This window comes from Peromyscus californicus, unplaced genomic scaffold, assembly GCF_007827085.1.
Source record: "Peromyscus californicus insignis strain IS unplaced genomic scaffold, ASM782708v3 Scaffold_14__1_contigs__length_90479793_seg_2, whole genome shotgun sequence".
In the NCBI taxonomy this organism is placed as follows: domain Eukaryota; kingdom Metazoa; phylum Chordata; class Mammalia; order Rodentia; family Cricetidae; genus Peromyscus; species Peromyscus californicus.
The window spans coordinates 49,484,452-49,628,630 of NW_026294436.1; the positions used below are offsets into that span (position 1 = coordinate 49,484,452).

Genomic DNA, 144,179 nt, shown 5'->3' on the forward strand with positions numbered 1-144,179 from the left:
GAGGCATACCACCTATGGACCATCCCTCCATCTCCCCACTTCCCTTCTCCTTATCCCTACATCCTCTCTATATGGAGTTTAGAGAGTCAGTTGGGCACATCTGATCTCCTACAGGAGATGTAGGGGAGAGACTCATCATGCTCTTGCTTCTCTCACATCAAGTACAGTGAGAGAAAGTGTCAGGGATATGTATGTGCTTTCCTGATAGCTCCTTATTTAGCAGACATCTGCCTTATTTCCAGTCACTCTCTCACCATTATTATTTTACTTATATTGATTCATTTAGTTTATTTCAAATTTCATTATTCATTTGTATATGTATAAATCCATAATTCATTTTTTAAAGTATGCATTATGTGGAAATTTAAATATACAGCATGATGTAATGGGATACATACAGGTAGCCAAATGGCTGCCATTGCTCATTTTTAATTTTGTTTTTGTGGAAAGAATAGCTAAAGTCTCATTTAACAGGAATTTACAGGTAATATATTTTTTATGACCTATAGTGGTCATGTTGCACATTAGGTTTCTAGACATGTCACCCAATAAATATGCTACTTTAATGAGTAGAGTAAATGGCAAAAATATTGTTTTTCAGATCTTCCTGATGATCTGTAACATTTTTTACTCAGACACAGTCTCTAGTATATCATATTGTATTATATGTACTAGATTATGATTATCACTTATTTACTATTTAACACATTTCCACGTGTTGAGGAGGACTGAGAGGAGCCATGGGTATGTTAATAGGCACCACAGTTAGCGAGTTATTTCAGTTGCCATGGTTTCTTTAGGACCTGACAACCTGCACGCTCCTGTCTGCTCAGTATTCGTGGCGGGGGGGGGGGGGGGGGGGGGGGGGGGGGGGGGGGGGGGGGGGCTCATGTTCTAGAGTGAGGCCAGAAATGGAGATGCTGATTTGGGGACCTTTACAAATAGAGGACCATAAGGTCAAGCAAATGAAGAAGAAAATAGAACCATGGAAGCACGGAGGCAGGAATGCACCAAGGACAGGGAGTTGAGAGAGATTCGAAGGAACACTCGGAAAGATTGCTCAAGTCATTTGAGAAACATCACATTAAGCAAAATGAATTGGTCTACAGCAAATGCTGGTGCACAGAGTTCAAGTAAGATAGAGGTGAAAAGCTGTCATTCAGTTGGGTGATTTGCAAGTTCATGATAAAGTTCAAAAGAGCAGTTTGATAAGAAGGTGGAAGCTGTAGGCTGGAAAACAAAGAAGAGGCAGCAGGGGAGTTATGAACTTCTAGCTAGAGAGGATGTTGAGAAAGCCAACAGGATCCGGACAAGGCAGACAAAAGTCAAGAAGGGACGCCACCTCTGCTTCTGAACTGCTGCACTGTGGTCCCCTCTCTGTGGCCATGGGACTCCTGCATGCTGGTACGTCTTCCTACAAATGGGAGGCCAAGGGACAAAGGCTCTCACACTTTCTCTCTGCTCCCTCCTTTACTCTGCAGTCACTCTTAAGTAGCATTGCCAACAACCAGGGTGCTTACACAAGGTTTGTGCAGCATCACAGGATGTTATTGTAATGACCCAGTCAGTCTCAGACTCTTTTCCAGCCACTTCCAGTTTGTAGCAGGTTGCCAGACAGCATTAACGATTAGCAGAGCACATGGCTGCTTCTCCTAGAGAGACATTTCCTCTTGTTACAACACTTCTTGATTGGTCAGATATACGGGGCCCTTAACTCTTCAGCATCCCAGATCTGATACTATCCGTAAAGCTGTGCTGTAGAACAGGAGCAGGTATAAAAGGCTGACACCACCCAAAGGACGTTCCAGAGGAAAATTATTACTAAGTAAAACTTTCAAATACTCCCACCTTTCATACCCACACATACAGTCCTGTCAACCATCATTAAGTCAACCGGCAACCTTACTGTTGACACAGGGGTTTGATTTGGGGGTCCATTAAGTATGGTCAGAATGAGGAGATCCACCTGAGCGTGGTGGCTCACTCTTAGCGCATGGGAGATGGAGGCAGGAGGCTGAGGAACTGGCTACACAGCAAATTTAAAGTTAGCCTAGACTACATAAGAATTACCACAGAGGAATTAATGGATCCATGAGCCTTTGAGAAGGAGTCTAATCACTGCAAATAAACATTTTCTTCCCCACTGTTTCCAAAGTTCATGAGCCTCATGAGACTAAGAATTGATATGTTGACATGATGTGCATTTAGCTAGCCTACTTGGAAAGATCACTTCAACTCACTGATGGGTAGTGGTGATCACCCATGAGTAGGCCAGAACACCTACTGTGTAATGCCAGGGAAATACTGAATTGATGTGGCAGGAATCCTAGCATCTCCTATGGAACTGAAATAGCCCAGGAAGATGAGTCTTGGTATTTAATAATTTTGAAGAACAGATGTATCATGATGGAGCAGGGTGCCCAGAGATTCGTGTTCTCCTTTTTTTGGATGTCATTTCTCTCTCTGTGTCTCTCTCTCTCACACACACACAAACACAAATACAAACTCATGCATACATGCACATTTACACACACACACACACACACACACACACACACACACACACACACACACACACACAACTAGTGCAACAGAGAATCGGTTGGGGGAAAGTTTAGTTTAAACAAAATCTTGCTTAAAAGTTTATACAAATAAACAGAGAACTCAGAATGGGGAGTCCCTCTATTGGGGGTGGTATTTAAACAAAAGCTTGTTTAAAAGTTTAAAGAAGTTAATACAGAAAACAATGAGTAGATTTGGGAATGATGATTTAAAAAGAAAAGTAGGAGCCCCATCCACTTACTCTTCTCATACACTCCTTTAGGCAGACCCCAGGGATCCAAAATGCCTAGGAACACCATTAGTGGGAAAAGTCACAAGGCCGTGGGTAGAATGGCAATGGATTTGAAACTGTCACATTCTTCAGGGTGGAACCCAACCTAGGGTCAAAGCCAATCCTGGGTGCCAGCATGGGGCTACATCGCTGAGCTCATCAGTAACAGCTTTTCTCTCATGTCTCCAAAACTTTGGAAAACAGTGTAACCTCCTCTCCCTCTAAAATGGTAGCTTAAAGATTTTCTTCATAAATTTTGAAATTAAGATTAGATTTCCAGAATATTTAAAACATAGCTCTTTAAAAAGTTGTATTCTGTCTTAAAGTTAGACAAAGGTAATGAAATGCTAGAGTGAGCTGGTAATACAAACCATACAAAACAATAATAAGAACGTTTATAGTATTCACTGTCTCTCCTTGAATACTGACCCCCACTCTACTTCTTCTACAGACTCTTAACCTCATGTATTTTTAAACACAAGATCTTGCTTATTTATAAAGATAAAAATTTAAAAGATCTTTAATTTTCTGGAACCGTAAATCTCTGCAAGTTAATTTTTTTAAATGTCACCAGCATGACATTTATTTTTAGTACGCAATTAAGATGTGACAAATACACTCTAAATTTTGGGTTGGAGAGGTGACTATGCAGAAGTCAGCTGACTAGTGTGCTAGCTTATGGGGACATTCTCCCTATTTATAAAAGCCAGAATTCAGAAACTCCAGGGTAAGGTAGAAAGTTCCAAGCTGACAAGGACAGGTGCCACTGACTAGAAGACTTGCTTTGATTTGAGTTGTGCACATCTTGGTGTCTGGTCAGCCCGTGGTCAGCAGTGCATCTGCATCTTCAGACATATGCCATCCACCCTGTAGCCTGCATCATCTGTTACTGCGGTACAGTCTGAGGCAATTCAGATTCTCTACACAGTAATGGCTCTAGGAAGCCATTTCTCTGAAGAAGTAGAAAGACAACATTTAAACACAAAGGCATTGTTTTCACACTGGCCATAAATGTTTGAGCAGCCTTGGAGGGATATTGTACCCCTCTCAGCTTGGTCATGTCTCACACTCCACATCCTCAAAGGTGATGCAGTGTGAATTTGAAATCTTAGGGGTTTATGAAGGTAGAAATGACAAGTAGACAGCTTCTTTGTCAAAGTCTGCAGGTATCATCAGTAAGATGTCATTTAGATGCTACAAGTTCGTATGGCTGTGTGTAGTAAGAACTTGGACAAAATGAGCATTTCTAGAACTTATCTGTCTAAAATCATCTTTTAAAGGCCAATGGATCTGGTACAACCTTCATAGCCTCATTAGGGTAGGTCAAAAGAGTGATGAGAAAGCGGAAGGAAGCGGAAGGTTTGCAACACCCTCCTGCTGAAAATAAGAATTAACCCCATGATTATCAACTGAATTTCTACAGTTTCATTGGTTGGTTGTAGATACTAAGAGGAAGTTTTCTGTTTTGATTCAGGCCGGCTGCCTAAAAGCTTCCTGGAAGCCAAGACTCTGGAGTGTGGTCCTGGGAGGTGCTCAGCTCATCTGGTCCATTGCTCTGCTCTCTGGTAAACCCTTCACCTAACCTTGAGTACTTAGGAGAGATCCCAGAGCCACTTGGGAATAGTTTGGGATGGTAGCCTGCTGGGCGACATGGGAAACTGCTCACACCTAGAGACCTGAGAGAAAGACGCAGCTGATAGTATCACACTGATCTACAAGGCTTCAGAAACAATAAGCTGCTACATGCAGGGTCAACGTCATCATTAGACGAGGCAGACAGAGCACACGATATTCTCGGTGACTCACAAAAATATGTGAGCTTCTTTAAACATAATTTGGGGGACTGGAAAGATGACTCAACAGTTAAGGGCACTTGCTCTTTTTCCAGAGAACCCAGGTTTCATTTCCAGCACCTATATCAAGCGGCTTACAACCTCCTGTAACTCCACTTCCTGGGGACTGACATCCTCCTGACCCAGCCAATGCCTCTACGCAAGTGGTGCACATGAACTCACACAAGCACACACACATACAAAAATAAATCTTTTTAAAAATAAAAATGAATGTCTTCAAAGTCAGAGTAAACAGTTTGATATACAATATTAATACATTCATCGCTGCCTTTTAGTTGATGGAAACAATGGTGCAATCCTGGCTATGTCCAAATAAATCTTGTCTCTTACTATGCAGACCAGGCTGGCCTCACCCTTCTGATCCTCCTGCCTCAGCCTCCCAAGGGTTGAGGTTACCGGTGTGCACCACCATGCCTGCCTGCCTCCAGAGTAAAGCCTAGAGGCAAAAACACCACTGCAGAGGTGCTAGTGAGGGGCGGTGAAATATGGCAGATCCCCATGGGTCAAATAGAAACAGAATTTTATAAACAGGAAGAGAGTCGTTTCCAGGCCTGATTGCTGGCATTGTCTACCTCTTCTGGGGAACTGGCCTCTTCTGCCCCATGAGTTCCCACAGGCTCCAATAACAACCTCTGTATCCAAGGGGTCATACTTGATTTATTTCATTTTTATATCACAAGCACTTACAAGGAAGGGTCCATTTTAGTGCATGAATAAGTAGATGTGAAAGCGATAACTTATCAAGAGAAACAGCTAAGAGAAGTGAAGTGTGTGGCTGTAAGCAGGGAGATGTTTCTAACCCTAGCTTTGTTGAGGCCCTACAGTATTTCACTCATGCGGCAGGCATCGACTGAACAAGTATTATGGGCTAAACATTGTGATTCATGATGAGAATCCAGAGCTAAGAAAAGACCCACAATCAGCCAGACTCATAGTGATGGGTATGGGCCACATCATAGGAACAGGTATTGCAATATGGGGCAGTAAGAGATGCGGGAGCCTGAAGGGAGAAAGATGAAGTTTACCTGAAGCCATCGAGGGGAACAGAAGAGAGGACACTCTCCAGGGATGAAGGGGGGGTAGTCAACACAGTACGACAACCACAAAGGAAGGCAAAGACGTGGCCAGGCATGGCGGTGCCTGCTTCCGACCCCAGCACTTGGGAGACTGAGGCAGAGGTCCAGGCCAGCCTGGGCTATGCCGTAAGATCCTGACTCAGTGAAACAAAATAAATGAAGTAGGTGTTCTATAAGGAAGAAAGTAAACTTGGTAGGTACCGAGACCGAGCTAGCAGGAGGTTCCAGATCACAAGGCATCTCATTTCCATCACACATTCACGTGCTCCCTCATTTATGAAACAAGAGTAGACCAGGTGACCTCTCTGGTATCTTGAGATCACGAATATTTTAACATAGAATCTTTTAGAAGATGGCGCTTTCCTTTCTGACTTTGTATGCGCTTTTAAGTGGAAAATAGAAAATACTCCCTTTTTCCTAAAATAACATCAAGCAGGAAATAGCCTTGTTCTTGGCATCCATCTCCTGGTGAGCCATTCATCTTAAGTGCAGAAGTAAGCTTTGAATCAGGCTCCATCCAGTGAGTGATACTAACCCAGGTTTATCTCCCCCCCACCCCCCAGAGTTTGTACATCAGAAGGAAGTGGCAGCGTGGACCTATAACTACAGCACACGGGCATACACGTGGAATTTCTCACGGGCATTCTGCCAGAAGTACTTCACAGACTTAGTGGCCATCCAGAATAAGAATGAAATCGCTCACCTCAATGACGTCATCCCATACTTCAGCTCTTACTACTGGATTGGAATCCGAAAGATCAATAATAAGTGGACCTGGGTGGGGACCAATAAGACTCTCACAGAGGAGGCCGAGAACTGGGCGGAGAATGAACCCAACAACAAGAGGAACAACCAGGACTGCGTGGAGATCTACATCAAGAGTAACTCGGCCCCTGGCAAGTGGAATGATGAGCCCTGCTCCAAACGCAAGCGGGCCCTGTGCTACACAGGTGAGGCCTCCTTGGAACTCACGCCACCGTCTCTTAAAAATATGTCTTTCCTGGTTGAGGAATGTAACCAGTTGAGTCAGTCACACGGGGTCACAAAGTTGGGCACAAGAAAATGTAGAATTACAAAGCATTACTGAGCACCTTGGACAATGTAAGATCAAGATTAGAGAAAAGCATCTATTTGAAACCAAAAGGGACTTTAGCACTGCCCTTATTACCGAAGACACGATGCTCAGGAAATGTTACTTTCTTAAGGCTGTGAGGTTTTCAAAACAAATTTACAAGATTGAAAAGGCATTGAAAATTACTGACATAGTGGAGCTATTTCCCTAACAACCCAATATTCTAGACATACTGACGTCTACTGACGTTTTGCACTGTAAGATGTAATGAGGCTTCCTGTGAGAGAGAGACAACACGTAGATAGGAATATTGCAATGAGACATTAAGTTTGGTTGCTGAGATAATTATCTGCAGGATTTGTCAGGTCTCAGCACACGTTATCATGAAAAGATTTATTCTCTGAGTCTCTGTTAATCTCCTTCCTGGAGACCCATATCTGTTTCCTAACCACCTTGGAGTAAAAGTAGGCATTAGGGAAGAGATACTTTCTATTAGAAAACCCATTTTGCAACCCATTTTGCTTGACTCAGAGTTCCTCTGTCCACACATCTATTTGTGACTGTGCTTGTCGCTCTGTGTCTACACATAGCTGTGCCCTCATTTGGAAATACTAAATGCGTCATCCAACAGGAGCTTTCTAATACTCCTATGGTGACGTCAGGACTGGAAACCCCATCATCTAGAACTTTTCTGCGCCACCATGCATTAGCGTAAGAAGGTACAGATTGAGAGGAAGTTTGTCACTGTCCCTAAGAGACACCACTGAAATGAATACCCACTAGTACTGAATGGCAATTGCACTGAGCGTCACTCTATGGAGTTCTGTTTATGTCATTTGTTTATTTAGTATTCGTCGCACTTAGTCCTCATGACACTTCATCAGCCAGGCCCTTCTATTGTTCTTATTGTAGTAATGTCTTCCACGGGGCCGAGGGCAGTCCTCTACATGGCTCACGAGAGGGTGGAGCCTGTGCCTTCTGTGATTCTGACCTCTCTTATATCTGTGCAGCTTCCTGCCAGGACATGTCCTGCAACAAGCAAGGGGAGTGCATTGAGACCATCGGGAACTACACCTGCTCCTGCTACCCCGGGTTCTATGGGCCAGAGTGTGAATACGGTGAGGCTGGCACTTGGGTGGTGTTGCTTTGGCGGTTGAGCTTACATGAGAGATAATGCCAGAAAGTGAAATACAATGGAGCCTCTCTAGCAAGCAAAGGCGAGTGGGAGATCCTGCTATCTGCCTGCTCCACACAAGTATCTCAAGACACCCAGGATAAAAATCACTTTATTTTGGGAGAGAACATTCACTCATAATATTTCAAGGAATAAAAGAGAAATACAAACACAGGAAGACAAAAATGAAAGCCTTAAAGTTTAATTTTACCAATTTGAAATAAAAAATGGTGAATGAATTGAGCTGTCCAAAAAAGTGATTATTTTCTAAGCTGCTGGCAATACAGAGGATCCGGGTTAAGACAGAGGGCTCGGGTTAGGAGCCTAAGGAGGGAGAGCAAAGAGAGTTGTAATTTGCTGTAGATGCAGCAGAGATTTTAAGTCTACAATGAGAAAAATCATTATTTTTGTTCCCCACAGTCAAAGAGTGTGAAAAGTTTGACCTTCCTCCACACGTGCTCATGAACTGCAGCCACCCTCTAGGGGTCTTCTCTTTCAGCTCACACTGTACTTTCCACTGTGTGGAAGGGTATGAATTGAGTGGACCCAGCAAGTTGGAGTGTTTGGCTTCTGGAATCTGGACAAATAAACCCCCACAGTGTAAAGGTATGCAGACCTTATTTTTTCCATCCTTACTAAATAATTAGAATTTGGGAGACTATATATGGGGCAGTGAGTTTTCCATTAAAAAAGCTTGTGAAATAGAGGCTGAAAAGAAAGTTCAGTGGTCAAGAGCACTAGATGCTCTTCCAGAGTATCCAGGTTCAGTTCCCACTGTACTCATGGTGGTTCACAGCCATCTATAACTCCAGTTACAAGAGATCCATTGCCCTCTTTTGGCCTCTGCAGGCACCAGGCAAACATATAGTATTCTGACATACATGCAGGCAGAACACCCATACACATCAAATCTTTTAAAGTAAATTAAAAAATAAAAACTTAAGAAAAGAATAAGAATCTGCATTAGCTGGAGATTCTAGTTACCACAACTATTAGTCAATCAGGTTAACCCTGATTTCCATTTTCATGGTACATCTCCTACCTATGTAGAGGTGGTAGTTTAATTTTTTTATTCCTAGGCAAATTCCTTTTGTTACTTGAAAAGTGAACTGTGAACAATAGTGGGAACTTAGGATTGACCTTATATCATTGCTTCTTAACCAGAAAACCATGGCTATTTGAAACCCTGACCAGCCATTGAGTTCTACTTAACCAACTAAGAATGACCTTTGGTCAAGTATAGATGGCACAGAATTATCAAATTTCCAAAGTACTGGATGAAACTTGTTCCAGAATGAATATCATGGCTCTGTGCTTATTCTTGGCCTCCCAGTGCTCAGCCATGAACAGTCCTGAAGGAGGAAGGTTGGCCGGCATCTGGCCTACAGGAACATTCCAGCATTAGTGAAGCTGTAGATTCATTGTGAAGAGGGACTCACTTCAATTGGCCCCAGATGGAACAATGGAGTCCCTCGGGGTGGGAATAGCTCCAGCCTCTGAGTGTTAAAGCAAATGTCAGGACATTGAGATGTATAATATCCACTCCACCCTGTCTTAGCTGGAGCACAGATGAAAACTGGTCATCTCACAGAGAAGCTGTTCTGAATTGTCAATTTTGAATTTACCCTCCTTCAGCTACTGAGCTAGATTGCTTCACTCTGGGGTGGGAAAACAGTATCAGTCTGTGGAAAAACAAAGGGCTGATTTTGCTATGCTCAAAATAGAAAACTCTACTCTTTCCCCAACTCATATACCACAAACAGTTTCAGAATGGTATTATTCGTGTATTTCATATAAGAGGGCAGATACATCAACACACAGACCTTCAGGGACAGACTTACAATACACAAAGCATAAAGAATGTTAAGGACAGAGCTTGGAGGGCTCTGTGTTAAGATGTTCAGGTCACTCTGAGGATTGATACTCCATGTCAAAATGGCTAGAGCTTCCTGATTGCTACATCTTCCCAGCTCCATCTGTGTTTCCACAGGCAGACCCACACTGTTCTTTGTGGGTGTGGCTTCCCTCTATGCTGGGTATTCTCCCCTTTCTTTAGCATTGGTTTTTCTGTTTAGCTGTGCAGTGCCAGAGCCTGGAGGCCCCTATCCATGGAACCATGGACTGTATGCACCCAATCGCTGCCTTTGCCTATGGCTCCCGCTGTAAGTTTGAGTGCCATCCTGGATATCAAGTGAGGGGCTCAGACATACTCCATTGCACTGATGCTGGCCAGTGGACTGGACCATTGCCAACCTGTGAAGGTAAGATTAGTTTTATCAGTACTCAATATAACCTAGAAGGAGCCGTGCCATGTTAGAATGACCAAAGGCTCTTAAGGACAAGACAGCCCCCTCTAGGATCATATTTGTTCAACCTCTGGGAGATTTCTCATCTGTGAAATGAGGCTAAGAATTGCCAGGCGCATTGTGAGAGTTAGACATATGAAATGCACACAATGAAATAGAAGTATAAGCAGGATGTGGTGTCCCATGTATGTAATCTCAGCACTCGAGAGCCCAAGACAGTAGGGTTTCTGCAAATTAAATGTCAACCTGGACTGCACAGTGAGCTGGAGGCCAGCTTGGACTGCATGACACCCTGTCTAAAACGCACATTAAAATAAAGAAAAGCCTAAGGAAAGAAGAAACAGCAGGTATAAAATCCAGAGGCTAGACGTGGGCACTTGCTTACTTTAGGGTCTGCCTATTTCAACCACATCCCCTTCCTGTCCCCTGGCATATGCACGCTGCAGGGCAACATCTCATACTCAAGAAGAAGTTATAGCAGTAGCTATGGGAATCACGAGACATCTGGGCTCAAAAAGCTTTGGAGGTAGACTCTGCAAAGGAATAAAGGAGTCTGCATTAAAGAATAGCTGTGGTGCAGACCTGGGTGATTATGTAATATATGAAGACTGAATTGTGTGTAGCTGCTTCATCCCTTTATCTTATAGGGCAGAGATGGGGGAGAGAAAGTGGGAGGTTGAAGGTTGGATGAGTAAACTCCCAGACCTGGATGACAAGCCCAGCTCAAATCCTGTTAGCTGTGAGGCTTCTGGGGGGCGGGGCTAAGGCAAGGGCTCAGTGGGTAAAGTACTTGCTCTTCAAGCCTGAATACCTGAATTTGGGTTCTGAGAATCAGCATAAAAGCCAGGTGTGGTGGCATGTGCCTGGAACCTCAGCATTAGACCTGGGGAACTACAGGCTAGAAGATCCCTTGAGTTCTCTGGCCAGCCGGTCTAGCTGCAGCAGCGAACCCCAGGCTCAATAAGAGACTCTGTCTCAGAAATAAGGTGGAGAGTGATAGAGACAGAAAACTGACATCAACCTGTGGCCTTTACACCAGCACACCCGGACAGTTGCATGCACATGCAAGCGTGCATGAGCATGCTCACGTGTGCATGCGCATGCATGCACATGCACATGCGCGCGCACACACACACACACACACATACAACTCAACACATAGACTTTAGGGAGATTGCATGGCATTTCTGATTCCCATTTTTTTTTCTTGAGTATAAAATAAAAGAGGAGCTCCGGGAGGTGGTGGCGCACGCCTTTAATCCCAGCACTCGGGTGGCAGAGCCAGGCGGATCTCTGTGAGTTCGAGGCCAGTCTGGGCTACCAAGTGAGTTCCAGGAAAGGCGCAAAGCTACACAGAGAAACCCTGTCTCGAAAAACCAAAAAAAATAAATAAATAAATAAATAAAAATAAAAAAAATAAAAAATAAAATAAAAGAGGAGCACTAGAGGACATCTGGCCCTTACATGCTCTGATTCTGTAAAAACTAGAGGTGAGAGTGAAAGGGTGGTCTCTGTGCTCTGCAAATTCACAGGAGTATCTAGAAGTATAGAACTATCCACAGAGGGTTTGAGGAAACTGGTCTTTATGAGAACTGGGGTCATTCAGAGCATAGCTGTGTGCAGGGACCCACTTTGGGCTGCACTCATTTGGCGAACAATGTCTGATTAGGATGACATCCAGTGTTCTAAGACACAGCCCACTTGGAATCATCATATAGCACTAGATCAGAGCATCTACAGTAAGGGATACTATTCCATCTGCTTCCTCATAAGCCCACTTTTTCTGTATCTGTTCTTTTATAATCCGATAAACTTTTAATGAGCACCCAGAATTTATCAAGCAGAGTGTAGGGCTCCAGAATACAGTTCTGAATGACTACCCCAGCATCAAGGAGACTGAGCTGTAAGAGGGAAGAACTGCAACCATGCATAACTAGCACAGTGCAGGGTCTGAGGAACCCACACAAGGAGTCCCTACCCCTCAGTTTGGGTGGAAAAGAAGCCTTCGGAAGGAAAACAGTGTCAAAACTGAGATCTGAAGAGTGAGCCAGCCAAAGAGGAACATGGGAAGGGTAGTTTTCCTTTTGGACAAAGAAAGTCTTGAGGTTTTGAATATGTAGGCAACGTGGGCAGAAAAGCAGCAGCCTCTCCCAAGAGACTCTACAGAGAAAGACCTAGTATCTGAAAATTTCCCTTCAGCCATTGCGTGTGACCCTCTGGAGAGCCCCGTCCACGGAAGCATGGATTGCTCCCCATCGGCAGGAGCGTTTGAGTACAACAGCAGCTGTACATTCAGTTGCGCAGAGGGCTTCATGCTGAAGGGGAACGATGCCATTCGGTGTGCCGACTCAGGACAGTGGACAGCCCCAGCTCCAGTCTGTGAAGGTACCGTAACACCAAATCATTCCTCTGGGCCTCTCGGGTACAGTGGGCACTCAACACTATCATTCGCTTATCTGTTGGACATTCACAGAGAGCCTGAGACGTGCTGGACTCTTTGTATCTGATGTCAGGGATCAAAGAGTGGGCAAAGCAAGTTTTCAGCACAGTGTTCCCAACAGCATTGTCAAGGTGAGAGTTGCTTTGGTCCACATGTTCGGAGAGAGCCGAGGAGATCAGCGCTGAGGGAAAGAATAATGTATGAGGAACGTCACGAGATGGTAGAAGAGGAATGGACAAGGCAGTTTGTCTAGCTCTATCATTTTTTGTCAGCAGGCTTTGGAGTTTTCTGAGTTCTGTGACTTCTGGTAAAACAGGGCACAAATAACCAGCTTTTCCTGCTTGTGTCACCAACAGTTGTGGGTCAGTGTATTCTAAAGCCACTAACACCGCTGTCAACTTCATAAACACAGAGAAATCCATAACGAAACAGTTACTTTGTAAATCCCAAGTTTGTGTCTTATCTGAAAAAATTGACTCTCCTTAGTATTTCATGTTCTCGGTGTCTTGCTTTAAAATAAAGACTAAGTCACAAGGAGGTCACTGGGACTGCCTCATTTTACAAAGGGTATCTGTACAAAACCAAGATCCAGAAGTATGTGGGAGCATCTTATGCCTTCATTTACTGGTACTCTTCAACAATCTGTGTGAATCCCGGACCTGTGTATACCCTGATTTTGAGATGAGCTATTGGTTCTCCAGTGATTTGCAAGTGGGACTTGAAGGGATATGTGTATATTCAGGTTCAGAGCGGCTCTATTCAAACAGTAAACTGTGGAAGCAAGTGAGCATCAGTGGGTGGAAGGGATAAACAAAATCTGGTATTCATATATATTAAAATACTATTCAGCTTTAGAACGGGAATTCCAACACATGCTCCAATATGGATAGATCTTAAAGACAATGATAAGGAAAATGAGTCATCCTCCAAAAACCAAGTAACATATGAGCTTATCTGTGTATATTGATGAAAGCAATATAACCAGAGACAGAAAGTAGAATGATAAGGGAGAGGGAAAGGGATTGCTGTTAGTGAGCATGGAACTCAGCCTGAGATCTTGAAAAGAGTCCTGGGGGTGAGTGGTGACGAATGCTATCTGACAATACAAATGCAAATGGACACAGAACTAGACACTTCAATTAGCCAAGTGGCAAATGGTAGATTGTATACTTCACGTGCTTAGCATGATGAAAACAGTGAAAAGAAAACCAGTTAGTGGAGGAATAAAAGTGCATGCCTTATGGTGGTAAAACAGTGAGGATGATTGAATGTGCTGCTGTGTATTGTCTAGGAGACGGAGACATGCTAAGCCCTGTGACTTCCTTTCAAAGGATCACAAGGGATTGCTCAAGCCACTCTGTATCCAGGCGAGTAAATGTCAACTGATCCGGAACAGATGGTTGGATATTTTCTTCAGCATCTGGAATTGAAGCCTCAATAACTCCTTTTATTGTCCTCACTGGTGTCTCTTCAGCAATAGTCAAGGTCTACAGCTGCTGTGCAGCCTTGAGGCTAGCTCTGGTGTCTGCTAGTGCCTCTGCGGCTGCTACTGAGGCTAGGAGCCAGGGTTTATCGAGCATTCCCTGTGATCACAGATAGTCTAATGCCAAGAGGTAGTGAAAGCTATTATTCATATTTCAGAGGTGAAAAATGTGAAATAAGTGTGTTCTCTCCATACAGGACTATCTTACATATTTACAGATAATAGTGTAGTGATAGACAGTGAGAAGGAGCAGATAGGGCAATGGGGATGAAATGAGAAAGGTACAATTATATATGGGGGTACATGTGTGTGTGTGTATTTATATATAAAATGTCATAATGAAACCCATCATTTTGTATGCTAACCAAAATTGTTTTACAAAAGACCACACTTTGATCATGATCATAATTTTATTCTGCTTTTCCATTTAACATTATACATAGATATACCTCCAAAATCTTTTGCAAGTAAAACACATGAAATTTAAGAACTATGAATATTCCTTTCATGAATTCATAATTTACTTGGTGAGCCCCCAGATTTATGCCTCATTGATGCTTGTTTTATTCTTACAAACAATGCCTTGACAAAAACCCCTGAGTTGATTTTGGTATAAATCTCAGGAATCTCTATACTTTTCAGAGATTCTTGAGTCCAAAGATATGATAGCTTAAGACTGATTGATTGATTAGTGCATATTACCAAACTTTTCTACACTGGCTATACTAATACTGATGTAGCCAACACTGGTTCAAACTTTTGCCCTTGTAAAATCCATCAACTATCATTGACATTAATGACAACTTTTTTTTTTAACTCTTCTTAGTCAAACAAACCCAACTCATGAGTCCTTATTCTTTCACTGAAGGGGCTAATGGATTAAAGTCAATAACACTTGTGTCTGTCTCCTCACTCCCTGCCTTCTTCCCTCCTTAGCATTGCAGTGTCGGGATTTTCCAGTGCCGAGAAAAGCTCAGATGACCTGCTCAGACCCCTTTGGTGCCCTGAAGTACCAGTCAGTCTGCAGCTTTTCCTGTGATGAAGGCTCACTCTTGGTGGGAGCAAGTGCCATAAGATGCTTGGCTACCGGAGACTGGAGTGGGGCTCCTCCGGAATGCCAAGGTAAGAATGCATTCTTCCCATTTTCATTGGAAGTAAATTGGAAGCAGTATTCTTAAAGGCTATGTCTGGGGTGGTAACTGTGTAGGGTCTACCCTGAAACTAGCTGGAAAAGAGATGGGTACTGTCACTAACTCCTTCATCCTGTACCCCAAGAACTCTGAATACAAATGTAATCAGAGGCTAAGCAGATACTGCGAGTGTCAGGATATTTGGCAATGATGCTAGCAATGCAGTGACCTTTGCACTGTCCTTATCAGAATCTACATCAGGACTAACAGGCTCCTATCATGAATGTTACTCATCTATTAAACACAGCACCTAAAAAGAAGATGGAAAAGAAAACTTAGCTCTGAGTGTTTGTTCCAAGGCTGGTCCAGCACTTTCTTCTTCTTAGGGACAATGGTATGTCCTAGTGCCTCTGCGGCTGCTACTGAGGCTAGGAGCCAGGGTTTATCGAGCATTCCCTGTGATCACAGATAGTCTAATGCCAAGAGGTAGTTGGAATGAGAAAGGTAGAATTACAGAACCACGTTGCAAGCATTCTCCGAGATCTGTATAATAGTGGAGAAGCATGCTTAGGATAGAGTGGGGAGGACCAGGGAAGGGAAGATACACACCATGAACTAGAGATTAGAGCATCTTCAGAAAAAAAGCAGTGTGCAGATTCATTAAGACCATTTATATCTGTGTTAGACTTGATGGCAGAAAGTCACCGTGCTCTGTGAGCACCACATCATTCTGTGTGAAGTGGAGCTGGTCTAATCACCTGACTTGACAGCTTGAAGGACAGATGCGTGATTTTCAAATTTTCCCATTCCTTTTCCTTTCAGTGTATCCAATGCCTTAGCCAGATTTATAACAAACACTTTTAACAAAACAAGATTCTCATTTATAAAGTCTACAAATAGTAATACAATAAGAAAACAGAAAAATAAAAAAATATCCTCTTAAATACGAACTCCCAAAAATAAATATTGCTAACATTCTAGCACAAAGTGCTTCCTATATTTTCTCATCTAATTTTTCCTTTGTAATAGTTATTTTTACTGTGTATATTCAATTTTAATAATACTCTTAATATGTGCAATATGAAATATTTCTGTGTTATTTGTCATGCCTTTAACTTTGTATAGGCCTTCAATATCTAAGTAAAAGCAAGCAGGTCATGTTTTTCATGAGGAGGAAACCACTTGCTGTTCAGGTCACAGAAGTGTACACACATACACACACACACACACACACACACACACACACACACACACACACACACCATTGTAAATCCAATAATGCCTGTATGAATAACTAAAAGAATTAATTAACAGCATAATAGGGTTTCCTTCATGCCAGGCATGAGAACCTATGGTGAGCAGGAGTTGGGGTTGGGAATGAGGAGTTGGGTCTGAAGAGAGCAGAGTGAGGCTGTGAACTTGCTCCTTCAGCTCTCATCCTCACCACCCTGAAGTCGGTACAACTTTAAAGAAGAGCTCAGAATTCCTGAGCAGGGTTATCAGAATGATCAGGCCCTTCCGGGAAAGCCAAACCACGAATTGCCCCACAGTCCTGCCTATGGGTGTTCACAGCCAGGAGGTTGCTACTCAGCCCAGCTTCCTGTGACCTCCCAGTTCCCTTCTGCTTCTAGCCCTTTGTTTACTCTGGGGGAACTTTCTCCTCTTCTTGCTGGGTGCACATCAAGTGAAATACTCACTTGTGGTTGAGGCAGGAAGGTACCATGAGGCCTGAAATCCACAAGCTATTGTGACACTTCCGAGGGAGAGCGTGTTATCAGATCATTTCCCTGTCACTGTCCTCACAGCCCTCCGCACTCAACCTTGCAAAGTCATGGGAGAGCTGGAAATGACTCCACTAAACCAAGGACCCACACCCCTTTCCCCTTGGCATCTCCAGCTTACAGTCCTCCCATCCCTGACCCCCCCCCACATACACACACACACTGAACACAGGAAGACTTTGCACGTGGCAGACGGTACCTCAGGCTCTGTAGAAATAGATTAGATTGAGAGGAGCAATGCTCGAGAGAGGAAGAAACCAAGGTGCCGCCAACACCTCAAAACGTCATGCTGCTGAGCAAGCTGACCAATAGGCAGCTGACCTGGGACAGCTGTACCACGTCCTCTGCTTGAAAGCCGTACACTGAGCAACCAAGCCAGGCAGCAAAGAAGTCCCTGAGCCCATGTTTACCATCAGTCTTCTCTTCTGAGTGTCAGCATGATTCCCTTGGGCTTCATCGCTCTGTGAGTTAGGAGGGGACCATCTTGACAGCTGCTGACATTGGTGCTGAGAACGTATTCACTCTTGGTCTGACTATGTCATTTTAAGATATTGAGATTCAGAGAGGTTAAGCGACTTGCCCAAAGTCACGCAGTATGATCACCAGCCCAAGCCAGTCTCCCAACACCTCCTACTTGTGTTTATAGATGGTGTCAAAGAACTGTGAGACCTGACTTAACTTTTACTGGAAAATGAACTGGGATGGGGGTGGGGGGCATTTATGCCTGGTCCTGCAGGTTGAGATGACTTCTGGGAAGAGGTGGAAGTTGGCACTTGTAGACAACTGATGAAATGCGTGCCTACTTTATTCCCTTTCATAGTTCATCTGTGAGTGTGACTCAAGTGACTCACTATATACCTAAGGGTAGCTTTAAGGCAAGAGTTACAGCTTTTCATATACTGAAAATGAGGCAACTGAGGTTGAAAAACTTGGGTCTCCATGCACAGCACAAGCTAGGATACCGGCCCAGATTCTCTCTACCACCTGCTGGGGATGGGAGAAAGAAATTCACCCCATTTTCCATCTCTGAGTTCTTGCCATTGTTTGCTGGAAGCATCATTAGGTTTGTTTCCCGAGAAGACATCAGGGGAGCAACTTTCCCTGAATTCTGGGGGCATCCAAAGTGAACGCCATGGCTATCTCTCCAGCGGGCCCTGAGGCCCTTTTAGAATCGCCTCAGAAACTCTGTGTGGGTAAGATCTCAGAATGACCGTCAACTGTAAGAAGCTGTGGCTGTCACCAGCTCCACGGCCTCTTACAGAGAAAGAGCCAGAAATGCAAACAAAAAAAAATTGCTGAACTAGCAAGCAGAGATAGACAGCACACACACACACACACACACACACACACACACACACACACACGCGCGGCTGGCAGGGGAGGGAGAGAGAGAAAAAGAGAGAAGATGGATTTCAGAACCCTGAGTTCTCACATGATCTCCCCCACCCCACCTTGTCTTTTCCACTCAGCTGTCACATGCACACCTTTGCTCGGCCCTCAGAATGGAACCATGACCTGTATCCAGCCTCTTGGAGGTTCCACTTACAAATCCACATGCCAGTTCACCTGTGATGAAGGATTTTATCTATCTGGACCAGAAAGATTGGATTGTTCTCCATCTGGACACTGGACAGGCACACCACCCACGTGTGAAGGTAGGCATGGGAGTCTGCCCTACCCTGTGACTTCTCAGATATCATCATAGAAGGAAGAATCATTAGCTCTTTGGGTGAAGGTGTTTCCAAGCTAAACACTAGGCATGAGAATCTGGATAAAAAAAATTTTTCTCCATGAATAACAAATTGAGTAAAACATTTCAGTCTTAACAATGTTTTCACATCATCATAGCTCATGACATCACCATTCTAGAATAATAAGGGAAGTCAATATCATCTCCATGCTACAGATGAGAAAAAAGCAAGCTCAGAGGTGAGATAATCCAAGGCCATTGACATTAACAAATGGTGCTACTCAGCTATGCACTAAAGCATTTATTTTCTTATAAAAACCCTTTCTCTTTTTCTACCATGCTCTCCAGCCGTTTATTCCTACCTCCACCTTCACCAACCCCGCTAAGTTTCAGACTAGTAACTTATTTGGGGATGGGTGTCGTTTAACCTAGCCTGGCTTTCATTTTTCCTCCTACTTCTTTATGGACTTTAAACTCACTGAGGCAGAAGCTGTGCTTCTTCCATTGTGTGTGTGTGTGTGTGTGTATGTGTGTGTGCACACATGCATACACGTATGTGTGTATAATATATGGGCATGCTTCTGTTGTATGTGTGTGTACAGGGGTAGTACACATGTGTATACAAAATCATTGATGTTGGGAGTCTTCCATTATTGCTTTTGACCTTATCTTTTAGACACATGGTCTCTCACAGAACCCAACACTCACCAATTGGCTATTCCAACTAGCAAGCAAGCTCCAGGGATTTATCTGTCTAAACATCCTCAGTGCTGGGATTACAGATGTGTGCAACCATGCCATGCCTTTACACAGAGCCCAGAGATCTGACCTAGGACCTAAGGTTTGCCTGGCAGATACTTTGCCCCCTGGGCCATCTCCTCAGCCCCTCCTTAACCTTCATATCACCTACAACAGTAGATGGAATCAAATGAGTGTGTAACAAGCATCTGTTGAACAGAAGCTTATCAGTTCCTGGTCACACTCACTCAAGCACAGCCCTGCTGACAGTGTCAACTGGTGGAACTCTCGAAAACAGGGTGGATCACACCTATCTTTGACTTCCTGGAAGCACCCAGCGGGCACAATGTATCGCATATAACTGCAGGCATATAGTACGTTCTAAAAGAGAAGTGCACCGTGTGAGTTAACGTATAGTTCCTCTTTGGTTTCGGAAGGGTTGTTGTTCCAATTTATTGTCCAGCATAGTCAGGGTTAGTAATAATGAGACCCACACTTCAGACATTTTCTTATTCAGTCTACACAAACCACCTCTAAAGAAGTTATATTCATTGCCCTCTTAAAGATGAAGAAAACGGGGCATCAAGAGAATGCATAGCTGTCAATAGGCACATTGAGAGAAGGGCAGAAAGACAGGCCGTGGGATGTTTTTACCACTATACCACATTGCCACCTAGTGGCAGGGCTTCTGAACCCCGGGTCTGGGCACTGGCCGCAGGTGTAACTTCGGAAGCAAGCCTTAGAAATGGTGGTGACTGGTGAGCAGCTGAGAGACTATGCCTTTAAAAATCTGTTAGCGTTGTGCAAAACAGCTAAAACATTGTTCATTCATCCCTACACTGATATCTCAAGATCTTACTGCTGTACTAAAGGGTATAAATGCCAACATTTGCTGTCCAAAAGATACACTAACCTCAAGGAGCCCAGGCCACGTGAGGAGGGAGAGTTTATGCCTTGTATATATTACTCATTCCTTTATTTCTCGCTGTTTCTGTCACTTACCCTACTAACATGTTCGGAAGCTACATTTCTCAGATTGTATTTTAAGGGCAAAGAACCAAATTCCAATTATAAATCCCATTAAGCTTTTAAATGATTGATGCAGCCAGTTGAGTTGCTAAACCTGTGATCTCCCACACCACTTCCCTCTACCCTGCCCCAGTCCTCTCTTCTGTTCAGGAAGAAGCATGTGCCTCCTGTCTGTGAGCCCAGGCTCCACCCAGGGACAGCACCTCTAAGAAGATGTGGTCCTCAGTATTGTCCATCTTCTTAACCCTACTTTTAAGATATTTTTATGTCTGTTCTTGCTTTATTAGCCACATTTACATTGTATATTTAGTTAAGGGAGTGATCCCTTTTCATTTTCCCACCAATCTTTGGAATTTTAACCCTTAATTCTGCCTAGGAACCCTGGTTCTCATGCACTATTTTTTTTCAGAACCCAAAAGGGACCACAGGACCTTGGGATCATCAGGAGGTGGGGCCCCCCACCTTCTCTCTCACTGTGCACTGAGGTTTCCAATTAAGGGGGGGGGGACTCACAAGTATTTCCATTTGGTGAGAACACTGATTCCCTGGGCCTGTTGGAACTTGGGATCTGCCTTCATTTCCCTGTCTCCACCTGCCCTTCCCCCTCAGGAAATCTTCTCCATGAGCACAGCAATGACTGAGGCACATCTCATTTCCATGATGCCATCTATGAGAGGGGTTGCTTAAGTCCAGTGGCTGTGTCCCTTCAGTCCCCACCTGTAGGCCACCTTCCCGACACAGACTATTGCTCTCCTCATCACTAACATGGTTCCTCACTCACTGTTCCTCGGGAGACATTGTTGGCCACTGAATTCAGCACCTGATACCTTGCTTAATCTTCTTAGGAAATGGAAACTTGGTCTTCCATCCACCTCCAGCTCCATCATTCCGTTTTTTTGGCTTACCCAAGTTCAGGTTCTGAAATACAGGGAACATATGCCCTCTGAACCCTGGGACAGTTTACTTCTCTATTTTTCTTCAGTTCTTGGGCTGTTTTAATGGACTGATGGAAGGCTCCACAAAACACCCACAAACAGCCTGTTACTACAAACACCTGTGCCAGTATGCCAACATACTTTTTCATGAGGTAGCACATAAAACTTAGAGAATCTTAGGAATCAAAATGGCTAAGCAAAATGAACCTGACATTACCTTCAGAATAACAGTGGATTCAAAGAAACAGCGGCCACTGTTGTCAATAGCTATTGGTAAATCATTCATGTGTCAGGTAATTGAATGACGAAAAGGATTGTGGTGAGAAAATTAGAAATGCATTTGCTCTGCCCTTTGACCTGTACTTGTTGACTGCCACTCCCACCCCCTGAGATACCAACAGTGGGAATCATGTTAGATAAAGTGAATGGTTGGGGTTTTAGAAGCTTTACATACAGTAGGTAAAGGAGCTGCAGTGTGTAACGTGACATTGTATGAGTTCCAACAATAAGTCTATGAGTTCAGGGAAAGGTCTGAAAATTGGTTTAGGGAGACTGAGTACTTGACTTCTTGACCTTTCCCTGTACATCTTTCTGCATGCCTACCTGCTCCTCCTTCCTGAAGTAAACATGTTTTATACATTGCAGCATGCCTGCTACTCAGCAAAATGCCTGAGAGACAGTAGGTAGTCAATAACTATTCATCAACTATTGAGAGGATAAACTATGTGAAACACAGAAGGTCTTAATAAGCACGATATTGGGACTTTCCCATTTGATATTCCAGCCATCAAGTGCCCAAGGATCTTTGCCCCAGATCAAGGCAGCCTGGATTGTTCTCAGGATCAGGAAGAATTCAGTGTTGGCTCCACATGTCGCTTCTCCTGCAACAAGGAATTTGAGCTAGTCGGATCCAAAACTGTGGAATGCATGGCTTCTGGAAGATGGTCAGCACCTCCACCAACCTGCAAAGGTAATGACGTGCTCACCGAGGAAGTTTTACTTAGGGTTATCTTTCCACACAGTTAACATGTAGCTAACTTATGTGGCAAGTGCACATTATACACTGTCAGTGAAGTGTAGTCAACACAGGTGTAGGTTTTTAAACTTTCTAAGAAGTGACAGGATTTTTCTGCTCTCAACTAAAAGATAAATGACTCTTATGAAGAAAATTTTGTTCACATCTTTAGGCCTATTTATCTCCAAGATCTTTATTGGGGAAAGGGAGCGGTACATTGTACTTGCTGAGAATGCCAGGTAGCAGTTATGGGCCAGGTGCTTGGAACAAGGAATCCAGATGCAGAGAGATCAAGTATCTTCATTCCATCACATGGCAAGTGTATGACCAGGCCAGTGACACAGTTTCCATTTCATCTTCGTGTTGACCTTGGGCCAGAGAATGGTCTGTCTGCCAACAACCCAGGGAGCACAGGCAGTTACTTGCATTTAATGTGGCCTTCTATTGAGATGCTGGATCTCTGTAGCAGCTCTCCAGCTGCCTCCGTTTTAAAAGTACTAGTAATATCAACTCTGCTTCTTCTTATGGCCAGGACAACGGCTTTTCATGGGCACTTTTAAAATATTGTCTCTTCTAAATTATTTATTTACTTGCATGTGGTGTGTGCACGCACATATGTGCAGGTATGAGAGCCCATGTGCATGCATGCAGAAGCTTGGAGAGGGCAGCAACTGTCTTCCTCTGTTAGTTACTGCCCACCTTATTTTCTAAGTCAAGGTCTCTCATTGAACCTGAACCTCGCCTTTTTGCCTAGGCTGAATGGCTATCAAGTTCCTAGGATCTGCTTGTCTCTGCCTGCCAACACTGGCTTTTATGCGGATGCTGTGGATTGAACTGGGGTCCTCTTGCTTTCAAAACGAGTACTCTCACCCACCAAGTCATCTCTCCAGCCCTTAAATAATTTTCCCCATATCTGAGATTAATAGATCTTCATATGTTCCATCTATAAATTGCTAGAGATCCCTTGCCTCGGGAAAAGTTGAAGACAGCTATTCCATGACAGTCTTCGTTCAGATATGATCCCTTAACCCGTGAACATACTGAATACGTTCAAATGAAATGTTTTTCTCATGACAGGGGTAACATCACTTCCTAAGGCAGAGGTGCGCTGTCCCGCTCTCACTACTCCTGGGCAGGGGACAATGTTCTGCAGACACCACCTGGGAAGCTTTGGTCCAAACACCACTTGTCACTTTGGGTGCAAAACTGGGTTTACACTCAGAGGCACCAATTCGCTCAGATGCAGGACTTCAGGACAATGGACAGCAGTGACTCCAGCGTGCAGAGGTAACTAACCAGGCAGGAGCAGGGAATTCTGAAGCTGTCTTCCTGTCCATGCTTGAGTTAGTCATTGCATGTCTCTGCCTGCTTAAGTTCCGCCCAGCCCTAACAACCGCTGCAAGCCCCCGCTCCTCCACGAACTCCACAGCACTCCCAAACAGAAGGAATGTGCAGCAGTCCCTTCAGCTTTGCCCTCCCCCAAACCACTTTCTATACAGAGGACACAGGCATAAAGGCGCATATGTCTACATACGTCAGCGCTAAAAGCTCGCAAATGGAAAGCCAGCTCAAAGAATTGTGAAGTATAAATTGCAACGTTATTAAGTAGGTGACAGTATCAACCTACAGTATTTTCATAATGACTGGAACTAAGATGTTAGCCCCGAGTGACATTTCTTAAGGAGCTACCACACCATTCCCAAAGCATGGAGTCCCCAGTCTCCTTCATCTTGATATCTTCCACAGCACAGCACTGAGATCTAGAAATGTCAGGACTGCTCTATCACACTTATTTGAATTAAATCTGATTTCCTGGGGTTTGTTTCCTCTCCACAACTTACAGAAAATAATCTGAAGTTACTTAACAAATAGTTTAAAGAGGATTGTGGTCTCCTCTTCCAAACTTCCAATGTCCACCTGTGAGGGACATGAAATAAGTATTTTAATAATCATAATGCTGACATGGCCGATTAACCACAGTGTATCAATAATAACACACAGATACAAATTCAGTGGTGTTTTTGAGGGGCAAATTTAATAAGGAGACTTTTTGGAGATTAGATCAGTGAATTAGCAATTTATTGCATGCTCTATGGGTCATCCTTGTTCTCTGGCTAGTATTATTTCATGGATACTTCAATGAGACGTTATTTGAAGAGCTGCTGTGGTTCTTGGGTGTGGATGACTTCCTTTCTGACCTTTCACATTAACTCCATCTATTGTCAATTCCAGTCAAGTTAAAAAAGCAAACCACAACCCTATCTGCCTTCCTTCTGTATATCTGTTTCTCATTCACTTTTTTTTCCCTGCAGCCATAAAATGCTCAGAACTGCACATGGACACACCAGGATCAATGAACTGTTCCAATCCCTGGGGAAACTTTAGCTATGGATCAGCCTGCACCTTCCACTGTCCAGAGGGACAGTTACTGAATGGCTCTGCAAGGGCAACATGCCAGGAGAATGGCCGCTGGTCGGCTACCTTGCCAACATGCCAAGGTACATTTTTCATATGGTTTAGAACATGACCTTGACATGAAAGACAATCCCTGGTTCTTTGCTGCATATCTCTCACGGTGGCTTTTCTTCCCTTCACTGCCCCCCTCCATTGCTTGATGAGTGTTTCACAATGAGCCACAAAGGCTCCCCTTGCTTTATACGGAGCCCTAGGGATGAGGCTGGTGACCACGTGGATCCCTGCCATTCTTTTTCATTGTTTAGTTGTGTGAAATTAATTTCCCCACTTCTTATAGCTTCTGCTTAACACACCTTGACACTTCAAATACGTTAGCCAAGGGTTTTCACACAGAGTTCTACTTTGTTGTGTCAGAAGACTTTTGTTTACCATCTACCTCTAAAAATACCTCAAGTCCTTTAATTATGCCCCATCTGTTTGCAAGCTTTCAGGCCCCTATTCCTCCCTTACTTTCCCTTAGCAGTTATGACTTATTGTGTTACATATCCAAACCATTGATTGATAAAGAGAAATTACCCCATCATTCATTTCATTTACCCAAATAACCATGCACATGTGCTGATGAATTTGTATCTACTAATGAGTTCCTTTCAGGGGATCTCTTCATCTTGTCCACTTTAGAAATCATGATTTTTTTAATCAAAATTAATCAAATATTTAAGCCTTGGGATGCAGTCAGGTCCTGCTTCCTGTTCCATTGCAGTGGATTTCTGATTTCCAGATCTTTCCTGCCAGGTTATTGGCCTGGGCAGGACCTTTGAAGTTCTTGCTTATGGCCCTGTCTTTGTTCTTGGGATGCCTCGGGGAGGATGAATGGTCTGTGCACACTACACTCACACCTTGCATGTGTGTTTATTTTAGCAGGACCACTGACCATCCAGGAAGCGCTGACTTACTTGGGTGGGGCAGTGGCGTCTACAACAGGTCTGGCAGTGGGTGGGACACTCCTGGCTCTGCTCAGAAAGCGTCTCAGAAAGAAAGGTAAATACGAAGGAGCCTTCCTCTTTTCTGTTCTCTATTTTGGAGTAAAGTGTTAAAGTCAGTAGTTTCCGTTTAAAAACAGTTTGTTAAAGAAAATCAGGCTAATATTTGTGACCTTGAGCCCTGACTGCCTGTCAGAATCACCTGTAGGAATTTGTGAAAATACAGAAATTCTGAATTTATCTTTGTGTGTGTGTGTGTGTGTGTGTGTGTGTGTGTGTGTGTGTGTGTAGTGTGTGTGTGTGTGTGTGTGTGTGTGTGTGTGCACATGTGCATGCCTTCTGCATACTAAACCAGTGCTCTACCATTGAGCTGTGACACCAGCCATTATATTAATTTTTCCAAAGCCTTCCCTTAAAATTCTGATGACGCCTCTGAGGGCCTCTGGAACCACCAAAATTAATTATAAACATGTCATGCCTCTTTCCCTCACACACCCCATGTAATAGGCATTTGTAAATCAGCTTTTCCAGGCAGTGGGGCCAATAGTGACAGTGCCTCAGGTTGAGGAAGATATAGTCCTTTAAGAGGGACAGATAAACAGTATGCATACTGACTGTGGTATGTCTGGAAGAACAAAATATAGTGTAAATGTTACCCGAACATAGAACGATGGTTCTTGGATCAGAACAGTACATTGAATAGGCTTTCTCAACCTTAGCTTGAGTTAAGGGATAGGGCCAAGATGGGAAGGTGAACTAGAGTTCTAGCAAAGAAAACTGCACATGAAAACCACGAGCACATTAGATCACTGGGAGAAGTGGTGTGTTTAGCAGCCGAGAGCGTCTGAACCCACTGGACTCCCAGACCAGTGGGGAGAAGCTGGAGGTTAAGAAACTACTGCTTCAGTAGTGTCCTGAAAACACATACTCAAACATTCTCTCAGGCAAATTTGTGGGTTTTGAGAAGATTTAAGCAGGAAAGTGACCAAATGATGAAGACTCTATCAGGGACACCTCACCAGCCTGTTGTCAGAAAGGGAACTTAGACCCAGAGACAAAAGAAACGTCCAGTTCTTAGACTTGCAAACATCTTTTATCCATCTGCTGCGACTTGTAGCCTGCCCAAGTGTTTATTGGCTTCACAAATACTTCTCTATAAACTAAGGAGGCTCTCACTGTCCTTCCTCATAGCAAGCATGAGGCACAGAGGACTGACTGGTACTCAAATCCAGACAACTGGAAGGAGCTGGGTTAAACTATTCCAGACTTTGCATTCCATTGAGAAGTTCCAATAACCAATCTTAATTGCTCTTGGGACAGAATGTCCTGTGCCCTTCTTTTACGATTCCCCACTCAAAGCCACCATTGAATTGTAGATGTTTCTTCAACACTCCTGCACACAATCTCCTGGGAGGGTAAGACTGATGGTAGCAAAGGTAGTTTCTTGCTGGTGGGAGAAATGTGCCAATAGTTATGAAGGATTCCTTCATGAAAGTGTGTGTTTATTTAACCAAATCAAGAAGGTAGAAGGAAGAACTCTTAAGACCCACCTTTAATCTCCATAATCACGTCAGATTTGCATAATTTTCTCCTGCCCCACCCCTGGTCAGCTGACCCTACAAACTATGACCAAATTGTTTCTTCAGTTTTCAGATAAATTCAGGGTTAGAAAAATGCCAGTAGCCTCTCATTTTTCTAAATCTCTAACAATAAATAAATTTATGAGTTGAAGGAGGATGGCTCATCCTGGGCTCATTCCAATTTGGTGTTCAATGTCAAAATAGTCTATTGTCAAGTAACAGACAGTGCTGTGGCCATGTCTCAAGACTTAACCATCAGTCTGCTGTTTAGAGTAAGACAAGAGGCTCCTTATCACATACATTCCTAGGAGGGAAAATGAAAGCATCCACTAGTGTCGTTGTGGGTTGATTTATAAGGTTACCACACTAGCTGAGGACCAAGGGATTAAAAACCTGGATACAGCAATAGGGAGCCCTCAATACCAGGACTGGAAACCCCAGAGACATGAGGACAGGGTAGCTGGGGTTTTTTCCCTACAAAGTTAAAAAGAAAAAAATGTAAGAGGACCTTGGAATAAAATATTATAAAAATGCTCAGTTTAGCCTAAAACAAGTACTGCCTACCTTTTAGGCCAGATGGTTCCTAATATTCTGCATATAACAAACTTATCTGAAAATCAGTCTCCTAATTTTCTTCAATAATTTCTAGCACCAGTAACTCTTCTCACCTCATTGTTTTCTTTTATTCTTGTTTTCTCACTTATTTCAGATGATGGGAAATGCCCCCTGAACCCTCACAGGTAAGATGGAAATGTTCTGTGCAAGAACAAATTTTATTAGTTTGTCTTTCTAATATGCTGTGTCAGGGGAACATGAACAATGCTCCTTCCTCCCTGTAATATATCTTCTGCCATGTCTTTCCTGTCTTGAGAAAAAGCATTCAGGTAATATATGTCAGCTAACCATAGTGTCTTAAGTCTCAATACTTAGGGAGTTTCAGGCTCTTGAGTCCCCCTTCTGAGTTGTAGAGTCTTTATTTCTGAGGACTTTCTGTGCGTGGACATTTCTTTACATCACATTTCTTTACCTCACTGATTAAAAACAATAGATAGCCTCATTGTAGTATAAAAAAGGAAGTAAAGTGGGAAGTGATTTATCATAGAAACCAAATGCTAAAGCTCGGGTGCTACACTAGTGAATGCTTGGAGGCCACTGAAAGTTTGTTAATTTCAGTAGACTCTCCATGAGCAATGGCTCAGGAAGAGACAGTGGCCTGTCCCCTGAGAAAATACTGTATTAGTTCAATTCACAGGACAATGACTTTCATCTTAAAAGATGAAAAACACACTTAGTATTTTCATATGAGACAATTAAGTTCCAGACAATATTTAATCCTGAACAATGCTATTCCAAAGCCATATAGGATCTAAGATCTACAATTTTTTTGTATCTTGGCTTTTTGGACATGTAGCATCCCTGACCTCTGCCCACAATGCCTGTCCGTCCTCTTCATCACCATGAAAATCCAAAAACCATCCCTAGGGGGCAGTACTAACATTCTGTGGAAACCCTTGCTCAAGTATCAGTTATCCAGATTGAGAACTTTGTAACTATTTTTTATCAAGAAGAGGCTGCAACCCCTTATAGGGTAAGTCAAGTTTCCTGCACAGAAACCAATAGCAGCAATAGTGTAGGTAGGTCTGGGGATGCGGCTTGGTGGTAGAGCACTTGTTTAGCCTGCATGAGGCCTTGGGTTCCATTCCCAAGTACCATGAAAAAGTGTGAGTGGAAAGTGCCAGTCAAATTACCCAGACCTCTGAGTGGGACCTTGAAAGTTGCTTTTTCCATTTACTTTTCTTATTAAAATAGAATTCCAGGGCAGGTGGCAATCTGTTGTTTCTAGAGATAGTGTAAGCTGGCTGTTTGGAGGAGTAATGTCATGGTAGATCATCCTTGTGTTTCTCTTCTTCAGCCACCTAGGAACATATGGAGTCTTCACTAATGCTGCGTTTGACCCAACCCCTTGAGGTGAGTTCCCTATGAAGATATTTTTGAAGAAAATAAGACAGTAAGGGAAAGAGAAATGATGTAAAGCTTTAATTTTCTTTATATCATCATGTACTAACTGTTAAGCATGTGTTAAAATATCAAGCCATGACAGAAACCATATTGGCAACAAGTGTATGTGAGAGTGGACGGCCAATAGAGTTTACCCAAGGATTTCCATTCCTTCCGAGATGAAAGGTTGTAGCAGCATATAACTTTTTCCAGGATGTGTGAGATCCCATTATTGGCAGTCAAGTGGTATCAACAGTGTGGGCTTGCCTCAAAATCCCTTGTGCTACCTAATGGGAAAACTGAAATTGTCTGAAACCATTTTTTTCAAATACTGCAATGAAAAGTCCCCTTTCCTAAGAAAAGCAACGTGCTGGTAGACAGGGTAGAACCTAGAAAGAGACAACTGTCTTGAACATCAGGGGATAGACATGATGAAAGACTACTTTCTCCTTTAAGCATAGTTTAATTTGTTTTCTTTCATTTTCAGAGATCTGGTCTCCTGTCTCCTCCTTGAGTCTCTCAGGATTCTGCGTGCAGATGTCAAGTTTCCAGACTTTAGCTCCATTTCATTTGCTGTGGTTTTCTTTAAATAATTGGACAGGAATGGAGCAAAAGGACTGTGTACATTCCCACCTCTTCACCCACCCCTTCCTGCTCTGCCTCTCACCTTCCTCTAGCACAGCCACAGAAATAGGAGCAAATGTTTCTGCTGTGGTCTGTGGCTTTGACCTTACTTTTACTGAAAACGGGAAGTTAGTCCAAAGCATTGGGGCATCTGACTCACCAGGAGACCAGACTCTGAAGAGCTGAAAATCTACTTTCTCTTCGATTTGAAGAGTGGCACTCCAAGATGCTGGAGGACAGGAAAACCTCCAGCTTAAGGGAGAGCCTGCCGTAAAGATCTCCTGGGCCTTCAGTGTTTCCTATCTATGAGGTTGTTTATACCTCTGCTGCTGACACTTTTGCAGAAACTTCCAGATGGTACCAGAGGTCATGGAAGACCAAGAACAGAGCCAGGATTCCACATCCTATTGCAGACCTTCCCTCTGCCGAAGCACCCAAAGGACATTGTTTGAATATGTAATTGGACTCCCCAAATGCTATGCTCTTCATGTTTTGTTCAGTAAGGTCTATGTATCTCATATTGTCTGCCAACAATGTGGTCACAGTTACAGTCATCCAAATGACAGCTAGACCTTCCAATGAGCCAGCAAATATATGTCCTATGTCCCCTGTCCACAGAGAAAAAGCCAGAGGAACAGAAAAGGTCTTCATTGCATTACTGTTCTGCAGGAAAGAACAGACATGTTTTATATGTAATTTAATTCACATATTTAATAAATAAGTCACTGAAAAATGATATATGACTTGTCTCTAATTGATGCAAACATTAGGGAGTTAAACAATGCAGTTAGTTGCCTTGCTGTGGTGTAATGAAATCCAATGATCACCATGTAGACTGGATACACATAAGCAGATAGGCAAGCAAAACACAGTAAAGCCATCCTTTGAAAAGTTACAGGGATTCTGAAAAAAAAATGAAAGTAATTTAGGGACTTGCTGCTTTAAATCTATTTTCTCAGATACATTGTCAATAACATCTAATGTGTGTGTATGTGTGTGTGTGTGAGAGAGAGAGAGAGAGACAGACAGACAGACAGACACTAGGCTAGGTATTATAGGACCTGAGATCTCAACGCTTCAACCCTGTCTCCCATGTCAGAATTTGCATTTTGTTAAAATACCCAGAGGATTCTGACAACGTTGGGAACCCCTGGAATTGTGGGTCAAGAGTGCAAGGTAGTGTTCCTGCTTTTGAATAGAGTATAATCTAGCAGTGGATACAAGGAAACCTTGAAAAACTCGATAATCAAAAGGAGTATATAATCTGAATAGATTAAGTTCATAAAAGAGAGACATCAATATGAACCCAGAATCAGAGATAAAGGCAGAGCTCCTGACTTTAAAGAATGGGAGAGCAGAGAGGGAAGAAAATGGATGTGGGCATTCTTTCTAATATAGTTGGCTATGCATGTGTCTGTTGATTAATTAATTTTGGTACAGGGTCTCGATGTGTAGCTTAGGCTGATCTCAATCCTCAAACTCACATTCTCCTGCTTCAGCCCCCTTTGTGCTGGGATTACGGGCATGTGCCATCATGCCTTACTTGAGAAGGGGCATTCTAAATTAACTGAATAATATGAGCAAGGGAACAAAAGGAAGAGTGGGGGTGGAGAGGATGTCGAGGAGCCAGGGTGGTGCCAGATTACAATTCACTCAATGTGCTGAAAGCATAGCGCAGACAGAAACAGAGTTCTGGGGAACTCGGAAAAGTCATTTTTCTGATTCAGATATTATAATTCTCAGTTTCTCCACCAACAGATAAATAAAATCTAAAACAATATGCATAGGACCCTTCAAAACATGGCACCACAGAAAAGGACAGCGTAAGAGCATAGGCTGCAGCCGCCTTGGCACTAGGGGACCATACAGTTTACAACATTTTTCCCCCTCACAATAATCGGATTAAGGAAAATTAGAATTGCAGACGTCAAAAGTACTCCGAAAATAAAAGGTAACTGGCCCAAGACCACACAGCTACCGAAGGTCTCAAATGAGTACTCCAAGCCCTGTTCTCTGCTACACTTGAGCTGGTGACAAGCCCTTCCCAGGTGGTCTGTGCCTTGGTAGAAGTTACCGAAGCAAGAACGCTAACCTGTTGGTGGACTCGTCCTCTGGCCGATTTCTGTGCCTAGTAACCACACAGGGTCATTTCCCTGAGATCAGAAGACAGGTGTTAGCGAGGCTTGTGGAAACCGGCTGGTTTAAGCCTAAACTTTGACCCTCCCTCCCCGCCCCGCCCCCTGCAGGTTAAGGGTGGATGGGTGAGATTGCTGCTGCTTTGGGATGGGGCACAGACTCTTGGGCACAGTTCCTGGGCCACAACCTCCAGCGGGGCTGCCCTTTCTTTGTCGTACATAGTCCCTAGTCTGGTTCCCTAATAAATGCCTCTGGCCACAGGGGGGAGTGACCTCGACAAGCCCATGCCTACAGGAGGCACAGCCAGGGAAGGGAGGTAGAGTGAGCCCGCTGCCGCTGCCGCCGCCGCCACAGAGGACAGGGACACTGCTTCCCGCTGCCTCCTAGTCCCCCAGGGAGCCACGACAGCGACAGCGCGCAGCGGGGACAGAGAACTGACACTGTGGGCAGTGGCAGTGCGCGGCAGGACAAGGGCCATGCTCCTAGTCTGCCCGCGCCTCTGCTTCCTGGTGGTCCTGAGCACCAGCTGGGCGGGCTGGGGCAGCCACCGGGCCGAGGCAGCGCGGCTAAGGCAGTTTTACGTGGCTGCTCAGGGCATCCTCTGGAACTACCATCCTGAGCCCAAAGACCCAAGGTAACTCGGAGTGGAGTCCAGGTGGGCTTCTCCAGGGGAGAAAATCCACTGTAACTGCAAGTTTGTTTGTTTGTTTGTTCCAGGGCTGGGGGGGTGGGGGTGGGGGGGGACAGAGACAGAGACACAGAGACAGAGACACAGACAGAGACAGAGACACAGAGAGACAGAGACACACACAGAGACACACACAGACACAGAGACACACAGAGAAAGACAGAGAGATGGAGACAGAAAGACAGATGAGAGAGACAGAACACAGTTAAAGTCACAGTTAAAATATAACAATGGTGGGTGCTAATTTTTCCTCCACTGATATATATATATATATATATATGTGTGTGTGTGTGTGTGTGTGTGTGTGTGTGTGTGTGTGTATACACACACACACATATACATATATATCATACTGAGGATGTGGAAAATTTTCACACAGCCATAGCTAACCTTTCACACACACACACACACACACACACACACACACACACACACACACACACACACCATACTATTGGCTCCCACTTTGTTAGTTTAGTCTACTGATGAGTTGAAATAACCAGTCTCCCGCTCCCTCTTACACCTTCCTGAAAGTCTGGTGCCAGCCTTGTAAGTCTGCTTCAAAAAAAAAAAAAAGGAACTTCTAGTTCTATAACATTCATTCCTTGCAGACACAGGCTCATCTAAAGAGAAAGATGCCCACCGTGTGCTTCATTGTAAGGAGATTTTAGTGACACTCACCTTAATTTTGCTGCCTTCCTATAAATGACTTTCAAAACGTTGGTTCATGGAAAGAGGACACACTTGTATTTTCACCTTTTCTTGGCTTATTCCTGGCCACCTAATGTGGCTTCATTTTTTTTTTTTCTTTCTTTCACTTTGAATTGCTTCCTGGAATATGGCTTATCCTGGATATTTTGTCTGCCCTGAATATTACCCATGTTAGTGACCAGGTGAGGTGGCCATTCCAAAGCACATGTAAGTAAGAGGAGGTTTAAGTAATATCAAACCTACCTTTGAGTTGTAAAACACGTTTTGCTAGTTGGAAGGATAAATGAAAGCCTTCCTGAAGCTAACCAAACCATAGATTCTGCTCAGCATTTACAGCTACTGTTTTTTTATTTTAAATGGCAAGCCTAGCCTTCTGGTTGACTCATTTTTTTCCTTTTAGTTGACATCAAAGTTTGAGCGATTGTGAAAGATGTGTTCCTCTTTTACAATTGCAAAACCAAAGCAATCAGCCAAAAAATAATGTAATGTTTTGAAAGCAATGTGTAACATTTTAGTATGAATACATAATAAGCATTTAATTGTTGTTGTTGTTATAACTGGGGTATTTGGGAAGGCATTACAGTCTATCTTGGTATTATGCTAATAAGAAATATCACATTAAAATGATTTCAAGTAATGCATTTAGAGTGATAATCTAAACCACACCCACACTCTTAGGAAACTGCCATTTACTGAACCCTCAAAGAAAATAACATTCTTTCCAGCACCAGTTTTCCTGCTTTGTGGTAGAACACAGATGTGGCTGGTGTGTTCAGCCTGGGGTAGGGCACAGGTAAGTCAGAGAACACAAGGTTAGGGATGAACAAATTCAGATCAAATGTGCAACACGAGGACTCTAAGTAACAACAGTGTATTATATGAGCAGGTCTTCCCCTCTAAAGGGAAATGGAAAATGGATAAGCTGTTTGTCTTAGTTAGAGTTCCCATTGCTTTGATGAAACACCTTGACCAAAGGCAAGTTGGGGAGGAAAGGGTTTATTTGACTTACACTTCAGCATTGCTATTCTTCACTGAAGGAAGTCAGGACAAGAACTCAAACAGGGCAGGATCCTGGAGGCAGGAGTTGATGCAGAGGCCATGGAGGCATGCTGTTTATTAGCTTGCTTCCCCATGGATTGCTCAGCCTGCTTTCTTATAGAACCCAGGACCACCAGCCTAGGGATGGCACCACCCAAAATGGGGCTGGCCCCTCCCCCATTGGTTACTAATTATAAAACGCCATACAGCTGGATCTCATGGAGGCATTTCCTCAACTGAGGCTCCTTCCTCTCTGATGACTCTAGCTTGTGCCAAGTTGATACACACAACACCAGCCAGCACACTGTTGGTAGGGAAAATTACTAGAGGAAGCTCTTCCTGCGGGGTCTTCATCACTCCTGTGAAATATGGTACTGTAGTTACCAAGATGCAGAACCTCGTTTACCCTAGAAATAGAGAATGGAACAGGAGCCACCTGGGTCTGGATAAAGCTGAGGAAATGGTTTAACCCTCCTGGATCTTGGCGGTGCTGTTTATCATCTGCATCTTCCTAGGAAGTGACTTAATCTTTTCAGTGCAGATTTTTGGTTTCTATTCCGTATAGATCCCAGAGTTTTGCTCTACTGCTGTCTCGTTCTCTCAACTAGAAACAGGTTCCAATAAACAGACACCAATTTACCACATTGGTTCAAAATTGTAAAATGAAAGTGGAAAAAATTTAAAATCATATCTGATTAATAGATTGAAACATAGTTCAAATGTATAGTTATCAGTGACTTGTATTTTTTGACTTAGACCTGAAGAGTGAGTTTGCACATGAGCTTGTCTTCCTTTATATATAAAAAAAATTGATTCTGAAAAGCAGAATCAGAGCGAAATTAGACTTACATTTATGGAAGACTATCGTTGAAAAGACCAATGATTATTCCATTGATCTCACTTGATATTCCAATCTATAAAATCTTGGACATTGGAAATACAATAAAATACTGTCATTCTATGTTTATAAACAAAATCCGAGAGTGTAGACACCTCCTCTTTTGGAATGGGAATAGATATCACATATGACTTTCAAATTGGTTTTTGTATTTTATTTCTAGTTTGAATTCTATACCATCCTTCAAGAAAATTGTCTACAGAGAGTATGAGCCATATTTTAAGAAAGAAAAACCACGGTCTAGCATCTCAGGTAAGTTTGAAATATATTTTTTAAAATTATATTTTGTGTTGGGGTTTGAACCTACAGTCTAATGCATGCTAGGGAAAACCTCTAACACTGATCTAAATCCCAGTCTACATTTAAATTTTTATTCGGAGACAAAGTCTCACTAAGTTGGCTACTCAAGCTTTGAACTTGGTCTATAGCCCAGGAAAACTGTGAATTGTGATTTTTCTGTCTCAGCTTCCCAAGTAGCTGAGGTTATAGGTCTGTGCCACCAGACCCAGTTTGTATTTCTTTTAATTTTAAATATAATTTCCATGGATAGTATTATATTCTTTATACTTGAAATACCCACACTGTGAACTGGCCAGATATTTCAGTGGTCAAAGGTACTTGCTGCCAAGCCTGAAGATCCAGGACTCACATGGTAGAACAACTCTCTCAAATTGTCCTTTTAATCTCTACACATGCACCATGGTGTGTGTGTGTGTGTGTGTGTGTGTGTGTGTGTGTGTGTGTGTGTGTAAATAAATGTAAAAGTAAATAAATGTAAAAGTAAATAAATGTAAAAATATTTAAATATCCACTTAGTTATCTTCTGTTTAAACGTATGATGTTTCTATCAGACACTAGCTATATACTATGTGTGCATGCCCAGATGCAGTGAGAATATGGAGTTCCTTGTTCATACTCTTGAGAAATTTCAGAGACAGTAAAATTTAAAGCAAATAGGGGTTCTTCCTTGAACAGGTCACATGCTCACACAGTCAGCCATGTTTTTAACCTTAGTCAAGAAAGCCACACAAAACGCTTCACTGTTTGAATTTGTATTTGTTCATCTAACAACCCACAGCTGAGCACCTTCTGTGGGCTTGACATTGAATTAGGCACTGTGAATACAAGAGTTAGACAAAGTGAACTCAGATTGTCCTGGGGCTTGTCATCTGTTTGCATAGGCACAGATGCACTCCAACAGAATGAATTTGTCATTGTCTATCCAGCTTCCTACATTCATTAAAAGGAGCTAGGAATGTTTGATCCTTTGCATTTAGCTTTTCTAAAAGCTATGGCATTTGAAAAAAAAACTTCTCTTCTATTTTTCTTTGGTGCTTCATTAATCAAGGACTAATTTATCAAGGGCTCTGGAATCTTAACTATAGAAATGTATTTTACAGGAATTACAGAGGAGAACATCTTCCAGTCGGGCCCCTTGCCATCAATTCCCCCATCCTTCCCCCATCCTGGTGATGGTCAGCCATCTTTCCCAGGCTCACCTTCGGCCTCTTCTGCCCATCCATCCCCATCCCCACCCCCTACTCTGCCCTGCCTCAACTGGTTCCCTATATTCTTCAATTCTTCCTCGACTTGAGTCTTTCCTTCAGTAAAAAATCAACAACAAAGTCATTTTCTGGTAAATCTTATCTAGAAAAAGGAAAGCATCTCTCCTTAACCCTCCTGCCCTTTTCCTTTCTCTCCATCCTTCCTCCCAGTTCCCTGTGTGAGAAGTCAATGTCATTCTCTACATTCTCTCTTCTCCATCCCCTCCCTAGGCTGCTCCAGTGTGACTAACTCCGTCACTGTCAATCCGACCTTTGAGATGGCAGCACCGTCAGTTCTTTCCAGTTCTTTCACCACTTCTAGGCTGCCTGACGAGCTCCCTTTTGGAGCTCTTTACCTTGTTTCCTGCGTGACACTTCCCCTGGCTTTCCTCTAAGTTCCTTTACCATGCCTTTTCAGTTTCCCACTTTCTCTTCTTCTCTGAGGCTCCAAACCATGGCTTTTACAGGTGCCTACCCAGAAGCCACATGCTTTCTGACACTGCACGGATTTCTACCCTATCCTGGCATTAGGACTCTCTCTTCTGTGTACTCCCAGCAACGTGATCTGATGCTTTCCTTTTAGGGATGCTGTGAGGCTCAGAGTGGTTAATGAACACAAAGTACTTGTATTAATGCTCACATATGATAAGACCTTAATACAAGTTAGCTACATTGTTTGTCGCTGCTGTTGTAGCTATGAATTATGCCTCCATTAGAGCATGCATATCATAGTATGGTGACTATATCAACACAACTACGTTTTTGCTCATTTTATTTCCTCGTGTATTATAATGTATATATTTATTTGCCTTTAGATAAATACATTTAAGTATTCTTTCCTTTTGATTATCACAACCTAAGAATAGCACATTTGAGGGTCTGGGGATATAAAGGTGGATTCTGAGTTTCCAACAGTCAGCTATTAGAGATGACTGATAGTAGAATATTCTAGCACAGTGACAAAGAAGAAGAATACTGAAGGATTTCCAGTCTAATGTTGACAAGAGAGAGAAAGAAAGGGGAATTGGAAAGCCAAACAGTGGGTGTGAATGGGAGTATAAAGATGCATTTTAGAAAAAAAAAAAAACAAAACAGAGCACAAGAGGGTTTAGCTCAGCTTAGCTCTCAACCTGTGAGTTGTGACCCTTTGGGGGTTGAATGACCCTTTCTCAGAGTTGCCTAAGACCATTGGAAAATGCAGATTTTTACATTACAATTTATAACAGTAGCAAAATTACAGTTATGAAGTTGCAACGAAAATAATTTTATGGTTGGGGGTCACCACAACACAAGGAACTGTATTAAAGGGTGCAGCATCAGGAAGGTTGAGAACCACTGCTCTAGACAGACTCAGCCAGATCAGGGAGCCGTCTAAAAGCTTTGTCTGGAGGAAAGTAGAGGACCACTAAGATAATTTAAATGGGAGAAAGATAGACCCAGATTTGCACTTTAATACTGTCTCAATATTGGTCTGTGATTGATTGTGAACAAAGTATAGTATCACACGTGTATAAAAATGCCATAATAAACACCATCACTCCCTATGCTAACTAAAAATTAATAAGAATAAGAAGATCGTTCTGTTCACATCTGGAAGATGGATTAGAGAATAGCCAGAAAAAGCAGTAATTTGGCTTTAGTGCCAATCCAGGAAAAAGACAGCGGGGAAGCTGAGGTGGAGAAAATTAAATGGATTCCAAAGATACTTAGGAGCTAAAATCAGCTAAACAGGTGGCTAATTGGATGGAAACAGGAGAAGGGGATTATAATTGACTTCAAGTTTTCTGGGTTGAATAGTAGAATGGATAATGTGCCACTCAGTGAGAGAGAAAATTTAAGGAAAAAAAAAAAAAAGGAACTTTGTTTGTAAGGATAATGAGGTCAGACTCGGAGTCTGAGGTATCTGTAGAATATCTACCCAGTGTTATCAAAGGAGCAAGTGGGTTTGAGTCTTGCGTTTAGGAGGGAGGACTGAGGCAGATAGATACAAATATGCAGGAGACATCACAACCAGGTTATAAATGAAGCGTGGAGGGAGCATCCAAGGAAAATGTAATGAGAAAAGGAGGCTGCCACAGAGCTCAAAGGGGCAACAGAGGCCAGCGGATAAGCCGAGAAAGCCATGTCCACTGAAGAGCTTGAGAAAGTCTTCCGAGAGAGGGCAGAAGGGGTTGATTCCCCGGAGCCAGAGTCAAATGGCACCAAAAGCAATGACTACGAATAGAGGGAGCAGTAAAGCTGAGCTTCTGCTGTAGTGGGGGTAGGGGTGAGAACTCACGGTGGGGACTTGGGGAGTGGGTGGCCGGTGAGGAAATGGAAACACAAGGCAAGCAGGATTTTCCTTGAAATGCGCCTCTGACTTGGAAGGAGGCAGGAGCATTCTGGAGATGAATGGGAGGCTCAAGGATATTGTGGAGCACCACAGGAATCTAATATTTATTAATTCAGTAGAAATACCTGGGGAATAATTGATGAGTCTAAACACAGAAGAAGCAGGAAGTGCTGGTATTAAAAGCTATTACTAGCTCAGCCTTAGATAAAAAGGCTGCTGCCTCACTGTGAGTCCTGGGGTGGGGCATTAAGGTCACCTATAAAATGGCTTTTGTGGTTGTGGGCAGGATCACCTTCCTCTGTTGCAGAATCCATTTTCATATTCCAGTGCAGAGCTTACCGTGTTCAATAGATTCATAGAACTATTTAACTTGTGAGTAAATGGGGACGTATTCACTAGGCCAAGAAGAGAAAGCAAGTGTTCAAAGCTGAATACTCTGGGGCTTTTGCCAGCTCCACCAAATATTGATGTCATTGCTAGGCAATGCATTGTACTGAATGCATAGTTAACAGAAAGGGCCATGACCAGACTGGAGACTCTTGAACTGATAGGAGGCACCAACACTGTTTCAAGAAGGAGACCATTGTGACAGACATCCTCCCAGATGAAGGCCTTTTGTAGTGGGCTCCTGATAGAGCCTTGTTGGTCAGAAGTAGACCTTAAGAAGGGGTGGGAACAGCCAGGATCATATATAAACCCTTTCACATTAAACATTAGCTTTCCGTCAGCATCTGTGTATCACAGAACATATTTAATGTGGGGGGAACTGAGGGACTGTAGCATCTGGTTTTTGCAGCACCTTCTTAAACTTCCAATTCTGCTTAACTCTGACCCTCTGAATGGTAGGAATGTCATTGCGTTCATCATTAGATCCCAAGGATACAGAACTGATGAGAAAGAAAAGCCTCTGATCCGGCTGAGATCTGGATTTGAATGCTAGTTAGCACTGCCCGGATCTAGCCCTGTGTTATTTGTACCTTTGCTGTGTTTCCTTTTCCAAATACTTGGTGGGTGTGGTTCCAGCTGAGCCATGAACAAGTCATAGTTCTTTACCTCTGTGGCAGCGGGAGTCCAAAATAGTTTACTGAATTGAAAGCAGAGGCTAGTCATTTGGGTTATGGCCTGAAGGTGACTTTCTGGTGAGGTTTGTGGACACCTAGACAGTTGGAGAGGCCAGATGTGGTTTCAAGAATCCAACTTGTACTTCAAAGTTTTGAGTCTCCACATTTTTCTATGAAATCCTTGTCCCCAGGTGAGCTTCAATTGCTACCTACAGGCTGTCTTTGTATGTTGTTATTCTTTGTTCATCATTCTTTTGTGGATCTGATGAGCTCATCTACTGCAATCTTTCCAATTCTTCAACTGCACGAGATTGGCTACATGCTATGCAGTCTTCTCTAAGCCCCAAGGTGCATTACTCCTTCCCTCAACCTTCCTTCTCTCCCATCAAAGCATCAGTGGGAAAGGGCTTGGACTATGTGGCTGAGAGAGGAGGAAATCCTCAGCCTTGAGTCTGCTACATGCACTAAAGTATTTGAGCCGCAGTTATGAAAACATCCTTTAGCTGTCCCTTAATTATAAAGAAGCAGGAAGGGAGGTTGAATAAACACCCCATACTGTCAAAATGCCCATTGAAGTATGAGGTCTTACTGGGTCCAGTAACCTAGGAAAGATTTTCTTGGCAGCTAGTATTTGTAGCCATTTGACACCAACAAACAAGTAACCGTGCAAGAGAAACATGACAGCAAAATACCGTGCCCACTGTGACGGTACTGTCAGTAAGTACTGGGCTGTTTGCAGCCTGGGCAGGTGGTGCTTCCATAGTAAGTCAGGATGAAAGGGAACATTCAGAAGACAGGGTCAGCCAATGAGGCAGACGAAGTCAGGAACCAGAAAGAGGAATCCATCTGGACTAGTCTAGGAAGGCTAGAGTCTTAACTGTTCCAAAGAAAGAATTAGGGAAAGAGTTTTCTTGGGAGCTCTAAGACCTAGATTCTAGTCTCAGCAATGCCAGGGAGCCAGTGACCGATCTTGGGCAAGCCAACTCTCTTCCTCCACACACACACTCCCCAGGTTTTGTTAACCATCTCCAAAATGAGACATGAAGAATGCGTTCTCTATGATCCTGTCCAGAGCAAACGGAAATACAACTAAAACAGCTCCTGGCATAAAAACAACAGAAGTTCCAAGACGGGGGCTTCAACAAAAGGAACAGGACAAGAGCGGCCAGAAAGACAGGAGCAGAGGAGGGGACCTAGATAACAGTGGCCACAAAGATAGGGGCAAAGGAGGCAGGAACTAGATAACAGTGGCCACAGAGATAGGGGCAAAGGGGGCGGGGATAGGACAAGAGTGAGTAGATAGATGGGAACAGAGCGCGGAAGGCGGAACCTCTGTTGAGCTGTGACAAATTATCACACATTCAGTGCCTTGGAAAAGCATGACTCAGCCAGATGTCCTGGCACACATCTATAATTCCAGCATCAGGAGAGGAGGCCAGGACAATAAGATCATGAGTATGACAAGGCCAGCTTAGGCTACATGGCAAGACCCTGCCTCAAAATATGGATCAATTTTTTCTTCTTCTGTTACAGTTACAGTTCTGGATGTGTGGGGGATTAAAGTCAGGCTCCCTAGGTTTAAAAAGAGGAGTTGGTAGAGCTCTGTCTCTTCTGAAGATTCTAGAAAAGTCACTTTCTTGCTTTTTTCCATTAACTAGAGCTGCCTGGGTTTATTGACGTTTTCCCCTTCCTTCATCTTCATAGTTAGTGGAGTGGTATCTTCTAATTTCCCTCTCAAGCTTCTCTTGTAACCCTTTAGTGAGTACTCTGTGACTCCATAAGACCTAGCTGGTAGCCCAGGAAAATCTCTGACTACCACAATTAACCATTAATTTAATCATATGTACACAGTCCCTTTTACCACACAAGGCAGCACACTTCCAAATCCTAGGCATTACAACATGGCAGAGAAGGGATGTTGTCCTGCCCACCACACACACCAACTAGAACTATTGCATGGTATCCTCCATGCCACAGGATGTCACCTTTGTCTACCCAGGTCCTGAGCAGAAAGTTACTGGCACCATATTACCTTGTTTGTCCCCACCCCTGCCCCAGAGCCAATACACTCTAAAACTTGAAAGTTTCATCTCTAGCATACATAATCTGATATTTTCTTTGCTGAAGACCTCCATTATGGCCTTAATCTTACCAATGTCTCTTTCAGAGCCTTCTCTTAGCCTGTACTCCAATTTCTCCCTAGATCATTCTCAAGAAACAGAGCATTTAAAAGCAAAATCTAGGCCAAAGAGGGAGGGGGGAGAGAGAGGGGGGAGGGAGAGAGAAAGAGAGAGAAAGAATGGAAAGCAGTAACAAAAAATTAAAGGACCAAAAAAACATATTGGAAGTCTGGGTCATATTGTATCTTGCTGAAAAACCTCAATAACCGCTACCTGTTATCAGATGAAAACCAAAATTCCAAATGTCCTATCAGGCTCTGAGTGACTGATGCCTTCAGTGTTACTTTCAACACCTTGCTCTCTTACCTTCTAAGAGAAGGTACTCTCTTACCTGCTTCAGTGGCCATCAAGAGCTCCCTGAGTAGGCGGAGTTTTCTGGCATCTCAGAGCTTTTACACACGCTGGTCCCACTTGCCTATTTCTTCATTTCCCTGCCTTCACACCTCAAAGATTTCCTTCCATCCTGAGGAAAATGCTTGCCAAGTCTGACCCTCTCCCTACTCACAAGCCGGGAACAGACTTTTCTCCATACAGCACTCACTACCACAGTCTGTGCATTTCCCATTAGCTAAAGCTGCCTGTGTTTCTTGATACATTTCTCCCTTCCTCCATCTTCACAGCCAGGAGAATGGCATCTTCTTTGATGCTTTTACAGTTTATAATGAAACATTTGTGTGCTTATTTGTTAGAATGTTTCTCTCAATATTTCGCAAGCTCTAAGAAGTCAGAAAGTGTTTACTTCTCATCCATGTGTCACCACAGGCTGATGGCTAAGACAGTCTGAGCATTCAGTACCTGATGTATGAAAGAACACAAGGTGGGAAGTGCTGGATAAAGAGGTGGCTTAAAATTCAGTCCCTTGAGTCAGACAGATTTAAGTTTAAGTCATAGCTTTGCCTTTGTTGGTTTTATGGAATAGTATTTAATACTCTGAGGTTCACTTTCCTAGTATGTAATATGAAGAGCTAATAGCTATCCTAAAATTTTATTATGAAGGTTAATATAAGGACTTATAGTGCTTAGATAATGAAGGAACAATAAGTGAAAGTCCCGTCCTAATGATCACACTGCAGATGCAATCAGCTGTAAATGGATGCTGGTTGAACTTCATGACCATGCTATAGCTTCATTCTTCTGCTTCTCTGACTCCCAGTGGGCAGAAATAGATGCTGTGAGATTATATCTGGCTTGGATGTGAGGGCAGCTGTTGCTGTCACTAGACTGAACTGTAGTTAGAGTTGATGGATGCTAGAATCATTTTGAGCACACATTAAAACGCAGTCCCAAACTCTGCCTCCAAAAGTGAGGGCCAAGGTGGTAATTGGGAATCTGCCTTTTGGTAAGACACCAAGATAGACTGAAATGGAGTCTTCCAAGACTACACTTTGGGAAATTCTGGCATATGAGTCTCCAGAACTCTGACTCATATATAAGCTCCCTGCTAAGGAACCAGATGGAGCTGGCCTGCAGCCTCTTGGCTCCTATAATATCCTGTCCATCTAGAGTATGTCAACATTCAAACTACTTTGTGGTCCCCTGGTGGTGAGTCATGGACTGCGTTTTACTCATCTGTGTGGTTCAAGACTCTGCACTGTGCCTGGCAATAGCAAGTAGGGCCTTGGTCTTGATGTCTTGTGTCTTGATGTCGTGATGGCCTTGGTCTTAATGTCTGTGTCCCTGGGCTATTTCTTGCTTCTTCCCTGTCATGGTCACTCACAGTATTACTTAGCCAGTGGCTCAGATCAAGAAGCCTTGGGATCTTTCCTGACTCCTCATACAAGGTCCATCTCATCTGTTAGAAAAGCTTGTTAGCTTAACTCCCAGATGCATCCAGAAAATCACCACTGCACTGCTACACACACTAGCTCAATATACCACTATCTATTCCTTACACTACAGCTCTCTTTTTCATACATAGCAGCTGCCATGTTCTTTTTTTATAATGAGTATGAATTTATAAAACATATCAAACCATGTCTATATTATACAGTGTTCAAATGGCTTGCTATTCCATGTAGAAGAAATCCATGATGGCCCATGGATCCTCCCAACCCCTACACCTGCTCACTTCTCATTTTCTCCTTGATATTGTAAAATTGTTGGTGTCAGGACTGATGTGAGGTCATTTTTGATTAAGGTCTCAGGAATTTGGGGATTGTTGAACTTGTGTGAGTACCAAAGAATGGTGTGATTTACTCATTGGTTGCCCTCAGATCCATGGGAGAGTGTAAGAAAAGACAGCACATGAGAATGGATAGGATCTGGGGCAAACTGTCTCTCAAGTCTTTGGAGTTGCTTTGGGTTAAGGCCAAAGATTTGTAGTTCATTGTCATTTAATGAGCCAAGGTGGAGTAGATGGGGAAACAAAGACACAAAGGTCAGGAGATGGTTTACGTCAAGTTCAAGAGAAGCAAGCCAACTTCAGGAACAGAAGGATGACGGCAATCACCTTGGGACCTTTCTGCGTGTCCCTCCTGCTTAGCAGCTGTGTCTTTGATGATCCTGAATGTAAACAATTTCACACTTCTCCTCCCATAGGACTTCTTGGACCTACTTTATATGCTGAAGTTGGAGACATCATGAAAGTTCACTTCAAAAATAAAGCAGACAAACCCGTAAGCCTCCATCCTCAAGGAATTAAATACAGCAAATTTTCAGAAGGTAAGATGAATTTATTATTCCTCTGACAAGAGAAAGGGTAGATCTCTTTAATATTATTGCTAAATATTTTTAAAAACTGATACTGTTAACCATGCACTCTTAGAGAAATTTCCTTTCCTGAAAATTGTAATTATAAAAATTGATCCTGCTCTCAATTTCAGAGATGAAAACTAGTGGTTTAGAGTCTCCTAAATACCAGGACTTTGTTAAGTCCCCACTCCTAGTACAAAATCATCTGATCTCTCTGAATTCCATCTGTTCACCTTAAAATGGGAATGACAATACATTCTAGGATGGTTTGGGGCAGAGATAAATCCATGTTTCTACAGTAAGTGTAAGCAAGAATTATCATCACACAGACAAGTGAAGGGCAAATGCATTCTACTTGAACTCCATGACTACTATGCTTCCTTCCCCTGCTCCCATGAGTTCTAATGGGCACAAACAAGCCCCATAGTAATTAAGGGTGAGCAGACATTTTTTGTAAAAAGCCAGCTACTAAATACTTTCACCTTTGCAGACAATAAGATGTATGCTGCCTTGGAAAGAATACATTGTAATTGAGGAATTGCCTCTATGAGATTTGCTTGTGGGCTTGTCTGTGGAACATTTTCTTAACTGTTCATTGATATGTGAGGCTCCAGCCCACTGTGGATGGTGCTACCCCTGGGCAGTGAGCCTGGGCTGTATTAAAAAAAAAGATGGCTGAGCAAGCCAGGGCTGCAAACCCGTGAGTAGAGCTCTTCAGTGATCTCTGCTTCAGTTACTGCCTTGAGTTCCTGCCTTGGCTCCCTCCATAATGGACTGTAATCTGTAACCCAGGTAAACCCTTTCCTTCCCAAGTTGCTTTTGGTCAGTGTTTTATCACAGCAACAGAGAAAAAATTGGAACAATTGGCAAGTTCCTAGATGAGACATTGTGCACAGGAGTCTCTTCTGAGTCACCTAAATTCATACAGTGGTTAGTCTACTTATGAGGTTTCTAAACCAGTGGTTAGCAATACAAATACAATACAAGCAGGGGAAAGAAACAGCAGCATGGTCAAACTGTCCCTTTCAAGTGCCACTTACAGCGTGGGAGAAGGTAAGAGTTGTGGACTCTGCCCCTCAGCTCAGTTGTTTGAAGAGGGAATGGACCTTGCCACATCACCCATCTTCCTTGAATGTTTATTTGACCCTCTATTACTCAGTCAGCAAGTGTTTGTGAAACAAAATTACTGAACATGCCCCCAGCACATCTGTTTGTAGCTTCTTAGCATTGTGTATGAGTGCCTATATTCCCATAAATTCAAAAACAGTAAATGCAGATAAGGAGGAAACATAAAAAACTTCCCTGGGAAACAAGATGTAGACTTAGTACATAGTTTCCTTCACATGGAGACAAGCCTCCTGTTCATTGTATCATGCCCTTCTGTATTAAAATGTGGTATCTCCCCATCTGTATCTAGCGCTCACCCTCACCTATTGCCTACCTCTATGGTTGGACCTATTTTGGTGGGGATACACTAGCTACATGGTGAACCAGCAATGTGAGAGTCCAAATTCTTTATCTCAGAAGTAAACGTTCAATAGATGGACAGCTTGACACAGAGACAATAAGCATAGTGTTTAGAAGCCATAGCGGTAGGTAGGTTACAGATGGGTTCCCCTGTTAGACAGAATACACAAGCTGGTTTGTGGAAATACTTACAATTCCTTTCTAATGGTATTGAATTTTTTAAGCTTTGAATCAGGTCTTGGAAGATAGCTCAGCAGGAAAGAGTGCTTACTGAACAAACATGGGCACCTGAGTTAAAATTTCCAGAACTCCCAGAAAAAGTGAGGCATGGCCAGGTGCATCTATAACCTTCCGTGCTGGGAGACAGGAAACGGAGACAGGATCTCTCTAGGGCTTACTGGTCACCAGCTGAGCTCCATATTCACTAAGAAACTCTGTCTCAAGGGACGAAGGGCAAGAGTGATCAGGTTGTCAGAGGTCCTCTGGCTTCTGCCCATGCACACACACACCACTGTAAAAACCTCAAACTTCCTATCACTAAAATAAATTAAATTGAAATAAAATTTAATTTAATTTCCAAAAGTCTGTAAGTAGCATGCATTGTACTATTGGTAAGGTGTATTTTAATGATTGTTTTAAGAAAGTCTGTTTCATGGTAAGTCTTAATATTGCTATTATTCTTTCTTTTCTTCTCTATCTCTCTTCCCCCTTTCTCCTCCTTCCTTCTTCTCTCTCTGTCTCCCTCCCTTCCTCCCCTTCCCAGTGTGTGTGTGTATGTGTGTGTGTGCTGGGGATCAGACCCAGCATCTCAACATACTGGGCAAGCACTGTACCACTGAGCTTCATTCCCAGACCCCTGATAGTATTCTTTTATTTGATTTATATTCTTGTATTTACCTGTGGAGTTGCATTGTACTATACCACAAAATTGTTTTTAGTGGTTTATAAAATGCTTTAAATTGTATTTAATGTTATAATTCCATTATATTTAACCATCTTCTAATAAGCTAGAGCCCTAAATCTAAAAAATCTAAGAGATTGTATTTTGCATCTAAGTGTTGCAAAATTCTGTGTATGGAAACTTAGTCTTCAAGCCAGGTGGTGGTGGTGCATGTCTTTAATCCGGATCTCTGTGAGTTCGAGGCCAGCCTGGGCTACAGAGTGAGTTCAAGGAAAGGCAACAAAGCTACACAGAGAAACCCTGTCTCAAAAAAACAAAAAAAAAAAAAGAAAGAAAGAAAGAAAGAAAGAAAGAAAGAAAGAAAGAAAGAAAGAAAGAAAGAAAGAAAGAAAGAAAGAAAGAAAAAAAAAGAAAACTTAGTCTTCAAGGATTTTCCATAACATTCCAATTCTTGACACAACTTTATTTATTTATTTTTACCAAATATGAAACAAATTGTAATGATGAATAAAAAGTTCTCATAAATCACAAAAAATCTGCATTTTTCATTTTAAAAACCCTTTAATGTCTATGTAGTAGAATCAAGTTCATTCTACAACACCAGCATTACTGTGCCCATTGTCTAAATTACAGCTTCTAAAGGAATATCCTGGATCTTTGTATGCACAGAGACATTCACTGTGTTTAATAAATGGGGAAGAAAGAGTTCACAAAAAATAAGTAACAAGGGAGATTTAATGAATGAATGCCCTAAAGGGTAACCAGAGTCTCTTTACAGAACTTCACTGTCCCAAAGCTTGCATGCACCATTTCACATTTTAAAACATACTGGGGGCCTCTTTGAAAATAATTAGTACCTCATGGCAGAAGTAAACATGTTATAAAGATGAGTGTGGACTGAGCAGAAAATGAACAGAACTGAGTAAATATAAAATGAATGAGAACTCTTGTGTAAGGGGATTACTCTACCACAGGACGAACAAGGTTTTCTGTGCCCTCTCACAGTCCATCCTGTCCCTTTCTCTTCTTTTCAATTTAGAGTTTGACTTTATTTTGATTACAAAGTCAAAATCAGATTTACCAAAACAAAAACAAAACAAAACAAACCACATTTCATAAATGCTTCCTCTAAATAGCTATATCTACTTTGTTTTAGATTATATAGGCTACAAAATGAGAAATATAACATTCTGTTTTACACTAAAAGTAAAATAATCTGCTATGAAAAGAATAAAAGAACTGATAAACATATCCTCCAATTACCCTAGTAGTAATCCTGTGTATACATACAAGCTACATCCCATGTGCAAATCTACTGTTCACTATTTATTTCCAGGTGTCCAAAATTCACCTTTTAAACTTAATTAAAATTACCATTCAATTATGCAAACTGCTATTTTACATTAAAATGAGAAATAAAGTTCTCCTTGTGGGCATCTATTTGTGTTGTCATAGCAACCTTTATTTCAGTACCTACGTGCATGTCTTAGCATCCTGTTTTGTACAGGTTTTAAAACCCACCTAACATAATTAAATTTTCACAAATAAATTTGATGACACAAGGAAAATCAGTCACACACCGAGAAGGCAATTCTTATACAGGTTCTTCTTCAAGACAAGCAGCATGTTCTGATTGTGGCCTCTGCATTGAGTAGCTGTGGGAAGTAAACAGAGGTCAAAGCCATCACAACTGCAGCACCATCACGTACTTACCCTGGTCTCCTTTGCATCTGCACTGGGCACAGCACCTGGGATGCTTGAGGTGGTGATGGGAGTCATGGTAATCATTGCTGGGCTAAACTGAAGGACTGATAATTTACTAGAGAGAAGGACACTGTGCTAGCTTCCTTTTGCTCAGAAACATATTAATTTTGTGGGCAATTATAAGCAGTTGCATTGTCTTACTGTCAATTTTCCTCATCTTAAAATGCATTACTGATATAGATTCCATGTTTGTGTTTTCCCAACTTCATGTGTTAGAAACCTGATCCTCAATAAGACCATATCAAGGGTGGGGCCTTTGAGAGGGACTTAAGTCATGGAGTTACAGCCCTCATGGTGGGTTTTGTACCCTTATAAATGGAACCATAAGTGGAGCTATTCCACCCTCTGTAAACCACATGTGAATATAATGAAGAGAGCAGTCGGTACCAGGGAGGGGCCTCATGAGAGCACCACCATGTTGAAATCCACATCTAGCCTCTACCATGAAGAATGGCTGTGCTTAGATGCTCCCCAGTCTAGGACCCTCTGTTATGGCAACCTAAATCCACCCGATCTCAGTTTTCTCAGATGGGCTAGGACACAAGAGCACTGAGAGATGTCTCATCTGAACATAGGGTTGGATCCGTGATGTCGGTACTCAAGAAGCTGAGACGGAAGGATTGTGATTGGCATGACAGCTTGGGATATGGAGCAAGACCCTGGAGACCCTGTGTCAAAGACACAAAGACATTAGAACGTGTGTGTGTGTGTGTGTGTGTGTGTGTGTGTGTGTGTGTGTGTGTCCTAGTCTTCACCACCCATCAAAAACAGTATCTCTAAAAGATAAATTATTTCATCTTAATTTAAGGTAAAGGACTTTAAAGGTTATTAAGAGCCCTTCTGAAATTATCAGGCATACAACGCAAAAGTTTTGACTTTGATGTAAAAGTCCAGATGCCTTCCTCCTCAACCTAGCTGGAAAAGATATCATGATTCACATAATCTAACAAATATTTAATCATAAATTGTGATAGGAGATGGCTCAGTGTATAAAATGTTTATTGTGTAAGTGAGAGGACAGGGATTTGGATCCCCAGCAGGGGATGTGGGTGTGGTAGCCCTCCTGTCATCCCAGCAGTTAGGAGGTAGAGCCAGAGGACTAACCAGACTACTGAGTCAGTGAACTCTGGTTTCAAGTAAGAGACCCTGCCTCAATGTATATAAGGTGGAGACCACCAAGGAAGATACCTAGTGTCAACATCAGTCTCTACGTGCACATGGGTATGTATATGTTGCACCTGTACAATCATACATACACCTACATATTACTTATACACATGTGAACACAACCAAATAATTTAAAAAGAGCATCACCACCATATATAGCATAAAGTCAGAGAAGGAGTGAGCTGTGTCAAATCAGACATCTAAAAGCTAAGCAGACATTTCATCTGACAACCTCTTACCCTGCAAAGGAGGCCACATTCTGTCTTTTGGAGAGTATGGAAAGGCAGCAGGAAGATGTAACTTCCCACTCTAGGAATCCCCTGTGGGGTCTTAGCAGCTAGAACAGTGGGAGGATCAAGTCAGGGTACACCATGTCTTATCCCAGGAGGCTGTGGAGGAAGATCACTGAGTAAGGGCCAGCATGCATGCCTTGCATAGGGCAATTCAAGGAACCTCATGCCTACCAGTTGTTGCACAAAGTCTGACCTGGTCGGGTGGCTTCCTTATCAGTCCTGTTTGTGCTTCAGAGATTTCCAAGATAAAGCTTCCTGTTTGTCCTTTGAGAGTCTTCCTCATAGACTCTTTTTTTAGAGTTAATGTTATAACTCACAGGGAGTTACTGAAGCTTTTGTCTTTCCTCGGCTCCTAATCATTGTTAACATTCAAATCCTGTTGATCATTGAAGTCGGAGTTTATCTCATAGCAAATATTAGTTATTAGTTAGTGTTAAACCTCTCGTGGTGGGATAGGTGTAATACACTCGATGGTTGATCTTTACCCTAGAACAAGAGTCATCGTCTCAGGTGTCTATGACAGCCTGGTGGCTAGTCAGATGAAAAATGATTGCAATGAACACTAGTGAGCAGAAACTAAAAAACAAACCACAGTCAACACTCTGGATCAGACAGACTTTATGCCAGAATTTGGCTATGCCACCAGATCTCTGAGATTTGCATTTTGTTTTGTTTTTTTTTAAAAAGCAATCAATGATGTAAGGTCCAAAATAATATATTCAGTTTTCTAAATAATACAGTTCTTTTTAATGGTGGCTTTTAATTTACTTTTGTATCATGCAATCCCAACAGATTACGTCTATAAGCTCTGAATTAGTGATGTTGGCTGTAGCCCACAGGACCTTAAATTGTCACAGTACAGCAAACGTGCATTGAACATATATTCCATGGTTCCTATAGCTAGAGAAGACACCAGAGATACTGAACATACACGCCTAACCCCTTCCATCAAGGAGCCCACACTCCAGCAATCAAAATGTGTAGAGTAGAACACTAGTAATTATAATCCAGTAGGAAAGAATATACCACAAATATTTAATTTTTAAATAGTGATGAGTACTATAAAAGCAAATATATGTCACAGAATCAGAGATGAAGGGAGAAGTAACTGGTGTTTATGTTGGCTTCAGGAAGATGAGCATGCTTTTGGCTAAAGGATGAAATGGAGCAAGAATACTCTAAACAGGAAGAACTGTATATGCAGAGCCTCTGAGTATCATAGCATTGGGCATGTCTGGGGAACAGGCAGGAGGCATGGGTGATCGATACAGAGCAAATGACAAGAATCACAGAAGAGACCAGAGAGAAGCTGGGATACATCTATCAAATGTGGCATTATGGCCAATGTCAGAAATCTGGTGAAATATGTGACTCTGGATATAGCTTCTGAATTCTTCCCTTGCATGGCTTCTGTGCTTAGACCCTATGTAGTACATGGATACACACACTGAAGCACCTGAACTCCCCGCCACTGTGGACCATACTAGGTGCCTTGTTTCCCACTCCTACCTGGAGAACACAGATGCATGCTGATGCCATGAAAACGCTTGCCACATTTTGAGTGGGTAGATTTTCTGAAGATGGTTTGAGGTAAGGTACAACTAGATAGGAGGGCGAGCTCTGCTGCAATATAACAATTTAGGGAACTGTTTCTGAGTTTCTTCATTGTGTTCCATAAAGTAGAGATAAATAGGAGCATGATCAGGAGAAAGATGGGAGATTAGAAAATACCCGAATGTAACTTCTGTATTTAAACATCATAGCTGAAATGAAAAAGGGTACCAAATGATATCATTAACACATTAGATAGTGTGAAGAAACTGTTAGAGAATATTCATGTATTAAAAGACTGTTCAAAATTTAAAAAGATAAAAAGACTAAAGATGAGCAGAGCACGGGTGAACTGTGGCACACTGTCACGTGATGAGCAGGCCACAAGTGAACTGTGGCACACTATCAAGTGGTGTAACATGTTTAGTTGGGTCCCGGAAGTGGTAGGGGCAGAAAAAGAGCTTGAAGGAAAGAATCGCTTAAAACTTTTCCAATGTGGTGTAGACTACAGATCTGCAGATGAAGAAAGGCCTGATAAGAACCTACCCTGCCCCCAATATCACAGGCTGTTGGTTACTGTGCATAGCCTAATGGTAAGACCCTGTTGCTGAAGATACAACTTACTTATGTTACTGAGCACAGAGAAGTTGAGCTGGTCCCCCAACTAGATTAGCATTCACCCCTAATGACTAGCATTCATGATTCTGGAAGGTTCTTTGCATACTACCAGAGGAGAAATAATTATCAATTTCATTCAACTACAAATGCTGCAACCTACAACAGAGACCTGTTCTACCCACAAGATATACTGGTACAAGAGGGGCACAACTGTCATGGTAGTTACCAACTACTTCTTGATTAGAAGTGGGCAAGAACCTGAGACTAGACGGATCACGGACCCTCGGGGGAAACCTCCTACTATTGTCCTGCTAAAGGAACAGAGTGATAAAATGACTCCTAATGAAATACTGCTGTACCCATAGTTCAATGCATTGCTTAGCCATCATCAGAGAAGCTTCTTCTTGCAGTAGATAAGAATTAACACAGAGACCCACAATGGACAGTGTGCAGAGCCAGAGACTTTGGGGTACTCCGTCTTAAATAGGATGTCTTTTTCAAGGTCCTTCCCTCAAGGCCCAGGGATTTATGTGAAGGGAGAGGTGGAAAGATATTAAAAGCCAGAGGTGGTAGATGACTCCCAGGAAACAGTGTCTTCCAGACACAAAACTGATGTGCATATGAACTCAGAGTCTGTGACAACATGCATAAGACCCACACAGGTTCAAAATAGACAAGATCCCAGCACTGAGAAGGAGGAGTGGACGTGAGATCTCATCCTTCACTAAGAAGCTATTCACAATTGATACCTGCTGGGAAAGGGAAAATTAATTTCGTCAATAGAGTGACACTGAGTATATCAACCATACTCCAGGACAGGCCCCATTCCAGGAGTAGTGGACCAACACTAAATGGACTCTATATTTTGGGATGAGTTTTGTTGTTGCTGTTGTTGTATTGATGTGTGTGTGTGTGTGTGTGTGTGTGTGTGTGTGTGTGTGTGTGTGTCTGCATGCTCTTTTGTTTTGATATTTTTGTCTTATTGACTTTTCTTTTTACTAGTCAGTTTTTCTGTTTTGATTTTTCATTTTTTTTGTATTTTTCTTTCTTCCTGGTTGTTTTACAGAGAGAGAGAGATCACAAAGCTAGATGGGTAGGGAGGTGGGGAGGACATAGGAGGAGATAAGGGAGAGGAAAAAATGTTTTCAGAATATAATGTGAAAATTTTTAATTAAAAAAAAAAGGAATCGACAAAGCCAAGAAGTAGGAACAGGAAGAAAACCACAACAGAGCATCTCATGGCCAAATGGCCAAAAACCAACGATAAAGCAAAACTATTGAAAGTAGTCAGAAAAACAGACACCATACACAGGGAGGGGCAAAATTAAGAAATGGTAGCAGACTTCTCGCTCTGTGATCAGTGCAAGTCATGTGACAGTGAGGGGCACCCTTAAAATAGTGTGGTGGGATATACTTGAGTTATAGGACATGAGGAAATCAAGCTGGAACTAACCCAGAAGCTCCTTCTCTACCGGCTAGCTTTCATAGTACTGGAAGATTCTATGCATAAGACTGGGGGAAGAAAGTAATCAATCTTAGTCAACTATAAACTCTGGGATCTATAGAAACAGCTGGTGAGGTATTGTCTTGGTTGATGATTGATGTGAGAGGGCCAGCCCACTGTGGGTGGTGCCATCCCTTGGCAGGTGGTCCTGGGTGCTATAAGAAAGCAGGCTGGGGCTGGAGGGATAGCTCAGCCGTTAAAGGCTAGGCTCACAACCAAAAATATAAGAAAGCAGGCTGAGCAAACCATGGAGAGCCAGACAGTAAACAGCACCCCTCCATGGTTTCTGCCTAAGACCCTGCGTCCAGGTTCCTGTCCTGACTTCCCTCAGCAATGGAGTGTGACCTGAGAGGTACAAGCTGCAGCAAACCGCTTTCCTTCTTGAGTTGCTTACGATGTGTTTTCTAACAGCAACAGAAACCCTAATAAGACACATATCAAACACAAACGGATAAACAATATATCATCTCATTTATATGACATGATATAAAAACAAAGTTTTAATGAAAGAAAGCAGGTGAACAGCTTCTTGGCCTGGGTAGGAGAGAGCATGGATTATAGGTAGCATAAGGATACATTGAACAAAAGAACCATTCTCTGTGTTCACTGTGACTGGCTATCAGACCGTACACATTGGTTAAAGCTCACCAAGTATCATATTTAAATTTGGTGAACTCTGTTATATATCAATCAAAGGAAATGGCAGGAGGGAGGCCAGGGAGGATGGGGATGGGGAGAGGAAGAGGGGAGAGCAAGGCCGAAACCAAGCATTCCTCTTTTCAAAAGTGCAATCCATTCAGGAAGAACTGGCCCTTGGCCCATCACATAAAACACTTCAGGCTAGATTCCCTGTGCTCTGATGGCCTCGCCTTCTACCAAAGGTAACTGCATCCCAAAGAGGATCTTGGCATCAGCTGGCAATCATGAAACCCTTGGCTTAGTTGAATGAGGACTGCTGCTGGCCAAGAGGAAGCCAGTGCCCCTTGATTGCCTAGAACCCTGACCTCTCCCCTTCCTGCTCTCACTTGCTCCATCTCTACCGTGTCTCAACCCTCCAAACTCCCTTTAATCTAGGTTCTTCTCCAAAAGCGGAAGACTCATTTCTACATTGCCCCCCAGCTGCTGGAGGGCACACCCAGTATGCATAGGTTGTTGATGGGTCTCTGCCCAGTGAAGTGAAGGTATCTTCACTTCTGGGACAGACTGGTTTCGTATGCCCAAGGAGTAGACGGCATACAGGAGCTAGAGGCTGAGACTGTGAGATGGAGAAGAGTGAGACTAGCCCACTGCCAAGGAGCGACTGAGAGACAGAAAACAGGTCTGGGGATGACTGCAGTGGGAAGAAGACATGGTATTTTCAGTGCCAAACAAAACAATATGTAAAGAATGCACACACCCCATGCTAACAGTAAGGTAGCATGACTCCTGAAGGACTCTGAGGAAAGCATACTGATTCTCTTATTAGGAGATGGTTTACTGATGAAATGTGATTTGAGTCTTTGATTACATATAAACAGTTGTTCCAATTCCCTGAGAACTAACTTGGTCAATCTTAAGTAATCTTTGCTAGTAGCAATTATTCTTCAGGTCACCATAGTATTGTGCAGATGTGGGGATAGAAGTAAGTATATGACTCTTTCTGATTAGGAAAGTTGCTGTGAAAAGCAGGTAATTTGCAGAGAGCTCATCTAGGGTTGTCCACACTGGAGAATGATGGAAAACTCCAGATGTTTTTGTGGCTGTTATTCTCCAGGGGCTTCGTATCCTGACCACACATTCCCAGCGGAGAGGATGGATGATGTTGTGGCTCCTGGAGGAGAGTACACCTACGTGTGGGTCATCACTGAGGACAGCGGGCCCACACCCGATGACCCTCCATGCCTCACCCACATCTACTACTCCCATGAAAACCTGACCCAGGATTTCAACTCGGGGCTGATTGGACCTCTGCTTATCTGTAAGAAAGGTAAAAGCAATAATACCAGATTCAACCACAGCAAAGATGCTGGGGTGGCTGAGAGATGATACTGGGCTAAGACTTGGGAGAACCTTGGTACCTTCCTGTAGGTGAGGCAGGAGAACACAGTGGAGACCAGATCATGACTGAGAGAAAATGGCACCTGGTACTGGCTTTCCTGTCTCTTCTAAAACCTCCCATCATTTTAGGCATGGCAATTTCCTTCACGTCTGTTCTGACATTGTGCCTGAGTGTTTATATGACCTTTACCTCAAGGCCAGGTCTATTTATTTTAAAGTGTACAGCACCCTACTCACTGGGGAAGTTCCTGGAGAGGACACTGGCTGGGACAACTTGCACAGCTGAAGTTCGTTTTGGTGATTTGGTTTATAAGCATGTATACCCCAGCTCTCTTCCTTTGTTGTTATTTGGTTGAGGGTGGGTTGGTTGCTCAGTTGGTTGGTTGGTTGGTTAGTCTTTTATTTTTTTAGTAAGCGGGGCCTTGAACTCACAGTGATATTTCTCCCTTAGCTTCCCAAGTAGTAGGATTACAGGTGTGAGCCACCATTCCCAGTTCAGCTTGCTTTCTTATAAACAAGTTGAACACGTTAGGTGAAGCCCACAGATTTTGTGAGTGTCGACTTTTGCTGACCTATGCAGATGTGTGTCTTTGAGACCTGAAATCTGAGGACCTTAAAGAATGAGGTGGACTGCAGTGTAATGCTATAGACAATTTTACATCAGTTTCAGAGTACTTTTATACATGAATGAAAGAAAGAAAGCAATGTTCCAAGGAAGGTTGTTTGAGTTCAGAAAAACATCATCAGAAACACATGTAAATAAACTCCAGTAAGCACGTACCAAATATTGACAGAGCAGCCCTTTCCCAGAACTTTCTCAGACAGACCAATTTAAACACATTTGCCTGGCACGTGTCATAGATTATGTCTGGGGAAGCACGAAGGCCATGTCCAGATTCAGGTCCACCGAGGACGGCATTCAGCATGTCCTTTCACCAGATTGGGTCCTATAGCTGTGTTCTGACATCCAACAGGAATAAACATGTCTTATAAATTGAGTGTAAATGTTTAACACGGGAGGCATGAAATCATGTCTAAGAACAATCCAGGGAAATAAATGCCCCTGAGGTAAAAGGCCCTCTGCCTTTTTCCTGAGGCCTCTCTCACAGTTCCCCAAGGCATTGTTTACCATATGTCCTTCTTTTGACCAGTTCCGGCAGTGAGGAATCCCTTGAGCTGTGCTTCTCAGTAATACACGTGACTTTCCCTTTCATTGCCTTGCTCTGAGAGGCTCCAACTCATCTTTCACTGAAGCAATCAAAGACTACATACAGCAAACTGACATGCGGATAATGTCCTTTACACCCAGCTACTTACTCATCATACAACATATTTTTTAATTTCCTGGCAAATATACTATAATTGCATTGAAAAAAACTGTTCATCTTTTAAAAGGCTTTTTCATTTTATCACCATTTTTACTCATATAAGGATTGGTTTATCTTGATATAAACAACTCTCTAGTCGAGTATCCCACTTATGTATAGATGAGGAAGCTGTATTCAACATGGGGTGTTGTGTTGTACCATCTACTCTAAGGTGCATGTTCTGGTCTGAAGATTGGAAGAAATGGGTGCTTTTCCTTGTTGATGATGTTAGTTTTGAATTTTATTTTTTCAAATGAACAATTGTCCATTTATTTTATGTAAATATTCTTTTTTAACGTTTTATTGATTCTTTGTGGATTTCACATCACACATCCCGATTCCATTCATCCCCCTGCACCTTTACAACTACTCTCTGCCCCTGCAACCTCCCTCACCTCCCCCATGAAACAAAACAAAATCAAATGTAAAAGAAAAGAAAAGAAAAATCTCATTGTAAAAGCCGAAGTGTGATAAGGTTGAGTCACACAGTGTGCCCTTTAGTCCGTATATCTTTACTTTCAAATGTTCACTGCAATGAGTCATTGGTCTGGTTTGAGGCTTCTGGCTTCTGCTGGGCCATCCTAGACATCATCTTAGACATGCTACCGGACTCCTCTCGGCATCCTGCTGTTACCCTGTGTCATGGAGGTCCTACAGCTTTGGGTCTGCAGGGCTGGTCCCTTCACATGCTCCAGCAGATCATATATGGGATGGATGTTGGGGTGGGCCAACTCATATCCCTGCTTCTGGGTGGTAGCTGGGTTGAGCAGCCCACCAGCTCCTCCTCATCCTCATCACCAAGGTGAGCTCTCCAACACCTCCCTGGCTAGTTTGCCATATATAGCAAGCAGCAAGGGGCAGGGCCTGTTCTCCTGTTCTCACACCCACAGGATCAGCTCACCTGCACCTGTTCTCACACCACCAGGGCCAGCTCTACTGTGTTGCCCAGGTGAGGTGCAGGGTCCACTCCCCAGGGTGCTGCAGCCGGTGAGGGTCAGAACCAGCTCTTCCACTCTCATGACCTCAGGGCCAGCTCTCCCACTCACCACAGGCAGCAAGGGGCAGGGGAAGAGAATTTTGGCTTTTGAGGGTAGACTATTACTGCATAATCCGGAATGGACTTGTACTCCCTATATAGCCCAGGATTACCTCAAACTCATGATTCTCCTGCCTCAGCTTCTCCTGAATACGGTAATTATAGGAATAGATCCTATTCCCTGGCTGGAAATGTATGCTTCAAGTTTATATAAACATTACTTGTTTCTGGCCCCCAATTCGGATGTGTAGGACTACTAAAGGTACTCTTCGATGGGGAACATGATGGAAGCCTGTCTCTTCTTTCTCAGGCACACTCACTGAGGATGGGACTCAGAAGATGTTCGACAAGCAACACGTGCTGCTGTTTGCTGTGTTTGACGAAAGCAAGAGCTGGAGCCAGTCACCATCCCTAATGTACACAGTCAATGGCTTTGTGAACAGGACGATGCCAGGTAACACAGCGGCCGTACAACATTCGGCAAAGACAGGGTCACCAGTACCGTGGCCCCATGGTTTCTTTAAGGCAGCTTGCCACATACACTGGTTTCCAGTGCCTAGTGGCAAATTATCACACTCTTGTGCAATGATTCAGTGACTCTTGTGATTTTTATCGTCATCATCTTTTTCTACCTTAGCCAGGAAGTACAACAGATAAGTCAGAGGGTAACAAGGAACCTTGTGTTCTATAGCCTTGTTAAGTGTAGCCTTCTGAGCTCTACTCAAGTACAGAGTACTCAAGTCACTCTCCATAGGAATGGTCAACAGAAGGAGTGAAATAAAGAGGGCTGGAGAGATGGCTCAGCAGTTAGGAGCACTAGCTGCTCTTCCAGAGGTCCTGAGTTCAAGTCCCAGCAACCACATGGTGGCTCATAACTATCTGCAATAGGATATGATACCCTTTTCTGGTGTGCACGAAGACAGAGCATTCATGTACATAAAATACGTAAATCTTTAAAAAAAATAAAGATACTTGTAGTACAGATAAACAGGAGTATGCTCTACCATATAGATATATTAGTAGCTGTTCAAAAGTCTATTGATAAACAATATTCAGTGGCATATAGAATGTTTTCTCTTCCCATCTGCAGACAGAGTTTTGTAAAAAAAAAAAAAAATAAAATAAAAAAAAAAAATAAAATCATACCAACTGTTAAGTTGGGGGGGATCAGACTTCCACTGTACTAGTCAATTTTATATAAATAAAATACTGAATGCTGTCTACTATATGAAGAAAAGGTGTTTAAAAACAATTCAGTTTTAGAAGCAGAAAACTCAAGACTGGCAGGTTCATCAGCTCAGCCTTTGGTGAGGGACCACATGTCTGTGTCATAGTAGGGCATAGAAGCAAAAAGGAGATGGCTACATGTAGAAGGACCAAGAACAGAGATGGCCTTGCTTCATAATAACTCACTCTCATGAGACTTAACCAAGGTCCCATGAGAACTACATTAATCTCTTCCAGGGACAATACCTCCAGCGCCCTAACCACTTCCCCTAGACTCTGTGTTTCAAAGGTTCTACTACCTGAAATTCACCACACAGAGCCAAGCTTTTGGTATACGAGCCTTTTAGGCGACATACCATAACCATAGCAACCACCTATATCTCTTCTTCCATGTCTTTCTAGCAGAACTGCCGTGGAATGAAAATCTAGGATATTCGTTCGTGTGTGTGTGTGTGTGTGTGTGTGTGTGTGTGTGTGTGTGTGTGATGTAGTAATAACAACTCAGGGAGAAAGGCTTGATTTGATCTTTCTTTGCTCCCATGGTGACTGGGAAACTGTTCATTTGCTCCATGGGAGATTCTAACCTTGACTTCTACCCTGGATTTACATTTCAAATTTCAAATTTACAATGACAAGATACAAGATAACTGGCTAAAAATTAGTCCCTTAGGATAAATACATATATACACACAAATAAATGAATGAATAAATAAATAAGTAAATCCCACAGTATATATCATATACTGTATTTATATTCAGTTTAGGGGAAAAAAAGAAAGTATTTCCCTATTAAAAAATTCGATGGGACCTGGTTCGATCCTTAAGGCTCACATGGTGGAAAGAGAGAATCAACTTTCACAGGTTATCCTCTGACCCCCACACATGAATCATGTGATTTATGCCCATACACAAAATCAATAAATAACTGTAAACAAAAATACAGAAAAACACTGTCAAGAGTTGAGGTCTGGTATTGCTTTCAATTTTTATTCTATTTCATTTGGCGCCATCTTCTGCCTGGCTCATGCAGCTCTGGGTATTGATTCTGAGTTCCAAAACTGGGTTCTTGCAAACCTGAGACCAAGCTAACAACTGAGCTCTACCTTGGCAGATCTGAATTCATACCTCACTCATTTCCCTGCCTCTGTGTTCTCCTTACCAACTAGTAGTTCAATATGCTGTTTCCAGAAATGGGATTAACAATCCCATTATCTGTGTCCTGACAGGCAGAATAATCTGTGTAAATATACAAAAGCTGAAATAGTGGACTGTGTGTACAAATTAAACAGAAGCAACTTGATCAGGACAGAGAGATTATAAATTTGTAGTTGAAAAAGAATTTTCAAATAAATGCAAAAGAGCAAGAAAAGGGAAGAAAAATGATTAGTAGACACAATAGTTACATAAGGGCCCCAGTCTTCTAGAGCAGCACTCAGTGAATAAACATGACAATACTATGGTGGATGTGTTCATTACTGGACTCAGATCAAGTCATTTCTGAAGTGAATAAACACACCCACAGGAACACACATACCTTCTCACTACCTCACAGCTTCCTGTTCACAATGCCTTCTCAAAGGACAAGGGCCTCTAGGGATGAGAAGCCAATTCCCAGACCATCCTCTTCTACCTAGTGATCACGAATCTGGGTAGGAGCCAAGCCTGGACTCTTTCCCGGAGCAAGTGAACATTTTCTCAATCACTGTGGCAACAAAGAAAGCAAAGAAGAGCTTTTCCCTCGGTTCTTTCTTCCTCGGTTGTTATCAATCTGTCCATAAAAAGCTCTTGGGCTCCAGTTACAACGAGGATACCAGTAACGCAGAGAGTAATCCATTGTCACTAAAATAATTCAAAACTGGGTAAAGACACAATGGAAAATTCATCAGCGTATCTTCACACTTTCCTTTACTTTGATGGCACTTGACCTCCAGCTGCATGAAAAGATTAGCTACTGACACTCTGGCCTATGGGAGGTGCTGGTGACTTCTTCCAACTGAAGCCAGACTGATGTGACCAGTCACTCCACTTTGCCTAGGACTTTATCAATTCATATACTGAGAGCCCTGTGTCTTGAGAGACCTCTCAGTCCTGGACAAACTGGGATGGTTCATCACGTATACAGCTGCCCCCTAGCCTCAGTCCTTTCAGTTCTAGGGGAATGACCCCCATTCTAAGCTCTATCCCCCCCTTCAGGGTGCTACTTGCTACATGAGTTGTGACTTTGTTTCCCTGCCACGATGCATTTGGATTTGTCTCTCCTTCTCAGATATAACAGTCTGTGCCCATGACCATGTCAGCTGGCATCTGATTGGAATGAGCTCGGGGCCAGAGTTGTTCTCTATTCACTTCAATGGCCAAGTCCTGGAACAGAACCAGCACAAGGTGTCCACCATCACGCTGGTCAGTGCTACGTCTACGACCGCGAACATGACTGTGAGCCCAGAAGGAAAGTGGATTGTGTCTTCTCTCATCCCAAAGCATTATCAAGGCAAGAAACCTTTCTGACCATCTTGTGTAGGGTGCAGCTCCGTATGTTCTCTTCTACCCTTTAGTTAGCCCTGCCTATGGTCCCAATAACACCATTAGACCCTCAGCTCTTAGACTCATGGCCCATTGTTTAGGGATGAAGGAAGACCAGACATTGACAGAGACCTTTTAAAATAAAACAAAAGCTGACAAGCTCTCTACTTCCATGAACGAGGAAGAAAACTAATGCTTCTGTAGATGTATTCTTGGGTGTCTGTCATATGTAGCCAAGGGAAGGAACCCAGAGGTTAGATAGAGCAAGGCAAACATCCACAAATCTCTAGAAGTATGGAGTTACCAAGACTGACAAGGCCAAACATGAACGTGGTCCTGTACAATGAAATGAACACAAAAGCCTGGCACAGAAACCAACTCAACCAATGTGTGTTGAACGGACCATAAATGCTCCGTTGTCTGTTTGTTTTACTGAGGAAGAGTCTTACACTGTAGCCCAAGCTGCCCTGAAACTCATGGCAACCCTCCCGATTGAGCCTCCCCAATGCTGGAATTATAGGCATGAGCCACCACACCAGCTAGAAACGGACTTTAGAGAGCATCAGTGAATTCTCCTGAACCAGCAGGAGTCATGTGGCATCATTTAAATGAAACAGTTAACTGTCATATCCCACATTTTTGCTTCTAGACTGTTGAGAGGGTCACTCATGCTGATAGAGATGAAAATCTAAGCACATTCTGTTACTATGGGAAACTGTTAACCCCTAGGCGTGTAGGCACTTGAGAAATAAATATTATATGAGATCATTTTGTTTTCCTTCTAAGCAATGAAAATTATGTTGAAGTAATGATACTAATAAACCACCACTGTGGTATCATTATTAATAGTAGGAATAAAGCAAAAATAAAACTAAAATTAAAGACAAGTGGTATTATGAATTATTAATAATCACATTAAGTATACACTATTGTGTTCTTCATTTTTTGTTTGCTTGCTTGTTTTTTGTTTTTCAAGACAGGGTTTCCCTGTGTAGCTTTGTGCCTTTCCTGGAACTCACTCTGTAGTCCAGGCTGGCCTCGAACTCACAGTGATCCGCCTGCCTCTACCTCCCGAGTGCTGGGATTAAAGGTGTGTGCCACCACTGCCTGGCTTGTGTTCTTCATTTAGCAAAGGGACGAATAACAAGAAAAGACAAAATTTCATATTTAGTTAGTTATTTTGGAGTGAGAGAGAGGGAGAAAGAGAGAGAGCTGTGTTAAGGATCAAACGCAAGGCCATCTACATGCTAAGCCCACACTCGACCATAGAGCTATACCCCAGCCCTCGTCCCAGGGTGTTCAGTTTGTTCCTGGTGCAGAAGAAATGCAGGGAACCTTTCCAACCTCTTCCTCTAGCCCTCGACTCTCCCCCTGCTTTCTGCTCTTGCCTCCTCTGTGGCCCATTAAAAGAGTGCTAAACTCAAATGACTAAAAGTTATCTGAGCAGTGCTTTGCTGTTAGTATTTGTCTCCCATGAATTTTTTTAAAATACACCTTTTGATGAAATTTTTCTCTTAAATTCTACTACTGACTTTATATCCTAATCCAGCTGGGATGCAGGCTTACATTGACATTAAAAACTGCCTGAAGAAAACCAGGAATCCCAAGACCCTCACTCGAGAGCAGAGGCGACACATGAAGAGATGGGAGTACTTCATTGCGGCAGAGGAAGTCATCTGGAACTATGCACCCGTGATCCCTGCAAATATGGACAAGTGAGTCGGGGTAGAGACATGTCCCTTGGAGTCCTTAGTGTGTGAGGCTGGAATCTGATGTCATGAGTGGCCAGCTCTCAAGAGACATGTGTATTGATTTCCACCTACATATTCTTGTCCTCATCAACAATTACTCCTAAATCACCATAGCAATGTGGCCTGATGATAATAACAAGAACAACAGCATCTAGAACTCACTGAATGCTTGTTATTGCTAATCCTTGTAGTAGATGTTTGCTAAGGGCTTCACATCAGTTCTACGGATTCAGTGCTACTCTTCTTTTCTCATACCTGAGAGAAGATGCCAGAATAATAAAAAAAAAAAAATGGAAGTTCTAGTAACTCTTCATATGCCATTCATAATAAGAAAAATGAAAATGAAATTTCACTGGAATGCTGTCCTGTACCTATCAGACTGGCAGGTTCATCTTAACACCATCTATTGCCAAGGCTGTGGGAAACAAAACTGATCCCACATTCTGATGACCTAGTGTTCTTCTAAAGCCATTCTGTGGGATAACTTGACAAAGTATGTTATAATTGTAAGCACATATACCCTTTCTACCAACACCATGCTCTTGAATTTAATTGTACAAAAGTATTCTTGTTCACAGGCTGTATGAATAGGGTGCTCACTGCTGCACTGTTAATAGTAACAAAAAATTAAAACCAATTCCAAAAGTCCATCAGTTGGAAAAGAGCATCAAGTTATAGCACATTCATGCATTAGAATACTATGAATCCACAAAAAGAAAGGAAAGGAAAGAAAAAAAAGGAAGGTACAGACAGTCTCTGTCAGCATAGCTACTTCTTTTTTTTTTTTTTTTTTTTTTTTTTTTGGTTTTTCGAGACAGGGTTTCTCTGTGTAGCTTTGCGCCTTTCCTGGTACTCGCTTTGGAGACCAGGCTGGCCTCGAACTCACAGAGATCCGCCTGCCTCTGCCTCCCGAGTGCTGGGATTAAAGGCGTGCGCCACCACCGCCCGGCCGCATAGCTACTTCTTATCAGGTACTTATGACTCATTCAGTGGTGGAGGAGGTGACTCTTGTTTGTTAGTTTTTGGCTGCATAGAGAACATCAAGATGTTGCAAACAACACTGAGAATGTTCCCAGAAGTAGTATTCTAGCTAGCCCCAAAGCAGAACTTGCACGTGCAAGGGTTTCCCACCGCATATCGCACCAGACTCTCTACTTGAAGTAGTTTAACTTTTGTTTTATTATTTCATTTCACTTTAAGGAAATACAGGTCTTTGCACTTGGATAATTTCTCCAATCAAATTGGAAAACAGTATAAGAAAGTTATTTACAGGCAGTATGAAGAAGAGACCTTCACCAAACGCACGGAGAATTCCGGTTTCAAACAAAGTGGGATTTTGGGCCCTATTATCAGAGCCCAGGTCAGGGACACACTCAAGGTAAGCAAAGAAATATGGAAGCAGGGAAGAATTAAACTATGGAAGACAGATCAAGTGTTGACAGCTTTCAATATTTTTGAATGTGTTCATTCAATTTAAATTTTAAGTTCAAACATAGCTTTTAGTTTTACTTAGTATTTCATTCATTTATAGCCTACTTAAAAATTCAAAAAGAATCTTGACGGACAATCAAACTAAGAAAATAAAACAGTCACTGTCAATGAGGAGTGAAGAATAGTATGGGAGCGAAGAACATAAGACCACAAATAAGCATAAGGAAACATACCCGTACAATCCCAAGGTTGTCTGCAAAGCTTTTCCTAACGTTTATAGCAAATTAAAGAGGAAATAGGCCTGGGCAAGATTTGCATACCTGTGAACACAGCACAATTTGCCTGAGGTAGAGAGCCAGGAGAAATCCCTTGCGGTGCGTTTTCAAGTCAGTGTCCTTGACAACATCCCCCAAACTGTCACAAAGCAGAAGAGTCAGGTGGCTTTTGAAAATGATATCACTCATTATCAGTGTGAACATCCAAGTCAGGAGAGTGAAGAGAAAATAACTCCTCAGGACAGTCTGAGTATGTGGCTCTCATGACTGGTCTCTATTAAAGCTGCATTTGTATATGTTGGGCTGGCAAGATGGCTCAGTGCAGAAAGGCATTTGATGCCAAGCCTGAATACCTGAGTTCATTACCTGGGGCCTATGGTGGAGAGAATCAATTCCCATGGGTTGTCTTCTGACCTCGAATGCACACTGTAACATGCATGCCCTTAAACACACACACGCACTCGAGCACACACACACACACACACACACACACACACACACACACACACACACACGTAATAACAATTTACTTGAACATTATATCACATCACAGAGCTAGGTAAGGATCCAAGCAGCAGACAATTGAAGGCTACAATCTTCGGCAAGACCCTATGAGGTAGATAATCTAACAGATCGGGGGTGATTTAAAGGCTTTGTCAGCAAACCAAGTAAAAGAGAAGGCTATAGTTACCTATTGAAGATTAACAGGCAAATTAGGACTTCTATAAAAATCACACCTCAGACGGAGCCTATTTGTTCATTTGAAAAGAATCAAGTGACAAAGCCTTCTTTCCCGCTGTCTTTCCCCTTTTTTCTTCCTTCCCTCAATTTTGGCTCCACTATGATGCTTTAGGTTTCAGCACCAGCATATTCTGTTGGGAGTTCAGGGTCTGGCTAGTGGGACCCTTCAGGAAGATAACTTCACTGACTATGATCTCAGGGAGCCTGGCAGGCAGAGGAGCATCATGATCAGAGGGGAAAAGGAATGGATGCGGTCCAATCTGAAAGAATAAGGGAAGGTTGTGGGGACCACTCGGGGAAGGATAATGTGCTATGAGGGAGACGTGATTTCTCCTAAGCTGTCCTCCGGGGACAAACTTCCATTTTTCATCATTATCTGGGAGTAAAACTCCCCAGAGGCTCCTTCCTGCCTGGTAATAGGGGATGGGCTGCTGCATGGATACACAGAGCTGAGTTTCCCATGGTTTGCCTACATACCTGTGGGTGCACACCTGCGTGTCACGTGTATGCCTGCCCACACATACACACGCAACAGGTGAATGTGCAAAGCCTCTTGTCCAATAGTTCTCATGAGTGGCCTTAGATACCAAAATAATGAATATGACTTGCCTTTGTAGATTGTGTTCAAAAATATGGCCAGCCGACCCTATAGCATTTACCCTCATGGAGTGACATTCTCTCCTTATGAAGATGGAGTCAACTCTTCCTCCACCTCAGGTGAGAACCTTCCACTTCTACTGAAAGAGACTACTGATCTCTGAGAGACTTCCACAGTTTTCTCTTGTCCTGTTTGCTCAGTGGTTATGGCAAGTGCACTCAGTAATACTCGTGGAGGGGGGATCCTTAGAAATCCCAGGCAAACCCTTCTCACTTTAAAGGTTGCCAATACAATGCCTTTCTGAGTGTCGTTGGCGGCATCTAGTGGAGAAACACTGAACAGCTACACGCTGTCTGTAGTCAAGAGTTTAAGACAAAAAGAATATTTCTTTCCTGATATCCAATTACTCTAAATAAAAGCTAAGGTAGATATTTATTATGATGAAACAATGTCCCTAAAAATTAATAATGTATATTTTCTTTCAGGCAGTCACACCATGATCAGACCAGTTCAACCAGGGGAAACTTACACTTACAAATGGAACATTCTAGAGTTTGACGAACCCACCGAAAATGACGCCCAGTGCCTAACAAGGCCTTACTACAGTGATGTGGATGTTACCAAGGACCTCGCCTCTGGACTAATAGGTCTGCTTCTAATCTGTAAGAGCAGGTCCCTGGACCAGAGAGGCATACAGGTATTTTATCCTTAAAGTCAACTTTAAAATAGTGATTTCCCCTGGCTGGAGCAGATTTAGGTCTCCCTGCCAGACAAGAGGGTTTTTCCTTGTAAAATACACTGAACATCAGTCTTCTTTAGCAACAGTGTGATAATGTTTATCATCAGGGATCATCTTTTATGTTGTTGCTCTTTCTCTTTTCATCTAGACTCTCACTGCAGAAAGCACACCCCAAGTTGCTGGTTCTTATTTTGTTCCAAACCCCAGGCCTGTTGGTATTGCCTGTGTGATGGAGAAGCCAGTCAGGCTCTTTCAATTCTTTCCTCTGATCAAATAAGTGACCACGTCCCTCCTAGAACTGTGCTTACAGGGTGGCACAGGAGTTCCGTGTAGACGTGGTGCTCATCTTTGTTGTTTTCAGAGGCATGCGACAGAGAGAGGAGAGAGACTTTAGAGCAAGGACATTTGGAGCCACAGTTTGTCTTGTTTGGTTGCTTGGGGTTTTGTTGTTGTTGTTGCTGTTTGGTTGTTTGCTGTTTTGTTTTTGTTTTCGTTTTGTTCTGTTTGGTTTTTGAAACAGGTTTTCTCTGTGTAGCCCTGGCTGTCCTGGAACTCTCTCTGTAGAACAGGCTGGCCTTGAACTTGCAGAGATCCTCCTGCCTCTGCCTCCTGAGTGCTGGGATTAAAAGCGTGCACCACCACCGCCCAGCTGGAGCCATAGTTTTTAGTGAAGTTGGAGCCTGTCAAAAGTCTTTCTTTGGTAAGACTAATTTATAGCAAAGAATATGACCAAAGAGACGTTGAGTTTCTGAGTTTGTTTTATCTTGAGACAAGTGGCCTAGCTTGGCCTCAAATTCACTGTATGGGCTAGAGTGGCCTTGGACTTTTAAAAATTGTCTTGTCTTTCCAAATTTTAGTTTTTATTTTTATTTTATGTGTTTGGGTGTTTTGCTCGCGTGCATGTCTTCATACAGTGTGTATACCTGGTGCCCATAGAGGCCAGAAGAGGGCGCTAGATCCCCTGATACTGCTGTAGTTAAAGATGGTTTGTAGCTGGCATAGGGGATGATGGGAATCGAACCCAGGTCCTCAGACAGTGCCCTTAATCACTGAACCATCTCTCCAGCCTGCCCCCTTGTGTGTTTGTTGTTGGTTGTTTTGTTTTTGTTTTGGGACAGGTTTCTCTTGTAGTTCAGGCAGGCCTCAAACTGGTTATGTAACAGGGGATAACCTTGAACTTCGTGCCTCTCAAGTGCTGAGATTAGAGACATATGCCACTACACCAGGTATATATGGTGCAGGGGATTGAACCCAGGGCTTTATACATGCTAGGCAAACACTTTACCAACTGAACTACATCCCCAGCATCCTGAGTTTATCTTCATTGAAAATGAATAGTTTCAGCTGGGCAGTGGTGGTGCATGCCTTTAATCCCAGCACTTGGGAGGCAGAGGCAGGCTGATCTGTGAGTTCGAGGCCAGCCTGGTCTATACAGCAAGCTCCAGGAAAGGCACAAAGCTACACAGAGAAACCCTGTCTCGAAAAACCAAAAAAAAAAAAAAAAAAAAAAAAAGAGAGAAAAAGAAAATGAAATTGCCATTAGGCTAAATAATAGTGAAAGAAGTCTTATCCAAAGGCATGCAAAATAGGCAGATGTCTAGAAAAATCATAACACTTGCAAGATCCTGATTTGTTGACGGAGTAAAGGACACAGGGAAGAAGGGCACGAGGCTTTCCTCTTGCAGCCTTCTCCTCATCCTTTTCACCGTGTGGAACACAGTCAGTCACTCATTTTGAAAAGTGCTCAGGCATGGACATGCACTAACTTACAGGCGCTGGACCGAGATAGCGTTTTCTCCCATGGGTGTCTTTGCCTGCATTCTCTGACCTCTTCTGGTTGCTTTCACATGTTAGCTTTATCTCTGACAAGTACTTGGTACGTAATGGGCTGACATGTGGCTTCCGTGACCTCAGCGACAGCGGGGGGCCTAGGCAGGCACCTGGAGCTTTAATCACTGCCTTTCCCTCCAGAGGACAGCAGACATTGAGCAGCAGGCCGTGTTTGCTGTGTTTGATGAGAACAAGAGCTGGTACATTGAGGACAACATCAACAAGTTTTGTGAAAATCCTGACGAGGTGAAACGCGATGACCCCAAGTTTTATGAATCAAATATCATGAGCAGTAAGTCGGAGCCCCTGTTTCTATCCGTCCTTTTCACTCTGGTGGATGCAGTGTGTCTTTTACCCAAAGGCAAAGGATGTGATGTCAGCAGCAAAAATGTGATGACGTTATCCTCTCTCAAAGGCAGCCAGCCCCTCCTCTGCTCACTCGTGGTCCAAGGACTTGGCGACAGGATGCCTGACAGCCAGCGCCACAAAGTTTCCAAGTCTGGTGATCCTTTCAGGCAGCGTGGCTCCTGCTTCCAAGTGTGTGTGTGTGTGTGTGTGTGTGTGTGTTTGTGTGTGTGTGTGTGTGTGGTGTGATGTGTGTGATATGATGTGTGTGTGTGTGTATAGTGTGATATATGTGGTATGATGTGTGTGTGTGTGTGTATGTGTGTATGTGTGTGTGTGTGTGTGTGGTGTGATGTGTGTGTGTGTGTGTGTGTATGTGGTGTGATGTATGTGGTATGATGTGTGTGTGTGTGGTGTGATGTGTGTGTGTGTGTGTGTGTGCGTATGGTGTGATGTGTGTGATATGATGTGTGTGTATATATGTGTGTGTATGGTGTGATATATGTGGTATGATGTGTGTGTATGTGGTGGGTGTGTATGTGTGGTATGTATGTGTGGTGTGTGTGTGGTGTGATGTATGTGGTATGATGTGTGTGTGTGTGTGTGTATGGTGTGATGTATGTGGTATGATGTGTGTGTGTGTGTGTGTGGTGTGATGTGTGTGGTATGATGAGTGTGGTATGTGTGTGTGTGTGTGTGGTGGGTGTGTATGTGTGGTATGTATGTGTGGTGTGTGTGGGGCGGTGTGGTATGTGTGTGTGATGTATGTATGGTGTGTATGTATGTGTGTAGTAGTATTTGCTCCACCCATAACCTTGGGCTATATGGCCCAAAGGAGGTGGTGCTTCTTGCCATGGTATATGGTGACCTCTTAAAAGGAAAGGAGAGAGGGGACATGTGTTTCCTTCCTCATTTTTTTTTCTTTTTTTTTAAGACAGCAAGAAGTACCGCCTCCTTCAGGCCATATAGCCCAAGGTCATAGCCAGAGCAGTGTGTGTATGTGTGTGTGTGTGTGTGTGTGTGTGTGTGTGTGTGTGTGTGGTATGTTATGAGATGTGTGGTCAGTGTGTGTGATGTGTATGCAGTGTGATGTGTGTATGTGGTGTGTGTGTGTGGTTGTGTGTGTGTGTGGTTGTGTGTGTGTGTGGTATGGTATGTATATGTGTGTTTAATTGTGTGGTGTATGTGTTTCAGTGTTCATGCTCTAGGAAGTGATGAAGGCTGGGAGGAAAGGCACTGAAGGCCTTGGTCGGTGGTACCTGAGGATTTTAGAAATGTGCATGGCGAATACCCTCTAGCTGACCAGACAGAAATAAGATTTTTTTTTAAAAGGAAGCTTCACTCTCAAATCAGAGCCAAGCAAAGTGAGTTTGGGAACCGAGTGTCGTGTCATGAAAAGGCAGTGCATGCAGAGGTCACGCATGCAGAGGTCATGCATGCAGAGTTCTGAAGAGAAAGTGCAGAGCTGTACTTCTGACACTTGCTACAATTCCAAAGTTCATTGTCATGAGAAGTCTTAGATGAATTTCACTGTGGCATCCGCAAACAATCCCCCCCCAACAACCAGTGTTCCCCCCAACACACACTTCCTCAAAATAAAAAGCCTCCTTCTGACACCTTTCCTGATGAGTAATCATGTCCATGCAGGTGGCTTCCCACGGCCTGTTCACGTAGCTTCAGGACCGATGGGTGCCACATTCAGACTTCTTCACATAATTTCCTTTCAGCAATGGGTCTGTGACAGCCCTAGACCAGTGCTGCCCAACAAAAGTATGTGAGTCACTTACATTCAACTTTCTGGTAAATTGAAAAGTGAAGAGAAATAAGTGAAATTAATTAGAATAATAAATACCCAGTTTGGAATATTCCAGATACTATCTTTTTTGTTCTTGTTTTGAGATAGGGTCTCATTATGTAAAGATATTACAATTTTAAGTTTAAAAAAAATATGGGATTTGCTTTATTACTGTCTTTGCAGTACAGGGTGTATTTAATCCTTAAAGCACGTGTCAATGGAGTTCACCTACATTTCAAACACACAGTAGCCACTGTAGCTGGTGTCCATAATACTAGATCATTTAGAAAAGTATCTGGAATGAAGTAGAAACTAATAACACACCCTTTCAGCAACTCAACGTGTATTTGATATATAATCACTTAAATTTGTTTTTTTGTATCAAACACCATACTGGGACTGTGACCTGGGTGTACAGGTTGTGCCCTCAAGTAAATCATATCTTAATTGGATTGCCACGCTCAGTACATATATAGATAAAGATATTACCCAAAGTGGTGTTCCTTTAAAAGTTATTAAAATATATGAGCTCAATACTTGAATGGAAACTACTAGGTTAACTGTGGGTTACAGATAATAGGTCTCAATGACAAATGTGCCTAGTAAGCTCCTTTTTTTGGGACTTTCATTCTTACTCAAACTACTATGTCAAGAAAATAAAGTTCTCTTATGTAGACATGTCTTCCTGGTAGGCTCATTTTGGACAATCTAAATCAATTATGAGAATATATTTACAGCAGAGCATAAGGTAACATTTTCTATTCACTTGGTGGATGAATGACTAAATCAGTGTGAGTGAAAGGCTTTGCCTTTATCTTGATTTTCCTCCCTCAGCTACCTCAGGAGCATTGGCCATCACTTGAGAAGCTGAATGTGCCCTACTCACACATTAGATCTCAGAAAGCTTATCTTTAATAATTATTGTTTTGATGCAGCCAGATGACTACAGGGGCATTTGTCTTAGGTATAACTAGACACGAGTCCTCTTGTTGTTCAGGGCTGGCATCTGACAGATTTTGCTCTTTCAGCTATCAATGGCTACGTGCCTGAGAGTATCTCCACTCTGGGATTCTGTTTTGATGACACTGTCCAATGGCACTTCTGCAGCGTGGGAACTTACGACGGTATCTTGACCATCCACTTCACTGGACACTCATTCATCTATGGAAAGAGGCACGAGGACACATTGACCCTGTTCCCCATGCGTGGCGAATCCGTGACTGTCACAATGGATAATGTTGGTGAGTAAGAGTGTAGATATTTGGAGAGAACACTGATGGGCTCTCAGGTGGAAAAGGTCTGTGGAGCTATCCAGATTACCACCACGCCTAGAGTGTCTCCAGGACCCCCGAAGGCTTGTCTTACCCTGCTTCTCATGGTTTATAGTTGGGAAATTAATGGCTTACATAGAGCCAGTTTCATGCCAGTTCTGTTTGCACGTCTCTGGAACGACTGGGCAGTAAAGCCACACAATGGCAGAAAGACAAATATAGCCAAATGAAGAAGCAGCATAAAGATATTAGCCATGAAAACAACCTTTGGTGTCATTCCCCAAGTGTTATTGACCTTTTTATGAAACACGAGCATGGAATTTGCCAAATAAGCTACAGATACTGTCCAGGGGGCCACCAAGGACCCGCCTATATCCACCTCCCCAGAATTGGTATTAAAAACATGGACTACCATGCCTGATTTTTTTTTAACATGGATTCTGAGGATCAAACTCCGGTCCTTGTGCTAGCTGAGCTATCTCCTCAGCCCCACTCTTCAACTTCCGTTTGGAGACCATCCCACCTTCGGGTGACCAATCATTACATAAGCTCTGGAGGCTGTCTCAGAGATAGCATTAGCATAGAAGACTTAACTTCAAATCCTGTTCTGCCACTCAATGTTTTGCAACGTTAGACAGGTTCCTTGCCCTGACTAAGCCTGAAGTCACCCATCTGAAAAGCATGGCAGCCCTTTACAATTGCTTTAGCTCCTAGTTGTAAGTTGTGCCTAGTGCCTAGCCCTCAACAAGGGGTTGCATTGGCGACATCCCAGGTCATTCTTAGTGTGTCTGCGATTCACTTTCAAAATGACTCAAACTTACCCTGTCCCCACATACAGTATTTCTTAGAAACACCTAAATATCCCTTCTTTGTGGGAAGATGACCTCACCATCATCTCTCAAACTCCAAGTCTCAGACCAAATGCACAACTAAGCAGATGGTGATGACTTTCAAGGTCCCTTTCATCACCGATTTCCCCTCTTTTCTTGATAGATTCTAAAATGGCAATTCATGAACAATCCAAACCGAAGGTCTCTTTGTTTCTCCTTAATCTCCACAGACAAATACTTTAGTGCCAAGTTCTGTTAAAAACCTGGGCAATAAGGACAATGATCCTGCATTTTGATATCCAAACAATGTCAAGTTACATTTTAAAAAATTCCTAAACACCCCTTTTGATTTTTCTCCTTACATCACTGTGGCTCAGTAACTCACCATTCATAGACTAGCCTGGTCCATAACTCACACATGGCTGCCTCTGGTTAAAATTCACTAGACATTAGGAGAGATGGCTCAGAGGTTAAGAGCACTGACTGCTCTTCCAGAGGACCCAGGTTCAATTCCCAGTGCCCACATGCCAGCTAACAACTGTCTGTAACTCCAACATCTGACACCTTCACACAGATATACATGTAGGCAAAGCACCAATGCACATAACATAAAAATAAATAAGTTATTTTTTCTAAAAAAATTCACTAGAAATTGTTTCTTCAACAGATCCTGGTGTTTTTGTAACTTGTCCTGAGCTTTCAACCTTCTCTTCTGTCTCTCCTTTGAAGGAACATGGATGTTAACTACCATGAATTCCAATCCAAGACACAAAAACCTAAGGCTGAGATTCAGGGATGTTAAATGTATCCGGAATGATGATGATGAAGACTCATATGAGATTTATGAACCTTTGGCACCTACCTCCATGACAACCCGGAAAATTCATGAATCTTCAGAAAATGAGTTTGGCATAGACAGTGAAGATTATGATTACCAGTCTATACTGGCTTCATCACTAGGAATTAGGTCATTCAGAAACTCATCATTGACTCAGGAGGAAAATGAGTTCAATCTTACTGCTCTTGCTCTAGAGAACAGCTCCGAGTTCATCTCTCCAAGAACAGACAGAGTTAATGACTCAAAATCTTCCCCAAGAAACTTTAGTGGGATCCCTGCTAATGACCTCGAAGAATCTCAAAGAACCCTTCCTGGCTCAGGAGCCGCCGTGACTGGTACCCTCCTGAAGGACCTCACCAGCTTAGATGAGAACTCAGTTCTCAACCCTTCCACAGAACATCATTCCAGCTCATATTATGAAAATGAGATGAATGATTCACAATCAGACATCACGGTGGTTCACCTACTTCCTCTTGGAGCAAAAGGATTGGTGAGCCAAGAACAGGCTAAGCATAAAACAGCCAAGAGGGAAAGACTCCATCTGATGAAGCATAGGTTCCCCCAGATGAAATCACCAGCCCGTAAAACTGCGAGGCATGCAAACCCAAAGAATACTTACCCCAGAACCAGGTCCAGGGAGGACATTCCTAGTGATTTGTTCCTCTTAAAACAAAAGAACACATCCAATTTCTTGGATAGGGAATGGTATTTGGCTTCTGAAAAGGGTAGTTATGAAATAATACCAGCAAATGGTGAAGACACAGCTGTGGATAAGTCACCAGACAACCCTCAAAATCAGAACATCTCAATGACTTTGGGCAATAGCACCTCCCCTACAAAAATAACAGGAAAGCCAGGTGACTTCCCAGTGTTTCCTGGAGTTAGACATAAATCTCCACAAGTCAGACAGGAGGAAGGAAACAGTGACTTAAAGAAAAGACAGTTGTTCATCAGGACACGAAAGAAGAAGAAGGATAAGAAGGTTGCATCCCATAGCCCTCTATCTCCAAGGGGCTTTCATCCCCTGAGAGATGCCAAGCCTACATTTTTAGACCAGAGACTTAATCACTCACTGTTACCCTACAATCCCAATGAAACAACTCTTGCCATAGACCTGAATCAGACCTCCCCTTCAACGAATATTGACAGGTCACTTCCTGACCATAATCAGAGCTCCCCACATGACCCCGGGCAGATAACCTCTTTAGATCTGTATCAGTCAGTGCCCCCAGAGGGACACTCTCCAACATTTCATGTCCAGGATCCTGATCAAGTACACTCTACCACAGACCCTAGTCACAGATCCCCTTTTCCAGAGCCCAGCCAGGGGCTTGATTATGACCTAAGCCATGAATCCTACCCTGAAGACATTGGTCAAACAGCCTTCTTTCCAGACCAAAGTCAAAAGTCTCTCTCTTCAGAAGATGGCCAAACAATTCCATCCTCAGACTTAAGCCTCTTTGGCATCTCTCCAGAGTTGGATCAAATAATTATTTCTCCAGACTTGGGTCAGGTGGCCCTTTCTCCAGATGACAACCAGATGACCTCCCCTGAGGACCTGGGTCAGGTGGCCCTTTCTCCAGATGACAACCAGATGACCTCCCCTGAGGACCTGGGTCAGGTGGCTCTTTCTCCAGATGACAACCAGGAGGCCTCCTCCCCAGACCTGGGTCAGGTGCCACTTTCTCCAGATGACAGCCAGGAGGCCTCCTCCCCAGACCTGGGTCAGGTGCCACTTTCTCCAGATGACAACCAGGAGGCCTCCTCCCCAGACCTTAGCCTCTTGACTCTTCCTCCAGAATATGATCAGACAGTCCTTTCTCCAGATTTCAATCAGATGACCCTCTCTCCAGACTTTGATGAGATAATCCTATCACAGGACCTCAGTCAGGTGACCCTCTCTCCAGACCTCATCCAGACAAGCCCCCCTCTTAACCACAGGCAAAAAACAGCCTCTTCAGATCCTGGTCAAGCATCCTACCCTTCAGATTCTGGTCAGTTTTCACCCCTTCCAGAACTAAACCAGACTCTTCCCCATCCAGATCTCATTCACATACCTTCTCCTTTACCATCACCCACACTCAATAGCACTTCTATGTCAAAGGAGTTCAACCCTCTTGTTGTAGTAGGTCTCAGTAGAGTCGATGGAGATGACGTTGAAATTATTCCAGATGAACAGCTAGAAAGCATTGACGATGATTATGCTGAAGATTACTATGTATCCTATAATGACCCCTACAAGACAGACACCAGGACAAATATTAACTCCTCCAGAAATCCTGATACTATTGCAGCGTGGTACCTCCGCGGCCATCGTGGAAACAAACAATACTATTTTATTGCTGCGGAAGAAATATCCTGGGATTATGCAAAATTTGCCCAAAGGTTTGGCTAGTTTTCTCTCTTTATAGTCTCATTTTTCCACCACTGCCATGAAAGTCACCCACAGCAGTTCTTGGGAGATGATTTTGGACAAACTGGGCTCTAGATAGTCTAAGTCTCATGTTTCAACCGGGCCTGTGATATTTCCTTTGTCATTTCCAGTATTAGCTTCTACACTTTAGATGACACCCAGGCAAACAAAGAACCAATACTGTGGAAGTCTGTGGTATTCTATGGGTAAATCAGTCTCTCCTCCTGTCTCACATCCTCTTACATGCTCCTATCCCTGTTTCTTGTTCTAACACACACCTTTACCTATGCATAGCTATCTGCTTAACAATACGGTTTATGTGAGGTTGGCTTCCAATCCAAACTTTAATGTAGAAATCTCCATTTGCATCGACTTGCTAACAGCAGTTTCTAAGAGATCCATTTACTCCTTTATTTTTAATCTCATTTCAATTCAGTGTCACTGAGGGATGGAAGCCACACTGGGCTGGGCCCTGTGTTCTGGGATGAAAACAGAGAAGAATGGGGCAAGAATCGTTAGTCAACTACAGATTCATTGGGATATATCTGGGTGACTGTGTACCATAAACAGCTTGTGGTGGCTAAAAAAGGCTGCCACACTAATATTTTAGAAGTGTAATTATAGTAGGCAAACACAATGTACATTGAGACTGATCCACCTCGAATTATGCATGTAGTGACTGGCATTCCTCTTTAGAATTTTTGTTTAAAATGCTTTCCCTTATGATTTTTCACTTAAATGCAGTGCTCATTACTACACGGGAATAAAGTAGTTATCTGACTATTTCTAAGATGAGCCTTGGCAAGACAGGATTGTAGCCTTTACACAGACTAGAAAGAATGGGAGGCAGTTCCTTCATAATCTTCCATCTCAGGCCTGACAGTGGCTCTTAGGGCTGGCAGGTTGTTCTGCCTGCTCCGTGTGTTTGGTGAGAGATGGCTATTATGCATTTGGAGGATGAGTTGGGGGCTTATTTCCATAGACTTGGGGAGATTTAAGTCTATAAGAGAATTTGATGTCCTTTGGCCTCTTGCTGAATGGAAAAGACGCGTGGGAATAATGTATTGGATTTATATTTTATTAAGCTTTTTATTTTGAGATAATTGTGGAGTCACACAGCTGTCATAAATTACAAATATTCCTTGTATGCTTTACCTGGTTGCCCCCAGTGGTAGCCTCTTAGAAAACTATAATATACTATTAACAGTATATAGACCTTGCTGCTGTCATGAGAGAGAACATTTACACACACACACACACACACACACACACACACACACACACACACTCATGCCTCATACTTCTCTTGTGTGTATCATCCACTTCCCTCCCACCATACTCCTCCTTAACGCCACAGTCACTGGTCAGATCAGTGTTCCTGTCATCTTGACATTTCATGAAAATTGTGTCATGCCACATGTGATCTCGGGGGACTGGCTTTTTTCCACCACTACACGTAATTCTCCGGAGATTCATGCTCGTTATTGCACACTTTACCAGATCATTCTACTGCTCAGCAGGATTTCACATGACATGCACGAGTTTTGTTTTTGTTCCTGCTGTTTGTATAGACTGGTGGGGCCAAACATGAGGGGTTTCAACACATGTGCAAGTACCCCAAGCTAATGGACACATACATCATACACTTACTTTCTATTAGAGAACCCTTAAAACTTACTCTTGCCGATTTTCAAGGCTGTACTACAGAATGATTAATCATAGTTGTCACGTCGTATAGTGGATCTCCTGAAGTGACTTTTGCTCTCTAAATGAAATTTTGTATCTTTTTACCAACATCTTCCCAGTCTGCTTCCCTCAAAGTCCCCCCTGGTAACCACTCTGTCTGTGTGAGTTTTTGTCTTTCTGTGCCTGGCTCATTTCATTTAGCAACACAACAAATTTTTCTTCTTTGTAAAGGCTGTATCATCTCTCTCTCTCTCTCTCTCTCTCTCTCTCTCTCTCTCTCTGTATGTGTGTGTGTGTAATTTTCTTTATCCATTCATCCATTGATAGATACTTAGGTTGATTATGCTTTGGGGCATATATTGTTATAAACAATGCTGTGATAATGTAGCCGTTTCTTTGATGTACAAGTTTCACCTTCAATTCTGTGGCCCAAAATGAGATTTCCAGCCAGGCATTGTGGCACATTTTAATCCCAGCATTCGGGAGACAGAAGCAGGCAGATCTCTGTGAGTTCAAGGCCAGCCTGGTCTATATAGTACAGCAACTTCTAGGCTAGCTCGTCCTGCCAGTGAAACCCCATCTCAAAAAAAAGAGAGAAAGAAAGAAAAAGGAAGGAAGGAAGGATGAAAAGAGACTGAAATGTATATTCAGCTCTATTTTTATTTTTGTGAGAAACCTCTGTACTATTTCTCATAATGTGCTATAAATTTATTTAGATTTACATTTTTTTCAGTTTTAAAGGGTTTCCTTTTCTCCATATGCTTATCAACTCTTATCTCTTGTTCCTATAATCACCATCTTAACATTAAAAGTGGTATCCTTGGGATTTTCACTTTCATTTTTTGATTATTAATATGAGCATTTTATGTACTTGTTGGCAATTTCTAAGTCTTTTGATAATATATCAAAAATTTATATATATAAAATGTATGTTACTATATTACTATATTTGTTTACTAATTATTAATAATAATGTATATGTGTGTTCTTTGCCTATTATTAATCAATATTTTTGCTACTAATTTGTTTGAGTTCCTTATATATTGTAGATAGTGATTCCTTATCAGATACATGCTTATCAATATATGTTCTCCCATCATATAGATTGTTTCTTAATTCTCTTGACTATTTCCTCTGTTGTGCATAAACTTCAGTCTGATATTGCATGAACAGAATTCCATCTGTCCATTTGTGGTTTTTTTTTTTTTTTTTGGTTTTTCGAGACAGGGTTTCTCTGCGTAGCTTTGCGTCTTTCCTGGAACTCGCTTTGGAGACCAGGCTGGCCTCGAACTCACAGAGATCCATCTGCCTCTGCCTCCCAAGTGCTGGGATTAAAGGCGTGTGCCACCACCACCCGGCTCCATTTGTGTTTTATTACCTGTAATTCGAGAGTCCTATCATGAAAATTTTTGCTCAGACCAGTGTCTAAAAGCTTATGGTTAATATGTTTTAATAAAAATCAAAGCTAAGACTGGCCATTCAGGGTAAAAGACATTTATCTATCCAATTGTCTTCATGCGGGTGATCTTCTGATTTAGCTGATCATCATCTGACAGCTCCCAGCTCTGGCACTAACCATTGAATGATTTTGTCTGTCTTTGGTGTCAAAATTTTTGCTACTATATTGTTATATTTGTTTATTAATTTAGGTACTTGACAAAAGTATATTAAGTGCCTACCGTATGCCAAATAACATGCTAAGAATTGGAGAAAGTATCATGAGCAGGCTGGGAAGAATACTTGGCCTCATAGGACTTACTCCTTAGTGGCAGAGCAAGATATTAATAGATCTCTCATGTCTTATATAACTTTTATACATACTATAAAATTACTATAAGAGTTTACTGTGTAGACAATAATAATTTTATATATATATATATGTATATATATTTGTGAAGTACTTGACCTAGTCCAAGAGATCCAGGAATCTTACCTAAGAAATTATATTTGAGCTGGAAATTAAAACATATGTAGTCACCTGTGTTTTCATTTACATATATTCATTAACTTATACATGAAGTGTTTATTAAATATTCTATGTTGGTTACCAAACAGATTCTTTCCTAAATTCTTTTTAAACTTTTCATTTTTATTTTATGTGCATATATGAGTGTCTGAATGTATATATGTGAGCTGTGTGTGTGTGCCTGGCACCCTCAAAGGTCAGAATATCCCCTAGAACCAGAGTTACAAGTGGGTTATAAGCTGCCCACAGTGGATGCTGGGAACCAATCCTAGGTCCTCTAGAAGAGCAGCCAGTGCTCTTAACTGCTGATCTATCTCTCCTGGATTTTCCCAACAGTCTTTAATTTCTTTTTCTTTAATGAATGCTATTGCTATCATTTTAGTGAAATGGACAATGAAGACACTGATGGCATTCCAAAGGACACCACATACAAGAAAGTTGTTTTCAGAAAATACCTTGACAGTACTTTCACCAGACGTGATCTTCAAGGGGAATATGAGGAGCATCTTGGTATTCTGGGTCCTGTTATCCGAGCTGAAGTGGGCGATGTGATCCAAGTAAGTCATCACTTGAACCCTCTAAATCTTCAGGGATTTGCCACAGCACCCACGTTGTTAAGGTGGAGGCATCAAAACTACAGGTAGTTTGCTCCCCAAAATTAATAAATAGCTGCATTTTTCCACCAAAGACTGCTTGGCTATTTGACAATTTTTGAGATTTAAAAAAAAAATCTTAGACTTTTTAACCCTGAAAACTGTTTAATCTGGACGAGGTGACACTGGAGTTCCTAGCTGATGCCAGCCTGTTTTGAGCTAACAGAATGATTCAACTGTGTTCCATGGCGGAAGTAGTGGCAGCAAGAACAGTAATTTATAAACATGTCCCGGTGTTTTCTTAAGAGGCAATATGATGAAATGAAAGGAAACTAGAAAGTAAAGATGTCTCTTGCCCTAAAAGGGTGAGCCAGTTTAAATATTTTACCAAGCTTGTCAAAAACTGGTCATTTCAAAACCCTGCATCCAGTTCTTCTGTCCTTCATATCAAACAAAGAAAACAATAATAACAATAAACAAAACACAGGAAAAATGCCCTGCATCTAAAGAGTATTCTATGTCCAAAAACATAACCTTTTACCTGTGCGGGTATCTGCCAATTTGCCAATGACCATTTGTTCCTTTTCAAAAGGCACCTAGGGGGTGGGGAAATGGCTCAGTGGGTAAAGAGTAATCACTTACTTAGCATGTGATATGCAAGATCCTGGCCTTGAACTCCCACACAGCAAAACCAATCAATCCAGCATAGAAGGCGATGGAAATCTGGGTTAGTCAGCTCTGTTGCTGTGATAAGCGATCTGAGAGAACAACCCAAAGGAGGAAAACCTTCTTTTAGCCCACGGTTTCATTAACAGTTGCTTGAGTTCTTCACTTTGGGTCTTGCATTAAATCAGGTAATGTGCATAAATTAATTTGCAGTTATAGGCACCCAGTACACCTTAACTGATATCATAACCACCTGTCACAGCCTACAGTGCTGACAAGTTTTGGTTTGGTATGTTAATACATTTGTGGGTCACTTTTTTTTTTTTCTTCTTCTTCTTCTTCTTCTTCTTCTTCTTCTTCTTCTTCTTCTTCTTCTTCTTCTTCTTCTTCTTCTTCTTCTTCTTCTTCTTCTTCTTCTTCTTCTTCTTCTTCCTAGGTTCGCTTTAAAAATTTAGCATCCAGACCATATTCTCTTCATGCTCATGGACTTTCCTATGAAAAGTCCTCTGAGGGAAAGACTTATGAAGATGACTCTCCTGAATGGTTTCAGGAAGACAATGCTGTCCAGCCCAATAGCAGTTATACGTATGTGTGGCATGCCACTGAACGTTCTGGCCCAGAGAACCCTGGCTCTGCATGCCGGGCTTGGGCCTACTACTCTGCAGTCAATGTGGTAGGTTTCAAGTTCTGATCTCTTTCCTCACCATATAGCCACAGTTCATTGTTTCCTTGTAAAAGCCTCTCCTACAGGCTGATGGGTGGTGGCACACACCTTTGAACCCAGCATTCAGGAGGCAGAGGTAGGCAGATCTCTGTGAGGCCAGCCTGGTCTACAGAGTGAGTTCCAGGACAGCCAAGGCTATGTAGACAAATCTTGTCTCAAGAAAAAGAAAAAAAAAAAAAGACCTCCTTTGCTTTTCATGGGACATGTGACAGGGCTGTCATTCACAGTATGGCTGCCATAGCCAAGGATTCTCCACACAGTTCATCAGATGTGGCACCGAGAAAAGTGTTCATTCAATGGACATCATGGGGATTACATAAGTGAATGATCTAAGTGTGCTTACAAAGAACTGTGCCTGTTTGCAATTTCAAAGTAGTATAGTCTTAAGCCAGGCTTTGTGGGTCTTCAGGAGGTAGGGAGGGCACAGGGAAGGACTGAGCCAACTGTGTGGGCACAGATCACATGCTGGGGTTGGGAGTTTAAGGAGGAAATTTTTTCCCTGCTCCACTTAGGTCATGAGGAGATTAAATGTGTTACTTAATGAGTAGCCTTTGCTAATAAAGGACAATATGATAAGAAGTCAGCCCTGTTCTAAGCTAAATAAGGACACAGGGAGGAGGCTGTGGTGTTCCCAGAGGAATAATCCAGGCACATTCCTGTCCAACTCCCACAGGAAGGTGGGAACAATAAGTTTCTCTGGGCAGACTAGCAACTGCGTTGATCACGACAAGCTGTGCCTACCCCCTGTCTTCTTGGCTGGCCTTGGGCACCCAGGAAACCCAGAAAGGAAGCCTGTATCCATGCAGTCCCCACTGGACACTCAGCGGCCTTCTTTCCCCCTGACCTTCAGACAAAGAAGCCTTTTGTACAGCGAGACACCCAAACACAGGTGGCTGAGGACTCTACCCAGGTTCACAGCCAACAAAACACAAAGCCCTCTCCAGCCCTCCGCCAGGCAAAGGGCAGCTTGGGTTCAGATTTGCCCCCAAAGGTGTCTTTGCTAGTGCAAGATATCTGGAAAGTTTCCTGGGGTTCCTCTTTGTCCCTGAACAAGTGGTTTAGGCCGATTTCTACCAGGATCAGGTGGGCCAGAGGTCTCCGACACTTTTTGGAAGCAGGTAGGGGTGGGTCAAGGCCATCACAGGCCTACTTCATGTAAAAGGCCTCTCAAGTAACAAGGGAACACAACCCATATCAAGGGCAGAGGGGTCCCTGAGGAGCCTCCTGAACCCAGTGCTACAAGAAATATCGTGCTGGGGTTGGGGATTTAGCTCAGTGGTAGAGCGCTTGCTTAGCAAGCGTAAGGCCCTGGGTTCGGTCCTCAGCTCAGGAAAAAAAAAAAAAAAGAAAGAAAGAAAGAAAGAAAGAAAGAAAGAAAGAAAGAAAGAAAGAAAGAAAGAAAGAAAGAAAGAAAGAAAGAAAGAAATACCATGCTTGTCTCTGGCCATCTAGGACCCCCTGAACACTGGTGGCACTCCTGGGGAAAGGCACTCAGACATGAAATATCCAGGGCTGCCATGCAGGTATCAAGCTTCTGCTTACTTCCCTGCATCCCTTGGGGACCAGACACCCAGACACAGCACAGCATAGGCTGAGTTAGCCTCATGGGCAAGGGTAAAGGGAACAAGACCTAGCCACCCAGCCCTTGTGCCACCCTATCATGGAGGATGCAGTTCCCTACTGTACCCCACACACACCCAGCTGGCCCTCTGGGTGAAGCAGAAGGCTTTGACTCTCAAAATTCTTTTTGAAGAGTATTTATAAGCTTTTATACGCTGTTCACTGAAAATTCAAAGATCCCTCATTAATCATTCTACAATATATGCGTTGTTCAAAACATGCTTCATGTAGTAAATACACATGTGTTTTTCAGTGAAGAGAGAGTCCTTCATTTTGGGGGATAGTAGAAAGCACAGACTCAGTTTCTTACTTATTTGTTGATGGTGTTGTTTGATGCTTTTTTCAATACTGAGCACCAAACCCAGGGCCTCCTATGTGCTCACAGATACTCTACCATTGACACCCACCCCTCCCCAAACACATGTGCTTCTTGGCTTGGATGTAAATTCCCATCTGTCACTATAGGAGCACTAAGAAAATAATTTGCCCTTCCTTAATTTCAGGTTCTAAAATTAAAGAATAAGATAAGAGCTGTGCATGGCAGCAAAGATCTGTAATTCCAGCAGCTCAGGAGGCTGTGGGATTGGCTCAGAGTGTTTTTAAGGATGGTCTGAGTGATTTAGTGAGCTCCTGACTTTAAAAAAATAAAAAGAGGCTGAGAAGGGAAATCAATTCACTTCCCAGTACCAAAACAGAGAGGGAGAGAAGGAAGGGAGTGTGGGGAGGTTAGCAGACACATGTTCAGTGAGTGTATTTCCATTTGCCATTTGGGATAGTTGTCAAGATTAAATGAGCACCTATAGGCAAAGCCTTTAATACAGCATAGATGCTCAACAAATGGTATCCATTCGGTAGTCAATTTTGTTCTTATTGCTCAGATAAAGGTTCACTATCCAAGCTTATTCTTTACTGATCTTCAAGTTTGGAACCTCTTAGATGAGATTTCCTTTTGTGTAAGAATCATGGTTGTCAGAAGAGAAAAAAAAAATATCCTGATGAAAGGAAAGTGTTTGCAGTTTGCTCTTCTTGTCTTTCAGGAGAAAGACATCCACTCGGGCTTGATTGGCCCCCTTCTGATCTGCCGGAAAGGAACACTTCACCCAGAGAGCAACCTGCCTATGGACATGAGGGAATTTGTCTTACTCTTTATGGTCTTTGATGAAAAGAAGAGTTGGTACTATGAAAAGTCCAATAGGTCATGGAGAATTGAATCTCCAGAAGTGAAGAATTCTCATGAGTTTTATGGTATTTTTCCTCTGACTTTAATCTGCTCTCTGATTAAACCTCACCAGGTCACATAATTCTTGCCCTGAGATCTTCACAAGATTAAACCTTAGGTGTTCCAGAGGAGTCAGGAGCATTACTTAAGCCTGGCTCCTCAGCATCCTGGAGAGAGGCTCTGGCCCATAGGAAACCCCCTAAAGAGCATAGAGAGACTGCAGGATAGTGCACACTGGCTGCTACCAGACAACCTAAAACTGACCAACAAGAAAATGGGCATTGTGCTCCAGATGGCAACATACATAGGAGTGGGCATGGTATCACTCTGCTCTTTAAGACACTAATGACCTTGTTTCCTGTTGTCTAAAACAATTAGTATTCACACTAAGAAATGATCATCCATGTGTCTCTTCTGAAATCAGAGTGGCTATAGCAGTTCCTGGACCCAGAAGTTTTTCCAGTACTGCTCAGCCCCACGGTCGGGATGAATATCTCCCACCCATGTCCAACAGCCACTTGGTCCCAAGTAAACCCACAGTGGCTTATATTATTTGCAAACTGTATGGCCCATGTTGGGCGCCAAATGTAGGCAGAAGTTTCTTGGTCCCAGCCCTGCAGTCCCCCAGTCCCTCAGTCCCACAGCCATTTATAAATAAGCACTCAGAGGCTTATATTAATTATAAACTGCATGGCCTGTGGGTTAGGCTTCTTGCTAGCTAGCTCTTATAATTTAATTCAACCCATTTCTATTAATCTATATGTTGCCACATGGCCATGGTGTTACGGTCTGCTGGCATCTTGTTGTTCCTTGGGCATCAGGCTGGCATCTCCTTGACCTCCTTTCTTCTCCTCTCTCTTCAATTCGAATGTACTGCCTACCCTTATTCTGCCTCACCATTGGCTAAGCAGCTTTATTTACCAACCAATCAGAACAACACATATTCACAGAGTACAGAAAGACATCCACAGCAAGTTCTATCTCTTGGCATCCACAGGCAGCATTTATACTAGGATATGAGGATTAAAGGAACCAGGACTCTAAACAGCCAGGCTACAGGATACTGGCAAGACAGGCTATACTTAGGAGGTCACATTGGGGAAAGTATCTCCATTCAGAAGTCCTCTGAGGAATGTAAAATTACAAATAAATTTCAAAACAAATAAATTATAAAAAGGGCAGAATGAAGGGTTTAGTGCCCAGCAGAGAGAACAACAGTTAGAAATCAGAAGAAAACAAAGACTCATGAATGGTAAGATGGCTCAGAAAGTAAGAGCACTTGCTTCCAAACCCGAGGACCACTCCCCCAAAACTGCATGGTGGAAGGCAAGAACAGATTCCCACAAGGTGTCCTCCAACCTCCACATACAGGCCATAGGCAGGTGTGTGTGTGTGTGTGTGTGTGTGTGTGTGTGTGTGTGTGTGTGTGTGTGTGTGTGTATGCACATGCAAACACTCAAAGTAAAAATAAATGTAAAAACAAATGAGAGACAACTGAGGCCTGTTTTCACAGTTTGAAAATGAAGGTCATTGTTCTGAAGTTTCTGATTAGCAAGAACCTATGCTTTAGGTAATGAGTCTGTCAGAATACTGGGGGAGGAGAAAGATGCACATGTCTGACATCACAATACTCTAAAGGCCAAGGTAGGAGAGCTGAAAGTTGGAGACAAGTCTGAGCTATACACTGAGACCTTGTCTCAAAGAATAGATAATAAATAAATAAACAAATAGTGTAGATCAAGATATTTTTATAGTATGCTCTTAGATGGCACCTCTAGTTTAGTCATTGAGGCTAGGTAGATATTGTCTCCCTCTATCATTGACATGTACAAGGCACACTTCTTATATACGTGGCCTTACTTCTAGGAGAAGTTCAATAATGATAAATATGTTGAGAAACAAGTAGGCAAATAATGATTTACAATTTGTTCTAAAATCCCACCCACTAATAATGGAATCTGCTTTTCATAAAAACATTTAAAGATTTTTTTAAAAATTCAAATATAAAAGAAATTCTGTTAAATAGAGTTCAGTTGACTTAGATAGCTATTAGGCAGACTGCAAATAGAGCTCCCCTTTCCCCTTCTCTCCCCTCCTCTCCTCTCCCCTCCCCTACCTTCCTCTTTCCCTTCCCTTCTCTTCCATTCCCTTCCCTTATCTTCCCTTCCCTTCCCTTATCTTCTCCCATCTCTAGGTCTCTCAGCCCTGAAGTTTGCTTGAATGAGCAGGAAGTACCCTTTAGGGACCCCCTCAGCCTAGTTTGCAGCACAGGCTGCAGAATCAGACGGGCTGTCTCTTGGCCATACCCTTTGCTTGAGGAGCATCCTCTAGGAAATGTTCCCTGATTTCCTCAAAAAAGCCATATACATTTATTATAGCTTCGGTCCTAAACACATTGCTACCTAGTTCTTGGACATTTGGTGATCCCAATGTGTAGTATTTATCAGGGTATGTGACAAGCAGACCTCTGGAGTTCCCCAGAGCCTAGCTTAGTGCCTGGCTTTTATAGCATGTGCTCAGGAGATATATGAAATAGTGAATAAATGAACAAGTCTTCATATTCATCTCCATCTATCAAATGTCCATTGAGCATCTCTGTTGAAAATCTCTGCTCCCATATCCTGGTGCAGTCACTGACTAACACTGACGTAATGATCACTCCCAATGCCCTTCACTCTTATGACATCTAATTCTTTAACAGAAACTGAAGCACAGGGGTGAGAGCTGATGTTCAAGTATGTAGGTAGGCTTGATATGATCTGACAAGTGCCAAAATAATTTCACCTCCTCCCCCTTCAAAAGTTTTCTTGACTGGTTTCTGAAATCCTACAGCAATCCCTTGAAGGGGAAGAGAATTCTTCCCTTGCTTCTTTTCAAGTCAAGTATTTGGTAGCACCAAGCTTTATCATTAATTTGTGTGTGTGTGTGTGTGTGTGTGTGTGTGTGTGTGTGTGTGTGTGTGTGTTATGTTTTTTAGGTTATTGAGGTTATTAGGTGCTTTAAGCACATAGACACACACACACACACACACACACACACACACACACACACACACACACACACACAGTGGTATTGTGCCCAAGGATAAGACAAGAAGACCTTGAGCTAAAGAGAGAGTTCCAGGCTGGCCTGGGGTATACACCAAGACCCCATCTAAAACAAACAAAATTCACCTATTTTGCTAAAGGGAAGGTAGATACAGCATGGCAATCTTAGACTCTTCCTGAGAGGTGGGTAGAGGAGTAGTCACACCAAGGAGAGTGTGACACACTGTTACCCAGGGTTTTTTTTTTTATCTGCTTTTTTCATTTTTCAGCAGCAAAGGAACAATTATACTATCAATGTGAAGGGCAAATGGGCAAAGCCTTAAGCAGGAGAGGGACAAAATCTGTGGGAAAGGGAGAAAAACTGTTCAATAATGTAGCTGACCCACACTTTGGTAGATGTTTGTGAAATAGCCTAAGGATTTGGAAGTTCTAATTCAGCCTCGTATTGGTTCTATGAAACCACGAAGGGCCCTTTCTCTACTTGGGTAGGTCTAGGAATGCCCAGTAATGAGGAAGATGGGTGGTGAGTGGGTGGCTTACCCGTCTCCTCCTTGTGCATACAAGTCTTTAATTGATTACAGCTCTCTTTCATTTCAGCCATTAATGGGATGATCTACAACCTGCCTGGCCTGAGAATGTACGAGCAAGAGTGGGTGAGGCTCCACCTCCTGAACATGGGCGGCTCCCAAGACATTCATGTGGTTCACTTCCATGGCCAGACCCTGCTGGATAATAGCACCAAACAGCACCAGTTAGGGGTCTGGCCCCTTCTGCCTGGTAAAGATCTGAGTAAATGGAAGAGGTCTCTGCTAAGAACTAGCAGGACAGGGCACCTGTAACTTCCTCTCCTTGTCTCCTTGTACATCTTCTGTTGAAGGGAAGTTTCTGATCTAGATGCCAAGGCAAAGTTTTGTTTCTATGTGATATACATACAGAGCACAACCCAGATCTCCTATGAGCTGTGTATAGCCACCTCATAAGACAGATATGTGACCCCATTTGGGTCTTCAGAGATTCATGCAGTTTCTCCTGGGCATCTGTGTGTCATAAGAATCAGATCTCAGTCTATGACAAATAACTCACCAAGGCAGCCGGGCGGTGGTGGCGCACACCTTTAATCCCAGCACATGGGAAGCAGAGCCAGGCAGATCTCTGTGAGTTCGAGGCCAGCCTAGGCTACCAAGTGAGCTCCAGGAAAGGCGCAAAGCTACACAGAGAAACCCTGTCTCAAACCCCCCCCTCCCCCCAAAAAAAACCTCACCAAGGCACAAAGAAACTATTGCTGTTGGGAGGTTGATTAGGAACTTAAACTGAGCTCTTCTGGATTCTTGAATTCTACTTCTGAAACCTTCCCTCTAACCTTTTTGAGTAAGTAATTATGGGAATCATGATCTTGAACTGATTCACGACTCTGTTTGGAAAGCAAGATCCTTTTAATGACTGTAAAAGCTAACAGAGGTATTTAGAGCTATTCACATGACTGTGTGATGATTAATGTAGATCTAAAGAAATGGGAAGCATCAGGAAAGATTTTTGTTCTGTCACAGAGTTGTTTCTAGGGAAATATGTTAGTGAATGGAGTTATTAGGGTGAGGTGCCACAGAAGAACCCAGGATTCTGTTAGTGAATGAGGTTATGAGGGTGAGGTGCCATGGACGAACCCAGGACTCTGTTAGTGAATGGAGTTATGAAAGCAAGATGTCACAGACAAACCTAGGACTCTGTTAGTGAATGGGGTTATGAGGGCAAGATGCCACAGAAGAACCCAGGACAATGGTTAAGATGCACATCTACTGAGACTTTACTCTCAGAGACTGCAAAAGTATAGATCACGGGGAGAAGACCCAGGATTCTGCATCTCTTGCAAGCAGCTGCCCTCTCATACATACTGTCTGAGGAACTAATGAAAGCCAATCCCTTCACAAGAGTTGGGGTGCATAAGTCATTGTGTGAATTGGTCTCATATATCGACATGGAGGTCCAGATGAGTCTGTTTTACTCAATAGAGGGAGAAATGGCTTCTTGTTTGGTTCTTGAATGCCACTCCCTAAGAGATCTAGGGAAGAAAAAAAGCTGTTTTGTTTAATCTCAGAGGCAGAATGGACCAGGCCAAATTCATGCCATCTTTTCACCAAGTGTTAACAAGAAGAGTGGTTTGTTGCATAAGCATGCAAGGTAGCCTGAGAAGCTAAGGTTGATCTTCTTCATAAATCTTCAAACCAAAATAACAAATTTCAGAAAGGAACATGAGAGATCTGATTCACTGTGTTTGAGATGGATAGCCATCAGCTGTTAATTTTTACTCACAATCTGAGGCATGGTTATAAATTATAATCAACAGAATTTAAGTATAGAATCAAATGGAAGAGAGTGACACTAAGTGTTGATACAAATAAACAGAAGTTTTAGAAACCTTTTCCTTTTTCTGAAACAATTTATATACGTTTTATCCAAGTATGTACACTTTCAAGAGAATTTGAAACCATAAGGAAAGGATATTTTTATTCATTGCATATTTTAAAAAAACATAATTATAAAGCTGGGTGATAAGTCTGGCTCTGCCTCCCGAGTGCTGGGATTAAAGGCGTGTGCCACCACTGCCCGGCGAAAATTCCTTTTTAAGAAGGACTGGTAGGCTTTTTTTTAATCTCTGGGTGATTTATTTTAGCAATTTCTTTTTTGTTATTTATCTGTTTGATGGTTTGTTTGCTCCAAATAAAGTCCATGTATCCCTAAGCAGTGACAGGTGGCCTTGAACCCCTGATCCTTCTTCCTTCTCCTTCTGAGCACTTTGATTAGAGGCATGCACTGGGGTGCCCAGTTTATAGGGTTCTTGGTCAAGCTCAGAGTGTTGTGAATTCTAAGCAAGCATTCTGACTGAGTACCTCCCATGCTTAGGTTTGTAATTTGCTGGTGTTGCAACTATCGTCTGATTCATTTTCATTTGAATGGCCTCAAGAGAAAAGAATCACTCTTAAATTCTCCTCTGCAGCTTCTCATGACTTTAAGGCCCTTAGAGAATTCCACCACAGTATTAATTTGATAATCATTGCATTTATAATTTTTCTTTCACTCTTTGATAATCGTCGAGTTTGTAATTTTTCTTTCACTCTCTATTTTAGGTTCATTTAAAACTCTTGAAATGAAGGCATCAAAGCCTGGCTGGTGGCTCCTGGACACGGAGGTTGGAGAAAACCAGATAGCGGGCATGCAAACGCCCTTTCTCATCATAGACAAAGGTATCACCCATGTGGTATTTGCTGGTGAGGGGATGCCTGATAATAGAATGTTTCCAGTTTCCAAATATGTGATTCTTGCAAATGTCTGATTCTCATCACTCTGTTGTGACAATGACAAAATGGGCTTTTTCTCTGGCCATTAAAAACATAACAATTTATCTATAAAATCCTAGCAAATGGGTCAAGTATTTCATGACTGGGGAAACCAACAGAAAGTGTACTTCCTCATGATTTTTGACCCAGGGGAAAATATACGTAAGGAAATCTTCAAGTTCCTGGAGTACAGCAGAAAGAGAAACTAGGATTCTGTCGTAACAGGTAGTTTATCTAGCCATCCATTGCCAAGCCTTGCCAGTCATCTGTTGACTACCAAACACTGTGCTCACATCCAGGTACCCACTAGCTGGCATTTCCTTCCTTGAGCAAGATGTAAATAACCTTGTAATCTCTAGGTCAATGAGCAAGAGTACAGTCTTATGAATAATAGTGCTTAATATCAATGATTTGTTTTAAAATCCAACCAGATAAAAATCAGCTTAAAAATATTTTTTAAGACTCCCGTTATTCTCTCCTGTACTAGTCACTATTTTAATAAACACCAATCTCGCTGAGCGCTTATCACTTTCTAATCAGGTATATTAAAGTTACTATCATGAAAGGTACACCATGAAGGTTTCTCTTGTTATATATATTTTCTAAGCAGAAATGATTGATTTTTGTTTTTGTTTTTCATAGAGTGTAAGATGCCAACGGGACTGAGCACGGGTATCATATCTGATTCACAGATCAAGGCTTCAGGACATCTAAGTAAGTAGCAATATAATAGCCTGTGACTGGCGATACCTACACTGTGCAGTATGCAACTCATAAAGCCATATATGATAGCCTGACCCTGGGCCAGTTCCTCTCTCTAGGCTTCCATCTGCCACAGTTTTAATAGCTCCACTTGAGGTTCTCCTCAGGTAGAGGAAGAAATAAGCAGGAGCTAAAATCCTATTAATACACTTATCATTTCCACTCCGTTTGATGTGTAGTTCCCAAGGAGTCTTCTCTAGGAAACACCAAGAACTTAGCATTACTGATGTCTCTACCTAGGTAGCCCATAACTCTGCACGGATTTGGCAGGAAGTAAATAGCTTAATCTTATGACCTTGTGATCATTTCCCAAACTCCATTTATCTTGCCTAGATTGGCTCACACACATAAACTCCAGCCAGAATCACAGGGTTTTATCATCCAGGAAAGACGGTCCTAATGCTTACGCTAGCCATTCATCTAGTCAAGAAATGTTAGGATCAAAACATCTCTTAAATTTATTCATTCTGCCCCAAATCCCTTCCTGAGATCTAGAGGTCATCATCAAGAGCATAATGAGGCTCCCACAGATTCCTCCCAAAGCTTCCTGTTTGTAGGCACATTCAGCAGTAGCCATATCAACAGAACTGAGAAAACACAAACATGACCTGGGCACAAGAAAGGGTGGATGATGGCTTACAGCTGACTAAACACGGTCCGGAGCCAAGGTTTCATCACTGAGGGCCGGCTTGGTCGCTCGTGCCCATGCCACCTGCCTAGTCTCCTAGCTATAGCACAGATCCTCCAGGGATCTGCTTCTTTGCTGGACTAAACTTACTTGAGAAATTGGTACTTTTCTACCAAAAAACAAAAAACACTTCAAGCTAGACATGGTAGTCCATGATTGAGGTAGAAATACTGTGAGCTTGAGTCTAGCTTAAGCTATATAGCAAAGCCTTCTCTCAAAAAATAAATAAATTCATAATTCCTTTTTTTCTTTTTTTTTTTTTGAATTTAGGTTATTGGGAGCCCAAATTAGCACGATTAAACAATGGTGGCTCATACAATGCTTGGAGTATAGAAAAATCTGCATTAGACTTTGCCTTTCAATCTTGGATCCAGGTATGTCTTACTAACCTGAGAAACCTGACTGTTACTACGACAAAAATGGCAGTGAGTTGGTAGTTTCTTGCAATGGCGTCAAAGGAAAGAGCACTCCGCGGTGGTAGGGACCATTCTTAGCACTTTGCTTCCTCGTATCAACCCCGAGAGGTGGCTTTAGTGATTTTCCATCTAAGAAAGAAAAACCCAGGCAACGGTGTCAACTACTTTCCTAAAGTAAAGCACACCCGTGCCTCAAATGACACTCAAGTCCAGATGCGCTTTGCCCTTACAATGGACCGTGCCTCGCCATTGTGTGAGTTCGCTAAGACCTTGGGCATTGTCCAATGCTAATGAAAGCTGATTACAGCATGGGTTATGGCAAGGTGTGACTCACTGACAAGGATGGTTCTGTTTACTGACTTGGCTGTATTGCAGGTGGACATGCAGAAGGAAGTTGTAGTCACAGGGATACAAACCCAAGGTGCTAAACACTACCTGAAGTCTTGCTTTATCACGGAATTCCATGTGGCTTACAGCTCTGACCAAACCAGCTGGCAGATCTTCAGAGGGAACAGCACAAAGAACGTGATGGTTTGTGCATATATTTCTGGCTAAATCTTAAGACTCACCCTGGGGTTTCCAGTATCCTTTACAATTGTATTTCAGGGCGTTTGAAATGTGAATGGTTTTCTAAGGGTCCTGGGAAGTAAAATGGCAATATGTGATAAGTCTGTATATTGCAAATTAAAAGGATACATGGGGCTACTAAAACTTCAAATCTCCACAAAACTTGAGAGGAAAAACTCATTTAAGCAAGCACCCTACAAAGTACTGTCAGGTGGTATATACCAGAGTGTCTGCCCTTGATCAGCACACAACCTATCTAGAAACTGCCCTCTAAGAGTTTTGATTTCACTATCATATTTTATTCTGTTCTTTATCTAACATGCCTTAATTTATGGTGATTATGATTACTCAGGGAGGCTCTGAGGCAGTGTGATTTTCAGGCTGCTTTAAAGGACATGCCTGAGGACTGGTGTACTCCTGCCTGGTCCTCCATGAGCCCAACCAAGAGTCCTAGATCATCCCCTCGTTTCCAGCCTCCTCCCCAAAGAAAAATATCCAAATACAGAGAGCCTGTCTGCCAGCCTTAGACCGACCACCTTGAATCTGTTTCTATTGATAATTATGTGAACCATTTGCCATTTGCTACTTTTTCCTTTGCTATCTCAGCTATTTCTAATAGTGACACATTTGTAATGTAGCTTAGATCAAAATCACTAAAAATCTTAAATTACGGTGCTTATAAACCAGTAGCGGGAAAGAAAACACAGATAGCAGTTTATATCATACTTAGAGGATTTTCACATGCGTATTTGTAAGGAACTTCTGTGTGTGATTTGATTGTTTTGTGCTGTTTCTAATTTTAATACCACAGCAATAGAAGACTTGTGAAGTAAATCAAGGAGCATTCTCTTCCCTTCAGTGCTTAGGATGAGATTTCTAAAACGGGTTTAATTCCTTCATTTGGCAGAAATCACCCACAAACCCACCTGAACCTGAAAAACCTCTCTGAGGGAAATTCAAAATTTTAAAATTCAACTTCTTTCATTAATAGTTTGAGGATTAATCGAATTGTCTATTTTATATTGGGTGAGTTGTGATACTTCCTGAGGCTCTTAAAATATGACTTGGCCCCTTTCCTCTAAGTTATTGGTCACGTGTGTAGACTCTGTGGTATCGATTGTCCTCAGACGTCCTCCCGACATCCGCAGGGGCTGGAGCAACATTGCCTGTCTCATCTCTGATATCATAATTTTTCTCTTCTTTTACTTTCGGGTCAGTCCTGCTGTGGCTTTGTCAGTTCGTTTTTCATCATCTTCAAGCACCAGTTCCTTTATTGATTTCCTTCTGCTGTTAATTGTGTTCAGTCTTACTGATGCCTACTCTTGGCTTCCATTTTAGCTGGGCAGTTTCTGGTACTTCTGAGTCAGGGAAAGGGAGGTGGGGCAAGGCCTGGTGACTGCCAGGTAGGGGGTCAGAGTCCAGGTTCTCACTGGGCACCTTCGAAGGCATTATTTTTCTCGGCTGCTAGGAAGGAGTAGAGTTCCACATTGGCTTCTCTTGACAATGCTGTGTGTTTGTTTGTTTGTTTGTTTGTTTGTTTGTTTGTTTGTTTTTCGAGACAGGGTTTCTTGTGTAGTTTTGGTGCCTGTCCTGGATCTCACTCTGTAAACCAGGCTGGCTTCGAACTCACAGAGATCTGCCTGCCTCTGCCTCCTGAGTGCTGGGATTAAAGGCATGTGCCACCACTGCCCGACTGAGGGATCCTTATTAGGATCTGCAGAGACAACATCCTGGGCTCCTGCTTTGGCCTTCTCTAATACCCTAGGATGGTTCTAGTTCCTCATCAGTCCCAGGAACCCTGCAAGTCTAACCCTTCATTACAACTGTTACTCCTGTGCTGGAGTTTGTCTGGGTTTTGTTTCTTTTTCTGTGATAGTTGGCTGGTATTCAGCAGTTATCTAGAGAGATTGTTGCCCTCTTCATCTCTAAGCCTGGGACATCTGAAGTAAACAGAAAGCCTGGTGGCCCCAGAACCTTGCTGCTCCTTATCGCTGAGAGGCTTAGCTGGTCTGTGCTGCTTTCTTTGGCCATCTTCCCGTCTACTTTTGCTTCTTTTCTGTATAGTCCCGGGTTTCTGGCTCACCGTACCGGAGGGAATAGGGGAAAGTGCATTGGCGCCAGCTTCCTCGAAGTAGAAGTACAGTGTTTATAGAGAATTGTTACTAATGCTTTCCCCTTTCCCTCTAGGATTTTGCTGGCAATTCAGATGCCTCTACAATAAAGGAGAATCGGTTGGACCCACCTATTGTTGCTAGATACATTAGGATACACCCAATAAAGTCCTATAATAGACCCGCCCTTCGGTTAGAGCTGCAAGGCTGTGAAGTGAATGGTAAGGGCAAGAAGCACCACCTTCTCATGGCCCCTCCAAGACTCAAGATTTGAGTGGTGTGGGAGACTAGAAGTCTTAGAAACCTTTAATGACTTAGGCTACAGAAAATTCTTTGCAAAAATACAAGCTCCAATCAGGGATAGTCTCCATATGATCTAAACAGAGACTGAGCCTGTTTCCAGTGGTCAGGATGTAGGCAGCGCCTCACTAAATGATGTGTAGATGATGTTAGCACCACCATGGCACATCATGACCCTGCAAGGAAATGGTCTAGGTTGGAACTGTCATCATCAGCCCATTTTCAGTGGGAGCTTCCTGACTTAAAGTCCCCTAGGCCACTCAGATTTTAATGAAGGAGTCACATCACTGGAATATTTTTGGAGTTCACTGAGTTTTTTTTTTTTTTTTTTTTTTTTTTTTTTTTTTTGGTTTTTCGAGACAGGGTTTCTCTGTGTAGCTTTGCGCCTGTCCTGGGACTCACTTGGTAGCCCAGGCTGGCCTCGAACTCACAGAGATCCGCCTGGCTCTGCCTCCCGAGTGCTGGGATTAAAGGCGTGCGCCACCACCGCCCGGCGTTTTTTTTTTTTTTTTACCCTCAACATGATTTCCAATTTCGGAAACCATGAGTGTGCTCTGTGTTCTGTTTTGAACCCTGTGTAAGTATTCAAGTCTTTTCAAGCTTTTGTTTTCAGGGGTGGAATTAGGCTTGTGATCTAATAAAATCTGGGTCATAAGAAACAGTCATAATAATGGTCTACTGACTGTTCTCTGATTTTGAAGCAATGTTTCTCAGTATTTTTAACTTTCAGACACATATAGAAAATACTATCATCGGCCAGGTATTCTGAGGTAAAAGACCAAAACAATTGGCCAGCGCTTGACTGACCCAGGCCTCAGCTGACTGCTAAAGAAGTCAGTACGCGAAGGAATGTATAGGTAGATGCTGTGTCATGCTCTTGTAAGCTACAGGATCTTCCCCTGAGGTAGGGGAGGAAGCCCTGACTCACCTCACCATGAAGAGAGCACCTGAATTTTGGAACCAGTTTCTTACCAAAGCACATAGCGCGGCACTTGACGTTTGGGAGAGACATGGATCTGGACATTTGCCAGTATCTCAATACTAGTGGTATATAAAACTGCCCACACAAAATGCAAATTTTGTGTGGGCGGGATTACTCCACGAAACAGTTCCACAAGTCATGGGAGTTTTGTCTCCATAGTTATAGTGTAAATGATTGCTTTGTCCAATCATGTGGTCTAGCTAACCTAAAATGTGAAGTTCAATTCTGTTAATTTATTGAAAAGCATTCATTTTCTACATAATAAGCATTACTTTTTTTTCTCCACTTTTTGAACTTACATAGGGAGCAGCACATGTTCCTTTTAGAATTTTTTTTCCCATAGAAAAAGCAAGCTATGGTTTCAAAAAACTGTTTGTGTTTTTCAGAGAAAAAAACAAAGTCGTATTAAGGCAAGTCATCAGCTAGCCTTGCTCACTAGGTAGGTTTCCTACACCAAGAGGCCAGCTTCGCTGCCTAGCATACTCAGATTATGCCTTGGCAAAATTCCAAAAAGTATATGTGTTCGAAATTTTGAAAAGGAAAACAGGAATGGTGGCGTCCAAAGCTCCACTACATCTTCTCGTCAGCTTCTGTTAGAAGAAACTGGGCTTTGTTTTTGTTTATTTGTTTGTTTATGTTTTTGGTTTTTTTGTACAGCTATGCATTGTTCAACAGTAGGGTTCAGTTCTTCAAAATTCATCTTTAGGCTGTTTTGTTACCATGCAAACACCATAAATTGTTTACACAAACCTAGATAGTGCAGGCCAGTCACTCAATGTGGTTTCTTGATAAAATAACATGACGCTGTTCCACAGTAAGCTACTTTTTTATAAGTAGAAGAAGCACATTCAAAAATTATTTTAAAAAAGTATAATAAGTACCAAAGCAGTTGCACTGTAGTTTATTATTGACTATTATGAATTGTACATAATTGTATGCACTATACCCCTACACATGCAATAGCATAGTAAGTTAATTTATATGGGAACCATCACAAACACAGAGATTATGTGTTGCTTATGACAACTATGATGTCACAAGGCATCAGCACCATAGTCTAATGGGACCACTATTATCTTGTTATTAACTGAAATGTCATTTTGTGGCATGGAGTTTTCAGAACTACCATCTACCTCAAAGCAAAGACCGACAGTTCCATGACTGTCTGAAGAAGGGAGCACCCATACTTAGGATACAGTATTTGGTGATATACTGGCATTGAATTCAGTTTCCTGTTCTTCTGACTGTCTTGTATTGGGTAAACTATTGTGTCTTGCTGTACTCTATCCTCTTCTGTCAAATGAGCGTGAGTATGAGCATTGAATAGTATATTTGTAGCACCCGAGTGCTATTTGTACTTGAATTGAACAAATGTTCTTTGTTTTGATTGTTTTGCTGTGTCCCTGGGAATAGTATTTCTTGCCTCCTCTGTTGCAAAATGCAATGCAGGGACTATTGGTGCTATGTAATTAATCACATTACTTTCCGCTTGACAGGATGTTCCACACCACTGGGCCTGGAAGATGGAAGGATAGAAAACAAGCAAATCACTGCATCTTCATTTAAAAAGTCATGGTGGGGAGACTTCTGGGATCCCTTCCGTGCCCGCCTGAATGCCCAGGGCCGTGTGAATGCCTGGCAAGCCAAGGTGACAGCAACCATATAAATGGTGTTCTCTTGCCTTCCAGAAACAAACAATGACCACTTACTGTGGGGGCGGGTAGGGAGCCCGAGCGTTAGATTCTCAAGTCCCAGGTTTGAGAGTCTAGCATGACTTGCAGAATCAACAGCAGCTCTAACCATGGCTCAGAGGAAAGTCACACAGCTTCCCTGTGGTTCTTGGTCTAGCTTTGATTTAAAATAGGAAGGGATGGCAGTTTGCAAAGAGCTAGAGAGTAAATATTTTAGGCTTTCAGGTAATTTGGAAATTTATTCTTTTTGTTTCAAGTAAAATGTATTAATGTGGCAGCTATTTGTTAAACATTGCTATGAATATCAGGGGGAAAACTAAGTAAGCTCTCACCCTAGAACAGCAAGGGACCTAAGAAAGCATATAATGGTTGTATATGATATGGAATCCATCCGTAGAAATTAAATGTATTAAGTCGGCGTACAAAGTAATAGGTTTTATTGTGGCATTTTCATACATATGTGTCTTTTTACTTTGTTCTTAATCATTTCCCTTCAGCACTGCCATCCCCTGTCATACATATTCTGTTCCTCTCTCGTTAGCCCACTCCCCCATCATGATCCATAACAGAAAACAAGAAACCACAGGGAAGACTTCTAAAAGACAGGGACTCCAGCCGGAGCAAACGGAAAAGCATTGTACATTTCTAAACATCCTGATCTTAACAAAAGAAAGGCTCAACATCATCCTCATTTCAGTGTTTTGTTTTGTTTTGTTGTTTTAATAATTTTCACAGGCAAATAACAACAAACAGTGGTTACAAGTCGATCTGCTCAAAGTCAAGAAGATAACTGCCATTGTCACACAGGGCTGTAAGTCTCTGTCCTCTGAAATGTATGTGAAGAGCTACAGCATCCAGTACAGTGACCAGGGCGTGGAATGGAAACCCTACAGGCAGAAATCCTCCATGGTGGACAAGGTACAGGATGCCATGTTGGGCAAAGCGAAAGCTGTGGGAAAGCTGTTTCCCTGGATGAGACTCATAGCAGCATCTCGAATCTGAAGATGCTGATTATGTACCACTCCCCCTGGTCTTCTCGACCCCCGTTCTCCAGGTGGCTGCTCTTAGCAGAGGGACCATTTGTATCACTTTTCTGACTTAGCCACCTGTGAAGTGAAATGGGGAGGGACAAAATGTCAGGGGATGCAGTGTGGCTTTCATTATCTCTGACTGAGAAAGATGGTGAACCTATCCAGAAAAGCTTCTGCTAAAATAATAAAAACATTGCTGCAGGTAGACTTGCTGCTTGTAGCAAATCAGATGCCAGAGCCCCCAAGCTTCTGTGTGTCATATTGCTATTAAACAGAAAACATTTGAGAAGACTACCTTTCTGGTGAAATTAACTACTCCATTACTGGTAGAAGGTCCCGAGACCTTCTACCAGAAGTAAGGCCATGAGCCGGGCGGTGGTGGCGCACGCCTTTAATCCCAGCACTCGGGAGGCAGAGCCAGGCAGATCTCTGTGAGTTCGAGGCCAGCCTGGGCTACCAAGTGAGTTCCAGAGAGGCGCAAAGCTACACAGTGAAACCCTGTCTCGAAAAACCAAAAAAAAAAAAAAGAAGTAAGGCCATGGAAATGTGCCTAGTGATTCAGGAATGGGAACTGGGCTAAAACTAGTAGGAAACACAATCCAACAAGGGGGACTAATTAAATTCTAATTCTAATTAATGCTCGGCACTGAATAACTTTGTGCCCCTTCCTCACTTTTAAACCCCTGGCAGTGTGTTTTGTCTTGTTATAGCAGGCTGTCCTCACACCAGGGTAAACTCCGCTGCCGTAAAGAGAAAATGGCTTGTCACTGCTGTTCGTGCAAATCTCAGGGAACTTCCTGAGGGTGAAAGTGAAAACAAACATGAACAGTCGAGGAGAAGCACACACCAAAAAGAAATTAAAATGAAAACCTCAAGGGTCGTATTTATTTTAAATGTCCATGACAGCAAGTTATTTATTGACATCCACTAGGTGACCCTTACTAGGTGCTTGCCATGTAGTTACCGACATTTTCAAATCTGTACAACTTGTGTGATGAAAAGCCTTTGTTATTCTCACTCTGGTGATGAGACAATGGTGTACAAAGGAATGTAACAACTTCTTCAAGGTCACATGGCAACAAAGAAGCTAAAGAAGAAGTTCACAAACCCTCATGTCAGGTTTATTTATTTTTCCTAATTTGATACCCATCATTAAGAAATGAGCATCTTTAAGGGCTGCTCCTGGTCAAATTGGCAAGTGTGTTAAGGTTCCCTCTGTGCCCTTCTTTCTGGCTTGTGATTTAGTAATTTACTGATAATGGTAAAAAAATAATAATAATTGATGACTGACTTTGGTATAAGAGGATTTAAAAAAATGAGTATGAAACATGATGCAAATTTGACAATTTTTATCATGTTTTCCTTTCAGATTTTTGAAGGAAATAGTAATACCAAAGGACATGCAAAGAACTTTTTTAACCCACCCATCATTTCCAGATTTATCCGCATCATTCCTAAAACATGGAACCAAAGTATTGCGCTTCGCCTGGAACTCTTCGGCTGTGACATTTACTAGAATTGAATACCAAAAGAGGGAAAGAAAGAATAAAAACTGAAGAAACTTCTTAAGGCCTAAACCATTTAGAGCAGGCAATATATTATGGCTATTTTAAATGTTAACAAATTTTCTGCTAGTTTTTTTTTCTAATAGAGAATAAAGTATTATATAAGAAGCTTTTACAATGTTAATTCATGGCTGCCATTAAGCGAGGTGGAAGCTATTATTTCTTCACTATTTTGAATATAGATGGGAAAATATTAAGTGCCAGCAAGAATATGACTGCATTTTATTCTGATTAAAGATGTTATATAATATAATAGTTATATAATGGAATAATATGGTTCACTGTAATAGTGCTTTCAAACCCTGTAGACATTAATAAAAGAGATATTACTTTCAGAAACTATTCATAGACCTAGAAAACTTTTATTCCTATATTTTTCTTTTAAAAACAAACTATAATTTGTAAACAATGGAGACTAAAATAGTTTAGTTTTTTGAGAATAGAGAAAAAATCTTGCTGTAATGAAGTGAGAATGTAGAAGACCCTGTGTTGAGCTGGCTTCGTGGGCAAACAGAAGAGCTTTCTGGAAAAATCTGATGGCTTGAGTTCAGATACCCAGAGGGGAGGGAGAGAACTGATTCTGAAAAACTATCCTCTGATTTCGCCATGCAGCTGTGGCACAGGTGTGTGCCCACGCCCACGTCCAAGCACTAACAGTAAAATAAAAGATTCTACAAGCCCATCTTTGTATGTTACCATGAGTCTTCTAATTCTCCACGAGCAAAGACACAACTGAGCATGTTTCTCACATTCCAGTTGGACTTGTAAATCTGCCTTGGCTGTGTTTGGGGCAGGTTGCACCTATCGATGTCCAAGGGTACCAGCCACCAGACATGAAATAAAGCCCAAATAACCGAGGGAGACCTGGTCATGTGCCTTGGTTTGATCGAAAAGCTGGCACTGTGTCACATACTGTTTCAAAACTTGGGTTCACCTAAGGGAAGTCACTTACCTGTGAAGAAGAACACAGGGACTGTTGGCACAAGTGTCGCAGTTCCTGTTAGAGCTGCTCCGGGCCAAATTGGCAAGTGGATTAAGGTTCCCTCTGTGCCCTTCTTTCTCGTCTCCCCTTGCTCGACCGCTTCTGTTATCATGCTTTTCTCTGAAAATTTGAAATCTGGTGGTGCTGCACTGCCTGCCAGTCTGTGGAGCCTTTCAATATCTACAAAGTCGCATGGGATGGACACTCCATACAAACAGGGTAGTCATTCAAACAGACAGTCAAAACTGTCTGGTTTCGTGAAATAAAACACCCCCAAAGCTTAAGCAAGAACTGTGCAAAATATACATAAGGTAAAGATAAGATAGATGGCTAATTTTACAGTATGTACGTATACAAAAACATCCTTATGTATCACAAATACAAATTTTCTAGATTAAAAAATTAATGGAAAAACAACATCAAATTTATTCTCTTTCACAGTGCTGTGGGTTCACAGGACTGAGTTGGACTGTTTCATTGCAGGCTTCATTTGATGTCGCTCCTGCAGTTAGAGTAAAACCACAGCCTCAGCTGGGCTCCTAAGGGGATTGACATGAGGACAGAAATTGGAGTGGCAGCGGGGAGGGGGAGAGGAGGGTCTTTTCTCTCTCGATGTGTCTCCAATCCCCACTACTTGGCTTCTGCATGTGGTCTTCCACTCAGTGTCCCCAGTGAGTAGCTGGCTTTTTATAGGGTGGTTCGGGCGTCTCTAGGCAAATGCTCAAATGCTAGGAAGAAGAGACCCTCAGTCTTTTGAAAGTCTAGGCTCGGAGCAGAGGCAGAGCGTCACTTCTGCCATGTCCTATCAGGTGAAGCAAGTGAAGAATAGGTGAGCCAAGATTCAGTGTGGGAGGAACTCTGTGGGGTATGCATACCAGCAGGCACTGTTGTTCACTGAGGGTTTCCTTCGAAACTACCAGTTACCTATTGCATCTTCCAATGAGCCTTGTAGATACATGGGAGAGCTTTCAACATCCGTAGAATCGTGGCTTTCTAGGAGTATTTATATTTCTGCTGTGACTTTCATTTTGTGATTCGTGTTACTATCCTACCAAAATTTCTCTAAGATTTTCATTTTGTTAACAGCAGCTGAGAATCTGAAATTTAAAAAAAAAAAAATCTCTTTTTTCCAAGTCTGGCCTTGTGGATTTGCTATTGATTCACCTACAAAAGACCCTATGTTCAGGCATCCACCTACAAAAGACCCTATGTTCAGGCATCCGGACTGAGGTTACTGCTCAGCTGTCATCCTCTTGAGACCTTTAATTTTAGGATAAAAATCTAACACTTTCATTTTTTTTTGTTTTTGTTTTTTTGTTTTTTGTTTTTTGTTTTTGTTTTTCGAGACAGGGTTTCTCTGTATAGCTTTGCGACTTTCCTGGAACTCACTTGGTAGACCAGGCTGGCCTTGAACTCACAGAGATCCACCTGCCTTTGCTGAGATTAAAGGCTTGTGCCACCACACCAGTCTAGGATTTCTCTTAAAATCTACTGAAGTATAATTGGGGTAATAAATATTATGCAGTACCATAAGCAGGGGAATAATTGACAGTGTAGTGAAACACTTAGTCTGGTTATCTAGTCTATGAGATAAATAAGACTCCAAAAGTAAAGTAAAATTGCTCAAAACTCTTACTTATTAGTGTCAGAGCTGAACTCAAGTCCATCACAGCATAAAATGGAAGTTATGATATGCATAAGCCACACCCTTAGGCAGGTAGATATGAGGGTTAATTAGTGACACGTAATTGATCTGAAAAAAAAATGCTTGAGTACCAAGAAAATGTTAGGGCTATAAGTGACTTTGAAGTGAAATACAATTCACTTTTTGTCCCTCCCTGTGAAGTTGTTCAGCTTGGGTACCTGGTATAGCCTCCTCTGACGTAACACAATGAACTGTTTGTTATCTCCTAACTGGTTGCTATGGAAAGAAGTGACTCACGGAGGATTTATGATTTGCAAAGAGAAACCAACAATTAAAATCCTAGACATTATTAGTCACTCTAATTGAAAGTTGGAAAAGAATGGTTGAGTGTATCACAAAAATGAAGAGTCCCCAGTAAATGTAGAATCACTTCTTCAGAAGGATGTCAAGTACCAAAAAGAAATAATCATGCTACTTTTTAAAACACAGTTGACCAAGTGTCATCTTTTGTGATGAGGACCAGTATAACAATGAAAGGGGAAATGTTTGCCATATGTGAAAAATAAAATGATTGATAGATAGGACAATCACAGGGTACAGCTGGAGGTAACAAGACTTTAAAGTGTTTATGTAAAGGCTGTGTCTCTGGTCCCTACTTAAACTACCTTCAGTTCATCTGCACTTTTCTATTTTTATAGTAAAGGAAAGCTTCTCCATGTCTTAGGAATGGTGTACAGTAAGTTCAGATCCTTGCTTTTTTTTTTTTTTCATGTAAAAGCAAAGAGCCTTTATTTCAAGCTCCAGAGCTTGGTCCCTCTGTCTGTCCGACACTGCGGTGAGAGCAGAGAGCCCCTTGCTTATTTTTTATTGGCATGGAATTTGGTGACAGCCTCTGGTGTACCTATTTTCAACTCCTTGCCTTAAGTACTTTCCCATGGTTGTGAGCCTATCACCACTGTTCCCCACTCTTTGTTCATGTGTTTGCTTGTGACAGAGACTTGTGACGTCACTCTGCCTCATCTAGTATTCTATTTGTTTGTAGTCTAAGTTGGCCTCAAACCTGCCTGCCTCAAGTACTCATTGCTTTTTAATTGCTACTGTTTTCTACCTTACTTTTCCTGGGAGTTGGCATTCCTGTAGAGCTCCAGGATTTTCACAGAGGTTAACCCACAATTCCTGAGGCTAAACAAATGACTGAATGTCATGCCTGAATTTTTTTAGTAGATTTAACTGACCTGATTATGTTTTTCTCAGGAATAGAAACACTTAAAGTGTGTTTATATAGTAAGCCCTCAGGCCTTCCTCTATGAGATTCAGAAAAACTATCCACATAGAAAATTGGAAAATTTAAATGGAATTGTCTTGGTTAGTGTGCTTTTCCTGTAAAGAGATGCCATGATGACCAAGGAAACTCATAAAAAAGAAAGCATTTAATTGGGGCTTGCTGACATTCCAGAGTTTAATCCATTATTGTCATGGCAGGAAATAGGACAACATGAAGGTTGACATGGTCCTGGAGACGCAGCTGAGAGTTCCACATCTGGATCATCAAGCAACAGGAAGAGAGAGACACTGGGCCTGGCTTGAGCATTTGAAACCTCAGAGCCCACCTCCAGTGACGCACTTCCTCCAATAAGGCCACACCCACTAATAGTACCACTCCCTGGGGACCAAGCACTCAAATTTACAAACCTATGGAGGCCATTCCTATTCAAACCACCACAGAAATTAAGTAAAAGGTTTATTTCAAGAAAAATTGGTTGTAAAGAGAGGAATTAAGCCAGGTGGTAGTGGTATATGCCTTTAATTCCAGCACTTGGAAGGTAGAGGTAGGAAGATCTCTGAGTTCAAGGCCAGCCTGGTCTACAGAGGAAGTTGCAGGACAGCCAGGGTCACACAGAGAAACCTTGTCTTGAAAAACCAGAGGAGGAGTTTAACCAAAGATAAATTAGAAAAGAACTAGTCAGCCCAATAGACTATACTATGCATTGTGAAGATCACATTTTTTTTTTTACAATACACTGAATAGACTAGAACATTATACACTATTGGCTGGTGGTGATAATATGGTCTGACAGTTCTGGATATTATAAAGAATGCTCCATATCCTCTAGCAGCTAAATTAGAAATGAATTGGGAAGCCAACACTCTCAACTAAAAGTAAAATTCCAGAAGATAGTTTGGGGCTATAGCTCAGTGAAGTCATGGCTACCTAGTACATGTGAGTTCCTAGATTCAGTCCCCAAGACAATAACAATGGTTATGAAGATAATAATAATCCCAACACATTTTGCATATGAATGAATATATTTGTCTCTTATCTTTTCCCCAGAAGATTTAAGGTTATTGGACTGAGAAGAAGGCTGACTGGGTAAAATTCTTGCCATATGATCATCATGACCTGAGTTTGAGTCCCCAACATCTGTACAAAAGCCAGGTAACGTGTGTCTGTAACCCTAGCACTGGGCAGGAAGAGGGGGTTTAGCCACAATGGTGAGCTCCAGGTCCAGTGAGAGATTCTGTCTCTGAGAGTAAGGCAAAGAGTGATAGAGGAAGACACTGACTTTGATCTCTATGCACATACAGGTGAGTGTACCCCCATACATGCGCACACACACACAGATGAGTGTACCCCCATACATGTGCACACACACACACAGGTGAATGTATCCCATACATGTGCACACACATCTCATACACAAAGGATTTAAGCTTGACTGGAAGAAAACATAAGATACTGATAGCTAACATACCCTAGAAGTAGGAGAGAAAGCATGATTCCAAGTCAGATCATAAAGAAGCTTAGAAAGGCTGACATGAAAATGTAATTCAGTTCTCAAGAGTTATATGGCTTTCGACTTTCAGTGACCAAGTGCCCCTGGGCAAATTGTTTAACCTCTGCCTCTCTAAGCCTAGGTATCCTCAGGTGAGAAAGAATATAGCATTGTTCTAACCATCAACAAAGAAAATGTAATTTATATATCCTTAACCTTGCTGTAGATGAGCTTGGATTTAACAGAATCTTTTTTTTTTTTTTTTTTTTTTTTTTGGTTTTTCGAGACAGGGTTTCCCTGTGTAGCTTTGCGCCTTTCCTGGAACTCACTTGGTAGCCCAGGCTGGCCTCGAACTCACAGAGATCCGCCTGGCTCTGCCTCCCGAGTGCTGGGATTAAAGGCGTGCGCCACCACCGCCCGGCCAGAATCTTTTTAATAGTCAAAGCAAAAATAAAAACCTTATCATGAGTTATAGATGCACTGTTCCCAAAAATATTCAGAAGAAGCCCACTTTTCTGGAGACTGAAATTAAACATAATTTTCTCCCAAAAGCCCCTAGAACAAGGCCACCACCCGATGTGAACAGTGCCTCTAGAAAGTTGAATAGTGTTTAGCTGCTTTCATGTGCATCCCTCAGAATCTGAACTCTTTCAACAAAACACAGTTCAGTGAAAACAGAGCTTCAGAGGTCAGTTCTGTGTGTGTGCTCCGTGTGCCTGGGCTAGAGCTTGGAGTCTCTAAAGTGAGCTCATGTTCATATACACACTACAATCATAAATATTTCTCCAGTCATGGATTTGATGGCCATTTGGTGGCAATAAACTCAAGACTGCATTCTCAACTGTGATGACCACATTTCTGCAGGTGTGCCCTCTCATCTCGTCCTAATATAAGCAAATGCTAAGAGAAGTCAGATGCTTTGGGGAAAATAATGGGAAATACATAATTTTATAAAATTGTTTTCATTAATCTAACTTTCTTCCTGCTACTTTAGAAAAGATTATCATCCTCTTTTGGCAATAGAATATTTAATCTTTCACACTCCGTTCCCTTACACTGTCTACACCCTGTGGTAGGGACATCAGTATCCAAGCATCGTGTGCATACATATATTCTGATTCTTCTTTATCTAGTACACACTAACCATTTCTGAGAATCGACTTCTCTGAAAATGAATGTAACACACATAGGTTCTTTCAGCTTGGTTAAAGAAATATTTATTGTAAATAAGCTCAAGAAAAGACATCATGTGTTGAATGAAAGGAGAGAAGGTTAGCACTCCCCTTGACAAGGATGGAAGAGGCCCTTGGGCCTAACAACACACATATGGTTAAGGCATTGCCACCTACTTCGTGGCATCTAACCACTGTTTTTAGACGGGGGGAGGGGAGAACAAGGGAATCCGTGGCTGATACATAAAATTAAATTAAATTATAAAAGAAAAGACATCACAAAGGGTGGTTCTGACAGGACCTTCAGTACTCAAACTTATTTGAAAACCTCTAATGATGGGCAAATACTCTGTCCCAAGCTCTACACTCAGCCACACACATTTCTAACTCTTAGTTTTACTAATTCTGGTTTTACTAATCACATACAATTTTCTTTGGAATGGACACTCGGCACAGATTCTAGATAAACTGTTTCTCCCAGTTTGAGATCATGTGGACTATAACCCAGATGTTGAAATACAAATATAAGCTTGCTCCCCAAACCCAGTGTTTGCTCTAAGAAGTTACCATTCAACAAGATTAAAGCTTTAAAAACTAAACCAGGTTTATAGTTAACCACCTCTCCCCATCATCTTCCCCAACACATCCAACTCCCTCACATTTTATCCACCTACAATGTTTCAACACTCAATGAGTAAACTATCCCCAGCCCCACTTTCATTTTAAGAGACCCTCTTTCAAAATAATTTTTTCACAAATCCCTACTTCTATCTAAGGATCTACTGGTAATTGAAAACTTCTTGGACAAGAAATTAGTTTTCTTTAAGGGTGTGGCCCCTGATAGACTGAACACACTCCAGTGGATGGCCACACACCCAAGAGCATATGGCCATCACTCATTAGTTGGACTGGATGGATTAAAAAAAAAAGAGGACTCTAAGTTAGGTGAGTATGAGAGGAAGGGTAGATCTGGAAGGAGTTGGGGAGATGGTGAATATATGAAAGCAGAAAGTATTAAATTCTCAAATTAATAACTAAAAAATAGGGAAACAGACTAAATATAGAATTATGGATAAGACTGTAGCATTCTACTACTAAACTCAACAATGATCTGGCTTCAGCAAATTAATGTAACCCACTGTGTTAAATCAATGTCAGTCATTTATTTTTTTAAGAAAAAATCACTTTTATGATGCATTTTACCAAAACACATTTTGCCCCATGTTTAGTCCCGAAAGTGCTGGTCTGCTTAAACCTTTCCGGATGAGGATCTGCAGGACTTGCGACCTAAATTCCTTGGAGTGTGGAGAGCTGGTTTTTGTGGGGTCTGCCAGTTGTTAGCAGCCAACACTTTACCTTCCACCCTACCCCATGGCCACTTCCCACGAGCAAGCCTGAACCTTGTGTCCTCAGCGCAGGCCCATGGAACTGACTAGAAACTCCTGGAGCTCAGCTCTAAAACACTCCCACGCCACCCACCCTCGGACCTCTTATACCACCAGGATCTCGTACTTCTTCAGGACTCTGGCTTCATGGCTTCACTTCCATGATTCGTTAGTGCTGCTTGCAATCCTTTGGACGACTCTAGTTTGTTAGAGCTACTTTCATTATCTTACCTCCTTCCAGGAGGAGGAGGAGGAGGAAAAGCTCTATTTTTCTTCAACACCTAACTTTGCATGTCAGTTCTAACCCCCATCGCTGCTCACAACTCAGAGGACTATTCCAAAAATATTAGGGTCTCCCAGTGGTAGCAGTACACTTCTATATATTTGTCAAAGCTTATTGAACTATACACCTAAGCTTAGGTGGTTTTTACTCATTGAAAATTATACTTTAATAAAGTTGTTAAATTCTCTTCTCAAAAAGAGAAGACATCTGAATATCCTCTGCTCCTTTCTCCTCTGCTTATGAATACCCTCCAGCCTCGGCAAGAATAAACAGAACATAAGGTAGATGAAAATTCACTCTATACCAGTTGTCTGCACATTTAAAGAACTACTACTTGATTCTCACATTTATCATCAGTGCTTGTAGAGGTTGACCCATTATGGTAATTAGGTAATAGCAGATCACGTGTTTAAGGTTAACTTTTTTTGGTGAGGCTTTGTGCAGAGCATTTAAGATGGATGGTCCTTATTTTGTCCTTTGTGCTTCCTTAAGAAGTAAATACTTTGCACCAGAGGAAAACGGAGCATTTAGGAGGGAGGAATGGTGGACCTTAACCCGAGCTACCAAATGCTACAGTGGTGGCTGGGTTCTGAACCCACCCTTTCTGGTGGTTGCTTATCACTAAGCTCTTCATTGTAAGTCACTTGACAATGTCTCAGAGAATGGAATGGTAAGATACAGAATAACCAGTTACTACGGTTCCATGTATTTCTCTCCTTCTTGTGTAAAATTTTCGTCTTTATGACTTGATCACATCAAATAGAGCTGGTGATGTAGTTCCCTTGGGAGAGTGCTTGCCGAATATGCTCAGGGCCTTGGGTTTGAACCACAACTCCATAGTAAAAAAAAGAAAACAAGTGGTGGGAGAGAAAAGAAGAGAGAAAGGGAAAGAGAATGAAAAGAAAAATACTCCTTGGCAGGATAAAGAATTGAAGTCCAACGGTCTGGGTGAAGCAGCAGCCACATCCTACGTCTGTACATCTTTTCTCCTCACCCCCTAGTCTAGAGACGGAACCTGACACCCTACACACACCAGTCAAGTACACTACCACTGAGTCACATTTCAGGCCCCATGTAGGTCCTTTTTATGTTTCCAAGCATGAAGAGCTTCTGCCCTAGAATCCTGGAATATAATGAGAAAAGACAAGGTTAGAAATACAGAATGGTATGAGTTGTCAGAAAATGTACGAATCAAGATAAGGGATTTCTGTGTTCTAACACAAAGACGGGTCCTTTCACCCCATGGGTACATAACAGACTCTCAAGTTGGTTTCATCTACAGATTTTTTCACTAAAATAGAATAGCTAGGCTGACTATGGGCACAGAGTGCTTCACTTATGTACTGGTGTGACATTATAAATCTACAAATGATCTTCAAAAAAGTATTAAGATTGAAGGCAACCATGAGAACTCGGAAGTTTGTCTACCGACAGACTTATTAGATAGCTCCTATGCTCAAAATACCAGAGTAAACACAAGAAAAGATAAAGAGCACAGCTGGTTCTTAATCATACACACACACACACACACACACAAAAAAAAAAAAAAAAAAACCTGTACTCCCAACACTCTGGAAGTTGAGGCAGGTGGATGGTGATTTTGAGGCCTGCTTGATCTACACAACAAGACCTTCTCTCAAAAAAATATAATAATAATAATAATAATAATAATAATATAACATCAACAGTAATAATCACAACTTGTAAAATAGGAATTTATGCATCTGAGGACTAGAAATTATTTACCCCACAGAATATGGCAAGGGCATGCATGTGGCCCAAGTAATCATGCCCCATAATAACTAAAAGTCTCCCTCACTCTTAAAGATATCCTCGACTGAAACTCTAACCAAGATTCCTCCTCCTCAGAATCAGGACCGAGAAAATACACAACAGGAAATGTTCAGTTCTGGGACTCAGTATTTAGACTGAGGTTCAGGAAGAGTGTGCCCTTACCAGTCTCTTCTCTCTGGGAGGACGTTGCATAGAATTGTCTGTCACAGAAGCCACAGGAAGAACCTATAATGGGGAGGAGAAAACAATAGAGTGTGCTGGTGTGTTTGGTGTGCTTGTCTACTGTGAAGAGAGAAAGAGGAGAACGCCGGAGCAGAAACATCTTAGTAGATACGACCCGTCTCTGTGGTGCTGGGAATGCCAGTGCACTCGGAAAATCTGTTCCTTCAGCCGATTGGTTTGCCATGATGATTATCTGACGGGAGACATCAACACGCCCTTGTTTTGGTTCATTCTGGATTTCTTGTGACTCATTCTCACGTGACTGTGAAAGCTGAATTTAGAGGTTATCAAAAGAGCGCACTTACATCGTCATAGAAAACAGGACTTAACACATTTTCATCCAAAGGCTTGGTACGGTCTTTTAAAAAGAAACAGAACATCAGAACAGAAATTATTTCCATACACGGCTTGGCTAATAGTCCTGTCCATACTGATCCTGTCTGAAACCTGTTCTATATGGAAGTCTGTCTAATGTGAAGTCATGAAGAGGCTGCCCTAGCTGAGTCAAAGGCGATGAGTCCGAGCCTGCCATTTTGCAAGTGACTGACTGTCCCACCCCTGGGAACTTCCAAAGAACACACCCTGAATTCTGGGTCACATCAGTGCTAATTGTCAGAGGAAACCCAGCAGGAGGGCTAAGACGGCCAGTGAAGAGCTGGTAAGTCAGCCCTCTCCTGACTAAGCTCTTCTCATACCTTTCAAACCTGGCTAGCAGTGCGCTCCACCCTCCCCTCTTCTCATCCCTCGTGTGGGGAGCCTCTGTGCTTGACTCAGGTGTGAAGAAGGCGGTTGTGTTAGTAGGGATGGGAATACAAATGGCACGTGAGGCCTGCAAGGGCGTCAGTCTCTATCATACCATGTCATTTGCTGTTGAGTTGATCTATTCCTTTTCCAAGACTCGGTGTATTCCTACCACCGGGATACAGTCTCCTGGCTGAATCAACAGTGGAAAACTTTACAGCTAGGAGGACTGGCAAAAACCGTCTAGTGCAAGTCTCATGTTAGAGGAATTGAGGTTGCAGTATACAGCCACTTATCCAAAAGCATGTGGCCTACTTGACCTCCTGGGGCAGGAACTTACAGTTAAGTGTCTCCTCATCGGGTTGCCTTTGGCTAAAATACATCTCCTCCCCAGATTAGTGTGTAGAGACTTCATGACTCACACTACCCATCTGGGTGGCCAGTAAAAACAGTGTTCCTAAGAATATAAATTCCATTTTCTTATTGAATCATAGAGGTTAACAGTGCTTGTGATAAAGCCCTTAGGTTGGAATTGTTATATGTCAGCCTTTTTTTACACTTCAAGTAAGATTGCTACCCATATGGCTTTGGGAGTTTCAGGAAAGCTAAAAGTTTTTAGGAAAGGGAATTTGGGGAATAGTGGATGGGATGGAGATGGATTTTTTTGTGTTCTATTCTAGAAAAATGCCAAAATTTAGTCTGAGCACGGCTTCCCAAAAGAGGGATTAGTAAAAGCCTCATATCCACTTACACTAGAATCCCCACTGTGGCTGGACCATTTTGTTTCTTTCGCCATTGGCCATCTAATCATTGTCACCAAATTTGTGCTGGGTGTGAGTGGATATGAAGATGGGTATGACATCTATTGCTGGAGATTTTATAGGTGGATGAAGGCTGAGAGACAAATGTTATAATAAAATGTGAGAAGTATAGTAGAAGTTAATTCATAGTTCCAAAGTAGAAAACAGAACAAGTGCCCAAGGAGCCGTGGAGGAACTGACGTCACACCCACCCATTTATTCAATAAATATAAATTGAATGCATGAGCACGTTGCTAAGCACCATTCTAGAGCAGTAAGTCAAAGCAGAGTTACTGCTTTCATGGGGCTCTTATTTGAGTGCTCCCTGGAGGAATATGAAAAGTAAACATGTTTGCAATCATGCACATGGGGATGGGTGATAAGTGGGGGGGGAGATGAATAAAGTGGAGTGTAAAAGCAAAGTGTCTGCAATGGGTTAGTGTTCTACTTTAAGCAGAATAAAGTACTAATTAGACATAGGGGCTGCAAAGATGGCTCAGCAGTAAAGAGCTGCCCATCCAGAGGACCTGGGCTCAGTTCCCAACACCCAGACTGTGGCAACAACCATCTGTAACTTCAATTTCCAGGGATCTGATGCCCTTTTCTGGCCTCTGAGAGTACTTCGTGCACATAGTGCACAGACATATATGTAGGCAGAACACCCACACACATAAAATTTTTAAAAAAACATAAAATAAAATAATTATGCATAAACTGAAAAGCAGTCAGGGTGAGTATCTAGGAAGAGAGTGTTGTGGATGGAGGCAGCAGCAAGCGCAAATGTCCTGAGGTGGGGGCATGCTTAGAGCATTCGGAGAAGGATGAAGAAGTCCATATGACTTTCCCAGAATAGGAAGATGGAGAAGAAAAAAATCTATCTATCTATCTATCTATCTATCTATCTATCTATCTATCTATCTATCATCTATCTATCTATCTATCTATCATCTATCTATCTATCTATCTATCTATCATCTATCTACCTATCTATCTATTATCTATCATCTGTCTATCATATATATATATATATATATATATATAAAACCTGTCTATCATATATCTATCTATCTAGATATAGACACACACCAGTGGGGGAGAATGGATCAAGCAGGGCCTTATATGTTACTGTGGTTTGAATTTACCTGCCAAAACTCACTTGAAATTCCCCATTGTGAGGTATGAAGAGTTAGGATAAGGTGGGACCTCTAAAAAGTGATTAAGTAATGAAGATTCTGCCCTCTATAGTTGGTTTATCTAGTCACGAAGTAATGGATTGAGTTGAGGGGCTATCTCAAGAATGGGGTTGTAATTTAAAAAAAAAAAAAGTTTGGTTGTGGCATTTGTGCGTGTGTCCCTGGAATAGTCTGATGTCCCACACTGCCTCAGAAGTGCAGAGTCCTCAAGCCAGCAGGGAGGACTCCGTCAGAAGCCAAGCTGACACTAGTACTATGCTCCCAGAACCATGAACAAAATAAACCTCTTCTTTTGATGAATTACTCAATTTGTGATTTTGGTTCCTGAAACAGAAAAAAAAGGACTAAGACATTGACCATAGTAAAAATTTAGGATTTAATTCTAAATTTTATAGGACTGCATTGGAGATATCTAAGCAGAAGAATGATATGGTTTATTTAGGCTTTAGGAAGACACCTATGGATGCTGTGTATGTGGTGGAACTGTTTGAGATTGGCAAATGGTGGCTGTATTCTAATTTAGAAATCAAAAGATGGATGAAGTTAGGCAGAGCCAGAGTGGAGCAGGGAAATGCTACCACAAAGTATATACTGGGTATGCTCCAGAGTACTTTCCCATCACTCCCTGGAGGTGTGACAATGCCTCTTCTGCTTGGTAACACATTCCCAGCCCACACAGGCTGAGCAACAGGTTAATAGGCAGCCCTTTTGTTAGGATGCAACATGATACGGCTCAACATGTAAGATGGTGCCTTGCTGACTACATACAAAATTCTGGGTCAGGTATTCAGGAAAAGGGGCGGAGATTCCCTTAGGAGCAGAGTAAGCATCTTGCTACAAAGTATAGTCTTCTAGTCAACGATTTTTTGTCAGGCTACAACTTGCTTCTGTGTGTGAAAGCCATGACAAATTTAGGGGCATTTCAGGGACACAGCCTACAGTGGGACTTGGGTAACTGATTCACGACTAATTTATCCTATGAGTCCTCTGACCATGGTCTGTCTTATGAAACTAAGTGCAATGCCTTAAACAAGGGGTTCTCAAAAAAACATGTTGAAGGAATAGATTGATATGGAAGATTGATATTCTTTGTGTTCCCAGCCATAAATTGGGGTTGGGGACCCATAGTTTTAGCTATCATACTTTTAGAACTGTAGTAAGAATCTAATACCCAGGGAATGAATTTGAAGGCATTTCAATGTGTTGTTTTCCAGAACTGCATTACAGTATGGAACCATTTTCTCCCCATATGCATGAGGAATCGGTCCCAAGACTCACACACACTGATTCTTATAAATGGCCTAGGCACATCCTCTTACATGCTTTAAGTCATCTCTGGAATATTTATAATATTCAGTACAAGGTAATGCCATGTAGACAGTTGTTAACCTATGTTGTTTAGGAGAAATGAAGAGGGTTTGTACCTATTCAATACAGACACAATTTTTATGACTATTTTTTTTCACGCAATAGCCAGCTTTATTCAGAGTCCCAGACAATTTATATTCTGAGGGTTAAGAAAGGTCACATAAGTAAAGTTCTCATGAGTTCAAGCTATATACAATTACAAAGACAAGTCACATGTGGGAACATGTTTTTCCATAGAGGCATATAAAGGATAGTTTAAACATTTAATTGAAATAACAGCAGCAATAATGAGTAATTTGAAGTAAACTTACTCCTATCTGCTACAGCTGGGAAGAACATCAAAGATGTGATGGATAGTACATTCTGAAGACAGCAATTTCTTCAAGATGCTCCATCAATAAATGCCTCTGTGGTCAAATAAAAAAAAGGAAAAAAGGGCACATGCCAGACTTCTTACTTCAATATGTGTGTGTAGATCTGGTAAATAAAATACTCGAGTAGATATGAAAAAAAAAAAGTCTTGTGACTTCAGTTTCTTCAAAACACAGAATTGTTTTTATGACTATTTAAAACCCATGGTTAGATGAAGTCATGGGTATAGAACCATGCAGAGGGGAAACAGACTATATATTGAAAGTGAAGAGGTATAAATTAGGAGAGAGAACATAAGAGGTTGTACGATGTGGAACAGCATTAGAGTATAGGTGTGTACAACCATACACTTTTTTGAGTTTGTTTCTGACTCTCCTGGTGAGTCGGGTAAGTTGATGTGTATTTCTTGGCTTCAAGTTCAGTAAGCTTTTCAAAATGGTCAGTCTATGATTATATATTCTTTTTTACCTAATTCTATTATTTATACTATAAAACGCATTTTAAAGTGGGCCCAGAACATTTTTCAAGTTCTATCACACCTCATTGCCCTTCTCTGTTTCTTCCTCTGGAAGTGGCGCAACGAGCAAGCTGATCTTAGTTCTTCCTTTTGTTATAAAGTCCCGTGGGCTAGGGATGAGACTCCGTGGTAGGACATATGTCTAGTATATGTAAGGCCTTGGGCTTATTCCCCAATACTGTGATGAATCATTCAATAAATACAAAATAAATAAATAAAAGTCTGTGTGACACAGAATAGGCCTCTCCAGCCTGCAACAGGCCAAGTGTTAAAAATGCTTGACTTGTTCACACTTTTTAGGTCACTGCTTGCTCATTAGGCTGTCCTGAAGGTTTGCAATGAGTCACATAGAAAGCATTAGAATCGAGATCCGCAGAGGAGCATTCATGCTCTCAGACTCATTAAGCTTCTTCAACTTGCTAGTGCCTGTGCTAGATAAACAAGAGATACCAACACAAGGTTTCTGGTGTCAGTTCAGCCATATTTTCAGTAAAATCAAGTTAGTGAATATGTTCACTTTTTTCATTCTCCATGTCTTATATTAATGAGTTCTCTTTCTAAGTAAAGTTTTCTCCTTGTCACCTGAAGTACTCATGTGGTCTTCCAGACTTCGTAAATTATGTCCTTTTATGTCATTTATATTTCTGTCATTTGTTTTTACATGTCTCGTAATATTGTTTCAAATTTTCTGGGGATGTATCTCAATGGCAGGGTGTTTGCCTACCATACACAAGGCTCTGGATTCAAGCTCCAAGAGTATAACAAAAAGAGTGCTTCAAACATGAGCAGATAGACAGTTTTTCTCTGTTATTTATTGAATTACCATTATTTTTAATTGAACAAAATAAGTAAATTCTCATAGACATAAAGACCAATTTTTAAGTTCCCTGTTCTGTTTCATCTTTATATCTGTTTACTCTGTGTCAAATTGATTTGATTACAAAGCTTTTAAATTTTGTTTTGATATCTGATGAGGCAGAACTCTATTAGTAATTTTTCTTTGTATGATTTTACTGACTATTCTTGAGCATTTTAATTGTGCTTTATAAACTTGAAGATACTTTTGAATTCTTAATTGAATATTTCTTGGATCCCTGTTGGAATTTTATTAGAGCTATAGACTGACTTTGGGGAAAAGAACAATTCCACTACACCATGTATCATCTAATGGCATAGTATGTCCAACAAGTTGTTGAGACCTTAATATATAAATATAAAGGGCTCTTAAAATTAATAAGGATAGAAAAAAATCAAAAGAAAAATGGGCAAAGGTCATGAGCAGTATATTTATAGAAGGGTAAGTCCAAACAGTTACAAACACACAGGAAGATGCTAAATACAGCTATAAATGTTTTCAAATTTATTATCATTTTGTAATACTGAGGCTCGAATCCTGTGGTGGTATTGTGTTCCCCAAAATATTGTGTACCTTAATAAACTTATCTGGGGTCAGAGAACAGAAAAGCCACAAGATACTTAGGCTAGAAAATGTTAGCACACGCCTTTAATCCTACCATTCCAGAGACAGAAATCCCTCTGGATCTCTGTGAGTTCAAGGCCGCATTGGAAACAGCCAGGCATGGTGACTCACGCCTTTAATCCCAGAAAGCAGCCTTTAATCCCAGGGAGTGGTGGTAGAAAGCAGAAATGTTTATAAGGCGTGAGGACCAGAAACTAGAAGTATTTGCCTGGTTAGGCATTTTGGCTGGTTAAGCTTTCAGGCTTCTAGCAGCAGTTCAGCGGAGAGCCATTCGGATATGAGGACACGGAGGCTTCCAGTCTGAGGAAACAAGACCAGCTGAGAAGTTGGCCAGGTGAGATTAGCTGTGGCTTGTTCTGTCTCTCTGACCTTCCAGTGTTCACCCCATTACCTGGCTCAGGTTTGATTTTATTAATAAGAACTTTTAAGACTCATGCTACAGAATCCAGTATCTCTCACATGCGAGGCAAGCACTCTACTAGACTCATTTTCAGATCTTCAGGCCAATATTTCTCAACTTTTTATATGCTGTCTCCTCTTCAGTAGGTAACCCATGCTAGATAACTGCTGTAAGGAGTGCCTTGAAGATTGTCCAATATTTAGCAGACTATCTGGTTTTGCTCAGTGGAAGTTAGTAGCACCCATTATATTAAGTAAGTTGTATTATAAGTAAGTATATTAAATTATAGTAAGAAAAAAATCTCCAGGCAATGACTAACATCTCCTGTGGGGCAAAATCATTACAGTTTGAGAACCACTGTTTTCTACCTATTAGAGAAACTAAAAGTGTAAAAGCAACAAACCAAATCCTCTTGTCCTTCAACTATTTCTGACTGCCTTTTCTGCTACCAACAGGAAAAAAAAAATCTGCCTTTAGAAATAATCTCATAGCCCGGTGGTGGTGGTGGTGGTGGTGGTGGTGGTGGTGGCGGCGGCGGTGGCGGCGGCGGCGTTGGCGGCGACGGTGGCGCATGCCTTTGATCCCACCACTGGAGAGGCAGAGGCAGGAGGATCTCTGTGAGTTCGAGGCCAGCTTGGTCTACAGAAAAGGTTCCAGGGCAGGTTTCAAAGCTACACAGAGAAACCCTGTATCAGAAAAAAAAATAGAAATAATCTCCTAGTTGAGTAGGAATGGATGGGGGTGCAGAGAGAAGAATGGGAGAATCTAAAGTACAGGGTGTTGAAAATGTTTGAAATGCATTGTGTGAAATTCTCAAAGAATGCATAAAGCTAATTCAAAAAAGAAAAAAGAAAAAGAAAAAGAGAAAACACCAACAAAACAGCTCTCATGGCTACCCCTGTAATCAGGATGTAGTAAAAACCAATACTCTTATATTTGCTAGTGAAAACGTAAGCTAGCCCAGCTTTAGCTTGACTGGAGAACAGCTGAGAAATAGCTATTAAAAATTTTTAGATATGTATTCTTCAACCAGGTAATTCCATTCAGGGAGTAAATGAAATTAAGCACATATAAACATTTATTGTGCAGTGATTTCATTATAGCACTGTTAACAATGACCAAAAACTAGAAACAGTATAAATGAGCACAAGCAGGGAACGGTTAAGTAAATTACAGTACAGCCACACAACAGACTGCCAAGTAGAAGGAACTAGAAGTATAATTTATTATGTGGGCTGTTCTCCACGTAGTACTCCTCAGCAAGATACACAAGAACCAGAAAACTGTATAACATAATCCTACTTCTTTCAAAATGTATACCCCTACATATGAATGAGAAAAACTTTTCTCACTATCCTACTTAATTTGTACTTCTTGGGAGAACATAGTATGCAGAATATATAAAGAACTCTTGTGATTCAATAACAAAGAAAACAATTTGAGGAACAAAGACATTGAATGGACATTTCAAATATGCTCAACATTACCAGTCTCTAGGGAGGTTAAAAACCAAAACTATGAGCTACCACATCACGGGTAGTTAGGTAGGCTACTCCTTAGAAAGGAAAATACGCATTGAAAAGGGTGCAGAAAAATGGGATGCTTTGTATGTTGTTTGTATAAAGTAAAATGGTACAGTTTCTATGGAAAACAGTTTGGTCCTTCTTCAGTCAAAACAGAATTCCCAAGTGATGCATCAATCCCTCTCCTTGGAAACACACATCCAAACACTTACACACAAATGTTTATAACTCAAAACAGCCAAAAACGTGAAAACAAACCAAATGCCCATCAACTGATGAATATATAAACCAAATGTGGTTTATGGCTCAACTATAAAACAGAAAGAAGTCCCAATTTTTGTAACAGTGTAAACAAAACATAAAGTCCTCATGCTAAGTGAAAGAAGCTAGAAGTGAAAGTTCACATGTATGAAGCTTTCAGAGTAGATACATTCTTAGAGGCAAAGGCACATTAGTATTTCCAGGCACTGTGGGTAAGGGATGAGAGGGGACTAATGGCTTCTCTCTTTTTTTTTTTTTTTTTTTTTTTTTTTTTTTGGTTTTTCGAGACAGGGTTTCTCTGTGTAGCTTTGCACCTTTCCTGGAACTCACTTGGTAGCCCAGGCTGGCCTCAAACTCACAGAGATTCGCCTGGCTCTGCCTCCCGAGTGCCGGGATTAAAGGCATGGGCCACCACTGCCCGGCAAATGGCTTCTTAAAAGTGGGTTTGCTTTATGGAGTTGAGAACATCTCTTATTCCTACAGAGTGAGGGCTCCACAGTATTAGGAAGGTACTAAGACCATTGAGCTGTAGTTTCCATATTGCTTTTTTTGCATTATGTGACTATTGCCTCAAGTTAAAAATACATAGTCTATGACCATACTGTCCTGAGCATGCCCACTTTCATCCCATCTGAGAAGCTAAATGGGGTTGGAAGTAGTTAACACTTGAATGAAAAATATATATGTATATATGAGAACATATATATGTATAAACTTCTGCACTAGTTTCCTATTGTTGAAAATTCACATAAATTTAGCAACTGAAAACAATTACAACAGCTAAGCTCACAGCAGTTGTGTATAACCAGATGGGCTTAGGGAGGATCTCTGTTTGATGTTTCACAGATCAAAAATCAAGAATGTTGACCAGACTCTTCTCTGGAGGCTCTGAGGAAGAAACTACTCCAAGCTCTTTGAGTGGGGTGCTGTATGGTGGTGCTGGCAATTTTTTGAGACAGGGTCTCACTATGTGTGCTATCTGGCCTGGAACTCCTTATATTGTTTATGTTATCCTTCAATTTAAAATCCTCCCACTTCAAGTGCTGGGATTACAGATGTGTGCTACTACTCTTGACCCTTTGAGGTTTTTAGATTCAGGTCCATGGGATTGTAGGACTGAGGTCCTTGCTTCCTTGCTGTCAGCCAGGAGCCAGACTCCGTAGTCAGAGGCTACCCACATGTCTTGGTTTATAAGCAGCAGAAAGTCAAACCCTTCTCACTCATCAAATGAATCTGACTTCCTTTTCTGCTACCATGGAAAGAAAATTGTCTGCTTACAAAGGGCACCTGTGTGTGCTGGGATCATCTTTTTGTATACTGTGAAGATGTGTCTCTGCCTAAGGTGCCTTCTGATTGGTTTAATAAAGAACTAAATGGCCAATAGCTAGGTAGGAGAGAATAGGCAGGACTTCTGGGGAGAGAGAGGAACTAGGGAAGACTCTAAGGCTCCTGGGATTAAGCCAGCAAGACAAAGAGGGAGTGGGATGTAGAGTATGGAGGAGAGGTAACGAGCCACATGGCAGAATGTAGATTAATATAAACGGGTTAAGTTATAAGAGCTAGTTGGGAGCAAGCCTAAGTTAAGGTCAAGCATTCATAATTAATAAGAAGTCTCTGTGTCATTATTTGGTGGTCCAAAGGAAGACTGACTACACCTGTGATTAGGCTAGCTATTTTTGTCATAAAATGTTATGCAATCACATGAATATTATCAAACTCACAGCTTTCATGCTACACTAAAACGGATAGAAGTTATATAATGACAAAGTTCATTTTGGATCATTGTTAGAATTCTGCCTTTTTCAGAAAAATAAGAAGTCATTTTCTGCCCAGTTCAAGAAAAACTGTTTATATCCACATCTGCACTCATTGCAAAGAAGATTGGAAGTACTTCACTATTCTACCTATAGCAAGGAAAGTGATATATAGGTTCACTAGGTTTCCAAGCCTCAAGGAAAGGATAGAAAGCTGACTTTAGCAAATAGACATCTCAATGTGAGGCTTGTGTTTGGAATTTAGATTCTCAGAGTTTTTGGTCTCAGCCCTTGTTATTGAGAGCTTTTGATTTGGGTGGGTTAGAACTACTGATATTATCAGATAGTAGAAATTTTAAACATAACCAAGCACACATTCTTTTAGCCTACAAACTGATGATGATGACATCATCACACACTATCCAGTCTCTGGGGTGTACAAGGGAATGAAGTCTTCCTATCATCCCTTGAAAAGACTCCGTGAAAAAGCGTCAACACCTTGCATTTTTGCAAATTGAGCCACTCACTCATTTTGGTATATTCACTCATGTAGCTTGATCATGTGACATTAAGACAGAGTGAGCCTGTGAGTCTAACAAAAAGTCATGCAAAGGCGATGTAAGAAAGCAAGCATTGGGGATTCCCATCATATTTCGCCCTTGAAAACAGACCGTGCTTATTATCTCTTGTGTTTTCTGTTTTAGTGAAGAAATGTTAATGGTTGTTTTAGTGATTCTAGACACAAAACAATTGAGTTTGTAGAAGGAATTACAGGATGAAAGGTCAGATTGAGATCGCCCTCACCAACAGCAGACTTTAACAGTCTGAGAGGGGAATCTCAAGATCACTGTGACCAGGGGTTCAGAAGGGTCTGCAGTCCATCGTCTGAGCCAAGGGTTTTGTAGTCAAGGGTAGGGAAGGGGAGTGCAGGGGAATTGAGTAGCCTGTCTGGGTAAGATATTTTTCTTGAAATGGTGAGGTAGGAGATTGGTTAGGAAACCTCCCAGCGTGGGGTTGGGGGCAAGCTGCTTTTACTTTTGCAACCAGGGGGAATTTCGTGAGCTGTGCGCTTCTTGGAATTTGGAGCCTATTTTAGGGCCTTGGTCTTTAGGGGGATTTCCTTTACATAGGATACACTGTAGTTAATTGTTCTTTATATCCTGCGAACAAAAACAGTGACGAAATAAAGCAAAAACCTCTTGCTGGCTAGCTCGCTCGCTCTTGTTTTCTTTCGGTCTGTAACAAAAAAATAAAATAACTCCAAGCTTAGCTCTCTCCGGCTTGAGTCTTTCTAAGGCAGAGGAATACAATGTTTTTTTTTTTTAAAAAAAAAAAAAAAAAAAGGAAGAAAAAAAGAAAGAGCTGTTGGAGGCAAGGGATTGCATTTTCCCGCCTCAAGGTTAAAGGTATGCAGGCCTGTGTCACTAGGTCTCCCGGGGGGAAGGACCGACTAGACATCAGAACGCTGGCCGAGAAGATTAAGGCGGCTCACCGGGCTGCGGAAGCGCACATCCGGGGATCCCGCTCAAAGGAGCGTTCCGGACGCGTGATCGGCAAACGCCAGGTGACGGAGCCGACTAAAGGGTGTATGGGGGGGCTGGCACGTGGGATCCCGCCACAGTATGCAGACACCATCCCGACCTGTCGGGCGTCGGAGAGACCCTCACGTCAGAGGGCTGGCACGCCGCCCGGGCAGCCACTGACCACCGGGGAAGCAGAGACGTGGGCTGTGATTGGTTGTGGCGAGGGGGGCGGGGCGGTCCCAGGGGGCGTGGCTCGTGCGCGCCCTGCGGCGGGCTAGGCGGCCGGTGGGGCCTGGCGCGGCGCAGACCTGGGAAAGGGCGAGCGGCGGGAGGGAGGCGGCGGGAGGGAGGCGGCCGGGGCTCGCAGCAGCCTGACCCTGGCGCGGGGCGGTGTCGCGCGCGGTTCCAGGTCCCCGCGCGGGGCCGCGGCTGGAGCGAGCTCCAGTTGGCCGAGAGGGAGGAGGGGGTCGGCTCGGCGTCCACCAGCCCCTGGAGCCCAGGATGGATGTGCCCGCCCGGGTGTCCCGACGCGCGGCGGCGGCGGCGGCCACTATGCTTCTGCGGACGGCCCGCGTCCCTCGCGAGTGCTGGTTCCTGCCGACCGCGCTGCTCTGCGCCTATGGCTTCTTCGCCAACCTTCGGCCGTCCGAGCCCTTCCTCACGCCCTACCTGCTGGGGCCGGACAAGAACCTGACCCAGAGAGAGGTAGGCGCGGCGGGAGGGCGGGCGGGCGAGCTGGGAGGCCGAGCGGGAAGCGTGTTTGCGGAGGGCCTGCGGCGGAGCCCCCCGAGCAGGCTGCGCAGATAGCTGATCTGTTTTCTGCTCGCTTGGAAAAGCACATCGTGCTCTGCGTTGCCTTACTCTTGAGTTTCTAGCGCTGACGTTCCGTGCGGGACTGAGCAAGAGGGGCCGCAGCCCGCGCGTGCACGTTTGTGTCAGGCCCTAGGTGAATAGGGCTGGATGGTGGCATAGCCCGGCTCTGCCCGGACACGTCCTGCAGGAGCTGCCGGGGACAGGGGGCAGTGAATGGATTAAAAACAAAAAGCAAAAAACAGTAAGCTTTACTTTGAATAGATTATATACATACATAACCTATGTATATGTGTGTATACAAATGTATGTTTACATACACACAAATGTGTATATATTGTACACATACACACAGTGTGTATATATATACACATATATATGTACACACATATATATATATATACACAAGTGTGTGTGTGTGTATACACATGTATGTAAGGTGGCGCTGCTTTTGTGAAAAGGTTCCGTTTTCCTTTCCTTGACTTTGTTTACCTTTGACAAGATAGATATACTCTATTCCATAAGGACAGGACAGGACAGGACAGTAGTACACCATCGGAATTGGGCTTGTTTTATTAGGCGAGATTGGGTTCAAAGATATCCTGCCTGCTCTGAAGTCCATCTCTGGGATGAAAACAGATGGTATCACATAATTGGCACTGAGTTTTTCTTGTCTTGTGAAATTGTTGCTTCACCTACAGCTTTTGTTACTTAGCTGCATGTGGAGGTTTTGTGGGCTTTATTGCCCATGGTCCATGATCAAGAACTCCTGCGCATTCGTTTACTCAAGGACTTGTAAGCATAGCACCTCAGAAGTGCGTAGTGGACTTTACAAATGTGCCTAACTCTTCCTACTAAGACACATTATCCCAGCCCTTGGTTTTGGCAGAAGAATATATAGACTGAGAAAGAAATGAAACTGTTCTCCTCCATACTCTTTTCCTCGAGTACAAAAGAGGGTGAAAGCTGGGGGCTGGTGTCTTTCAGCTACTGTCAGCTGAGTGGACACTGGGTAATTGTCCCCTTTTTCCTACACCTCTTTCCTTCCTTACCACCCTGCTTCCCTGCCTGAGTTACTGTAAAGTATTACCCCCATTTACACCTTCCTGGTATTGCCAGTCACCTCTTTTGAGGAGCAACTAACCCAGTACTCCGCATGGTGGGTCAGCGCAAGAGGTGGCACTTCGAGAGTCACTTCAGACTGGCAGGATAGAATTACTCTGGTGTGTTGCTGCAGTGTGCCTTTATTCAAGGTCAGTTGGGAAAGAATTGAGAGTCCGTGTTGCTTCCCAGATTCTTTGATAGTTAGCAAGTACAGCAGACTTCTACCCCAGCGTTAACTCATGTTTCCTGGTCGTATGGGTCACTTCACGGTTACTCATTGTCCGTATGCATTTGGTACCAGTAAAAGGAAAAGACAAAGGCTTCTGATCAGAGTGATTTTCCAAGAAGAAAATTACCACATAGTTAGAAGAAAGTGTGATGCTGGAGACCCAGAGCAACCACTGAACCTGAGGTGTAGACACCATGGCAGACATGACTCTGCGTGCGAGCTGATCTGTATGTACAGTGTGCACTGACAGAAGCATGTGAGGAGAAACACGCTCTTGGTTTTGATATTTGAAAGCTGATCTCTTTTGTCACGGGCCCTGGACTGAGAGCTGCTGTGTGCTGTCAGTCACATGCTCTGCCTTAGCAGAAGGAAGGCCTTACGTATGGTTAGGAGGGTATAGGAGCATATCAGGGGGCTGGGCCCAGTAAATACTTGTCTATTGTGTAACAACACAAGGATGCTTCTCGGTGCAAATTAGTGGAGGCAAGGGTGTTTGAACAGAAATCTCGTGGTCTGTTGCATGGGATATCGGAATGATGGCTGATTCTGTTGATTATGCCCATGTTGCCCTTCTTTCCCGTGGAGACTCCTACTTCAAAACAAAAACCTAGTAGCTGAACTAGACCACTGTTGTTCTTCAGGAATGAGTGCTTGCTCTCAGCAATGGGCGTTGCATGATTTTTAGACAAAGTAAATCCCAGGTTGTAGTCAGTAGCATCTGTATTGAAGTGTGTATTTTCCCCTTGAAGACTTCAGAAGTGCCAACCTGGATCATCGTAAATAATGCTAAGATTGCCTAAGACCCAAGGGCAGAATTTCCTCTCTCCATTTGCATTTTAAAGATTTTTTTATAGAATTTTAGGAAAAGTATTAATTTTTATAAAGTTACCACTTTAAAAGCTGAGGCAGGTTATAGTTGGACTATATCCCAGTCGTTGAAAAACCAAACATTAATAAAGCTATTTATTTATTTTCTGGTGCTAGGGGCTGAATCCAGGACTCCTTCTGCGTGCTGTGTAAGCACTATACTGAGCGGTATTTCCAGACTTTTTTTTCAATTTTGTATTTACATGCATGTCTGTGTGTTTGTGATGTGTGTAGGAGCCTGTGGAGGCCAGAGGAAGGATGCTGGATCCCCTGTAGCTGGAGTTACAGGAGGATGTGAAGCCAACTGACAGAGGTGCTGAGAAACGAGCCCCAGTCCTCTGGAAGAGCAGCAGGTTCTCTAACCACTGAACCATCTCTCTAGTCCCATTGACCATTTTGTAGGGATGTTCTTATTAAGTTGCCCAGAGTATTCCTACACTTGTGATCCTCATGTCTCAGCCTACTAGGTGGCTGAGATTACAAGCATTTCCCACCGTACCCAACAGTGATTTTATCTCTTCTTGGCAGTACATGGTTTTGATGTGTACTGCTTTTCTTTGACTTTTAAAATCATTCCACACACTCTGCTTGGTACTCTGAGGGAGCCTGGTAGATTCCTTTGCCCCTTTAGTACACCCAGGCTTCATTCATTTGCCAATCCTGAATCTAGCATATTCACCAACTCACGCATGGTCCAATACTCAAATGCATGGTCTCTGCTTATAATAATCTGTGTGTGTGTGTGTGTGTGTGTGTGTGTTTTCTTTTAGTGTCTTCCTTACCTTTCTGGGCCCACCATGTTTTCAGTTTCCATTTTTAATATGTGTATATACATGCTTCTTATTTGGTTCAGAACTCTCAAAGCTGAAGGTTCATTTTATTCTTTTTTGTCGCCTCTACAGAGATTAAGTAGTGTTATATAAATATGTGTTCATTAAGTAGGACAACAGAACTATTGACACTATTTTCTTAAGTCTAAAACTGAATAATTTACTTAACTGTGACATGTATCTCAGAAGAAAATGAAGACACACAAGTTCTGCCCAAAGTTGTGAAAGACACTTTGAATAGAGCAAATTAATTCCTTTTGATCACATGGCAGATTTCACCTGAGATGAGAAGTTAGCTATAGACAACTAATAAGGGTATGTATTTTATATATTTTTAGCTGTGAGAAGTTGCCCTTCAACAGGGCACCTTCTATTAAAGGAATGTTTTCTGGTGTTAGGACTTCTCTACCAGAAATGTTTAAAAAGAATGTCCTTTGAGACCCAGTCCTGGAGACTCAAGTTCTCAAGACTTGATCTCTTGAGAAATCCTTGTCATGGTACATCCTCAGAGATGATAAAACTCCTGCAGGCATTAGAAGTAAATTTAGGACATTCAGAATCAATACCAGTTTTCTAATTGAAGAAAGTAGATGTTTTGGTGTGGTGGATTGGGGATATCTGGTTTAGATCTTCTCTCTGCTAATCCTGACTGTGGTAGGTAACTTTGTATAATTCAACATTCTCTAACACCGACTTTCCTTCTTGTAAAATAGCAATGATAAAGCATTTACTTCTTAGGGTTGTTTGAATTAACTGGAAATAATTGAGGCAAAGTTCACAGCATTGTATGTGGGATGCTCTCAGAGATGTGCTGCTCTGGTGCCGAAAATGGGAGAGGAGTATTTTTTTCTTGTTTGATGTTCCTTGTAGGAGAAAAACAGGTCTCTTAATTAGAGGAAGTTAAAGAGAACCCATCTGGTCTCTGTGTTCCACCCGCCCCATCCCTTACCATTCTTAGTTGGTATCACAAGGCTGGTAGTTTACTTTCTCACATCTTCAGTTATCTAAATTGTGGGTTTGTGTTAGTGTAGTGTTAACCTTGTAAGTGTTATTTATTTATTTTGAAACAAGGTCTTACTATGTTACCAAACTGGCCTCAAACCAGTTAGTGGTCCTCTTGCCTCAGTCTATAGGCGTGCGCCACCACACCCTTTAAATTGATAAAGGTCAGGACTTATACAATGAAACTTTGGCAATTAATCACTTAAGGACAGCTACTGCTGAAAGTTACATGTCTAAACATAAGCAGTATTACTCGAGTGAACAGTTGAGCAGAACTTTGGAACAAAAGAAGGTGGGTGCCGAAGGAAGCAATAGAGAAAAATTGTAAAACTTTTGATTAGCTTAGTAATTGTATGTATTCATGTATTAATTCACCACGTGCATACAGGATACGGGGATCACAACAACTAGCATTCACCTCTCCACCATTTCCTTATACTTGGAGCCTTTCCGGTTACTCATAAACTCTATAATCAGTTGTTGTTGACTATAGTCATTCCAGACCATAGTGGAGTGACTGTCCCAACTGTGCTCTGACCTGTCACCTAGCCACACTCCATCTATCTTCAGCTACAGCCGGAGGTGATCACGGTTCTGTATTTATATTGGCTTGTTTGGGCTTTCACAGATGAGAGCGAACGTGTAGCATTTGTCTTTCTGTGTCTGGACGATTTAACCTAAAATATACCATCTGATTCCACCCATGTTGCTACAGGTGACAGGGTTTCCTTCTTCTGTTTGGTCCAGTAATAACTCATTGTGCACCTAGACCACAGTTTAAGGATTGCTGGCCAATAGCTTCTTGGTAGGGAAAGACATGTTAGGGACCTATGAAGGCGCAGAAACATGCTGAGTCACACAGGAGACTGTCAAACTTTAGGAGAGTAGTATCTGGAAGTACAGGGGGAAGGGGGAGCTGGGAGTTGCTCATTGGAACACAAGTGAAAATATCTGTAGGGAAGGCTTCTTGCCTCGCCTCACAGCTTTCTCTCAAGGTTGCCTTGATAAGGGAGACAAAGACACTTTGTTTCTCATTTGTTAGAATTTGCACACTTTGACAAAGAATTCCGTCTACAGTTCTTAATTATGATTAGGCAAATTTCCAGGCTACTCTAGTCTACATAGCAAGTTCCAGATCAGTCATGACAACTGCGTAGCTAGGATCCCGACTCCAAGAACCCAAAGCAGCAACGACAAAACAGAAGCACCAAAAACTGCGTGACATAAGCCTTTAGGACATTGCTGGGTGGTGAGCTCCTTGTAAAAGGACATTTTCAGGTATTATTGTTATCTGGAGAACGAGGTTCACGCCTAACTGGTTCTAGTTCATATAGTCCAATAGCCTATTTTCAACTCAGTCTTCTAGTTTTCAGACCTGTGAAGAAGTCGAGTAAATAATTGATTATGTAATCCTTCATTTAATCCTTGCAACAGACAGTCCAATAGTGCAGGTTTTATCCTCTTGTGCCGGTGATAAAGATGAATTCTGAGGGGAAGTGAGAAACTTACCTATCCACCGCCCCTATTTACAGTTAGTAAGCTTGCCTTTAAAACTTTACGATCCTATTAGAACAATCCTCATTCAATGTGCTATATTCTGGCTTTTGATTTTGACCTTTTCCTGAGCTAGCAATGACATTTTGTTGTAGTGCCAGGCATAGCAGTGAGTCACGGTTCCCTTTCAGCGATTCATTCATGAAGGAGAATAACCAGCACTCTACAGAATACTGTGCTGCCAAATGTAGGTGTGTATATTAAATATGTTTTTTTTTTAATTTGTGTGTGATGTGTGTTTATGTTTTCAGGAATGAGAGGTGGTGCATTTAGCCTGAAGTAAACGTAGGATGTCTTCCTCAGTCACTCTCGCCTTCATTTTTTGAGACAGAATCTCTCACTAAACTTGTAGCTCACCAATTTGACTAGGTCAGCTAACTGGCCAGCAAGCCCCAGGGCATCTCCTGTCTCTTCCTCGCCAGTGCTAAGATTACAGGCATGTGCCTCTGTGCCCAGCTTTTTACATGGGCATCGGGGATCTGAACTCGGGTCTCCATGCTTGCGTGACAAGTACACTTTACCAGCTGAACCGTCTCCCCAGCCCAAATACAGTTTTTGGGTTATGTTCAGCTGATAGCAAGTTTATTAGCATTTACCCATCCTGAGTTGAAGAACAGCTCTTGTTTACACAAGTAACGCAACAAAAATTCCAGGTGCAGTCTTTCTCATTTAAAATATATTTTAAAGACTATTTTTATAGCATCCCAATTTAAAATTGTGCATAAAAAAGAAAGTAGCAATAAGTTCCAGTTAACCTTATGTCATATAAATCAAAATAGCTAAAGTGAGGATTCTGTGTTCCTACTATAAAGAAATGATAAATATTTGAGATAATTAATAACCTAAAAATATCCTGAGTTGGGTATTGCATAGTGTATTCATGTACCAAGAAACGCTGTATCTCAAAATTTGTACAACTATATAAATTATTTTTTTGATTTAGGAAAAGAAAAATAAAACACCCAACACTTGCATTTTATTTCATGTTACAAATGAGTAAGAAGGATACATGTTGCCTATAAAATTCTACCACCAAGGGAGAGTTATTCCATCGAAGCATAGGACAGATGTACTATTTTCTTCTGTCCTCCAAAGAGCAAACTTAAAATTAGAGAAACCTCACTACACACTGATGTTAGAGGGGTGACCCAGAATACATTGCCCATGCTTCAGTGGATGGCCCTATTTCCGTACCTATGTACATATAAGCAGTACTAGTTGGACTCTGGGTCATAGAAGAGGAGGAAATAATAATGAAGTTGGTGGGGTTAGTCTCAAAGGAGTTGGAGAGGAGGAGGAGATATTGAAATACTTTGTATATATGTATAAAATTACAAAAGAACTAATAATAATAATAGTAAATTTAACAGATAAGAGTTGACAATGATCTCATTTTCAAAGCATTTATTGGTCCTTGAGTCTTCCAAACAGTATACTGGCTGTTAAATTATACAGATGATTCTGGGTCCACTTCTCAGAATCTTTGAAGGGGCTGGGCATGAGTGAGATAGAAAATGCCTACCATCTCAGCAGCTGGGAGGATCTAAAGTTCAGACTAGTTTGATCTCCATAGTGCATTTGAGTCTAGCCTGGGCTGCATAGTAAGACTCCTGATGGAAAGGATTTTATTATGACAAAATAATGGCGTGGGGCTAGGAAAGGCTGTTCAGATAGTTACCTGAACGTACTGCAGCTAGTGTTTCTTTGGTTGCTAAGGGAATGTTGGTAGACGGATTTGTAAGAGGGAGTTTTGTGACTTGTTGGGTCTTCCGATCACTGAGGAGCTTCTATTCTCTCCTTACCAGGTCTTCAATGAAATTTACCCAGTCTGGACCTACTCTTACTTGGTGCTGCTGTTCCCTGTGTTCCTTGCCACAGACTACCTCCGTTACAAGCCTGTCATCCTGCTTCAGGGACTCAGCCTTATTGTTACATGGTTCATGCTGCTCTATGCCCAAGGACTGCTGGCCATTCAGTTCTTGGAATTCTTCTATGGCATCGCCACAGCCACTGAAATTGCCTACTACTCCTACATCTACAGTGTGGTCGACCTCGGCATGTACCAGAAAGTCACAAGTTACTGTAGAAGTGCCACCTTGGTGGGCTTCACAGTGGGCTCTGTCCTGGGGCAAATCCTCGTCTCAGTGGCAGGCTGGTCACTGTTCAGCTTGAACGTCATCTCCCTCACCTGCGTTTCTGTGGCTTTTGCTGTGGCCTGGTTTCTGCCCATGCCACAGAAGAGCCTCTTCTTTCACCACATTCCTGCCTCCTGTCACGGAGTGAATGGCATCAAGGTACAGAATGGGAGCATCGTTACTGATGCCCCAGCATCTACCCACCTTCCTGGATGGGAGGACATTGAGTCAAAAATCCCTCTCAATTTAGATGAACCTCCCGTGGAGGAAACGGTGAGTTTAGCCTTAAATATGCAGGGAGTTGCTGTCCTGGGCATTGGCTAATGGCAGTGACAGACAAGCAAGCCCATTTCATTGGTTCATTCATTCATTAAGATGCAACTGATTAGTTGTAAGGGGTCACCAATGTATTCTCCCCTAGAGTGCCTGATTCTCAAAGTCAGGCTGACCTAGCATTACTTAGCATGGCATGGCAGAGGTGTCTTGGGGCTGTCTCCATTTTTGTATCCCTACTGCTTGGTATATATAAAGAAACCACTCAGGGGAAAAAAAAATGTGTGTGTGTGTGTGTGTGTGTGTGTGTGTGTGTGTGTGTGTGTGCGTGCGTGTGCTTAATGAGTATCTGAAATGATTCTGTTGGCGATTTGTGTCTACTTGTAGCTTCTGAATTAAAGCTCAAAGTACTTAAAGATACAAACTTATTTTCCTTTTCTATGCTAGAAGTGATACATGTTATTTTTTCAAATGATGCTTGTTGTTTTGTTATAGAAGGGCAGTAAATGAATGATAGGAAGAGAATAACAGAAAATTGCAAGACATGATTATAACACTCTTTCTTAGAAGAGAGGGTCCATCACTTAATCCGCCCTATGCGTTCTTTGTAACCAGAAAGATGAATTAACTCCCCAGTTTATATTCTTAATATGAAAGGGGTGTGTGTGTGAGAGAGAGAGAGGGAGAGAGACACAGAGACACAGAGAGAGAGAGACTGATTGATTCTACAGTGGAAACTTTGGATAGTGAATGATTTGCCTAAGGTCATGTCATTGCAAACAGTGAAGTCAGGATCCAAACTCCTAGTATCTTCAGAGCTCATGTCCTTGATAACACATTGTTGTTCTTTTCAAATACATATATTCCACTTGAAATAAGCAGTTTGTTTTTACAAAGGAAAAAAAACCTTTTGAGATAGAAAACTGAGTTTGCATAGTTGTCTGCACAGTTCCCGCCGAGGTGTTTGAGCGCTTTCCATTTGCTGCGCAGGAGCCCAAGGCCGACCGGCTGCGTGTGCTGAAGGTCCTGTGGAATGACTTCTTGATCTGTTACTCTTCCCGCCCTCTGCTCTGCTGGTCCGTGTGGTGGGCCCTCTCCACCTGCGGCTATTTTCAAGTGGTGAACTACACACAGGGATTGTGGGAGAAGGTGATGCCGTCTCAGAGTGCGGTTATCTACAACGGCGGTGTGGAGGCGGTCTCAACCTTGCTGGGTAAGCGGCGAGGAAGAGTCCGCAGGCAGTCCGGCCAGCCATGACCAGCTTTACTCACGCCGCCCAAATTTGAAGTAGCCCAAAGGAAGGGTTTGTTTTGAGCACCAATTTTCTAATTTAGGCGAAAACTTGGATGACTTCAAGTGGTAGAGGGCTGTGACTGACAAACACGTTGGGGGAAGTGGAATGCACTAATTTTCTAGATAGTTTTCTTCGCTTATCCATGTTCCACTTACCCATGTTTACTGAGAGTTTGAGTAGCAGTATACTATAGTTTATGACAGTAGCTTATGTCTGTTGAATGTTAATATATACCAAACACTGTTCTATAGACAACATGTGTATTTGTTGTATTCCAAAATTCCCAAGATGGTTGCAGTTATTGTTGTCATTTTACATTGGAAATTTTGGACATGTTAATAATTTGCCTAAGATCACATAAATGGTAGATAGTCAAGTAAAGATTGGGACTTGGGCATGGTGGCTTCAGAGCCTGTATCCTTGAGAACACGTACTCTTGTCCTTCTTTGTTGCCCTGATTCGTAAGGTTGTTGGAAGAGTCTCCGTAACGGCTCTAAGCACCTGCTGACTATGGCTGGCCCCCAGACAGCACTCCTGTATTGTGTGTCGCTTCCGGCGGCGGCGGCGGCGGCGGCGGCGGCATTCCACTAAAGGGAGAAGCAGTTTTACAATACTCGATTGCTTCTTGGTCTGAAGGACCAAGACTCACCCAGCCATGTTGCCACAGCAGATGCAGTGATTTTCTGTGACTCTCGCCTGTGCATCAGGCCAAGCAGTTGTCTCCTTAGCAACATCCCTGGGTCTGCGTCCTTTTCCATCTAATTGCCACGTACCCTGACTGAGTCTCATCTCAGAGGCACCGTGCTGTCCCACCAAGTTCAGAATTCTCTGCTTGAGTTTCAAGGAACTCGATAGTCTTGAGCTCCGTAAATTACAACTTTAAAGATTGTAATACAATAACTGGATTTTTAATGTGTTGAGCTAGAGTGTGTTTAGTCAGTAACTAGATTACTCTTTTCTTTGTTTTCTAGGTGCTAGTGCTGTGTTTGCAGTTGGCTATATAAAAATATCGTGGTCAACTTGGGGAGAAATGACGTTATTCCTGTGCTCTCTCCTGATCGCTGCTGCAGTGTATATCATGGACACTGTGGGGAACATCTGGGTGTGCTATGCATCCTATGTTGTCTTCAGAATCATCTACATGGTTCTCATCACCATAGCAACGTATGTATTTTCACTCAGAGAAGTATTAGGAAAAGTTATGGCAAGATAAACTCGGATTTCTTTATAAACCAAAAATAATTAAAATTTCTATTTAAAAGAGGCAAATGGGAGCACACACTATATTGTAGTTATTATACATTTTTTCCTCAGGAGTATTTCAGCAAAATTTGTTTGTTCTCTTGTGTTTTTATCCTACGATTTTCATAAGATTTGTATCATACAGTAACAATACACTTCACGTTGTTGGAGAGGTCATTAGCAGTGGAAAGAAGGGGCTATGTTCACATTTAAAGTGAAAACATGTAACAGTTGAGGAAGAGGTAATTGGACTCTAGCATTGTTTTTCTTTTCTCAGTTTTCAGATTGCTGCAAACCTCAGCATGGAGCGTTATGCCCTTGTGTTTGGTGTGAACACCTTCATTGCCCTGGTATTGCAGACTCTGCTCACTCTAATTGTGGTGGATGCCAAGGGCCTTGGCTTAGAAATTACCACACAGGTGAGATCTCGTCATTGACACCAGAAACAGTCTGAAAGGACTGGGGTGGAGCGTGTTTTATGACAACAACACTCTGAGCAGATCCAAAGCAAGTGTTCTTTACCGTGGAGGTTGTTGAGATCATCTTTTTGAGGAGGGCCTAGAGCAGTGGTTCTCAACATGTGGGTCGAGACCCCTTTGGGAAAAAATGACCTTTTCACAGGGGTCAAATATCAGATATATGCATATCAGATATTTACATTATGATTCATAACAGTAGCAAAATTACAGTTATAAAATAGCAATGAAAATTATTTTATGGTTGGAGGTCATCACAATGTGGGGAACTGTATTAAAGGGTCACAGCATTAGGAAGGTGAGAACCACTGACCTAGAGCTAAATTAACTAGCCTGGAGGGACTGTTTTAGCTGAGATAATATTGATTCTTTCCAGGCTTAGCCTGTTTACCTCTTCCTTCATTGTCCTTCTTTTCTGTCTTTTCCTCTTGCTTTTCTGGTAAGGGAACTCAGGGCCTCAAACATGCTAGGCATATGCTCTTCTGCTGAACTAGAGCACCAGCTTATTTTTTTGTTTTATGTGTGGGTTTTGCCTGCATGTATGTCTATGCACCACATGCATGCTTAGTGCCTTGAAGCCAGAAGAGGATGTTTGGTCCCCTAGAGCTAGAGTTACAGATAATTGTGATCCACCATGTGGACCCAGGTTCTCTGGAAGAGCAGCCAGTGCTCTTAACTTCTAGGCCATCTCTCCGGCCCCTTATTCTTAATCTATACACCTGATGTACTATATGAGATGTCCTGCTTCATGGTACCTCAGAGCTCTTTAAGACCCCTTCCTCCTTTGTATAAAGCAACCTTCACCCAAATACCAAGTTAATGACTTACTGTTGGTAAGTATTATGATTCTCAACATGTGACCTATTGAGAAAACATTTATGCAAACACTCAAAGAATGGCTATTTTCATCCATCTAGACTCATTGTAAATGACCTTATGTATTATAATTTTACAGTGTAGATAGAGTTTGTGGGTATACTCTGTAAAGTAAGCAGCTGAATCAGGAAGTAACTGTCTCCACATCCAGCCAAGTGGTTTCTTTTCCTTTTTCCTGAATTCCCATTATTACTTAGTACTTTACACTTACACATGAATTTTCCTAGATACCAAGACTTAACATGTTAGTGTTAAAATGAATTTTGTTTTCATTAAGCAATCTACAAGAGAAATAAAACTAGTAAGTACTTGTACTGAGTGCTTCTCTTTCTCAGTTCTCTTATAGACTAGAAAGTTGTCAATACTAGGTATCAAAGAAATGACTCTGGGAGGTATTAAGGGATTTGTCTAAGATTAAACAGTCAAGAACAGTGTGGTGGAGAGGATTTAAGTCTGTGTTTTAGCCTAAAAGCTATTCTTGGGTAGAGAATAGAGATTCATCCTGCCCATTTTGTGAGGAAGATTACCAGACCATTACAGTTAAAGAAACGTGAGTGACATTTAGTGTGGAAATTTAAGAGCACATTATCAGAAAAATGGCTTACTTATGCAGGGAAGAATAACATTTTGTGGACTGTATGAAACTGGCTGCCATGAGTCATTAACACCTTTCCTATGAAAATATGGTCACATCTTAAAGAATCTGGCTCAGACTTAGGACCACACTCTTGTACCTGAACCTGGTTTGTAACTATTTAATAAGTTATTTTTTTAAAAAAATGAAGATGTTCACACACACACGCGCACACACACACACACACACACACACACACACACACACACACACGCACACACGCACACACGCACACACACACACACACACACAGAATAGTCAAATAAGGGTAGTACAGTATTCTTGGCCTTCTAGTGCCCTCTCCTGGTGGGAAATAAAAGTTCTTGATCTCTTAGACATACTCACCAATTATTTTGAGGATACAGATCTAACCCTAACTCTAACCCTCTAATCCTAACTGTAACCCTAACCCTCTAACCCTAACCCTTACCCTTCACTTAGAGCAATGACAGCACTAACAACAACAAAAATAGTGTCTGTGGCATTAGCATTGTGCTAGTAGACCTTTGTGTACATGACCTTATTCACTTCTTCCAATAAGCTTTGTAAAAAATTGTTTAAAATTCTTTTTAAATTAGGCCAAGACTCTGAGATTAAGTATATAGAGTTTTTTTCTTCTTTTTAAAAACCGTGTGTGTGTGTGTGTGTGTGTGTGTGTGCCCGTGTGTGTGTGTGTGTGTGTGTGTGTGTGTGTGTGTGTGTGTGTGTGTGTGCCCTCAGAGGCCAGAAGTGGGTGTTGGATCCCTTGGAGCTAGAGTTACAGGCCTATGGAAGCCAACCAGCATGGGTGCTGGGATCCAAACTCTACTTCTCATGTTTGAGTAGCAAGTGCTATTAATTTTGAGCCCTCTCTCCAGCCCCAAGATTAAATACCTTCATGTAGGTTACATCTAGAAAGAGACATGAGGTCAGGATTCAAACTCAGGCAGCTGGGCAGGCTTCACTGCTATCCTGCTAGGCTGCTTCCGGGTCTTCATTATCTGGCACATATGTAAGCATGGGACGTTTCTGAAGTTTAATTGAGAAACTCTAGACATACTTTAACTGTGTAGAGTACATGTATATGTATGCAACGAAACAACTCATCTCTAATTGGTAATTTTATGAATGACTGCTTTCCTCTCTTGTAGTTCCTGATTTACGCCAGTTACTTTGCAGCCATCTCTGTGGTTTTCCTGGCTAATGGTACATACAGTGTTATAAAGAAATGCAGAAAGCAGGAAGATCCCAACCCCAGCCCTCAAGCCACCACTTCCTAACCTGCTGCTCAAGTGCTGCTGCTTCCAAGCCAGAACTCTGCCCAGCAACTACCTGGATGGATCAAAACTCTTTCTTTATGGTTCAGATAAATATTTATGAATGTGTATTTCATGGCTTCAAAGCAGCTACTCAATTAATACCTTGTATTCCTGGAGTTAATATAATACTGTTGAGAGAAACCAGAACTGAAGCTTTTTTCATGGATTATTTATGAGCATCAATTTAAGAATGACTTTTTCTAATAGACAAAAACAAAAAGAAGAATTTGATTTTGGAAACCAAGTAATCAAGAGTGATCAAGTGGCCCATCTGCTGTTTCCTTGGTTAGCGTGTGAGTGTGATATTTGAGTCATGTGGTAGGGTCAGGCCTTCAGAGACCACAGGATGATATAAGTCGGGCTAGATGTGCATCCCGTCAGCACTTGCCCCATCCAGCTTCATTCTACTTTCAGTGTTACTCATGGGCATGTGTGTTTCTGCAGATGGAAATGATTCCTCACTGGCAATATTTGCTCCGGACTAATGTTCTGTCTTCTAAGGAGTGTCATTTCTAAGTTTATTTTTTAAATTCATTGTATGAATGTTCTTGGTTCCCATTTTGACCATTATGTATTTTTGGAAACTTTCTTTAGAAGTACATTTCTGCATTATTCATATGCTTCCCAGAGAAGCTCATTTCATTAGAAAAGGCAAATTTTAAAGCCTGCTGCTAATCTAAATGGGGAGAGCTAACCACAGAACTCATGGTAGGTTTGCTTGTCTTTAATACTTCAGTATGAAGGACTCGTAATTCCAAGTGAAAAAGTCATTTACAGGTTAGAGATACAGGCAGCCCATTTTATATTTGCGCACCCTTTTATTTCCAAAATAAAAGTAACTATTTTCCTTTGAAACAACTTCATTCCCCTATGCCTTTCATGTTGTTATCTTGGCATTCTTATCCAAGATGAAAATGTCAGTAGGAATGGAATTATTCTAAGGCCTTTTTCATTAACTGAGCCTCTTTTTAATTATTGTATTGGAGCTGGAACTAGGGTAGACTTGATGCCTGCATTCTGGACCTTAAACCTGCCTTTATTCCTAAGGTTAGATCATCTTGAGAGATACTTAAAATTTGTTCCATTTCCTCGTTACTTGAAGAATGGTGTTCTATGTACTATTATTTGTGAGACCTAAAGACTATTTCAAAGCCAACTTTGTTGCCTTATTGTGCAAAGACTCTAGGTAGGTGCTTTTAACTAGAGTGTTGACTTTCTAAGAACAGCATAGCTAAACAGTGTTATTAATATTAAGACTGCAACACCTGGGCCGGGATAACGTTCCATAGTAGAGAGCTTGACCAGTGTTTGGAAGACCCTTGCTCGAGCACTAGCACTGAGAAGACAGTACCGCAGAACTGACATAGAAGAAATAAAGGTAATAATAGGTCATTCCGTGCGCCTTCCTTTCCAGCTGGGGAGAGGAACACTAAGGAGGAGAGGGAGGACTAAGGGCATAGTAGCAACCTCCAGTTTTACGTTTTGTTCACCCTCTGCACACCTTTCCTTTTAGCTCCATAGGAAGTTGATTGCCCAGAAACACAAAGTACTATGTTTGAGAAATTTTATTCTTTGTCTTTTAAATATCATGTATTGTGGTACAATCAAATTGTTCACATTACCAAAGCAACATTTCCTTGGAATTTAATCCACAATTTGTGGCACCCAATCTGATCCTTCTTACCTGTCTAAATCAAAAATATGTTCACATCTTGCTATGTGGCCATATTTGTAGAATGCTGAACCCGATGTGCTGGTTGTACTGTATGCACTTTTATGAAGAAGTGATAATAATTTGTTGTACTTTTTATTCAATTCTGTATAGATTATAAAACTATTTTTATTAAATAAATATTTTACAGTATGTTTTCCCTTTTTACTCAAAATTATTTTGAGTTCATTTTTTGAAAGGAGCTTTATGTTTATAAATCTCCTAAAAGCTTTCCTAGGACAACATTCATTTAAAGTTGGACCATCTCACTTTCCCAGGTAACCCTCGGTCGTCCAGTTAACTCTTCCACAGCTCTGTGACCCTTTTCACTCTTCCCCGTGCTTCTCTTGCAGCACTGACTGCCACGCTGGCTTCTCTATATCTCTCATAGCTCTTTAAAGCATTCTTCTCTTCAGAAACTGAAACAGTCTTCAGTCCCCTTGCTAGCAACTCAAAATTTTAAATTAAGGAAATTAAAGCCAAGGCTGGAGATCTTGTTTTGAAACTCCATAGCCTCTTTGTTCCACCCCAGAGTATTCTGATACCCAGAGAAGCACCTTTGTTACACCAACTGCAAGACCAAATCAGTCTCATCACCAAGCCATTCTCATTGTGCAGCATCCAAATGAATAGTTTCCTTCTAGAGCCTACTTAGTAGGGTCTTTCATTATCACCAAAGGACAGGGCATCTTTCATGCAAAGATTTCAGATAATAGTTTCTGCCACTGTGGTTTCTTCCCATGTATCTTAGCTGGCTTTCATATTTATAAGCCTTTGAGCAAGGACTGTGTCTTATTTTTGTCATTTGTTGCAAAGCAAATATCCTGGTATTACATGAATGTTGAATTATACAAATGGTATTTGGTAGACTCAGCCTCCTGACGATACAATAATTGGCTAAATGCCCAACATTCTTTTAAGAAGGATGTCTCCATAAAATGTTAAGATTAAAATGACAATGTTGGGTATACTGGACACTTCAAAGTGTTGTGTTTGAATGGTAAAACTAGATGATATCTATTTCTTTTACTCATGACATCCTTGTAGATAATGTCTTCCATTTCTTTAGCTCATTATCCTCAGAGGTGAACATTACTGATTCGTCCATTTTCTTCAGTAACGCTGTCAGGTGGGTTTTAAGTATTTGGTTTGCACTCTACGGAGCTTCTGCTTCCTCAGTTGCAAACAAGATGAAACCTCATAGGACTGTTAGGAAGAAATGGGAAAGCACATTTGAAAAAAGTTCTGTCACAGGCACTGAGTATGTGGTTGAGAAATGGGCTTCATGGCCCTTATTTCCATTCACAATTAATTTGTAGCTATCAACTTCAAAACTACTCTCAAACTGAATGTTTCAGTCAAAATGAAAGTCATTAGAAATGATCCATGTTCCACCCCCTGCTTATCGCTAATTCCTATTTTTTCGTTACTTCCTGGAATACAAAGAAAAAAGTCATGGTTCTTACTATTAGATCACAGCTGCTACAGATGTCTCTCTTGCCAAAAATCAGTACACATTTCTTGCAGCTTGATTGCTAGCCCTCCCAATCCCCATGTTCTGACAGAGAATTGATAAGAAAGTACTCTGTGCTGTGATCTTGTAAGCTCCTCCCTCTTGAGGCTGCAAGATAAATTTATGGTCCTGCCTAACACCTGCCTCTGTGTCCTCTGGCCTGTATGCTAGGCCAGGCTAGATCATGTGATGGGAAGAGTCTTTACTCCCTTGAAACCTCTAAGAATCAGAAACCCCCATTTGTTCTCTGGAAGCGAAGGATTTGCAACTCCCATCGTTAGGGTCATTTGATCAGGTTTTCTGGAGATGGGAATGGTAAGTAATGAGGAAGTTCATCTGTAAGTAATGTGATCTGACCGCAGTGAACAGGATTAATTTTTGAGTAGCTACTAAGATTGCTGGTTGAATTATCGTTGTAAGTGGTCCCATGTAGGTGAGGAGGGCCCTTCTTGATTTACAGCAGTAGAAATAGGAAAGGGAAGTGATTGGAGATTGGTAAATTAACAGTCTACAATGTGTGTTCATATTTAAAAGTGGCTTAGGAAATTGAAATATTTTCCCCTAAATTACACGTCCTGAAGTAGAGAAGCTAAGGCAGTTCTGATTCTCTCCCAAATCCTCTTAAGTTGATAGTCATTTCCCTTCCATCCCATTATGGAATATGCAATAGGGACTAGGGTGGAGGAAGGTAGACCTGGCTCAGAAAACAGTTCCATAGGGGGACGATGCCAGGCTGGGGAAGAGCATATGTCAGGGGATACACTGAGGATTTTAACACATCCAGGAGAGGAAATGGGCAGCTGGCAGAGAAGTCAGTAGCACTAGGGTCCAGGTAGTGGGGGTGAAGTGAGACAAAGTTACACCAACCTGTAGCTAGAGTTTTCCTGCCTGGCCCACAGTCAGGACAAATCTCTCTCACCTGCCAGTCCCACAGCCGCTCAGACCCAACCAAGTAAACACAGAGACTTATATTGCTTACAAACTGTATGGCCGTGGCAGGCTTCTTGCTAACTGTTCTTACAGCTTAAATTAATCCATTTCCATTAATCTATACCTTGCCACATGGCTCGTGGCTTACCGGCATCTTCACATGCTGTTTCTCATCATGGCGGCTGGCAGTGTCTCTCTGACTCAGCCTTCCACTTCCCAGCTTTATTCTCCTCCTTGTCCTGCCTATACTTCCTGCCTAGCCAATGGCCAATCAGTGTTTTATTTATTGACCAATCAGCAACACATTTGACATACAGACCATCCCACAGCACCAACCCCCAAAGTGAATCTCATTGTCAAATCCCTGCAGCCGAGGCCAGCAGATGGAGACTGGAGCATATCTGATGGGCAGTGGACTCCGGGCTATCCTGGGCCTACTCGTGAGTGGCTTATAGCCTCTTTCTTGCTCTAGACTGTTTGTAGCTCCCTCCTCCACTGTGGAG

At 42.2% G+C, this 144,179-nt stretch overlaps 3 protein-coding genes and 1 non-coding gene across 4 annotated transcripts; all 4 read left to right on the forward strand.

Moving 5' to 3' along the window:
• The first annotated feature begins 5,623 nt into the window (after positions 1-5,623).
• Selp (selectin P) lies at positions 5,624-30,792 on the forward strand. Its single transcript, XM_052736507.1, has 15 exons — positions 5,624-5,651; positions 6,326-6,712; positions 7,845-7,952; positions 8,429-8,614; positions 10,084-10,269; positions 12,514-12,699; positions 15,174-15,359; positions 18,618-18,803; positions 22,325-22,510; positions 23,633-23,842; positions 24,868-25,053; positions 25,892-26,011; positions 28,243-28,273; positions 29,446-29,501; positions 30,019-30,792. Exons 1-14 carry the CDS (start codon positions 5,624-5,626, stop codon positions 29,498-29,500), a joined length of 2,241 nt encoding a protein of 746 aa, XP_052592467.1. The 3' UTR covers position 29,501; positions 30,019-30,792.
• Positions 30,793-32,456: 1,664 nt separating this feature from the next.
• F5 (coagulation factor V) lies at positions 32,457-103,994 on the forward strand. The gene is made up of 25 exons (XM_052737438.1): positions 32,457-32,925; positions 35,790-35,878; positions 45,282-45,404; positions 56,453-56,665; positions 59,450-59,593; positions 62,633-62,854; positions 64,436-64,601; positions 65,838-66,015; positions 67,702-67,801; positions 68,168-68,379; positions 70,393-70,543; positions 73,420-73,632; positions 75,222-77,715; positions 81,778-81,952; positions 83,091-83,327; positions 86,036-86,243; positions 89,862-90,041; positions 92,387-92,503; positions 93,239-93,310; positions 94,317-94,420; positions 94,838-94,993; positions 97,217-97,361; positions 99,919-100,070; positions 100,849-101,031; positions 102,514-103,994. The coding sequence occupies exons 1-25, from the start codon at positions 32,768-32,770 to the stop codon at positions 102,658-102,660; spliced, it is 6,339 nt and encodes a 2,112-aa protein (XP_052593398.1). The 5' UTR covers positions 32,457-32,767; the 3' UTR covers positions 102,661-103,994.
• A 5,365-nt stretch (positions 103,995-109,359) lies between these two features.
• On the forward strand, positions 109,360-109,485 carry LOC128110208 (U6atac minor spliceosomal RNA). The gene has a single exon (XR_008218163.1). It is a non-coding gene; the product is annotated as a U6atac minor spliceosomal RNA (small nuclear RNA).
• A 15,748-nt stretch (positions 109,486-125,233) lies between these two features.
• Slc19a2 (solute carrier family 19 member 2) lies at positions 125,234-141,386 on the forward strand. The gene is made up of 6 exons (XM_052737439.1): positions 125,234-125,603; positions 133,100-133,702; positions 134,693-134,915; positions 135,968-136,160; positions 136,516-136,657; positions 139,355-141,386. Exons 1-6 carry the CDS (start codon positions 125,400-125,402, stop codon positions 139,481-139,483), a joined length of 1,494 nt encoding a protein of 497 aa, XP_052593399.1. The 5' UTR covers positions 125,234-125,399; the 3' UTR covers positions 139,484-141,386.
• The last annotated feature ends 2,793 nt before the right edge of the window (positions 141,387-144,179 follow it).

Coding starts and splice junctions, on each gene's coding strand:
- Slc19a2 (XM_052737439.1), top strand. CDS start 125,400: ATGGATGTGCCCGCCCGGGTGTCCCGACGCGCGGCGGCGGCGGCGGCC. Junction 133,703..134,692: donor AACCTCCCGTGGAGGAAACG/GTGAGTTTAGCC, acceptor TTTGCTGCGCAG/GAGCCCAAGGCCGACCGGCT. Junction 134,916..135,967: donor GGCGGTCTCAACCTTGCTGG/GTAAGCGGCGAG, acceptor TTTGTTTTCTAG/GTGCTAGTGCTGTGTTTGCA.
- Selp (XM_052736507.1), top strand. CDS start 5,624: ATGGGTATGGGCCACATCATAGGAACAG. Junction 7,953..8,428: donor TGGGCCAGAGTGTGAATACG/GTGAGGCTGGCA, acceptor TGTTCCCCACAG/TCAAAGAGTGTGAAAAGTTT. Junction 12,700..15,173: donor CCCAGCTCCAGTCTGTGAAG/GTACCGTAACAC, acceptor TTCCCTCCTTAG/CATTGCAGTGTCGGGATTTT.
- F5 (XM_052737438.1), top strand. CDS start 32,768: ATGCTCCTAGTCTGCCCGCGCCTCTGCTTCCTGGTGGTCCTGAGCACC. Junction 35,879..45,281: donor ACCACGGTCTAGCATCTCAG/GTAAGTTTGAAA, acceptor CTCCTCCCATAG/GACTTCTTGGACCTACTTTA. Junction 100,071..100,848: donor TGAATGCCTGGCAAGCCAAG/GTGACAGCAACC, acceptor TAATTTTCACAG/GCAAATAACAACAAACAGTG.